We start from the raw sequence: 141,019 nt of genomic DNA, 5'->3' as shown, positions 1-141,019 counted from the left end.
TTCTGAGTGTTGTTCTTGGCATTATTACAGGAAAGGCTCATTTTCTGGACATAATTAGAGCGGTTCGAACTGATAAGGATCCCTCCCCTCCCCTAGTAACACTGTCTGAGAATGACTGGCTTTTAAATGGAACAAAATTCACGCCGAGATAAAGAGGGAACAAAAGAAAGAGAATTGCCCCCAAACCGTGCAAAATAGGATGCAAATTAACCAGCCAGCTGACCTAGGGATTGTTCTTTATTTCCGTGAGGGCAGGTTTCACCGAGGAAGGGAAAGGGGTTGATAAAAGCCAAAGGAAGGCGTCCAACGGAGAAGAGACTCGTGTCCCAGGGATGGACGTAGGAGCTAGTTTTAAACAATTAAAAGACGTTTAAACAAGTGAATACAATTAGAAATGGTTTGTTTCCCTTTACATAGAAAGGAAACGCGAAAGGATGGACATCTGCCTACGGGACAGGTAAGCTCACCCATTTCCCCCTCGCCTGGCTGGATTGGCTCTGGTTTGCACACAGGGTGAGTTTCTTTCTGACAGCCCCCGACCCCGCAAAGAAAAAGAGAAGCAGATTGAATAATGAGGTCGATTTCAATGTGAAAATTCAAAGCCGTTGCAAGGGAACGATTTAGCAGCGTACTACCCACCTTCTAAGCAGGCACTTTCATACGGGCTTCAAGCTGTTTATCCCCCTCCCTTCCGACACCAGGGAAAATAATCAATTCAGGGGGTTACCAAAGTTTGGGATATTTCAAGGCAGCAAGAAAGAGTAGCAGCCCCCCCCCCACCTCTAGGTGTATTATTGCACTGGAAGACGGCTTGCTCGTTTTTCTCCCTTCATCTAAGATTTGGTTAATTTCTTTTTAAATTTAAATATCACACATCTGATCTGGAGACCCCAAATAGCGAGGGGCAGCAGGGGATTTTCAGAGGGAAAAGAACCGATCTGGAGCCGCCTGATGCTCTTGGGGTCAGTTTTATCCCCGATTTTGAAGAGGTGGTAGAAGGAAGTTCCAGGGAGAAACCTGTTGGCCGCGGGTCACCGCAACAGGAGCTTGGAGAAACAAAGGCAGCGGGCCCCCAGGCTTCCGCGCCCCCAGGCTGCGCCCCTTCCGAACCCCCTCCGCCTGTGAGGGGAGCGCAGGATCGGGCCCGGGGGTGATGCTCCCTGGTCCAGGGGCGAAGAACGGACCCCCAAGCTGCCTGGGGGATCGATATATGAGAAAAACGTTCCCCACCCGCCACCTGCCCCTTGTCGAGTTAATGCCAGGCGCTGTCCGAGGGATTTGCAGGAGATGCTGACGCTGCCAATTCGGGCCATTCCTGCTGGTTTTACAGATCCCCGAATGAGCTCAGGATCTCCCTTCCCTCCTGCTGGATGGGGGGTGGGGTGGGACGGGACCCAGAGATGACATCTGCCCTTTGACTCTCTCCAAACTGCCTCCCAATGACAGTTCCTAATGAAATGGCCTCCTTTGAACAAAAGGTAGCAATTTTCAGCCTTCCTGAAAATACTTTGCAGATGCAAACCAGAGCTCCAGCCCGGACAGCACACGCTCCCCAGACTATTCCCGGGGAAGTCGTTTAGTGGCAAAACTACCTTTAAGTCTTTATTTTAATTATATGATGAGCCCGCATAACCATCCGAAAGGCTAATTATGGGAAACTCGCTGAACTCGTGTCTATTCCAGTTTAGCTCGGCCGGGTATTGAAGGAGTTTGATTGCTATTAAAAGAGGGAGGAATCTTGTACAAATGCACAGTCCCCGCAGAAAGGGAAATTCTTCTAATGTTTCTGATGAGACACAAATGTAGTTCATGGGTTGCTTTTTATAATTTCGATCTCTTCTGAAAAGCAGGACCTTGAGCCCAACAAAAGAATTCCAATCCTTTTTTGACAGTTAGATGCTTGTGTGTATATATAACAATATATCTATCCGTGTTTGTATGTGTATATCTCTCTCCATATATATGTATCTGTGCATATGTAGATATAATTATATGTATGTATATCTATTATGCACGCACACAGTATAGGTTTATCTATCATACACAAACTTTTTATACATAAAATGTAAATTGGAATATCAAACTTTTGAAGGGCTCAGTGTTAAACTTCAATAGAGCTTCACCAATTTACACCCACTGAGGATCTGGTTTTGTACACATAACTGCCTTTCCCCCTGAGACACAATCCTCTTGTTATCAAAGAGGGTCCTGAGAGAAGCAGGAAGAAGGAATATTTTGTATTTAGTTGTTCTCCCTGGTTATATTTTTCCATTTAAATATTGATTCTTGTCATTTGGAGTTTGATTTAATTGCCAGATGGTTACTGAAGCAACCCCTAAGTCGGCTGTATTTCAGAATAAAATGATTTCACCATTAAATACTTTTTTCTATGTAATGTAAGGGACCTACCATGCACTCATGGGAAAAAAGGAAACAGCCCTGGCAGCAATAAAGACCATATGCAATGCAAGTGGTTCAATTTAGTATGCACTATGCAGGAGACTGTGAAGTGTTTAAATGTGTTAGCTGAATTTTGTAAGCTGAAAAAAATGAAGACTTACAAGCAAAAAAGAAGGAAAAACAAATTTGATTTTTGGACAAACTCTGTCCAATAAACCATTTAGCTGATGGCAACTAAAACAAATCTTTCCATTTCATGTCCTAACTGAACTTCCTAACCAGATGTGTAGCACACACTTTGTGAGTCCACACACACACACAAGTACAGTAATGGATCAGTGAAATTGCACCAATATAAATGAGGGCAGAACTGAGCCCTGGGTCTTTAAAATGCTAAGGAATACATGCAAGATTTTCAAGTTATTCCAACACTGCAAAAAAACTTTGTCACAAGATTCAACTCTCTGTTTATGTTCACTTGCATGCTGTAGCACTGAGGTAAATATGTAAGGGTTTGATTTGACCCTGGGCTGCGCTGCAATACATCTTGTAATGTTAACTAGGAACCTAGCATGCACATTTAGTATCTAGATACCTACTCTAGTTGCTGACTTTACAGATACTGAGGCCTGGTCTACACCTAAAACTTAGGTTGACCTACCTACGTCACTCAGGGCTATGAAAAATTTTGTGCCCTGTGTAACACAGTTAGATTGACCTAGCCCCCACAGTAGACACAGCTAGGATGACAGAAAAATTCTTCTGTCAACCAAGCCACTGCTTCTTAGAGAGGTGGAATAAATCCTTCCATCAATGTAGGAAGCATCTACACTACAGCACCAGAGCTGTGCTGCTGTAGCGTAGACATACATTCCAAGATGCACATCAGGATACCTAAGCCTTAAAATGATATTTGATGCAAATTTCAAATATATTAGTGGAGGATTAGAGAGAGATATTTTAGAAAACCCTTTTAGGTATATTTTAGTCCCATCTTCCTGCTTTCCCACCATGCCATGCCACCCCCTCATTCTACACAAACTAGGTGTTTCTTGAATTCATTTATACTCTTTACTTCCATTGACTCCCTAGGTAACCTGTTCCGTATGTTTACTACCATTTGCATGAAGCAGTTCTGCCTAGATTCTCTGTTTTCTCCTAGTTTCTGAATTTTAAAATTATGTCCCTTGATTTTTGAAACTCAAACCAGTCTGGAAAACATGTCTATCAACTTCACCAAGCCCGTACATAATTCTTATAACTTCTGTTAGGTTACTTTAACTTACTCAAATATTGCTCTGTTAATGCCTTTCACTGTAAGTGTGGCAATGGAGCACTGAATTATGCACCCAGTCCTACTCACATTACTTACAACAGCCATTGAGGTCAACAAGACCAGATACATGATTCTGGTCTAGTGGATAGAGCACTGGGCAGGAACTCAGAACACCTGTATTCTTTTCATGGCTCTGTTGTGTGACCTTGGGCAAGTCACTCCACCTCTTAGTGCCCTTGTTTGCCCTCTGATCACTTGTCTGTCTTGTCTATTTAGATTGTAAAACGTGCTGGGCAGAAACAGTCTTTATTTTGTGTGTGTGAACAGTGTTTAGTGGAATGGGACCTTAATCTTGGATGGGGCCTTTATATCCTAATGTAATAATAAAATACTGAGGGATCTCTGTGCCTGCTTTCCCTCATACTCTTTGTCTTTTCTGTTGAGACTGTAATCCCTAAGGGTATGGCTTCACTACCAGCCAGATTGGCGGGCAGCGATCGATCCAGCGGGGATCGACTTATCGTGTCTAGTCTAGACATGATAAAGATCGATCCTCCACCCCAGTGTAGACCAGGCCTCAGGCTGGCTCTTAACGATGGCTAGGTCTATATTACAAGCACTGCAGCAGCACAGCCACTGTAGCACTGTAATGTAGACACTTGCTACAGCAACCGAAGGGGTTTTTCAGTCCACCCCTTCAAGAGGCAGCAGCTAGGTCGACAGAAGAATTGTTCCATCAACTTAACTGTGTCTAGCTTAGGTCAGCGTAACTATCTCTCTCAGGAGAATGAATGTTTCAGACCCCTGAGTGCCATAGCTAGGTCAACTTAAGTTTTAGGTATAGGCCAGGCCTCTGTGTTTGTACACTGCCTAGCACAATGGGGCCCTGATCTCGGCTAGGGCTTCCAGCTGCTACTGTAATAGATGAATACTATGGTAATGTCTGAGTAAGGTAAGAAGGATTTGGCCCCATATCCTTAGCAGAGTAAAATCAGCATGATGCTGTTTAAACAAAATCCCCACGTACTTAAGCTAGTTAGTTCATTCACCACAACAAATCACCTGCTATTTTATTTTTTCCTGCTTCTCCCTTTTTATTTAAAATCAAAAAGTCTGAATACAGCAAATATTTATGGTCAGTCTTTTGGCCTTTAGGACAGGAGAAAGTGTTCAGTGTAGTGTAGAGGTGTTATATGTTTCTCAGAATATGGAATGACATGAAAGTGTAAATCAGTAATTATATCTTAAACATTTATTTCCATAAAACTTTCTGAGTAAAGGCTGCAGAAATGGTGCCTTGAGGCCCTGATTCTAGAATGAGATCCACCCAGACAGAGCTCTCCACCCAAGTGAAGCCCCATTGAAGTCAATCAGTGAGTGCAGGGGTCTGCCCACACAAATCTAATTTCTGAATTGGGGCCTAAGTAAGTTACATTTTAATTAAAAAAAATCATAGAAGATACTACTATCCTAAGAGTTTGATGATGCAAAGTAGGACTGAAGGAATCAGTTTCAGCATCAGAAAGCTTTGGAAATCAGTTTCAAAACTTTTGCAAGGCAGATTCTGCAGTTAAAAAAAATGAAACAACCACCTGTTAAATTAACAAAATTTTAAAATTGAGACTCTTGCTTTACAAGAGTTTTGAAGTTCTCTGAATTCCAGTGCATTCAAATTGGATCTGAATTCTCAATCCTATTTTGTATTGTCTACCTGGATCTATAGCTGGGAAACACAACACCAGTGTTATTAAAGCAGCAGTTTCTTGTAAGAGTAAACAGCTTCATTCAAGAAAGGAGATACAGAAACAATGTGTGTGTGTACACACCTAATATATGAAATATTTATTTCAGATCAGGCAAGAGATTATATGGTTTCCGCCTGTGAACTGCAATGCAAAAGCTCTCATCCCAACCCCAAAATAATAGTTTAAATGCTATTTCCTCTGAAAGGCTCTTAAAATAAACCTGCAAAGAAAAAAAATTAGGCTTGTCCATCTTTATGATAGATAAAGGTGGTGTGAACAAGTAGAAGGGTTTATATGGCTTACTTTCACATTAGAAATTCAGGTCCTGTCAAGTGTAGAAGACTATGCTGGCTGGAGAACTAATGAAACGGTGACAGCAAAACAAGTGGAAGTTTTGCTTTCAAGAGGGGAAAGTCTGGTTTTTTGTTTGGTTCTGATGAAAGCTCTTTAGCTTCAATGACTAATTAAGTCTTTGTTGAACATTCAACAACCTTGTCCCTTCAATTAAGGTGTTAAATGCTCACAGTAAACTCCCTCACAACTCTAACAAAAAACATAAATAAAGACTAGGGAAAACTACATTTCTGATATTTCTATGATTAAAAATAAGCAGAAAAAAACTTTAAAACATCCCAAACTTTCCAGGCCTTAATTATACATCAAAAGTCAACAAAACAGGACATAAAACCATTTTAAAGAAATCTTTTGCAAAGCACTTTTAAGAATTGGGAGCCCCTGCAACTGCAGGGTTTTTAGGTGCATGGCCTAGTTCTGATTAATTGTTATAATTTGTTTTTTAAATCCCAATTTTTATTCTAGCAGAAGAATAATTTTAGCAGAACACCCTCTCCTAGTTTTCTCAAAAAGAACAGGGGTACTTGTGGCACCTTAAAGACTAACAAATTTATTTTAGCATGAGCTTTCGTGAGCTGCAGCTCACTTCTTCGGATGCATAGAATGGAACACACAGACAAGGGATATTTATACATACAGAGAACATGAAAAGGTGGAAGTATGCATAACAACAGGCAGAGTCTAATCAATTGAGATGAGCTATCCTCAGCAGGAGGCAAAAAAACTTTTTGAAGTGATAATTAAGATGGCCCATAGAAGGTGTGAGGAGAACTTAACATAGGGAAATAGGCTGCTACTCTGAAACCTGTCCTAGTTTTCTGTAATCTAAGGCCTTATCTATACTGGAGAGTGTTTTGCACTAGTGTATGAAGCCTTAAAAGTATGTGTCTGAAGTTGTGGCATAGGGCTTATTATTAAGGAAGTCTGTACTCCTAGGAGCTGCAGTGCAGCAGGTACCATTCAGCAGATCCAGCTTCCGCTAGCTGATATCCAGCTGCTTGTAATTGGGGGCGACCTTCATGCCATTCAAGGAACATCATTCCCACACTCCTCACCCCTCTAACTGATGCAGGATAGCTGAAGAGAGAAATTAGTCACAATAATCTCCAACTCACTCATGGCACTTGATACTCAGGAAACCCACAAAGTGGTATGAATGGAGTGGAAAACGTGACATCACACATTAATTGTAAAAGAGCATTAGGGCTGAGGGAATAGCTCAGGCCTGAGTAATATGTTACTGTTTAACGGCTGAGTAAAATTTAATCAGCATTTAAACATGTATTCCTCCAAAAATGATTTTCTGCAAACACCTGGCCTTACCAGACAGTTTGAATATTTAGCTATCTTTGAAAAATCAGGCTCATAACATGTAATTAGGTTTCCATATGAGCTGCCCTCTGCTCCCTTTATTTCCTTACCAATTAAAGAGCATCACCAGTTCATGCCCCCCTCCTTTCTATGCACTTCACTGATTGACACAACCGAAGCACCTCAGTTTTGTCCAGGACTTTTAATAAATGTTAACGTTATGAAGAGAGTGGCCCCGAAACCACAGATGTGTGAATGTTTTTAATCAAACTAATCTTATACTCTATAGAATAATTCCACAAGTTTTAAAAATGTGAATTGTATATTGATTGTGTTAATTTGTCTAATATTGGCTATAGTACACTCATTATGGCATTGTAATTAAATGTTTGTCAAATGGAAAGTAACATAAAGGTGCTTCTTATTATTACATGTGTATCAACAGATATCTTTCTATGATTATTGGTCTATCCCTCATCACTGTAGTGTCTGACCATTCTCTAAGAAATGACAATCATCTCACTTTCTCTCCGTGCCATCCCCTTTATTTTGCAGAAGTCCAATAACAAAGAGCATTAACAAACCCTGCATGCACAGTGATTAAAATATGAACTGTCGTACAGGTACTGCCAAACAGGTATGGCAATGTTTTTAGTTCATGGTCCAAAAACAACAATGCATGTGCACAACAGAAAGCAGTACTTGGCTGTCCAAATCAGAAGGGTCTAAAGTTATAATTTTTTATACTGACCAACTTGAAACACTCCTTTCTATGAGCTAAGCTCTGAGTTCTAGTGCAAAGCCCATATACACAGATATTGCACTGGGGACATATGGGACGGGGTTAAGAAATTGCTCCTGCCAGCATACAGTTTGTTAGTAGAGGCACAGCTGCTGTGGCCTCTGGAAAGAGGTATTTCAGCCAGTGGATCAGTGCAGTCGTGTATTCCCTGATCATATATGCGGCCATCCTTCTCTTTTCTGCTCCACCACTGGGGTTCTCACAATAATGTTTTTGGTGGCCTCAGAGTGCGGCCGCCAACTTTTGCTGGCGGCCGCACTGACAATTTTTCCTAAAATACTTAATTAACTTTGGAAAAACAAATTAATCTGCACAGATATATGTCCAAATCATTGTAATCTATCTATGTAGGGTTTGTTTGTTTGTTTGCAGACTCAGTAATAAAGTGTACAGTTGTCTCTATTCTTTATTGGACCTAAACAGAATAGAAACACAAATAAGGTGCTTTGAATGTTCTTGTCCTTTTTCTTGTTCCTTTTGCTCTTTTTTTGGTTGCTTTTTTTTTTTTTTAAGACTTGCTAGCTACTAAGTGTGCTGTGAAAAGTGATATTAACAAACATGCAAATATCACTTTTCACAACAGACTTACTGAGCCCCTGCAAGCCTGGGGACAAATTAAGCCCTCAATGGAGAGATAGATACAGAGACAGCAGGGGCCAGGGGTGACGGGGCACTGGGGGAGGCAGCAGGGGAGCAGAGGTGATGTGAGGCGTGAGCTTGGGGCCAGAGCCTGTCACCACACAGCCACGGAATGGAGCCCGAAGCCCCATGCCCACGGGACAGAGCCTGAAGCCTTTCACCTGCCACAGGGGCCTGCCACCTGAGGGCTGAAGCCCGATCTCACTGCCTCTGGGAAGGTGAGGACTCACTGGCTGCCTGGACTTCAACTTGTGTCTCTCCAGAAGGAGGCAGGGCCCAACCACTCCTGGTGGCCCCTGGGGAGAGGCTGCTGCTTTGCACCCCTATCCCCATCACTGCCCAGGAGGCTGTGCCCACAAGAAAAGCCCCTGGTGGCCGCATGCAGACACAGAGAAGCGCTGCCATAGAAAAAGCTGCTGTAGAGTGTAACACTGTGGTGCGTAGGGGGGTGCAAACCTGTGACTCCTGTGTGACAGAACTGCAGCAGTTCTGTGGTATTTAGGACTTTCCACGTCAATGGAAAGGAGGGGCAGATTTGGCCTTTTAAGAGATTCGTCAAACTCACCTCTCACAAACAAGGAAATACATACTTGGAAACTGTTAGGTGAGAAATTAATATACAGACCGATTTATGGTCTACAGGATCAGGGCCTCCTTAAGCAAAGCTCTCAATGAAGTCCCATAAGTAATGAATGGCTGCAGGTGTAAACCTTATATTTGAATCCGTAGCCCGTGTAAAATCCTAGGCCCAGATTTTAAGAAATGTGTGCGCACACTTTTACTCGTGTCAAAGATGCATGTTATAATGCCTGATGAGAGTGCACCAGAGTTCTGAGTGTGCAAATCTCCAGGTTGTAGGTAGGCTTTGGAGGTTTTGCACACACCCAGCTGGGGTGCATGTAAAAACCCATGTACTTTTTGAAAGCTGTGCTCTCTTGTTTACCTAGTGACAACTACACCAAACTAAAATTTGCATAGTACATGTCTAGCTACCAAATCCATTTCAGGCAAGACAATGAATCAGCACTTATCCCTCCTCAACTGTATGAAATTCCAGCAACCCATTATAAAATCTGCATTCTTAAAAGATATCCTGAAATCAATGGAAGTGAGGAGTCTAAATACCTTTGTGGATCTGATCCTATATCACAAAATTGCAATGTTTGCCCTGATCCTGCCACATACTTAACTTTACATGTGCTGAATAGTCCTATTGACTGGAATGAGACTGCTCTCAAAGCATTGATTTAAGCGTATGCCTAAGTCTTTGCAGAATTGGGGCCCTCAAGTCCTAAACTGAAGAAACTTTATTTCAATGGGAGTGAGGTTCCTAAACAAACACTTTTGAGCGTCTGGACCTTAGTCTCCCTAACTCTTCACTTCTTATAGTGTTTTTACTTTTTGTATTTCACCCAGTCGGGCTAAATTACTGAGGCCTGCTCTAAAATCAGTGACAAAACACCAACTGATTTCAAAAGAAGCAGGATCAGGCCCCAAGCCTGTTCAGTTTTGTTGTCACTTGCTAGTAGGTTTCAGTTTCTGGTTCTTATGCACTAGCCCAGGTCTGTAGTGTCTGGGTTTGTAGCAGAGCAGGGAAATGTTGAAATCACTTAAAACAAAAAAAAAAAGTTGAACTGAAATGTTTTATAAAAAAAATCATGAAATCTTTTCTAGCTATATTCGATTATGTTAACTCCACCATCCCACACACATGCACACGCAGTCCCATCACCACTACTTTAATTTATTTATTTTACAAAACATAAATGCCAGGCCTAAATTAAATAAATTGGGTTCCTTTAAATGCCAAGCAATATATGAAACCATTAAACTGCAGGGCTGGGTTTTTTGAGGGGAAACTTACAAGCTTTTGATGTAAAATATATATTTCTTTTCAAAATATAGGGACAATGCATGAAAGGTGTCCCTACAATAAATATTATAGGCAGGACTTCTTCTGCCTCCCACCAAAGTAAATGGGATTTATGCATGAGAAAAGTCTGCAGGATGGGCCCACAGAATGTTAACAAAACAGATACACCATAAATGCTTAGAAAAAGAGAACAGATGTCAGAAATCTCTTAAATGATCTTTATTTTTAGAAGTTCCTCTTTCTACTGCTGACTGTTCCAAATACCCAAAATGACAGGACAATAGATCTAGTGTGGTTGAAGATTTCCATAATGGAAATATTAGTCTCCTATATACCGTCTCAAAAATCAATTGAATGTTACCCATTGTGAGGAGAATTAATAAAAGAAGTTAACTCAAATAAAGATATATAGGTCCCTAGATTCAGAAATGAAGTTAGTGTGATTTACTGCCACCATCTAGAATAACACTTGGGAACAAAACCATGCCACATGGATTAGGATTTCTGTATGCCATTTACATTCCTAACAGTCTTTATCCATTTTAATCTATACACTTTGGCTGGAGTTCAATGGTTTCTAAAGAGGTAACTTTTGTTGTAGGAGTCTCACTCATAAATCAGCTGGTGTGTTTGATATATTTGTGCATATGCAATATCATGTGACCTGTAACCATATGTATAATGGTACCTGTGCACAGCTGCAGTACAGAGCATGGGGCTGTGCCCAGGGAAGTTCTGGGGGTAGCAGGCTGTAGTTTCCCTTGTGTTCCCAGTGCCACTCTACAGTATCATCTGCAGCTGCTGCACCCTTCCCTGCAATGGGGTTCAGCTAATGAATCCATATAGTTGCAGATCAATTACACACCACTGCCCCACCCCCAACATGCTCCCAAAGCCCTCCTCCCCCCGTATGTTAGGGTGGAGGGAGCCCCTGTGGAATACAAGTAGGTAACGCGCACACAGACTGCAAGCTGCATCCTGCTCCACCCCTGTACCAGTCCCTCTTCATTCAGGGCCTTCTGTTGTCTTCACCTGAGCCAGAGAATTTGGCTGTAAATGAATTGCACATCACTGTTTATATACCCCACTTTGGTAATTTTAGTATATAAAGGCTTGATCTTGCACTCACCGAATTCAGTGGCAGTTTTGCTATTGGCTTCAATGGGAACAGGATCTGGCCCTAAGTGAAGAGCTGGCTTATTGATTTATCTGGGCGACACACAGTAACAAATAGAGGAGCACTAGCTGTAGGAACAGAGTTTCTGTTGAATTAGACTCATGGAGTTTTCTTGCCATTTTTCCATTGCAGGGGCTGCCTACCCCCAAAGAAATGGACGGGCATTGGACAACAGAACTAACTGGGGCCCAAAACCATCTGTGTGGCAGCCTTGTGCTTCTGCACTACTCTCTGACCCTACACAGCACTCCTCTGCCTGTGTGGGAGCAAGGGTCTGGTGAAGCCATGCTCTCAGGGCTTTGTCCACTGTGTGCTACTCTCAGAACCAATTCACATATGGGGGGAGGTGCACTTAAAATCAGGACTGACTCCATCATCATTAACTTAGGTGAGGAATCTCTGTGGGGCTGGGTAGGTGGGAGTAAGATGGCTCTGCCCACTCCAAGTCATGGATCCTGATCCCCATAGATGAGGCAGGTGCTCAGCAGGTGCAAGGTACATCTCTGTTGACTTCAGTGGAGGGTAGGCAGGTGAGAACAATGGTCCATCTCCCTTCTATATCCCACTCCAGCTCAGATCTGACACATTTTCATCCCTGCCAATCAAGGATCAATCTAAATCTTAATCTAATTTCAAGTGACATAAAGGTCCGAATTAGGAAAGATATATTTTAAAGTAATTCACTGAAGGATGGACATTGGTATGGGTCCAACCCTGCACACCCAGAGTTCTCACTGAAGGTTTGAGAGGGCTGGGAGTGGACTGGTTCATGATCAGAAAAGCCACCTGCATGAAAAAAACAACAAATTACCCTACAAATTATAACCCTTGATTTATGTCCAGGCTCCATACACAGAGATTATTTTTAATTTGAAAATTAGAATGAAGTCATCTGCAAACTCTATGCAAGAACAGAATTTAAACCTTTTTGCTGGGTTATTAAAGAGAGTGCTAGTGTTTTCTAAAATCAGTACATTTAAACTTAGACAAAATCTTTACAATGCTGAAGATCATTTAAGCAGCTATAATTTCTTACAATTTGTAATATTGGACCTGATCCCATAGGATTTCCTCAGGCACCATTCCATGCCTCCACTCCACCCCAAATGCAGCTCAGACCTTTTTATTCAGATGGCACATATGAGCTGGAATTTGCAAAAGCACCTCAGGGTGCTGGGTGCTTTTAACTCCCTTAGATGTTTGGAAAATCTCCCCCATAGGATGAACCTGGCTATCACTGAAGTCAATAGGCATTTTGCTCTGAACTCAAGAGCAGCTGGGTCAGACTTCCAGGCACATCACATAATAAGGCAACATGGACTAATTTTAGATAAAGCACTTTCTACTTGCCATTTCCAAGAGGGACTGATACAGTTTTCAGCCTACATCTGAAGCTTAGCATACTTAAGGAATTTAAACCATTTTACTTTTCATACACAATCTATGTTGCTTCTTTTTTATAACTAGATTTCAGACCTTTTAAATATAGATTTTCAAATTCCAATATATCTAATTATTAAACCATGTCAGTGATAACTACAGATGATTTATTTTGCATTGTGTTCTATTCCTGTTTTCTTTAGGCTCCCTTCACAACCTTTTTCTTTATACTCTGTATTTAATTAAAACAATTAAACACAAACCGACACACGAACCAGTCTAATACCATTTTAGTCAAAGTCACTTAAATGTCAAGTCTTTGCATGACAAGTTTCAGGACGAAAGGAATGTTTTTGGCCAACTGATAAAGTACTAAAAGGACAGGAGGCTATAACAGAAATGCTGACAAAACCTGAATGACAGGGGCATGAAGAGTAACACTATAATACTGTCATACAAAGAGGGGGAAAACAAAATGTATTACATAGGTGTTGTTTGTAATACAGAATCCGAAATGCAAAAGCAACCTTTACTCAGTTACAGGACTCAGAAAATTATCTTCTAGTTTTCAGCTACAAGGGCTCTGGCTCCCTCTGCTGGGTTTGTGGTGTTATAGGCTCCCTGAGCTAGTAGCTATGCGAGCCTGATCCAATCTATATAACGGGTAGGCAACCTATGGCACGCGTGCCAAAGGCGGCACGCGAGCTGATTTTCAGTGGGACTCAACATTGCCTGGGTCTTGGCCACTGGTCCGGGGGGCTCTGCATTTTAATTTAATTTTAAAGCTTCTTAAACATTTTAAAAAACGTATTTACTTTACATACAACAATAGTTTAGTTATATACTATAGACTTATAGAAAGAGACCTTCTAAAAACGTTAAAATGTATTAGTGGCACGTGAAACCTTAAATTAGAGTGAATAAATGAAGACTCGGCACCCCACTTCTGAAAGGCTGCTGACCCCTGGTATATAACTTGAATTTGCTGATAAGAGCGCCAAATCAGACTGCATGTATGTATATTATTACACTCCGGTCCCTGTATTCTCCATCATCCTCATTTGTATAGACTATGGACAACTTCGGAGCTCCAATTATTTTACTGTTATTTGTATTACAGTAGCACCAAAAGGTTCTAACCCACATCAGAGCCTCATTGTGTTAGGCGCTGTACGAAATGCATAGTAAGACACAGTCTCTGCCTCACAGACATTTCAATTTAAATAGACAAAGCTGACGAAGAAGGAGAGGGGAGGCAGAGGCACAGAGTGGGGAAGTAACTTGCCCCAGGTCTCCAGCAGGTCAGTGGCAGAGCAGGGCAGATAACCTAGGTCTCCCGAGTCCTGTGACAGTGCTCTGCTCTGTCCATTGCTTTAACAGCTTTTGGTACCCTTCAAGTGGAATGGCCGTGTAGACTAAAAATTCCAAGCGTCTTGATTCTTTTAATTTTTACATTAAGCAAAAAGATTTGTTTTGAGTTAAAATGTGAGTATTACCAAATGGCCAGACCTTGATCATTTTACTCAGATGGGTCATGCCCCAAACTTCTGAGTAAGGTGAGCAGGATTGCCCCTCCACCTCTTCCCCTCATGTATAACATATGGGCTGTCGCGAGGGATCTTTGGATAAAATAAGAATCTTGTGCTACATTCAAGTTGGTGCTAACTAACTTTTGGACACAATTTACGTGTAGGGGCTTGCAGAATACAACCCTGGTGATTCAAAAAAGTTCAGATCACTTCTTCCCCTGCCCCACTATTTTTTTTAATCTTCCTGGATGCATTCGCTCTGCTGGAAGAGCTGAAATAATGGGGGAAATTGCTATTCTTGAGGTATTTCCTGCCCTTACGGGGATCACTGGAAATCTAATGGCAAAGCCTGCCCTGGTGGAAGCTTGAGTGCAAGGCTGCAGATGCAGGAGGCTTGGATGTGATTTAGGGAAGAAACCACACTCCAGAGTGCGGCTTTCTGAACCAAACCAACACATTTCTGGAATATGGCACCATCACTGGCTGTCAGAGCATGTGCCAGATGCTCTCACCCTGGCATTCAGATTTCTTTTTTTAAATATCAGATGCTATGTCAGGACATATTTCAGGTTTTTTGAATAACTCTGTGGCAGAAAAGATATCAACCTTTGATAATGTCTCACATTCTGTTGCAGTTCTAGTGTTTCAAATCCTTATTTTCCCATGGCTTAAAACCCACCCTCAACACCCGAGTTCTTTGCTCTTGCAGCAGATCATTTTCTGTTCTTATTTATTTTTCAATTGACTTCAATGGGAGCATGATCTGGCCCCAGAAGGACTCTTATCTTACCAGAGACCACATCCCAGGCAGAACAAAACTGCATTCTGCTCATTCTCTCCCACTTTTAATAGGTTCATCTTTTCTTGTTCTTGCAGGACACTGAACTCAGCATCCTCCCTAGTTGGCTTTTATTCCTTTTTTGTTCACAGATACAAAGAACTTGTTTATCACTAAAATTCCTATTTAGTTGTTTGTGATCTATCAGGCAAAGTAAGTTCCATATGCATACAATAACTATTTCCAGGTGCAATCAGAAAAATCAAAGCAATTGCTAGGAGGAGACTTGATGACAAGTGGTTTAGTGCGCTAGCCTTTCACTTTTGGTGTTGCAATTTTCCTTGAGTCACACGGGAATTTAATGGAATCATGCTGTTTTGCTGGCAGCTTTTTCCTTTGTCAGATGGTCAGCATATTGCTGAATTGAGAGCTGTTAGCTCAGACCCCAAAGCCTGCAGAAAGGCCATGGCCTGGATCCACAGAAGGATTTAGATGCCGACAGCAAGAGTTAGGCACCTAAGTCCAACACCGAGATCCTCAAAATTTCCATTCAGTTGTTGCCTAGCCCTGTACACACCTAACTCCCTGAGTAGGGACGGCTTAGGACACATCCTGCTCTTCGGCACCGGCTACTGGCTAGTTTAGGCAGCTTCAGGCCTAGCAGGCTGGCTTTTCTGGATCCCCTCTCAGGTGCCTGTCTCACCCAATGTCTCCTGTAAGGAGCCTGGGCACTTAACCCAGCATTTGTGGATGCCACTGGGTGGGCAAGGCATGTAAAAGTTCGGCTCTACAATGCCTAAGTCCCCCCTGGGCCCTACTGATTTCACTGGGACTTTGGATGGGCAGAAGAGTCTGTGAAGAGTGTTGCTGGGGCCTCTGTAATAAACTGAGAGTGCTGGATTGGAATAGCAGGGTGGCTGTCAGTTTTAGGAACATTGACAGTGCACTGAACAGAAGCCAGTACAGTCACTCCCTTTATGATCTGCCTACTCTTTCCAGTGCCAATCGTGCAGTGCGTCTCATGGCTGAGCACCAATTAAAACAATGACAAAACACCATCTGTAGTCAAGATCTGAAAACACATTTCTGTCCAACTCTTGCTGACCCTTCTCATGCAAGTCATCCCAATGGAGCCAATTGGACGTCTCAACAGGTTAAGGTGACCAGGATTTGGCCTGGATTTGAGTTTATTTGAATTTGCTGTGTCACAGATAATAATGTTTACACCTGGGACATCCCATACACTGCTCCAGTGAAATATGTTCCAGCGGAAAGTCTGTTTGATTAATTTCTATGAATGCCAGTTCAGAACAGCAGCACAGAAGTGTACTACTGTAGAGGCTGAGAAGTGATAAGGCTCAGGAAAATACACTGTTTTAGAGGAAAGTTTTGTACATAGAGATGATACTGGAAATAAATTGCATAGCTAGAAATGAAAACATTAATACTTTGGGGACTGTAGCTATCACTTTGGAAATTGTATACTATGTGCCTGATTCCCCTCTCACAGCAGTTTTACACTTGTGTAACTTCCTTGACTTCAGTGGAGGTATTTCTGATTTACACCAGTGTGAGAGGAGAACCAGGCCAGATCTGTGCAAAATTAAAGTTCATGAGTGTCTTGATCACAGTGTGCAAATACCTACATGGGGAACAAACGTTTAATAAGAAGCTCTTCCGTTTAGCAGAGAAAGGTATAACATGATCCAATGACTGGAAGTTGAAGCTAGACAAATTCAGACTGGAGATAAGGCATGAAAAATTTATCAAGGAGATGATGGATTCTCCATCACTGGCAATTTTTAAATAAAGATTAGATACTTTTCTAAGAGATGCTCTAGGAATTATTTTTAGGAAGTTCTATGGAAGAGGTCAGATTAGATATTCACAAAGGTCCCTTTCGGACCTTGGAACCTATGAAAATCCTGCCTTCTATGTTGTTGTTGTAGTAGCAAAAGAGAAAACAGAAAGCTTTGTAACAGGGTTTCCCAGTTTCCCCATGCAGGTAAACCAGCGTATCATTGCACCAGCCGATGCATCAGTGAAGCTCACACCACTGCCAATATTTCATTCCCTCTGCCAAGAGATTCATTTTATAATACAAAAACAACACAGTACAACATCAATCCAAACAGTAAACCAGGCCCTCTCCTAAGGCCTCTGCCTCAGAGGGTTTCTGCTGTTGCCTACACGGCAGATATCTCCAGCTAGGTGCTTCACTTAAGTGGCATGGCAAGCTCCCTTCCCCTGACCCAAGGTCTCCTGCCACCACTGCTTCTTCACCACCCCTACCCCAACTATGCTGCTTGTTCACCATTTATCTCATGACTTGGGAGGTAGTTAGTCGCAAATAGGGCTACACCCAACATCTTTAATGGGGCCATCCCACCTTGTGACAAGCATTGTCTCCTAACACAGAATCAGGGCATCTTTCCAACTGAATCCTAAAGGTGTATCAAAATTCTGAGTCCCTTTAATGGCTTCTCATATGCCACACAGCAAACATGTAACAACATACCTTTAATGGTGAGAAACAGTAGAGCCACAGCTAATCCGCAACAGTGAAATTAGCTCCTTAACATTCAACTCCACAATAGACAACTCTATGAGGCCAAGTATATGGCACTCTGAATGGTTTTTCCTTCCAAATCGTACTAACTTTCTGCAATTAAAAAACAAAACAGCCAAACAACTAAATGAATATTTGTATCTGAGTCAACTGAGCTCTAGTTCCTATAGAAACAAACTTCTCTACTGGAGTGCCAGCTTCTTGAGACTGTCTGAATCAGGGCTTTGGAGCTGTGCTCCGGCTCTGCTCCAGCTCCAGGCAAAAACCTGCAGCTCCATTGCACCGGAGTTGCTCCGGGCTCCAGCTCCAGGCTCCACTCCAAAGCCCTGGTCTGAACAGCAGACTACAACTGAAAAGCCTCCAATCTTCTTCCCACATGGATTTGATGTTGATGTTCAACTGACTACTCAGAGCAGTAACTCAACAGCGGCCACTCAGGATTGACCTGTTGTCACTGGAGGAGCTAGTTCTTCAATGATTGGGCACCAGCGTTTAAATGATAACAGTTCTCTGTCAATTTATGGAAGGGGCTTCAAAGCTGACATTTTTGTAAATACAGAACCCATCATTCAGTCTGTTGCTTGGGGAAATCCCTTCTAAGTTCTCAGAAATTACAAGATATAAAAACACTTCAATTAATACCATAAGCATTGCTCCAGTCCTATAAAAGCCACTTTATTAATACATTTAAAATGAGAAAGCAAATTACATTAAAAATTAATAGGGATGATGGTCTTATCGACACACAAAAGTTATAGCGCTTTAATTATACCAACATAGTTAGAGTAGTACAATCCTCCCACTAGCATGGAACACAGTTATAACAATATAAATGTGCTTTTACCAATATAGTTTGTTCCTTAGCGTATGGGAAGGGGAAAGAAACTTATAAGCACATTTATCCTAGTTTAACGGCCTCCACATTAGGGATTGTACCAATGTAACAATATCAATTTAAAAAATCACATCCGATAGTAGTTATAGCAGTACAGGAACTGTGCACAGAAGCCTAATTTGGGGTACAGACTGCATGTTGGGACTTTGTATTTTATTCAGTAATTGGCATTCATGTTTTAATGGATATGATGTAGTGCAAGTAAAACAATATGTGATCCATGTTATATAAAACATGAATTGTTAAACTTATTTCCTGTGTTTGGGGGAGAGGGATAAATTATGACTGAACACAACCTTAACTTCACAAATGAAGTTTGTTTTTTTTCTCTTTGGATTATATAAAACTAGAGTGAAATAAGAATAAGGTGAAGTATTTGTCTATATTTTATGATTTACCTGCCCTAGGCAATCTCACAGTTCAAACTTCTTAATGAATTTAAGTTCTACAGATGCCTGTTGGAATCAGTGCATTTCTGAGAGTGGGTGTGATTTTTTACCAAGGTTCTAACTGATTAATTCTGTCTTCAAGCTTGCAACCCTGATCAAAAGTGCCATTTGCACAGATCTGTCCCAGAGATCACTCGTGATTGTGTAGCACTGACCCCAGGTTTGGTAAAGCTGCCATGGCCACAAGAAAAAAGGTTATAGCCAGAAACAGAACCACTTTTATATGCTCCTCCGAACTATGTATGAGAAGGCCATTCATAGTGACAGCATGAGTTAAAACTACCAAAGGCAGCTTTAGCTTACACAGGTGGCAAATAGAATATATGGAAACAAAGACATTTAAGAGTTCACAACTTGTTACAATAAATAGTGTTCCAGTAGGGGGCACTATAGTACATTAGGAATGTAGAGAACAGGCCTTTCAAGAAGTGCTTGATGAGAGAACAGTGTATGTGCAGGAAGGAATAAAGCCTGTATGCTGCTCTTTGTTTCTTTATGTGTACACACAGAACATAGCCTTGCCACCGGAGTGTTGCTGTTACTCCCGCAGAAGATGAGGGCAATCTTCAACCTGAACTACCTTAGGTTACTGCCACTACAGTTCAAGAATACAGCCTGTATGATCCATCCATAGGTGGCTGTTCTGCTGTGAATAGATAAAGGATCCAGGTCTTTTTGTTCCAAGTGCATTCAGTGCCTGGCACAATGGGGTCCTGGTCCATGACTACGGCCTCTAGGTGCTATGATAATGAATAAATAACAATAATGATACAGCACTTGCTCACAGACTGTGCTACACACCATCTCACTGGTTGGCTTTACAGTTCCATTCCACTTCAGCCAGAAAGTCATTGACTGGTTAGTGATCCTACCATTTGAATTCAAGCTAGAGATTTTCTAGCTGCTTTGTAACAGACTGAAAACATGCATAGTAACACACTGTATACATGTGTTTATGTAAAGGGGAACTAAAATGATTTGCAAATAAATAAAAAAAATCTCAATTTTAAGATCTTAAATCACTCTATGCCAGATTGTGAGCCTCTTACCTGCACTGGTGAGTAGTTACTCTCCCAAGTAGTTCAACTCACTTCAGTGGAGGAGTAACTTGAGACACCTTAATAGGACCTAATTTTCAGAGGGCAGGTGCTCAGCACTTTCTGAAAATCAAGCCTCTTTAAGATGTCTCAAATTGAGCCCTCAACAATTGAGAGACCCCATACACACCTGTGGGAGTAAAGGGTACACAATACAGCCCTAATGATCAAGTCCCACCTCCTCCTCCCTGGTGTGATGAGACCCCTGACTGTGGAACCAGTTCAGCTGTGCTGGTCAAGGGGGAGGGAAGGGAACATTAGGGATGAGGGTGCACACCCCGAGTAGCACAGAATTCAGCTCTTTCATGCAGGTGGATCTACACAATTCCAACCACCCTCCACAGAAAAGACACTTTATTGTCCTGGTAGCTATTGCAGCTTTAGGGACTTATGGATGCATAGTGACCATAGAATGGGTCCTCAGTCTGGGCTGAAGAGGATTCCATTCAATCACATGGAGCTAAATGCTGGAAGGGACTTAAAGAGTTAATATTGCAGGTCTTACTATATCCAGAAATAGCAGTGCCTATCTGTGTCACTTTCAGGTTATTAATAAAGATGCATTTACCTCTGTTGCAGCTACACATGCTTATCTGTGCTCCTGCCTGCACAACAGGATGATGCCAGCCAGTGCACAGTCAGGTATTCAGCTGATGTGCAGGGAAGAAGGATTTGGACTATACAAGATATTGCACATGGGGAAAATTAACAAAAAACAATCACACTACTGGACTTCTGCAGAGCCTTCCATTGGAGGCCCTCAAAGTGGAGGATCTCAAACTTTGGTGGCACATAGGCCTTGCACTGGCCTCTACACAGGGGTGAATTTCACCCAGAGGTGAAAGTAAGCCGGTCCGGTCCGGTACGGCGTACCAGCAAGAGCCAGTACACCGTGCCGGCAGCGGGCAGCCCAGAGCCCTTTGAATCCCGCCCGCGACTTCGGCGGCCAGGCTGGGGCCGGGATTTAAAGGGCTCAGAGCTCCCGTGGCTGCGGGCAGCCCAGAGCCCTTTAAATCCCGCCCGCAGCTCCGGCGGCTGGGCTGGGGCCAGGATTTAAAGGGCTCAGAGCTCCTGCGGCTGTGGGCAGCCCAGAGCCCTTTAAATCCCGCACGCGGCTCCAGCGGCTGGGCTGGGGCAGGTATTGAAAGGGCTCAGAGCTCCCGCGGCTGTGGGCAGCCCAGAGCCCTTTGAATCCCACCCGCGGCTCCGGCGGCCGGGCTGGGGCCAGGATTTAAAGGGCTCAGAGCTCCTGCGGCTGTAGGCAGCCCAGAGCCCTTTGAATCCCACCCGCAGCCCCGGAGGCTGGAGCCGCGGGCAGGATTTAAAGGGCTCAGAGCTTCCTGCAGTGGCAGGAGCTCCGGGCCCTTTAAATCCCGGCCCCAGCCCGGCAAGGCTCAGGGTTCCCCGCAGCTTCAGGAGTTCCGGGCCCTTTAAATCCCGCCCCCAGGTGGGGATTTAAAGGGCCCGGAGCTCCACGGCAGCTAGAGCCCCGGGGGCGCCCAGCCACCTCTGCAGCTGGGAGCCCCGGGTTGTTTTAAAGGCCCTGGGACTCCCAGCCATAGCCGGTGCCCCAGGGCCTTTAAATCTTGAGAGGCCATGCCTCTTCCAGTTGCGGCCACACCCTTTCTGGATGAGGCCACGCCCCCTCAGGACTCCGGCAGTACCGGTAAATCCTGTAAATTACTTTCACCCCTGATTTCACCCACTAATTAATCATGTCTCTTATCATCCCAGAGAGTTGATTTGGTTCAGGCCACAGGGAACAATGTAAAGCTAAATATTTGACATGGATTTTCCTCTTTACTTAACTGCAGCGACCTGAATTCAGAGTTCTATTTTTTCTCCTGCAAGAGCTGATGATTAAAATAAACCAATAAATAAATCCATGACGAGAACTGTAAGGAAGACAGCTCCTTGCTCTGCATCAGTCACTTGTGATGCTATCAACTTCTGTAAGAGAAATCCAGGGCTTGGCATGTAAAATACCTTTTAGTTTACTTTTCCAAATAATTGGTTTAAATTTGAAAGCTATGCATGTATCATGATAGTGATTTGAGACCCTATTATTCAGTACTGCCTAGAAGCCCCAGTCATGGACCAGGACCCCATTGTGCTAGGCGCTGTATAAACTTAAAACACATTTTTGCAATTTTCTTTTAAGAAAGCATTTTAGATCCCATTTAACAGAGGTATATGCAGATGAGTCACACAGAAACAATGACTTTAGTAAGTTACACGTTTTCAATTAGAACATGTCATACTTTATTGTTTACACTGTTTCCTTGTGAGATGAAACAAAGGTTAATTACAACAACTGAAACTTCAGGAAGATGGATTGGTTTGATAGCCTCTCCATATGGGTCTCCTTTTCATGGCAGCATGTGTACCACATCTTAAAGAGGGAGACAGAATGTGTAAGGAAGGCACATTTGAGCAATCAGACTGACATTTTTTTATTAGAGTATATTTATTTTTTATTATGTGCTTTGACAGAAGTCTCATGAAGTGCTATGCTCCTGCTGTAGGGTCAAAGTCTTGTGACCTGCAGGGATTTTAGGGAAAAGGAACATAATTTTAGAGGGCATGTTTATTATTTCTGCAAATGTTCTGTTTTCTAAGCTAAGCAAACAGTTTTTCAGTATGTACTTTGATGACAGCTTAACTCCACTGGCTCGCTTTCCTGAGTAGATCTTTCCTGCCAAATGTTTTTGATCACAATCTGGCAAACAAATCAACAATATTAATAAATACTAGTGCTGAGTAAATGATCTGCAACAAATAATTTATCAGATTTTTTTAAAGTTTCTCTTGCTGCTTGCAGAATACTTGTGAGCAATTCGTGATTTCCTTGCCTTTATTTGTTATTCAAAAGCATTCAGTTTTTGTCAAAACTCTGCAGAGCATCACAAAAAGTCTGTAAATGTTGGTTAGTTGCAATTGTATGGCTAAGTCACACAGTCTTGGTTCTGCACCCTGACTGGATGAGTGCTTGAGCTCTTCCAGCATGAATACATATGCTTGTGAATTTAAAATTAAACTCCTGCAAATACTTGCACATGCAGCTTCAAAATTTGTTTATACTGGCACAAATGTTCATGGAAAGAAGATGTGAAAGAGACAAGCGAACAGGCAAGGCAAACTCATTTTAAAACATAAATATCCCACTTTTTCATTATTTGCTGAGCTCCATTAAAGGCACTTAAGTTCAGTTGCTTTTTTCTAACGACTAAAATATATTTTTGAATGTACTTTTCTGTATCACCTGCATTCTTTCAAATTCCATTACATGGCCACTTTGCAAAGCCTGGCCAAGTTCTGTGTTTAACTGTGGCCCTTAAACACTGTTCCAGCAGCACAAAGACACTGTTAGGCCTAAAAAAATGACCTGAGGGAAACATCACTGTGTGACATTGCACTACCTGTGATTTTATGAAAATATGCTATTGAGAGTGAATATAATGTAACTGGAATATGCTTCATGCAAAAGGTCTCTTGTAAGGTATCATTACAGAGAGTATAGTCTACTGAGTGTGGTCATCCTATTTGTATAAATGTATCATTATTGTATCTGAAGCTAGAAATATGAAGTATTACTCTGAAGTCCTATTGTAATTATGCAAAGTGTGGGCCATTAATGGTGGTTTGGAATCTTGATGGCTCCCATTAACCAGGACAATTGATTGTAGGTGGCTATGTTTACTTGCAAGCCTTCCTGTGAGTCAAGCTGGGAAGAATGAAGACTGGGGGTCTCACAGGACATGTCACATAGTACTGGAATCCATCTTAAACCTGGTGCTTTTCCATTTGGAAGGAGGGGGTGGGGACCCAAAGAGACAAAAGTGGGTGGAACAGAACAAAGACAGCTGCAGTCATGAGAAATCCCCTAGCTACCACCTGAGTTGGAACAAGGACTGTACCAGGGGAAAGGATTGGGCCCTGACTAGAAAGGAGTCTAGTCCATGAAAGAAGCTTATTGGAACATCTCTGAGGGTGAGATTTACCTGCATACAGTTTCTTACTATATTAGGCTTAGACTTGCGTGTTTTTGTTTTATTTTGCTTGGTAATTTACTTTTGTTCTCTCTGTTATTACTTGGAACTACTTAAATCCTACTTTTTATACTTAATACAATCACTTTTGTTTATTAATTAACCCAGAGTATGCAATTAATTCCTTGGGGAGAAAACAGCTGTGCATATTTCTCTACCAGTGTTACAGAGAGCAGACAATTTATGAGTTTACCCTGTATAAGCTTTATACAGAATAAAATGTATTTATTTAGGGTTTGTATCCCATTGGGAACTGGTTGTCTGGGTGCTAGAGACAGGAGCACTTTCTACGCTGTTTTCAGTTAAGTCTTCAGCTTTTGGGGGATGTGGTTCAGACTTTGGTCTGTGTTTGCAGCAGGCTAGGGTGTCCGGCACAACAAGACAGGATACTGAAGTCCCAAGCTGGCAGGGAAAATGGGTTCAGAAGTAGTCTCAGCACATCAGGTGGCAGTCCCAAGGGGGTCTCTGTGACCCAACCCATCACACATTGAGTTAAAGGGGCTTTCTATGATGCCCTCCATTAGGGTAATGCTGAGGATATGTTGGGGGGAGGGCAGAGATATAGTGTGCTCTGTCTACTTTCTGCTGTGGAACAATCCCTACAGAGCTATTGCAGCTGAGCTTAAGTTAGAGCAAATTTGGGGATGCACTAACATACATTGGGTGCTCAGTAGGCCCTGGGCAGGGCTAAGAATACTGCAGGCACAAAGGTGGCTTAGTGCTACTTTTGACCCTTCCCCTGTTCCTGCACTGAATGTAACTCAGGAGGGACAGAGAACATGCCCCACTGCTTTCTTCAAGAAACACTTAGTTCTCTTCTAGTGAGACAGGTTGAGCCAAAGGGCTTGTAATGGGATTGTCACAGCCCTGGCTGAGCTCCCACTTATGGATTCTCACCAGGCAGCAGGCAGCTGTGTCTGGACCCAAACACTGAATTTGTGTACTTCTAAGCAACCCTGCATTTGGGCAGGCAACAGTCATAGTCTTTCAGGCATATTTCCTGAGTGCAGACTGTAGTATTACTTCTAGGGACTCAGTGGTCCAGCTCCCCTGGGCCCCAGAACTAGTGATGCTGATTCTTTCCCCCCACCCCCCAAGACACCCTAGTTACTCAAGTACAGCCTCCCCAGAGCACTACCCCCTGGGTACTCTGTTTTATAATTTAACCAATGAGACACATGTGACAGCTGAAGTACATAAGACACCAACTTTGCAGAGGAATTTCTAAACCAATCGCTCCTTACTCTCAGACAAAGCACAGGAGCCAGATCTAGGCAAAATACAAAACACACTTCCCTTCCCTAGAGACCTCACCACTCTGGAGCCTCCTTTGGGTTTTGGTTGGTGCCTTCAGGAGTCCCAGGTCCCTTCTCCCAACTGAGTCTTGTCTTCCTGGTCATGGAGCCACTTCAGCTTCCTGCAGCAAGTTCCCTCCCTCTAGCTTGTTCAGGTCTGACAGCCAAAAGGTTCCCCTTGCTCAGAAAGCATGTCCCTTTGAGTTCCCTGAACCACCCGAGTCTGTGAAGTTTTTTAAAAGCCAGTTCCAACACCTTGTTTTTTCAATTCTTCTTTTCTGCTATGGATTTTTCCACTACTCCAACCCCTTTGGCAGACAACCAAATAGAACTGATTTTCCCCTAGGCTGGAGCATTGTTCTAACGTGCTCCCAATTAGGTGACTGACTCTCCATTGTTCCTAGTCTGGGAGGTGACATCAGCCCCAGTACCAAATGGCTGATACATTGAGACATTCAATGAAACATCAATTTCATAACATCAGCCAGAATTCATAAGTTTCACACAGACAAATTTCCCAAACTCTCATGAGGATATAGTCCCTTTTACCTCTAGTCCAGAGATATAAATCCAGCATAGGTCTGTAATGACTGAAAATCATCACCATCGGAAAGCATGTCTATGTGAATTGAGTTGTTGGCGTCAATCCAGTTCTCTGTGAGCAAATTTTCACATCACAAAAATCACCCTGGTAATTGGCACTAATTACATTCTTATTAGCAATCTCAAGGAAGGCTAAGGATTACATGGGCAGGGGAATCATAGAATCATAGAATATCAGGGCTGGAAGGGACCTCAGGAGGTCATCTAGTCCAACCCCCTGCTCAAAGCAGGACCAATTCCCAACTAAATCATCCCAGCCAGGGCTTTGTCAAGCCTGACCTTAAAAACCTCTAAAGAAGGAGATTCCACCACCTCCCTAGGTAACCCATTCCAGTGCTTCACTACTCTCTGAGTGAAAAAGTTTTTCCTAATATCCAACCTAAACCTCCCCAACTGCAACTTGAGACCATTACTCCTTGTTCTGTCATCTGGTACCACTGAGAACAGTCTAGATCCATCCTCTTTGGAACCCCCTTTCAGGTAGTTGAAAGCAGCTATCAAATCCCCCCTCATTCTTCTCTTCTGCAGACTAAACAATCCCAGTTCCCTCAGCATCTCCTCATAAGTCATGTGCTCCAGCCCCCTAATCATTTTTGTTGCCCTCCGCTGGACTCTTTCCAATTTTTCCACATCCTTCTTGTAGTGTGGGGTCCAAAACTGGACACAGTACTCCAGATGAGGCCTACAATATGAACTACAATATTTTCTCACATTGGGATATATTTCTTTCTGGCCAGGGTTTAGGGTAGACTGGCTAGAGGCTGTGGCTTAGATTACTCCTTGGAAGCTTAAAATTGAAATATCATGAAAATGTGTTTTCCTCCATTGTGAGTCACACTGGTTTGTTACCGTAGGGCTGTTCTTGAGCACGTGTGCTGCAGGCTTCTTTCTTTAAAAAAAGCAAGGAAGCATTTGTTTTAAACAGTTAAACCCATTTACATACAGTGTGGGCTTTGCAAACAGATATTTGAACCGATTGTGGTAGATCACATTTAGGGTGTACAAACTTGGGTAGTATCACTTTAGAGTAACATGCTTTTCCAAATGAAGAATGAGTATTGTGGAAAAGCAGCGGACAAGGGCCTAGATCCTCATTTGTATTTAGGCTCCTGACTTCCACTGAAATCAATGGGATTCAGGTGCCTAAGTGCCAGTGAGGCTGAGCCAAGTTCTCAAGACCAATGTGTTCGATTCCCTGCTCTTCCATTGACTTGCTATGACATTAAGCATGAAACTTGAATTCTCTCGCCAGGATTTTCAAAGGTGATTTTAATGCTCTCTGCTTTCTGAAAACCGGGGTCCTTTAAGATGCAGACACTCAAAAAAACGAAGGCACCCCAAATCTCTAATCACTTTTTAAAATCTGGGCCTCTGCCCCTTCATTGCTCCATCTGTAAAACAGGGATGATACCTACCTGATGGGTTGAGACATAATTAAAGTTTTAAAAGTGCTTTTGGTCCTTTCATGAAAGATGTTCCTAGAAGTGTTTTTCTTAAAGTTAGAGCACAGGGAACATCCATATTTCTGTGATGGCCATCTGGTTTTGAACAACTCTTCACCTGATCAGGAGGACACATTGCATCATGCTTATTATTGTTTATTGATTGCAAAGGCCAAACCACTGTTTTGGGGGTCCTGAAATGAAAAGTGGCTGATAACTCTACAACATGCAACATAAAATGTGTGTAGGAGGGAAATTCAATACACAGTACTGAAAATAAATCAAATCAAATCAATAACTTAAAGCAGTAAGTTTGGCTGAAAAAAAATCAATAGGAGAGAAAGGATGATAGCAAGATAAGAGAGAGGGTTAAGTAATTTAATAGTGTAACCCTTCTGCCAGGCCGAATTGATAGCAGCAAGGGCCGGGTTCAATACATAGGGGTCCCTTCCCAACAACGTAATGCAAAACCAGCTTGAGCCTCCACCCAGTGACCTGGGAAAATCTTACACACACTCCGGGCGCCTCGAAGAGGCAATACTTCCCCTCTCGCAAGCACAGAGTCTCGGTGTAGCAGAAAATGTTTAATAACATGAGATAAACAACATAGCATTAAATTGGGAAAACACCTCAACTAGAGTTCATAGACCAAACCATGAGCAAAGACCCACCCCAGGAAATTGGGCCGCATCCTTTTCCCTGGGCTCTTGAGTCCAGCAACCCCCAAATCACCCCAAGACTCCAAAGTCCAGTACCCCAAATGTCCCAAAAGTCCCGCAACCCAAAAGTCTCTGTCCTGGGTCAGTGCAGCCCCAGAGTTCAAGAGTCTATCTGCAGGGTCGTCCCCCCCAGCCTGGGTAGAAAGGGGCAGCTTACGCGGTCCGGGGCCGACTGCCCTGCCTCTCCGTGGGGTTCTGCTTCCGCCTTCACTACAAACTGCTCTGCTCTACCAGCCACTCCACTCTGCTCCTCCAGCCGTCCCTGCAAACTGCTCAGCTCCGCTCGCTCCATGAGCTGCTCCAACTGTCCCACAAACTGCTCTGCTCCGCAATATAGCTTCAGGCTCCCCTACTAGTTAGCACAGCACTCAGCTCAGTGATTTCAGCTCTTAGTGATTTCAGCTTATAGTAGGGGAGCCCCAGTGCTGGTGCACCATTAGCCCAAAGTGAGTTCAGCTCAGTAACCTGTAACTAGATTCTTAAGGGAATCAAAAATCAGCTCTGATATTCAACAGTGGAGAGAGGAGGAGATGCAATTGGTGCTTCTGGCCTACACCACCAGGTACAGATACCTATCCCCAGCCTCTCTCAATTCACTGGGTTTTGGAACCCATGTCCCTTGTCTAACGAGTGCTACTTAGTTGATGGTGAGACTCTCTGTCATAAAACAGTTTCATAGTTCCTCATTTACATAATCAGGGTGACAACACTTTATTCCTCCTGCCCCAATAACAAAGAAATTGGGGACCCCACAGCTGTGAAAGTAACCATTTTAGGCTGCCGTGGGCTATGCTAGGCGGGGTGGGTGTGCCTATGCAAACATGATCAGCCTCTGAAATTCTTTTCCACACTCGCCATAATTCACCATCAGATGTCAGAATAGAGCTCATCCTGACTCTGTTTACATCAGCATACAGTAGGTGCCATTTGTCTCGTTTGGAGGGAGATAAAAGGTGAGATGGGAACCCGGATTGAGGGAAATGTTCTAGGGCTAGAAACTCAGCTTGTATAAACAGTAACACCCAGGGCCACCCGGGGGTGGGGGCAAGTGGGGCAATTCGCCTCAGGCCCCACAGGGGCCCCGCGAGCCCTGGCCCAGCGGCGGTCCGGGTCTTTGGTGGCATTTCGGCGACGGGGAGCCCTTCAGTGCTGCCGAAGATGCAGAGCGACTGAAGGGCCCCCTGCCGCCGAAATGCTGCAAAAGACCCGGACCGCCCCCGGATGAGTACAAGCATTGTAGCTCCGCCGCTTTGCCCCAGGCCCCCTGAATCCTCTGGGCAGTCCTGGTAACACCATTGACCTAAATTCAAACAAAATTAGCTTAGGATCTGGCCTCTAAACTCTAATAAATGCAATAGGGCATTCTATTGAATATAAGGTGCCACAAGTACTCCTGTTCTACTGAATATATTCATCATCTTCATAGCAGCCTCTCCCAATTATTTTTGTCTTGCTGTTGGCACGGTTTTGCTACATCTGCCCACTATCCCCCTTCTTTTGTTCCCCTCCTGTAATGCTGAGGTTTGTTACAAACAGGACAGATATTGTGGAATGTGTGATGGGCCTGGATAAACAATGTAAATGAAAGGCCTCTATTGAGAAGCAAGAACATCTCTGCAAGGATTGTATTCACTCTGGGAAAGAACACAGATACAGCTCTCCCCAGTGGGAAAACAGAATTTAAGAAAAAGAGTATAGAATAAAGAACTGCAAACCCAGTGCTTTGGGGGGGGGCAGCGGGAAACATTTGGTGACTGAGCAATCCTTCATGCTTTATACTGTAGTGTTTAGTTATTATAGGCAATGTCATGGAAATGATATGCAGGGTTTTCAATCATTTATTACATCAGTTGTATAATTTTTAATTATTTTCTAAATATTTTAGATTGTCAAAAACTTCCATTCTCTTCAATCCGAAAAAGGTAAAATAAAAAATTCATAAATCCATACGGTTCAGTGAGTCAGTTTCTTACTTTGCATGTCTATAGTGCCTTTCTTCTGAAGATCTCAAAGACACTTACAAAGAGATAGGTATTATTTTGTAAATGGGGAATCTGTGGCAGAGGACCTTATTCCAATTTAAGACCCCATTACATGTCAGAGAGGTGTTAAGGAGCCTAGATGTAAATGAGAATCAGGCACAGAGAATTTAAGTGATGTGCCAGAGGCCCAGGACAAAAACCCAAATCTCAAGGCCCAGCATGGTGCCCTAACCACTACACCGCAATTATAAATAATTTATTAAACAGATTGTAATCTAACATGAGCAGCATGCATTGCTGTGTATCAAAAAGGTAATAAAGGTAATAATTGGAGATATACCAATCTCCTAGAACTGGAATGGACCTTGAAAGGTCATCGAGTCCAGCCCCCTGCCTTCACTAGCAGGACCAATTTTTGCCCCAGATCCCTAAGTGGCCTCCTCAAGGATTGAACTCACAACCCTGGGTTTAGCAGGCCAATGCTCAAACAGCAGATTTATTTTTTAAAAAATGTGGTTTTAGCTGCCCTCTGATGCCAACTGCAGATCTGAGAGTGGAATCAGAGTCATGTTCCAAAATGCTCCTAACATTTTTTTTTAAATCTTGGGTCAAAATGTCGGAGCCATTCGCCGACAAGCACTGTGCTGTTCTTTGTTAAAACTGCAACAGAACACTTTATTAAATTGCTAGTGCATCCAAATCTCAAAACAAAAATCTGTTTTGCAGAAATGTTTGGCTTCCAGAATATCCTACACAAGGCACTTTGGACCAAATTCAACCCTTGTGTAAGTGATGGAGGTTTGCAGGACAATGCATTGGGTATTGCAGAAGTGTGTGATCGAGGTTCCAGAGCTCACCAAGGAATTTGAACAGTTGGGGCTCCAAACTATGCAGGAGCTATAGAAGGGACCCATGTGTCTATTCTGCGTCCCCCAGCAAGACCAGGAATACAATTTACATCATCTAGAATAAAAGTGTTTTAAAAATATATTTGAAAGAAAATGTGCATCATATTCATTTACCACAAGGTGGCATAGGTTGATCTAAGACAATTTCCAATCAAGTATATGTCAAAATCCATACGGAGGGCCAAATTCAGACTTGATGTAAGCTGGTGTAATTTCAATGGAGTTGCATCCACCAATATCAGATTTGAGTTTGGCCCCACAGTATTAAAGGTTCTGTGATTCTGTCTCTCAGAACTTCACCTATTCTGAAACTCAAACTCACTCCTGGATCCCTCCTATTTCTACCCTCTATATTCCAATGAAACCGCTCTCAGCAAAATATCAGATGACCTTTTCCTGCCTATATTTCAAGGCCAACACTCCAGTCTCATCTTCCTTGAGTTTTTTCTGACTTCAATACTATGGATGATTCTCTTCTCCTTGATATCCTGTCTTCCCTTGCCTGCTGTGACCCCTTCTTCTCCTGTTCTCCTCTTACATTTCTAAGACTGTCAGCATTTCTTTTGGTGGCTCTTCCTCTGTGCCATTCCTCCTTCTGTTACAGTCCCTCAGGACTCTGTTCTCAGCTCTACTCAGAGGCATTTCCACAAACACTTTCTCCTCTCCTTCTATGTAGAACACCTCTTTACCCCATTTGCCAAGCCACTTCACTTGTCTCTGCCAATGGGGGAGTCCTGATTTGGAAGGCTCTCTCCTGGAATGCGAGCAGCATCTCCTATGTAGTCCTTGGCCTCTTTAAGATCAATTAGTGCTAACTGTAATGGTGCTTTTCATTATTTTTCATAGAATCATAGAATCTCAGGGTTGGAAGGGACCTCAGGAGGTCCCCATTTTTGCACATGTCCCCTGGGAACTGAACAGGGAACATAAACTCATTTCAATCCTAGATAGATCTGGAGGTTAGCAGGGTTAACTCTACCTCCTGATTAAGGCTGTCAAGTGATTAAAAAAATTAATCACAATTAATCACACTGTTAAACAATAATAGAATGGGTGTTTTCTACATTTTCAAATATATTAATTTCAATTACAACACAGAATACAAAGTATATAGTGCTCACTTTATATTTTTGACTAGAAGTATTTGCACTGTAAAAAAACCAAAAGAAATAGTATTTTTCAATTCACCGAATACAAGTATTGTAGTGTAATTTCTTTATCATGAAAGTGCAACTTACAAATGTAGATTTTTTTGGTTATATAACTGCATTCAAAAACAAAACAATGTAAAACCTCAGCGCCTACAAGTCCACTCAGTCCTACTTCTTGTTCAGCCAATCACTCAGACAAACAAGTTTGTTTACATTTGCAGGAGATAATGCTTCAGCCACCATTCCAGGGGACATGCATCCATGCTGATGACAGGTTATGCTGTATAACAATCCAAAGCAGTGCGGACCGATGCATGTTCATTTTCATTAGCTGAGTCAGATACCACCAGCAGAAGGTTGATTTTCTTTTTTGGTAGTTTCTGTTTTTTCTGTAGTTTTTTCTGTAGTTTCCTCATTGGAGTGTTGCTCTTTTAAGACTTCTGAAAGCATGCTCCACACCTCGTCCCTCTCAGGTTTTGGAAGGCACTTCAGATTCTAAAACCTTGGGTCGAGTGCTGTAGCTATCTTTAGAAATCTCATATTGGTACCTTCTTTGCATTTTGTGAAATCTGCAGTGAAAGTGTTCTTAAAATGAACAACATGTGCTGGCTCATCATCCAGGACTGCTATAACATGAAATATCTATGGCAGAATGCAGGTAAAATCACAGAGCAGGATACATACAATTCTCCTCCAAGGAGTTCATTCACAAATTTTATTAACTCATTATTTTTTTAACGAGTGTCATTAGCATGGAAGCGTGTCCTCTGGAATGGTGACCGAAGCATGAAGGGACATATGAATGTTTAGCATATCTGGCATGTAAATACCTTGCAATGCCAGCTACAAAAGTTCCATGCAAATGCCTGTTCTCACTTTCTGGTGACATTGTAAATAAGAAGAGGGCAGCATTATTTCCTGTAAATGTAAACATACTTGTTTGTCTTAGCAATTGGTTGAACAAGAAGTAGGACTGAGTGGACTTGTAGGCTCTGAAGTTTTACATTGTTTTGTTTTTGAGTGCAATTATGTAACAAAAAAACTCTATATCTGTAAGTTGCACTTTCACGATACAGAGATTACATTACAATACTTGTATGAGGTGAATTGAAAAATACTATTTATTTTATCATTTTACAGTGCAAATATTTGTAATCAATAATAATATACACTTATTTCAATTACAACACAGAATATAATATATATGAAAATGGAGAAAATCATCCAAAATATTTAATAAATTTCAATTGGTATTCTATTGTTTAACAGCACGATTAAAACTGTGATTAATCACGATTAATTTTTTTAATCACGATGAATTTTTTTGAGTTAATCAGGTGAGTTAACTGCGATTAATCAACAGCCCTACTCATGATACAACGTCATTTCCAACTATCATAAAAGAAAGCACCTTATGTTCTCAATATCCCATCTGTCGCTCCATAAACAAGTCAAAACTGCCCCTCCCAATAAGGATCTGGAACCCACTGTAATTTCATATATCAGGAGACTTTTGATTTAAGATCACTTGTGAATTACAATATTGAGAATATTTTTGCTGACATTTGTTTTAAATTCCAGTGTTTAAGCCGAGTGCACCTTCGGGCCAGACCACATCAACCTGCAAGTCATCAGAGAGTAGATGCAACAGTTCAATGGAAAGCTAAGAGGGGGCAGTTTAAGCAGATACTAGATGTTTCAAGATTCCAAGGACAGTAGTGATTTAAAAAATAAATTACAATAATTTAAATAGCAGGCTGAGGGTGAGAGGAAGGTGGAAATCCTAGAGATTCTTTCCTGTTACTTTATCCTCATGGACATGTAAAAATGAGGGAGGCCATGCAGATGTCTCTTTATATCTTGTCCATTTTATGACAAAGAGATACTATCAGTTGACTAGAATATTGGCATAGAATAATGATCTCTTCCTTAAGGATAGAGGCAAAATCCAGATGTTTATTTTCAAAACGTGAGATGTGATTCTGTGACAATATCCTATTACAAAACACTTTATGAATCAGAGAAAGCCTCTAGAAAATGTTCATTTTATTTGTATTAAACCAGTGACTGATGGTGATATCAGTTGTCTGATAAGACTTCCAGCTGCCAGCTGTTGAGCACTCTCAATTCCCACTGAACAGCATGCATTGATTTGCTCTGAGAACATCTCAGCTGTTGGTTTCAAACAGGGAATAAATGATTCATAAAAGTGGAATTTGTAAGAGCATCTGAATAAGCACATTTAGGACTAGCTGATGTTTTTAGGTCCTGTCCCTCAGAGTTTTCAGCTCCTCAAAAGATCAGAGCTTTCATTTAAAAAAAAGTATTGGCTACAAGAGGGTCAGACATTCAGGAAACTGATTACATGACCCAAATTCTGTTTGGCAGCCTACAGGAAGTTTAATTTCTTCAAGTCATTATGCCATAAGAAATAAATATAAGGTAAGAAATGAATTATGAAATCTACACCTCACAGCATTCTTGCTGAGAGCTCAATTCTGCAAGGTGCTGAGTATTCTGGCCTTCATCCAGCAAAACATTTAAGCATGTAAGCATTACACTGAAGTTAATAGCACTACTCACAAGCTTAAAGCTAAGCATGTACTTTAAACTGTTTGCTGGAACTAGAGCAGGGTACTCAGTGCTTTGTAGGATTGAGCCCTAAACACCAGTTTTCCTGCACTATAATGTAGTTAATTTTAGAGTGAAAATCCTCAATTTCAGTGAAATTTCTTGACATGTAGATTTTACAGAATAACAGCATTCAGAAGAGCTGAAGTGGAAGTCCTTCAGAATGCTAAATGTGCACATTGTTTACCATTAATCAGCTGTAGGAGTAAATTATTGAACTGAGTGAAGCTCTGTCTTTTGAAGTGTTTAAGAGGTCCATCTGAAGGGTAATAATATATTAAAAATTACTTACCTATAGTGATGTTAAAAACCCTAACTAAAATTTCCTTGGTAAATTTTCTTCACTGCTGCTCTCACTCCATATTTTTAAGCACAAGATAGATATGAAAAATAAACCCAAAATCAGGGCCCCTGAGTAGAGCTCAACTAGCAAAGCTGTAAACTCAGGAGTACCATGGGATTATCCATCCTCCTCCCCAGCCTGTCACTTAAACCCCGTTAGTATTTTATTATCGCATAACATTTTTTAATCCAAACTGACCAATCATTGGTCCATAATCAAACCATAACTCATGAAGTTCGATGATGCCACTTGTCACTTGTGCATACACCAGTAGTTTTCAATTTGAACTATCTTAAACAGAACATTTGACAAGCCCCTCCTCTTTCTTAGTTTACTCCTGGGGGAATTCTGCACCAAAAAAATAAAAATTCTGTGCACAATATTTTAAAATTCTGCATATTTTATTTTTCAAAATAATATAATCACACCAGTTTCAATTATTTTTGGTTATTTTTTTCAAAATACCTGTTAGCAAGTATGTCTGCAACAATACAGACAATAAAAAAGATTCAGAAAATGTTTTTTGACAAATAGATTCCTTATTAGGCATATTAATACAGAACTCTGAGTAATAATTCATTTAAATGAAAATATAAAACCATATTTCCTGCACCCCTCAGAAGCAATGCAAAAGTTTGGGGGAGTCAGGGGTAATGGAGGAGCTAAGGGAGAGGGAAGTAAATTGCTGGGAAGGAGCCTGGGTGTGAACTTACAGGGTTATTGGGGAAAAAGCATGGAACAGGTTTTTTAGGGGGCAGGGAGGGATTATTAGGGAGTTTCCCCCATGCAGACCCCCAGCCTCTCCCATTGTCAGGCACATCTGCCCCATCCCCATATGTTCCTGCACCCCCATGTGTCCTTGCACCCACTAGCCACGTGTCCCTCCACCCCTACTCAGACACCCACTCCCCCATCCCCATACAGCCCTACCCCCCCTCCCTGTCCCCATGTGTCTCTGTGCCCCCACCCAGCCATGCCCCTGGCCCTATGTAGCGCTGCACCCCCTCCCCCATCACCATGTGGTCCTGCACCTCCTTTCCCTCTGGGGCCCTGTGCCTTCACTCCCATTCAGCCCCTGCCCCAGTCTGTCCTTCTCCCATTAGCCCTTATGAGCCCCTCTGCAGGTTCTCTCTCTTCCCTAGCTGGCTGGGAGCTGTTGTGGTCTAGCGCCACAGCGCCCTCTGGTGGGAAAAAGGTGGAACTGCAAAAGTTATTTTCTGCTGGGAGCGGCTGCTGTTCTCGTACCACAGCGCCCTCTGGTGGGAAGAAGGCAGAATTGCAGCAACATTTCGACAAGCTTTTTTCTGCCCATAACATTAAAAGTATGCACAGCTCATTAATTATGTGCACACGCAGTAGTGCAGAATTCCCCCAGAAGTATTAGTTTCAGTTTGGAGACGAGATAAGCCCTCTTCAGATGGGAGATAAATTAATGTAGAAAAAAAATCTATACTGCTATGATTGTGAGACACAACAGAATTCATGAGGCTCTTTGTTTTCCCTTATACAGTAACTCCTCACTTAAAGTCATCCTAATTAACCTTGTTAGGTTGCTGATCAATTAGGGAACATGCTCACTTAAAGTTGTACAATGCTCTCTTATAATGTTATTGGCAGCTGCCTGCTTTGTCCACTGCTTTCAGGAAGAGCAGCCCCCATTGCAGCTAGCTGATGGAGGCTTGGAACCAGGGTGGACCTGACTGGCAGCCCAACTATTAGCTCCCCGCAACCTTAAGTTCCCTGTGCAGCAGCCGCCCAGCAGGCTATCAATTGCTGGCAGTTCAGCTGTCTCCCCCACTATGTGAAGCTCCTGCCCTCTGCCTTGGAGCTGCTACCGGGAGCCTCCTGCTTGCTGTTTGGAGACGACGGGGGGGAGGGGAAAGACAGGGGCTAATGTCAGGGTGTCCTCCTCCCCCTCCCCCCTTTTCCACATAGAGCAGGGTGGGGACACGACAGGACTCAGGACAGAGGGAGCTTGCTGGCCACAGCTGCTGTCTCAACTTCCTGATCTACTTAAAAGGGCAATATACTTACAGCGGTGTCAGGGTACTTAAAGGGGCAATGCACATCTCTCTCTCTCTTGCTCACAGGGTGTGTGTCTATGTCTGCCATGCTGTCTCCCCTCCCTCCATTCGTGCTGTCTTGTACAGTATGAGGCTACATTAACAACAATGTGCTAACCCTTGAGGGCTCAGCTGAATGCTGGTTCATCATTTAACAGTAAGGCATTCCCTGGGAAATAGCCACCCTGTTCCATCCTCTGACTTCACCACCTCAACCAAGCTTCACAATCATCATTGCTGTGTACAGTATTAAATTGTTTGTTTAAAACTTATTCTGTGTGTGTATGTGTGTATATATACACACACACCAGACAAAAAACTATCTATCTATCTATCTATATAAATAAAAGTTTTTTGTCTGGTGAACAAAATTTCCCTGGAACGTAATCCCCCCTATTTACATTAATTCTTATGGGGAAATTGGATTCACTTAACATCGTTTTGCTTAAAGTCCCATTTTTCAGGAACATAACTACAACGTTAAGCAAAGAGTTACTGTAGGTTTCTCCTGTTTGACAGCAGGCATTGATAGGGTAACCATGCATCCTTGGAAATAAATCTGAAGTGTCCCTGTTTTCAGGACTTGTCCTGGTGTCCCTTTTATTAAAATAAAGTTTTGTCACAATTTGTGTAACCCTGCACTCTGCTCACCTGAAGCAGCCACTAGCCCAGTGGTAGCCAACCTGTGGCCCACATGCAGCCCATCAGGGTAAGCTGATTTCAGGCCATGAGACATCTTGCGGACATTGACTGTCTGCAGGCACAGCCCCCTACAGCTCCCAGTGGCCACAGTTTGCCGTTCCTGGCCAATTGGAGCTGTGGGAAGCAGCGGCCAGCACGTCCCTGCGGCCCACCACTTCCTGTAGCTCCCATTGGCCCGGAATGGCGAACCGTAGCCACTGGGAGCTGCGGGGCACCATGCCCGCGGTCAATGTCTGCAAAATGTCTCGCGGCCTGCAATCAGCTTACCCTGATGGGCCGCATGTGGGCTGCAAGTTGCCCATCACTGCACTAGCCAGTGGGGACCTATACATACCTGGGATCATCCCTTCATCCCCAATTGCTATGTTGCTACACTGCCCTCTTCTGCACTGCAAGAACTCCCAGGAAGCTCCCACTCTGAACAAATCCTCAAACCAATCCTCCCATGAACGTAAGGTGATAGACAAGGTAAGGGATGGGGAACAGCTTGGCTGAGAACACTCTTTGCTCTCTTCCCCAGTTGCCATAACTCTCTTATACAAAAACCTCAAGGGCTGCCACTAAAAAACACACCCTCCCATTGGTGTCCAACTTGAAAACCTGCCTGCTCTGTGCATTAATCATATTAGTAAATTGAGGAAAACTCACAGGGACTTTCTCACTCTGTATGTTTCAGCCATCAAGTTGTGCTTGCTTGTGAATATTTAATAATGCACCTGAGGCCCTCAGATCCTTATCCTGCCCTTCCTGGAGCCAATCAGAAAATTCTCATTAAGTATAATGGGAAGACAATTGGACTGCAAGACTCAAATGTGACTGTCTACTGGCTCAAGATGCTACAGACTGAAATAGTTCCATAGAGCCAAAGTTATTCATTTGATTGTATTTTTATCTCTATAGTTAATTGATATTCTCCATGCTGTGACACATAATATGTATAAGAGAGGAAAGACAGTCTATAGTTAAGGCACTAACCAAGTTCAATTCCCTACTTCACCACAGACTTCCTGTATGACCTTGAGCAAGTCCCTTAGCCTCTCTATGTCCCAGTTGTCCTTATGTTAAAAATGGGGACAATATTACTTCCCTATCTCACAGGGGTGTTGTAAGGATAAATATTATGAAACACTTTCTGAGATCTACTCTTAAAAACATATTCTATGAAAGCTAGGTGGACTCGATGACCTCTCGAGGTCCCTTCCAGTCCTAGAGTCTATGAATGAATAACCACCTTCAAAATCATTCTGACTGAAAGTATAAAGGCTATAGGGCAAAAATTAAAGCAAAAGAAACAAACAAACTGTTAAGTAAATCAATACATTTTCAGAGTAAATATTAGAACTACCTGTCGTTGGGGCAGTATTTTGTGCAAAGATGGTATGTTTGTGGATGGTGTGTGAATACATCAAAAAATTCTGGCTACCACATCTTCTTTTGTTACAGACAGTGTGGGAGAAAGCGGGTGGACTGCAAACATAAATCTTGGGCAAACTGGCCCCAGCAGTGAAGTGCAGGATGTAGGCATAACCCTTATGTGAATAATGTTGCTTTTCGATTAAATGGGAAGTGCAGAACAGTGAGCAATCCAGTGTAGCAGGGAAAACTCTAGTTCTCTTGCCTTTGGATGTAGAAAAACCCATGGTGCCAGTCCTGCCCCCATCCTTGACCCCTGTATCCACACCTTCATCCCAGTCCCATCTGCCCCCCATCCTCCACCACCGCTTCCCCCCTTCATCCCAGTCCCGTCTGCCCCCCTTCCTCCACCACCGCTTCCCCCCTTCACCCCAGTGCTGTCTGCTCCCCATCCTCCAACACCGCTTCCACCCCTTCACCGAGGTCCCACCTGCCCCCCATCCTCCACCACCACTTCCACCCCTTCACCCCAGTGCTGTCTGCCCCCCATCCTCCACCACTTCCCCCCCTTCACCCCAGTCCCACCTGCCCCCCATCCTCCACCACCGCTGCCTTCCCGTCACCCCGGTCCCGCCCGCCCCCATCCTCCACCACTTCCCCCTCCCGTCCATCACCGCCCCGCCACATCTCACTAGTCCCCTACGCAGGTGTCCCTGTTTGGCGCATGCGCATTCCCCGCCTCCGGCCGGCTAGCGGCCCGAAGGCGGGGCCGCGCCCCCTGCCCAGCCCCAAGCCGGGCTGCCCGGGCCCGCCTGGCAGCGGAGCAGCGGGAGCGGCAGCAAGGTGGGTCTGTCGCCCTCGCCACCCCCTCCCCGTCGGCCGCCATCGGGATCCAGCCGCCCCCCCCGCAGCCGCCTCAGCCCCTCCCCTCTCTAACCCCGCCCCCCGCGGCTCCCCTCATCCCCGGCCTAGCGCCAGCCTCCCCCACCCCGCGGCTTGTGGGTCCGGCTCCCCGGCAGCGGGGGCAGCATCTTGTGGCTGCTCCCCGCCCCCGGCCAGCGCTGAGCCGGCAGAACCAGCCCCGCCCCCAGCCCCAGGCTGGGCAGGGGCAGGGGCAGGGGCAGGGGCAGGGGGTCCTTGTGCCCAGGGAAGCCCCAGCCTGTGTGGGCAGGGAGGTGTGTACACAGGGGTGCTGTGGGTGCGCAGGGCATCCAAAGGGTTTGGTGATAAAAAGCCAGGACCAAGCCATCTCCCTTCCCCTGGTGCCAGGAGCCCAGCCTGGCAGGCAGGGTACTTACCCCAAGCCTGACTTGTCAAATCATTCCCTGTACATCCGCCTCCGGGGGGGGGGGCGTTGTCCCTCTTCAGACAGGCAGTGGGAAGGATTCACCCAGCTAGTCCATCAGCCCCCCCAGCCTGCCGTGACAGAGTTTGTGGGGGTTGGAATCGAACAAGCGCACAGGTGCATGCACGTACATACTTGCCTGCGTAGGCACAGTGTATGAGCGCACGGACTTGTGTGCACACTCATGCAGACACACTCACATAGATGGAGTCTGATAAATTAGCCAGTCATTGACCAGTTGCTTTATTGGGCCAAGCTGTAGAAAGTCTGGTAGTAGAAGGCAATGTAATAGATTTTTTTCCCCATTTCTAGATTTAAGGTTTCACAGAAGTGACAGATGGAAAAGATCTGTTAGGGCCCATCTAATTAAACTTTGCTTTGGGCAGTCTAGTTTTAAACATCCTAAATGTGTGCCTGTGTGTGTATAAGTGTAATTTTGAGGTTTTGTTATTGTTCTGTGCCCAGGAAGGCAGAGATCAGCAAGAAGAATGTGCTTGATATTCCACTTCCTATGGAAGCTGCTGGGCTTTGCTCTTCATAGCTGAGGTAAGGAGATGGGTTCAAGAGTATTTTGGTTGGTGAAGGGTATTCAGCACCAGCAAAAAGCATTAAAGAGCAGTTACACCCAGGAAAGTGACTTTAGATGTGCCGTTGTGCAGCTCCATGCTTACCTCAGTGACATCAAGAGCAAATGTACTCAATGGCTATGTTAAAAGATTAATTTTGACTTCTGGCACTGTTAATTCCACCTGGGCTTCTAAAAACAAACTGTACTTTGTGGCTGGCAACTCATTACCAGGAATAACCATTTTTCAGCTGACCTTTCTGAAAGTGGTTGACAAGTTTGTTGATGAAGCAAGAGTCATAGTAGGATCCTGCTTATTCTCTCGAGGGCCATAGAGTACTGGCTGGCTCTGTGGGGTTTAATAGGAACACAAACATTTGTTTGTCATTCAAGTTAGCACACACAATGCTGCAGTGAATTAGACACACACTGAGCAGATCTCTTGGATAAGGCAGCACCACTTTTATATGATTACTTTTCAGTCTATATCTGTACTTTAAATTGAAACAGGCTGTCCTCTTCAAACTCTGACATTTTCATTCCTTCTCTTGGCAGTTAGTTCCTAGAGTTAACCAATACTTATTTTACCCAACTCTTTTTAGAGAAACAACCTTTAGTCCCTTCCTCAGTTTAATTTGAGATGAAGAATATGCCAACACGTTTTTCTTTTCATTTTAACTCACTCCTGATAGTAATTTTGTATACCTAGTTGTTAGACTCTGTTTCTGTTTTTGCCAATAGGCTGATCTTAACACTTCATTTATTGGATGAACGAACAAATAAATAACAGAGTGATTAGCTTGCATGTTTATGATGTAGAGTTAATTGTTTTTCTTTTGAACAGCTCCCTTGATTATTATTTCTTAGAAGGAACCATCTGTTTTCAGGAGGCCTGCACCTCAGTCAGTGAAATTGGGCACCAAGTCTGTGGAGTAATTAATCCCAAAGTAATACATGTGAAGTAAGCCAAGTGTCTGCAGTTGCTCTTTATTTTGAAGCAATTTTCTCCATCTAGTTTTTGCATCAAGAGTTTCTGTAAAACCTGTATGGAGGCTCCATGTGTTAGACAGCTTGGGAAAAGTAAATGAGAGAGATAATACTTGAGTCTTCAGGGTCAGGCACTGTCAATTTAAGATATAATTAACTAGTTGGTCCTTTCCTATAATTGGATTTCTTGGTTGGCAGCATAAAACCACTTGGATAATATTTCTTAACATCTGTTTTAGTGCAATGTCTAACAATTGTGAAACTGGTTTATTATACTGTATTGGTGACTTTATATAATAGCAAAATATGGTGAAGGCTACAAATAATGAAGGCTTGATCATGACTGGAAGCTGTACAGTTTGACAGTAGAATACATTCCATGGGTGTTGGGAAGGTAGAGTTTAGTGGGATATGTAGAAATTAAAGACTTTTCCATGGTGTGAATAGTGTGCAGGATCATTTTTCAGCTGGAAATATATTCTGGGGGTTTATGGATGAGGAACGTTGCTGAAGATTAGTATAATGCCATGAACAGTGGAAAAAGCAAAATGATTTTCTTTTAAAAAGACGCTTTCAATTCAAATGTCACTCCTGTCTGAAAATGTTTTACCGACAATTGATACAAGTAACACCTCATGCTATTGCAACTAAAAGATAAAGGATTTTTTCAGTGTGTGCATTCAACTGCACAGTTATGCTTCTAGTCAATTTTCTGTCTTTTTTCCTACAGAAAAAGAAGTGAGAAGTACTGTAAAGATTGGAAACTGTAATTGTAAAATCACAAAAACTTGGCAGGGGAATTTAGGGGCATGTGTAATACCTGAAACTGTTTAACTTTTTTGATAGTGAATACATTTTCAAGTTTTTAATATTAGCTTTTTGATTCTTTACAGATCTAAAAATATTTCTGTATAACACATTTTAAGCTATAGTAATACAGTGAGGCAAGAAAATGTAGTTGAACTTGTTTACTTTGTGCCAGCTAAAAACTGGACGCTAAGCCATCAAGTTATTGGTTCACAGGCTTGTTTGTCCTCTAAGTTATATATAGTATGCTGAACTGCTAACATCTGTTTAGAGAGAGATGACTCAGTTGGTGATAGACATCAGTAAGTAGGTCCAGAAGCGGGATGAGAAATGCGTAGTGCTCAGTTGATTTAACTGCCTAGGATTTTAATCACACTTCTTTAAACCATTCACGTAACGTTAAAAAAATTGTGATGTTTATGGCATTTTGTAAATCAGAATATTAAAATTCATGCAATTGCAGAATAGGTTTGCTAATAAAATTGAGATTTGTAAACTCATGAGAGTTTAAACTCGTAAGATAAATAGTATTCCCAGGATGACACTTCTCAAGCTGGATTGAGACCAAGTATACATTGGAGCCACATATGATACACATTTATATATTTTTTTTAAATGGAAGGAAGGAAGGGGATTTTACTAGGCAATTAACATATAAAATCAATGGAAAGTTAATTGGGCAGCTAAACCCTGTGCAAATTAACTTTGGTGGACAGGACTGCAGAGATATACCTTAAAACATCTCATGCCATAACCACGTCATAAAACTGCAGTGTTATTGCCAACTGAAAGAGAATGTAACCTGAAACATATACTTTGGATCATTCTTGATTTATAGCATAATACATGGGTTCTCCATTCAGTTAAAGTAATAACGTTTCTTTGTTTCAAGTAGAGTGGCCACAGAATTACAAAGATACCAGGCAGTTTCTCTCTTACTTTACCAAAAATTTAGTGGTTTCAAGTCCTTCGCTTCTAAAAGTATGGCCAATCACCACCCTTTGTTTGAGATCAATTACTTTGTCATTGGCAAAAATCCTGATTGTGGAGCCAAATTGTAGATGTCTATTGTATATTCTGCACTCATTTCCTATAGGAGATCTGAAGAAGAACAGGTAGTAGAAATATGCAATGTGTACCACAGAAAAGGATTTTCCGCTATTGTATAAATTTATATAAGTCTGTGAGTCCATACACCCACCACGTACTAGTCACTTTCCAAACAGAGGAAGACAGTCCATGCACTTACTCAATGTAAAGTGTGTCTATTTATGTATGTATGTATTATGTTTAGGTTTGCTTTCATAGTAGGTGACACTGCAGACTATAGGAACTCCTACACAAGGAATTGTGACTCACTAAGAAAAAACATATTAGATTATGCGTGATCTAAGGAAGAAGCACATCAATTAAAAGTTGAAGATAAGCTGCACTGCATTTGTATCTTTTTAATTGTTTAATATTTCTAAGTATGCTAATGAACGTTTGGAAGATTTCTTTCCTGGTTTTTATACCTCTTGCAGTACTCTGTCTTAAGGGGGGTGGGGGAAACTGCTTCAAGGACAGAAATTCCCCTAATATTTTTCCTGTGCCTCATTAGTCTAGTATGTCTTGAAGGGGAACCAAATCACATTGTGTCCTCTTAATACTTTGATCCTTTGTTTGAATGTGTGAGAATGATACTTGCAGATCATTAAACTCTTTCAGGCCAGGTACAAAAGGCCGGAGTGGCATAATGGGGCTCTAAAAGCCTTGTATCTGGTTGGAGGATGGTGGGAGGATTCCCCTGGTGCAGGTATTGTGGAAGATAGCTGTAAGGCTATCTTCTGAGGCTTCTCTTGCAAATCATGGCATGAGGGTGAGACAGGGTCAAGAGCAGTGTGTCAGAGCCCACAGCACAAAGTGCTTTGACTAATAGGACAGCTCAAGAAGACAGCTTTAATTTAGGTCCCTAGGGATATATCCAAAACGGTTTAGCAGATACAATCTTAAAACTAAAATTCTAGATACAGAAATAAGAAACCCATTCAGTTCTCCATTATTTACAGATGTTTGAGTCTCACCCCTTCCAGCTATTACTCATCAGCAAATCTCCAACCCAGGTCTTTGTGATGGTACTTTTAGTCCAGTTGAGGCACTATAGTGGGGGTTCCTAATCTTTTACCTATCATGAATCCTTTTTTGGCTATCCATAAACTTGAGAATTCTTCATTTCATAAGAATTTGTTAATATTAACCTGAGTCCCTAGTCACAGTCCTCATCCACCACTATGCTGTTGAGATACCTCAGGCTGAAAGTATATTCTAGGGATTAGCCTCACATAAATCAGATACAAAGATAATGAGAGGGAGCCCACACAACACATGCTTATTATTGAAAAAATAAAAATAAAAAAAGGCTTTTGCAGGCTGACCACCTTTTCTGCCTAATAAGTTAACTTGCTATGAGTCTGAGAACTGAGACATTCAGGACAAGATTATGGATTGTAATAGAAGAACAAGAGCCCATTTATTACAGTGTTGAAATAAGCATAATTGAAAATAGAATAAAAGCAATGCATTTTGCACAATTGAGACATTTTCATTGAGTTTGATTTCTTCCATTTTTTCATAATATATCTTGAACCACATATAAAACATACCTTTTCTAAACAACATCAAATGAACATTTTGGAACTTTTTATTGGAAAAATCTCTGAATTTTATTTCAAGAATACTTGAACAATTATAATATTTGTACTATCACACTGAATGTCTGTTGTTGCTGCTGCTAAGACAGTAGCTATTGTACTCAAATATCTACTTGCTCTCTGAGTTGATTACGTAAGTGTCAGATGGCAGAATTGTGATCTAAGTGAGGGACAGTTAAATGCTAAATGTTTTAGAAATGTCAAGTTGCCAAACAGAGACGTAGGAAGTCAGTGCTGTAATTTAATCTTAAAGCATTCCTGTCACTTAAATATTATTACCCCCTTTTATGGATGTGGGAAATTGAGGCAGAGGGGTCAACTGATTTGCCCAGGGCCATGGAGTCAGTTAATGTCAGTGCAAGGATTAAAACGTGGAAGTTCCTGGCTTTCAAAGGCTATGTCTACGCTACACATCATTAGCAGCTACATGCTGCAGGGAAAAGCAAGCTGCATCTGCACTGCATTGTGTAGCTACATGTAAGTGAAAGGCTCTGGCAGAGGGGATGCAGTGGGGAAAGGCTGACCCTGCTTCCCCACTGCCACAGCCTTTCCCTTCTGCTGGAGTCTTTACTCACCTGAGCTGTGCTTCAGATTCAACACTGCTGTTTATACCTGTCCTGGGGGGCTACAGAGATATGTATACTATACTCTGCTGAAAAAAAGCATAATGTAGACATACCCAAAATGGGACTCCTTGTTCACTGTACTCCGTTCTAGGGCAAGGTGACTGTGGTGCAGGGTTGAGGGAAGAGGGTGGAACCGCAATGGGAGCAGCTGGAGGAGGGAAGTATCTCTTCCTCCCGTCCCCACCCCAGGACCTAGTACAGAGACTGAATTTTTGATTAAATGGGGAGGTTTTAGTTGCGACTTTCCTTGTGGTTCAGTCCTCATAGCTAAGAACAGATTTCCTAGAATGTGTTCCTCTTACAAGAGTAGTTTAGTCACCCTTACCAATCACAAGTTTAAACCATTGTATACTCATTATGTAGTCACTCAGTACAACTCTCCATCTTTAGAAATATCCTTTGAATTTAAATCCTCTTGCTATTGTGCTACACCATCTCATTATATTTACAACTTCCCCTTTGGTGACAGCTTTAATTAATAGTGAAGGAAAGGAGAAACGAGGAGGGAATATGGGAAGATAGGACTGTCTGTAGAGGGACAGGGAGAATCTTTAAAAAAGATTGCACTTGATAGAAAACTTGAAACTGTATTTGTATTGTTTCAGATTATACATTTATCCTTTATCACTAAGAATACATGCAATTTCTGAGTGGAATAATACATTTCAGATGGTGTGGTTGGCATGGCCTTTGGTCTTAGGCCACACTAGGCACCTAATGCATGTTTTTAGCTTACAACTACATTTTATTGTGTGTTGTGTGTGTGTGTTAGAGTACAGGACTGAGAGTCCAAGCTGAGTTCTCTTTCCTGAGTCCTGACTCTGCACGTGACTTGATAAACTGGATCCAAAATTAGAAGCTGTAAACAAGCTTTTATAAATCCTAAAACAAATAAAAATGTTTCCCCAATATTTGAAATTATAATAAAAACACTTGTTTATAAACAAACACTGCCCTGCAGTGTTTGAGTCTAAACATCTCAACATTAGGAACCTGAAAGCAAAGCTGGCTTCATTGCTTTTCATTGCCCAAACAAAGAGAAGCAAAATGTAAATGAAGAGCATAGATTAAATTTCCAAAGCTGACTCGGAGATTTAGACACAAAAGTCCCATTAAAATTAATATTAGCTTTGAAAATCTCAAATCTAAAGTGATAAGTAGATTGGATCTTTAGTGTTAGTAATAGATAATGTGTGTGTTTGTAATGCATGATAATTTTAAGTTCCCAGTGTCCCTTAATTCTCTCTCTTTGACTTTCTCCCTCTTATAAAGCATTTTGACATTCTTAAATAAAGGTACAATGTGAGAACATAATATTAAATGCAGTGCAGTTCCAGTGCAGTGTGTCATATTTTATGCTTTAACACAAGATAACTTGAAAGATCCTGTAAGTACCACAGTATGGCACCAAAAATAGATTTATTTTCAATTAGTTATATTAGATCAGAGTGACACCTAGAAACTGTGGGGGATACATATCTTATACATGCCAAGGATATAATGGAGACAAAAGGACATTTAAAATAAATCAGACATTCACATTTGTTCAGTTCTCCTTACCTTAGTTCATATTTGCATTTTCAGGACAGTTTGAAGCTTTGATTCTGCCTGTTTAATTGCATTATGGAAGTGCATTAACTGTGGTGTTAACTGTAGTCAGAATTTTTAAACTTGCAGTTTTCCATTGGTCTAAGCAGATAAATTAGTTGTCTGGGGATCATGGACAGGTGAATGTTAAGCCTTCTGTAATGCAGCCCTAAGACAGCATAGACAGTTCTAGTCACACTAGTTGCTAAACATCTAGTGACCAGGTCCTGTTCTACTTACCTAAAAAACCTGTTAATGTGGCTGTCTGGTTGGGATAGTTCAGTAGAATTTTCCAAAGTGCTTAGGATTCTTTTTTTGTTTAAATAGTAACTGCTGAGTTCTAAAGGCTTCAAGAGTATTAATTCATTTGCCTGTGGCTGTGCATTAATTCTTTGAAAACAGCAAACAATATGGTTAACCCAAAAAATAACTCCTCAGCTGGCTCAAAACCTCCTAGCCCTAATGAAAATAGAAATGAAGTAGTAATTGGTTTGAACAAACAGGCGTGACATTGAACCATGGAGCTAGCTAAACTCTGGCAGGTTACTAGGGCAGATGGTTCTTCAACTGAGAATGATCTACCTTTAGTACTGAGGAATACAAATCTAGGAAGTGCTAGAGCAATCCAGCAGGTCATAACTTTTGCAAGTGGACAGAGCAAAAAGGCACGCTCTCAACTGGGCTCCAGACCACCAAGTCTGGAACTGTACCTGGAAATCAACAGGTAGCCAGTACTAAGTTATGTTATCATTAGGAAAAGTAATGATTGAAGTGCTCATTAGCTATCATTCAAATATTAAAATTTCAGAGTTTCCAAAATGCATCAGTTCTCACTAAGAAGCTCATCTAAATGTTTAAAAATTACCTTTCTTTGCCTTAAATTCAATTTAAAAAAAATCTGACTACGTATTCTGTTTCTTCAGTATTCAACTAAAGAATCAGCTTAACTTCTATCGTTTCCCCCCCCCCCAACACTCCATAAAGATATATCATTTATTTACCAAGGTTGTGGGTGCTGAGATTTGAAATATCTGACATACATACTATACTAGCAGGTCTCAGTCATGTGTGGAGCCAGTTCTCTAATAATGGTGAACCATGTGTACTTAAAACAAGAGGTGGTAATGTTATTCTAGAGAATTTTACTTGTGCCTGTGTCTTCAGTTTTTACTGTTTTCAAGCCTGATCCTGCTGAGCACCTTCAATTCCCAGTGAAGTCAAAGGGGTGACTGAGGGTGCTCAGAACCTGGCAAATTTGGATCCATAAAGTAGTTACAATCTTGTTAGTTACAGCTAGGGGCCCCATCCTGCAAACACTTAAGTACATGAATAATTTTGCTTACCTAAATACTTCATTGACTTCTAAGGGACCACTCAAGTAAATGAAGTTTCTTACATGGTTAAGTGTTTGCAGGATAGGACTCATAGAGACTGATTTTTCAGATATGCTGAGCTCCCACAGTTCCACCTGAAGTCAATGGGAACTGGAGATGCTCAGTATTTCTAGAAAATGAATCCCAAGGTGACATACTAAAAAAGCAAGGGGACATAATAATACTTTCTAAAGCGATTATTTTTGAAGTGTGAAAATCTAATCTGGTCAGGTTTCTAAACAACAACAAAAATTGGTTCTTGTATATTAACTATCTACAACTTTTAATTTTTAGAAACTGTTTTGTAGCTAGAATTAAGCACACATTTGAAAGAGACACAAACACAATTTTGGCACTCAAATAGTTAATACTATTTTTATATATGGCATCTCAGTTAACTTACCAAGTTTCTGACCTTAAAGTTTGAAATAATGAGCCTCTTCAAATAGTTTTTTAAAGGAATTAGAGTTTACTCTTTAACTGTATTATAGAATGTAGAAAACATGAAAATGAGCACTAATAACTTCCTTAGTTAAAGGCTTTATGATTTTGCCTCTCAGCAATTTATTCTATCACCTGATATGTCACTACTGTCTATAGCACCTTCAGTCCTAAAATATATATTTTAATATGCATGTTAATTACAGGGAACATTACAAGGGAACAGAATGAAATTATATGTCCTCCAGAATCTGTCAGTTATAAATAAATTACAAGTATTACTAGGGCAATTATTAGGGCATCCCTCATAGTCTATTAATATACTTCAGTCTTCTTTTGTGTGCAGAAATTTTAGGTACAATATCGAAAGTGATAGCAACAATTTGCCATATGGTTAAAAACATTGACATTTATTTTTGAGTTATGGATTGTTTCATTGAATATTTTTCAGCTACAAAAGGGAAAGGAATTGCAATGACATAGCCAAGAGGTTTAAAAAATACAATTAAAATAACTTTTTCCCTCTCGGTAAATATCTATTGCTTACTTGGACAGTGAATATTTGCCATTGATATTTCTAAAATAAAAAAATTGACTGGACATATGAAATTATAGTTTCTTCATGAGACACAAAATCCCTGAGGGGTGGAAACAGTGGATTTAATGGATTTCTTTTCTCCCTCTGTAATTAACAAATTAAACATTTGTGAGTCAAAGTTGTTTGGTCTGATAACATAATGGAGTGCACCAAACTTACTTTTCACAGAGGGTGGTATTGGTCATGTAACCTTTTCCTTACTTCACTTTCTCCAAGGACTATACTATCAAACCAGTCATTTTTGTAAACAGTAATATTTTTACTATGTCATTTTTAAAGAAAATAATATTTAACTGGAAAATCTAAAGAAGAAAAAGCAAACTTGTGAATAACAATGGGCCATATTTTTTAAGGGACCTCAATAGGGCCCTTAAATTGTGGATGCAACTTTCCATGACCAAATTTTTATTTCCATGGCTGGGCTTTTTGCACAATTGTGCTTGGATTTGTACAAATTGGATATTGTAATTAGCCATGAAAAAAACACAACTTGAATGCAAATTCAGTTTGTGTACACATCAGTTTTTGTGTTTGCAAAAATAACATCTGTGAAAAATAGCATCTGCAATTTAAAGTTTGGCCCTATCACTCTCCTTATATAAAGCTTTGCATGTAGGAGCAATTTTTTTCATCTCTGAATTTTACTAATTCCATGGATGTTAGCCATCATAAACAGTTAAATCTGATCAGAAGAATGTTTCTAAAAACAGACATAACAATTTAGCTCTGTTATCAACTCAGAGTCTCCTCTGGCCAAATTAAGACAGGTCCTTAGCTGACACAATATTTTCCAAGCTTAATTGGGTTGTAGGCTTAACCCTTAGAACAGTTGTATCCGGATCGCTTTGCTTGCGTAAATAAAGCAGATCTCCCAATCTCCAAGAAGCTTGTGTGAAAATAGGCTACTGTGTTTTTAAGTAAAGGGGAGGGAGGCAGAAAGGGGTGTCATGTTATGGTGAATCACGAAAGCTCATGCTGAAATAAATTCATTAGTCTCTAAGGTGCCACAAGTACTCCTGTTCTTTTTGCAGATACAGACTAACACGGCTGCTACTCTGAAACCTTTCAACAACCGTTACTTGCATTGCCAGCTTTTTAATAAGAGCTGCAAGTATCAATGGAAACCTTTTGTATTGTCAACTAATGTTCAATGGTTGAAATGAACTTTGTAAAATAGAGCAAAATATTTCCCATACTGTATATTCGCTAGTTGTTTGCTGATTGACTCACCCCCCAAAAATCCATATAGTTAGGCTCTTCCTACTTTGATTAGGTATGCTGTCTTCAGAAGCACTTGTTTTTTCATGTTGTTGTAAACAAATAATGTTTAATCCCATTAATTTACACTAGCTATACCTACATTAGTTATATGCTAGGCTTCTATGTTAAAATAAGAAAGAAAATATTAAAAGAACGGATGAGATACCAGAGATTTGAGCATGACATTATTCATTGTGTTTCAAAATTAATTTATTACAGAGTACTCATTTAATGTAACTTTATCTGAAATGATCTCTACATTGCCAGCTCTGCGTGCTTCAGTGGTTAACAAGCACATCTTATAAATACCTACCAGAAATGACAAACAGGTTTTGCTGGACAGTAATGGGAGCGAGATGAACGAAAGGAAGAGGAAAAGGATTCAGGTTTAATGTAGCCTGTTTGCCTCAATCCCTTTAAAATCTAAACCAGACACAGAAAGCAGTTTATGGGATGATTATCTGCATAGTCCCTTAGGTATTGCACATGTAGTCTTAGGGGAAAAAAATTGATTGTTATTGGCTCCTCCCAGATTACCCTTACAAATCCAATTAACTGTAGTAAAAACTGCAACAACATCTAGGATTCATTTCTATAAACAGGTATTTTCATACAACACGCTAATTGTGCTTTGTCAAATCTGCAGTAATGAAGGGATCAACAGTCACCCAATCTTTTTTCTGGGTAACAGGTAAGGCGTTAAACTGAAAATATTGAAATTGCTTGTTAAAACTAATTTAAAATGAGACGCTAACTCTCTCCGGTTCTGAGTGTTTGAAATTTGCAAAGGACAGAACTTTATATTCATTTGGCATTGCTAAAGTCCAATTTTAAAGCATGTGCACTTGTGAGCATAGTTATATTAAAATTCAGTTGTGTATAGCATTCCAAGCTATAATGACAATCCAATTCACTCTTTTGTATGTAGTTCACCATGTAAATCAGAAAAAGTGTAGTCTTACTAAACATGAGATGCAAGATTAATAATATCTGAGTCACCAGTTTTGTTTGTAGAACAGTTAATGTATTCACTTTTACTCTGTTCCTTTATCATTCCCAGTAGTAATTATTGGCTGCCAGCCTGTTCAAGGTAGTTTAAAATAAGGTCTGTAAACTATCGTGCTAGCATTTACTGAAGAACTCTGATAGTGAATTAAATAATACTAATTAAATCAATTGTTAGACCTGTCCATCAGTTTAGCATGAAATTTCTTGCTATTTAATTTATGCCCACCTTCAATTAATACCCAGGGCTGCGACACCTACGCAATGTTCTGCTGAATTGTATGTAGGCTTGGCAGAATTTGACTTTTATTTTATATAATTTTGTTGGATATTATTGATATTTATTTTTAAGCATTTTTATAGATTTAAATTTTCACAGTTGTGGAAAACTATGAGGAAGGTATCATAAAATTAAATGACAGACATTGAGATTCAAAAAGTTAAAACTTTATGAATGATGAAGACACATGGTCAACATCACATGTCAAAATATGCAAAGTAAATATCCTGTAATTAAATCAACAAATTATATGTGTTTTTACTATTCATTTACTAGTCTGTTTGTAATAAGTCTAATTCAAAAGACTAAATCACTGGATTTTAACTCTTAAGTTCTCAAACAGTATTGTTTTTTACTTTGCCTGTTTGCAAATTTCAGTTGTCATCAGTGGAAATATTTTTTAACTGTGTTTGTGCAGTGAAGTTGGTGTTTATCAACATTTACCCATAAAAATCTAAACCTTCCAAACCTAATTATATGCTTTTGTTTCTTTTGTATGTCTATGATATACCATAAGCAGCCACAGTCCCGTGTAAACACTGTGCTTAATGATTAAGTCACATTCAGTTCTTACTGAAACAGATGGTGAATATTGTTTTTCTGTTTAAAAAAAAAAAAAAAGTCCATGGAGGGAGGTACAGAAGTAACACACTGGTCCTAATCCTGTTCCCATTTAAATCACTGGGTGTTTTGCCACAGGTGTAGGATCACCCCACTGTGTAAATGTCATATGGCTAGTCTATATGAAAACATGTGTGTTATTGTTACCTTGACCTCCATTTCTCCCCCTCACCGCCCATCTGTTTTTCATCCACCTCTTGTGTCTTGTTGCTAACCTAGTTTGAAAACTCCTTAGGGAATAATATTTTCCCTTTTTAAATTGTCATCACTAGTAATAATGCAACATGGAAATAAAAACATTACTTCTCTGAGCATCTTTACAAATTTGTACTAATTTGTATTATTTATGACAATGGTGTTATGTTGAGTTAGCAAGTCTATTATAAAATTTGCCCTTTTTTTTTTTTAAGTGACGTACTTCTGGCTGAAAAGTCTTCTAATTGGCTACTTGTTAGCATATTTAAAAATGTTTTAATGTAAAAACCTCTTGATTGCATATTTTAAAATACCTGGTTTAAAAAACTGAATTTTGACAAGTTTAATTGTTTCTCATGTGTTGGAGAAATAGGGTAAAAGGATTTTTTTTTTTATGATCACGTTACTGTGACTTTCTTTAACCTACACTGGTAAAAAGTATCATCTAAGGTTACTATAACTCAGGCTTTCTCAGCCTTTTTCTTTCTGAGGCCCCCTCAACATGCTATAAAAACTCCATAGCCCACCTGTGCCACAACAGCTGTTTTTTCTGCATATAAAAGGCAGTACCAGCGTTAGGGGTAGCAAGGAGAGCAATTGCCCAGAGCCCTACGCCACAGGGGGCCCCGCGAAGCTAAGCTGCTCAGGCTTTGGCTTCAGCCCTGGGTGGCAGGGGCTTCAGCTTTCTGCCCTGGGCCCCAGTGAGTCTAATTTTGGCCCTTCTTGGCGGACCCCCTGAAACCTGCTCGGGTCTCAGACCCCTGGTTGAGAACTGCTGCTATAACTTAGAGATTAGAGAAAACAACATTTAGAGATTCGAGAAGAAAACTTTGTGCAGTTTACAGAACTTTGTGTTGTTGCTTTCGTTCCTTCCTGTGTTTTGGCAGGTAAGGACCTGATCCTGAAAACACTTATCCACATGACTAACTAGTGAGGGGAGTAGTCCCATTGACTTCAGTAGGGCCAGAGTAATTACTCATGTAAGATATTGTTGGCAGGAATGGGCCAGATTTTTGAAAGTATTTAGTGCCTAAAGATGTAAAAAGATGCCTAATGGGATTTTCAAAAGGGACTAGGCACCTATAAAAAAGTAACAAAGAGTCCTGTGGCACCTTATAGACTAACAGATGTATTGGAGCATAAGATTTCGTGGGTGAATACCCACTTCGTCCAATACGTCTGTTAGTCTATAAGGTGCCACAGGACTCTTCGTTGCGTTTTACAGATCCAGACTAACATGGCTTCCCCTCTGATACTAGGCACCTAGTTGCATCTTTAGGCACCTACTTTTAAAATCTGGCCTTAGATGGTTTTTGCCTATTGTTTATGTATGAAAGATAACAGAGGAAAACACAACACCTTAAAAAAACAAAAGCAGGAAGATATGGACGTATCCACAAAAACCAGCAGAGGGACTGTGGGAGATGTGTAGTGTCTGATACTACTGTTCACTCATTAAGTTGATTAGACTTCAAGTTCATTATGTCCCTTTTATATTGAGGTTGAAAATACTGAATTTCTTATACATAGAGATTTTAAAATTGGCTACTAACTATGGCCCTGATATTGTAAGTACATGAGTAGTCTCACTGAACTCCATGGATTTACTCACATGTACAAAGTTACTCACAGGCATATGAGTTTGCAGGACAGAGACCTTTATGTATTAATTTAGTTCAACAAAAATATGATAATGAGCCTTACCATCGGGTTACTGTTCATGGTGGCAGCTGAGTTGGCAGAACTGGAGCCCTTCTATTCTAGAAAACAGAAACTTGTCTGCAAGTTTTGGAAATAGGTTCTGTAAGAAAAAGCAATAATTATTTGTATTTTTATGTTAAACAGCCATATTAATTACTTGGGGGATAGTCTTGTTCTCTCATTTCTTTTAGTCAGTGCAATTCTTTTCTGGCAGCCAGAATGTCAAACTTTATCCGTTTTTCTCTCCCTCATTCTCGGGCAAATACTCTGCACAACACCCAGCTTAAACAACATCTGGGCACCAGGCAGACCTCCCAGATAGCAGAGATGGGGGCGGGGGAAGGAATCTTCCACTCAAGGCAGAGTGACAGCAAAGCCAGTCATGGGACCTAGAGGAGTAGCTTCCATTGCCTGTGTGGTCCTTCCTTACCCCCAACAGACATAGAGGTGGAACCACCAACCTCTTTCCTTAGCCACACGTACTGTTCCTGCTGCAGACTGATAATTGTAAATAGGGAGTCCTCTTGTCCCGCTGTGCAGTCTCTCTCAATCTTGGGTCCCCCTTCTCTTTCCGCCCTGGTGGCACAAAGTAATCACACCACTTCCTCTGCAAGAGAATTGTCTCTCTGCACTAGTGGAGTACTAGACAGGATTTGTCCTATGATGTGTAAGCCAGACTTCTTGTGCTACATGGTTTTGCTGTTGCAAATTTCAGTGACTTGGAAGTACTGAGGAGCATGGAGTGGGAGAATGACAGGCAGAGTCTTATTGGATCATTATCCTAAATGGATCCATGCTTTAGAGTATCTAGATTCATATGATTGGAACATGCAACATTTTGTGGCTGTTACTGAGAAATAGCATTGAGAAGTTTTAAGAGATGCTTTTTCAATGCCTAATGAAAGCCGTGGTGCTATAAAATGGAAAAAAAAATGCTGCTCACAAAAAATAGTGTCTAAAAGAATACCTGAAGTTCTACTCAAGTTGTTTTTAGTTTCTTCAACAATTCATTTGTTGTTAATCCAATTCTATAACAAAAATAACTGTAGGATAAAGAGCTACATTTTGTAGTTTTTTAAAAAGACTCTGTAGGCAGGAGCACATTGAATAACTGATTTCAGAGTAATGGTATAAATGAAAAGAGGGAGTTTCACAAGTTAATAAGATATGGTGCAGTGACATGAAGCTAAAAAAATATTCATTTTGGCTAAGTAGTAAGAAAAGTCTTAACAGCAAGAGAAACTGGGCAGTGAAAAAGACTTGCCAAGAAGGTGGCTGAATGTCATCAGAGCACATATTTAAGAACTGGTTCAATAAGGCATTAGTGAGTGGTGGAATTAGGTCTGCAAAATGCTCGATGTAAATTTAAATGAACCTGATAGTTATTTCACTCTCAACTATTCTAGTTCAATTCCAGATGACTGCTACTCATCTGTTATCAAATACATATTGCCAAAAATCATATAACCCATACTCTGCCAGTTTATTAATCAAAGATAAATCAGCACAATACAGAAAGGAATATACATTACCCAGTCAAGGGAACAGCTTTGTAGTAATCACAGCCTATTTCTCCAGTCTGTATCTGTTCCAAAGTCTGAACACAGTTCTTCTTATACATATACACACATACCCTTGTTTATAACAAATAAAGGATTCCACAAATTTCTCTGTATTACCAGACCTTACACATCTTCTATTTAGCTCAGTCCATGTTTTGCGAGACATAGAGACATCTATACCAACCAAACCTTGTACAGATAATCATTCATACCTGGCAGATGGTGCATATTTTGAAAGCCTCTGAGTGTACATTTTATTTTCAGACAGATTCTACATGTACAAACCCAGAGATTTTAACAGTTTAACTACTACAGTAGGCTTAATGAGTAGGCTTAATGAGTACCGTTCATAGTTCTACAACTTTGCACAAACACAAAGCATTCCAGTAATGATACATTTTACTTGTTTAGTGTTAGCTACTTAGTTTAGTTGCATTACACACCGTATCCAATTACCTTTGCAGTTTACATATTTTAATTAATACATTTGTTTGTGAGAGTTGATTTCACAGTCTAAAGTAAAATTCTATTCCTTATGTAGTGAAACTACCACCTGCAGTCTCAGCTCTATAGGATACGTCTACACTGCATCTGGGAGCAAGCCTCCCAGTCCTGATCCACAGACCTGTGTTAGTGGGGGGCTCATGCTAGTGCACTAAAAATAGCTGGGTAGATGATACAGCTCGGGCTCCCAAGCTTGGGTGGGTGGGCGGGCGGATCTGACAACTGAGGCTCCAGCTTGAGTTGCAACGTCTACACGGCAATTTTTAGCATGCTAGTGTGACCCCCACAAACAGAAGTCTTGTCTGGACCTGGGCTGGGAAGTTCACTTCTTGATGCAGTGTAGACATATCCCTAATTTTTCAAGGAGTACTTTTCCACTTCACCTTTGGTCTAGCCCTATAGAGCATAATGGGATTTTGGTTCAGTTCAGTCAACAAAAGTGTAGATCAACATAGTGACCAAAGCCAGCCAGCCAAAACTTATGGGTCCTTTTTATTTGAGGATCAGTTTTCTTCAGGAAGGGGAGAAAATATCTGCAGAATCTGTACTGACTGGCAACATGGTATGAGCAATAAAATAATTGTCTTTGGTACAGTATTTCCCTCAGTCTTTGGTATCAGACAGTGTACCACAATTCAGGAGCCATTGTGTCCTTGGGCAATAGTATATTGCTGTTTCCTTCAGTTAGGCAATAGGTGTATGCTATTACTGTACTATAGTTCCATTAGCTATGTTATTTATGCAGACTTAATGGCACTGTAATCTGTGGTTGATATGTGGTTAAATATATGAAGAAGGTAGATCGCCTAAGATGCTGTTCCCTGTCTGTCTATCTATAAATAAAACCATGTATCTGAGATTAAAGACCTCCTGCTTTGCTGTCATGGCAATAGAGGTGTATGTCACATGGATAATGTAGATAATCTGATTACTGTCATAGCATGATTGCCTCAAGACCTGACTTTATTAGCTCTGCAAGAGAATTAGGAACATGGCCTAAAATAACATGCTGGCTGTTTGTTTGTTTGTTTTTTCTCTAGCATGTTCCAGGATTGAGTGTAAAATATAATGAACAAACTGGTGAATATGGACTTTGAAGAATAAAACTATATTTTAAATGAAAGAAACAGAAAATGCTAATCTCTTTCCAGAAAACGCCTTCAAATTTTATCCTAACTGCTTAAAGAAAACTGCAGCAGCTAAACAGAGAATCACAAGCCCCTAATTCTCTTTCCACTCTCGTGCCATTTATAAGAATCAAGTGAGCAGTTGTTACTCAAGCACTAGTTTTACTTTAGCACTGTCCTTGTTTGTGTAACAATGCAAAACAAAATCCGTAACCTGAAACAGTTTACTGTATATACTTACAATACTGCAATGTTAAATAGTACTTCCTGTTCCAAATCACAACACATTTTCCTCATTGTGAGCCACATTTTGCCCTTGTTCCAAAAAGAGCAATTTTCCTATTTAAAGTAAGCACAATCCCACTTAGCTTGTTTTAAAAAAAATAAATGCAGACTGAGTATTGCTCACATTACTGAATTCAGAATAACTGTCATGTAGTAAATTCAGCATACTCATGTTTGAAATGAAATACTACAGCACTCCTAAAATAAAGAAAATATTGAAGTCCATGGCACTGCTCAAATGGGAAAGAGCAATAGGATTGGTCTGGGTTCTGGAAAGGAATTTCAGGGATGTCCAGTTCCTAGGCAAAGAAATTCCTGGGCAGATCAACCAACTCTTATTGCTTTATTATTTAGAAAGAGCTAATTAGCCTTCTGCAATTCTGTAGCTACACAATTTTCTGCAATACTGATCTTTTCTTAAAATAAAAGAGATCCCATCAAACGTAACTGAAGTTAATTCTTAAAAAAATATGAAATAGTTTTGGAAAACACACCTTCTCCTGAGTACTTCTGCCAATTTTTGCGGTTTTACCACCACGTTTGTGTTTTATGAATTTATTTTACCGTATTATATAAATGATCCACACAAAATTGATTGTATGGTAAATGTGCAAAGTACTGTTATATGCACTCCCCTCAAACAAACAAAAAACATATTTTCCTTTAACCTCAGTTACTGTACTCGCATATGTTAATTGTAACAAAAGCAAGTACAAATTTTTAGACAGAAAACTTTCCCAAGTATGATTAACTTGACAGTGTCCCTGTAGCGTGCAGCTGGAAAATACACTGTTTGTTTTCCATTCTCCTTTTGTATATGGACGAGTTTAGAAACTATTTTTGTATGCAAATTTGTGCCATTTATCCAACATCTAGAGAGTTATTTTAATTGTTAAATGTATTGTTCAAGCGGCTGCAGCAGAAATAATTTGTGTGAATCAGTAGCTTGAGTTAAGTAGCCTTCTAGCTTGTGGTTAAATAGCTCTAATAGTAAGATCTCCTATTGTGATTAGCAGTTTCAGTGCCTGCATCACAGCTAGATATTCCCATTATGGACTATGAACAAAAGAGTTCTAAAGAATCAAAATGTGTTGAAGAACAAAGACTTAGTAAGTCTTAAATGAATCCAATCCCAATGGAAATAATATTAAAAAAAATAATTTAATGTATTTAGTAAAGGCACAAGAATAAAGTGATCAGATTGTCATTAGAATTTGACACACACATTTATTTTGTCTCTGGCAATTAAGTATCAAAACACTAGGTTAAAAGAAAATTTTGTAGGTTGTGAAGTCAAGCATTTGAAATGTAGAAATGCCAGATTTATGGTTGCCCCTGCAGCCTTGTTCTTCCATTCTGTGCACTGAGTAAGGCAAAGGTCCTGTGGAAAAAACAGTATGTGATCGTGTAGTTAAAACTGGATCATAATGGGCTCACCATAGCTGTATGCAGTGGGTCCTTGTCTTGCTGGGAGGAAGTAAAGGGGTTGTTGCCCATTTTTGGGCTTCCTCTGCAACTGGTACTAGAGAAGGAGGAAAAGGGAAAATGTATCTGATGGAGCAGGAAGTGGCTGGACCAGAGGTGTGGAGTAACTACACTTCCAGGTGACTGGAAGAGTAGGGTGGGTATTTATACCCTGGACAGTCTGGAGAAGCCATCTTTCACTGGGATTGGTCTGGCAGTATCCATCATGCCACCCATGGAATCTGAAAAAGGACTGGGTTTCTTCTTGATCCATCGTGGCCATTGTGCTAGTTGCCCTTTTCCTTGGGGATGGGAAGGAATTTTTCCCTCGCTGCCAGATTGGCCAAGATAGGGTATTTTTTCCACCTTCCCACAGCAGGACTCGGTAGGGTGGGACATAGGTTACAATATCGCAACTTACTATGTAATATTTGGGACAAATATCCAGTGCAGGTACTTGTTATGGAAAGGCTATGGTTATTGGATCAAATGGATTGGAAGGGGATTTAGAGGAATGCAGCCCGTAGGGGAGCCGAGGAAAAGGATTTGGGGCTCTGACATCTGGTCCAATGAGGAGTCAACTCCCCTCCTTTTCTAGCCCCTTAACCTTCATGTGAGGGGAGGGCATTGGGGGCCCAGCAATGGGATGCCTGGGATCAGGTTGGGAAGGGACAGGGCTGACAGCAGCCCTCAAAATTCGGTGGAAATTATTAAGGGAATGATGACCAGCTGTACTGTACAACTTCTTGCCAGATACGCCGGATATTTTAAGTGAATAAAGTCGCAGCCTAATTAAACCATGTCCGTTTCCTCCTGTCTTTCCTCTGGCATAGCCGGACAATGCATACTCAGAAAGGAGAGGAGCCATAAGTCTGGTATTTCCAAATTTTCAAGTGCTTGACTTAACAACTAATCATGTTCTTTTAATAGTTTTTTGGATGTAATTTCCAGGGGTGGTGTTTTTGTTAGAGGAAAAAGGTAAAAATAAAATTCTATTATGTACAATTCAGCCAACATGCACCATCATCTGGTGTGAACCCTGACCATCAGCACTGCAGTGCAGACTTTGGCCACTTGAGTTACAGGACTGATTGTAGTAGGTGGCAGCAGGAGGAGGGGAGAGATGGTTGACTGACTCCATATGCTGGGTCCAGGGGTGATGGCGGAGAGTCTGACCCAGCCCAACAATCATTCCTTCCTCCCACCACAGTGGTACCTCCAGAGTGGAGAATGGGATGGCCAGAGGAGATAACAAGGGGAGTCCAATCTGGCTGTCTCTTTTCCCCTATGGGGAGGTTGGGGGACTCTTGCCCCCAGGTCATGCCCCGGGGATGGGAAATGGGATGTCTTGGTCCTGTGCTGGATCAGTGGAGCCCAGCCTGGCTTGACTCAGCTCTTTTCCCCCTTCCCTCCGTCCTGCCACTACAGCTGCGCTGGCAGCTCCCAGGCATTCCGAGTGCAGCATGGGATGGTGGTGGTGCTGCTGCTTTAAACAATGGGTAGCATGGACTTAAATCTTTAGAATGTTTGTGTGTTCAATTATAATTTTGGCAGGCTGCCAGAATTTTCCTGAGGAATGCAAGTGAGAAGGGAAAGGGTGATTTTTTTTAAAATAGTTTACAACTCAACTGAACCTGAATGGAACTTCATGAGACAAATAAAAGGCATTTCTTTAGCCTGCGGGCTTTCCCCTTGCTGAATTCCAGAGACCCATTGCAAACAGTGAAAATGTTAGCACTTCTGAAAAAAGGGCACAAGCAACTCTTAAAATGAAAAGTGCTGGGCTACCTAAATATAGCTGTCAGCTACCCATATGATGAAGGAATTTGCTGCTAAAACAACAAAGTCAAGGGTCAGCGTAGAAAACATTTCATATACAGGTAACCCTAACTTTTTTTCTTCTTTATAATACAATGCACTTCTTGGCATCCTTGAAGATTCTAAATGCTCTTTGTTTCTTAAGGTGCTTTCACTTACATGAAGGTACACTGTGCCTGATTCTTATTGTCCTGGAAACACAGAAAAAAAGAGATGATGTGGCTTAAGTAGGCTGTGACTGCATTAACCCATCTGGGAAGTAACTGGCAGTAATCCATGCAATATTTCGTTCCCTAATCACTTCCACTTGGTAGAGGGTTGCCATCAGTCCTCCACACCTGGTCATTGCTGGCACCCTACTGCCTTCCCTTTGTATGAGAGTTAAGGGGCTGGGGAAAGAGGTTGTCTCCTTGCTGGAGTAGACATTAGGAGCCCCGATCTCTGTTCCCTAGCTTTCTTAGGGGATGCTTCCCCATTAGGTCCCCTTCCCGTTCTGGTTTATCAGGGAACCAGACCCCCTGTGGAATGAGTACCTGCACTGGACTCCTGCCACACACAGGCACCAGCAATTAGCGTGACTGCCACCTCCCCACCAACCCGATTCCCAGATGAATGGTAATTTCCTTTCTCATGTTGGCCAGAAATATATCCTATCCTCATCTGGTAGGTCTACCCAATTGTCACTGAATAACAGACATAACCAATATATTTTCGTGGGTAATTACCAATCCTCCCCATTCCCCTCTTAAAGGATTTACTACCCTTCTTTTTCCATGCGTCCAGACAAAGCACAGCCACCTTGAGATTGCAGGGGTTGCATTTGCACTAAAGCCATTTTATACTGCTCTGTCATTAAAGGGACCTTAAAATGGGTGTAAATGTAACTTTAGAATGGGCATAAGACCCTTAACAATGCCAGAGCAGTGTAAAGTGGCTTTAGTGTAAATGAGAACCAGGCCCATTGTCTTCATTGGGGATACTTCTGATTTACTCCATCATGAAATCCGACAGTGCTACATTTTGATAAATGTGTAGTGAGGATGTTTTAAGTCTTTTGAATTTTTAAAAAACAATTATACAAAAATATGCATAAATTAAACAGTGGGCAAGGAAAAACAAGCAATTAATGCCTTAAAAACACACAGCCTTCTCACCCCCACAACACCTTTTTAGTAAATTTCCTGTACATTGAGGCAGCTTGCTTAGTGCTATTGAATCCCAAAAACATTGTTGCAGAATTTGGTACACGGGCTTGTCTGCATGGGAAAGTTTTACCTATTCTACTGATATAACCTCCTCTGTGGATGCTCTTATTCTTGTTTAAAAGTGCCTTTTTATTTGTTTAAACCACTTCCTAGCACACGTAAGCTAAATGAGAAAAAGATACTCCAACACAGGGATAAGAGTGTCCCTATGGGAGTTTATACTTGTATAACTATCGGTTTCAATTCACAGCTTAGGTTATACCAAAAGGCCCTTCTCCACATTGTTGAGATCTCAGATACCAGACTTCTAAGTGGAGCAATGTCCCGCAAAATATGGTTTCCATAATTGCCAACATGAGGTTTTGAGGCCCATCACCTGATTCATATGCTTAATTATGGTGATTACACATGCTATTGTAGATAACTGCACACATTAATGGGTGTCTCTTGAAAAAATACAAAGTAATCTAAAATTGTAAATCTGAAGTTTCCGATCCAGAAACAGTTCTGCCACAATGATTTCATTAGCTTCTCCTGGAAAAAAAGCATTCTTGCAAGATTTCTGTTCTACAATCTTGTGTTTACTCTAGAGATGGCAGTGCATTGAATATTGACTATTCTAGGACCTTTGTTGAATGTGTGAAAGTAGAGAAAGAACTGACAGGGATTTGTAGGGGATCTTAATGCATGACAGTCTCTGTTAGCAAGTGTCAGGCTAGCTGTAACCCTAATAACGCGAGATTTGTAGAAGTGAGGATTGTGTGAGGCGAGTGGAAAAGAACTGTGTGAGAAGTTGTTTCGACCTTGTGTAGATAATGTGTAGATAATAAGAAATGTAGACTGGAGTCTCTTAAGTGAGAAAAACAAGATATCAGGATGACCTATGTATAAACAAAATGTAGCTGTTGCTTATTATTGTCTGTAACAAAAGTATAAATGCTGCTGTAATTGTTTACTTGTTGAGAGACCTGTCTAGGAAGGGGAGACCCTATGTCCTAGTGCAGTCTCTCCCTGCTGTAGCTGCTAAACAGAATAAAGTATCTGACTCTGCTGCACCCAACCAAAAAGTGAGAACTAAGTTTTTCTCTGACAAATGACTCATTCGTATAAAGAGTCCAGCCCTGAAGTCCATATTCAGCAGAACTCCAAAACTAAAACTGCAGGATGTATGAGCTTGAATTTTCTGGGACAATCTGTCACTTCCTGCATTTAAATCCACTGTGTAACAATGAATATTACGGCCAATATCTAACTGCCCAAGGCCTCTGTCTCACTCTATACTGCATGTAACTTGCTCAGCTATATTTTTATAATGTGTAGCTATCCTCCAGTGATTTTTTTTAAGTCTCCTCTGATATATGTACAATCAACATGTTGCTGTTTCAACAGGTACTGCCATGGCTGCAGGGGTCTTGCTGCAAAATGAATTGCCTTATTGTTCATTGGTAAAGAGCAGTGCATATCTTTCAACTATGAGTTCAGGTAATCATTTTCTTTAATATGCCCTTTAAAAGGAAGTTTAGATGAGGTTTTTTTTAAAAGGAATCATCTCTAAAAAATAAAAGCCATATACATCCATTATGGCTAGGTTGTGGGGATAATGTGTGTGTGTGTATATGCAGTACAAATAATTCAGTGTGTTATTCAAACATCACTATGACCAGTAACCACCTTGACATGTTTCCCTTCTATTTGACTTTCTGTTTCTGTTAGGTTATAAATTCTTAAGGACAAGAACTGTGTCATCTTTTGTGTTCGGGAAGTGCTTAGACATTGTGGGGTGCCACAAAAAACAAATAATAAATAGTAACAATTTTTACAGGCAATAATTATGATTCACCACTTTGGCTGAATACCTCCATATGGCACTGAAGTCAATGGGAGAATAATGGCATTTTGCCTCCCTCAGTCTCACCAACTGCTGGCTGCACTATAACGTCCTTGAATTTGACATATATAGAAGAAAAATGTTACTGACTTATGAAAATCCATACAGAATTACATCTAAGGAGGCAAAATAACCGATGAGCTGAAAGTTTGGTATAGTCAATGGATGTAGCCAGCATTGGAACCATCTCTAAAAAAATCCCCTTAATCACAAATGATACTTAAACCTCAGCACCCAAGAATTATCCAAATAAAAATAACTTCTAAAATTCCAAACATTAAGACAATTGTAAGGCCTTGGAAACAGATTCAGAAGTTAAACTAAAAAAGCCTATAATCACCCCATAACAGACACCCCAAAAACTTGCTTTAGCAGGCCTTCGGGTCTAGAAATCCACTTAATTCAAAGTGCTAGTGTTTCTTTTTTGAAATTGATAGTGACATGTCAGGTTTTTAAAAGGGTTCGTAGATAGCAATAGCCCAGTGGGATGAGGGGAGTGCTATTTTCTAATCCTCAATTAGCATGTGATTGGTAGAGGAAGGCATGGCTTGGTAGCAGACACTCATGGGCAACAGCCATGGAGCAGACTTTAATACTTCCTCTCCCTCCTGGCATCAGCATTAGGGTTGGAACAGGGTAGCAAAGGCTCTTGGGCAATAGCAGCACCCAAGGGAGCAGATTTTAGATGTTCCTCTTCCCTCCTGCCATCGCTGGCAAGTGGTAGGGCTGGGAGCAGCACCAAACCTCTCTGTGTGCCCTTACTAGACAAGTGGCACATCTGTTCAAAATCTAGTAACGTCCTTCCTGTCTTCACCTAGAAGAAAGAAATTATTGCCTGAGGTTTTTAAACTGGGAAAAAACACTTTTTACTTACCTGGTTTTATCATGCAAGTTCCACTTCAAGAGGTATCGACTTCCATTGGTGTAAGTATGCAAGTCCCAATGACATCAGATGGTAATCGCATGCCCAGATTGAGAGTAGAACATGGCTCAAGAGAGGGCAACAGGAGTAACATGCTTATTGGGTTAGGTTATACTGATTTTTCTTCTGTCTTTTATTTTCTCTACCCTGCTCGTCAAGATCCATAAATTGCACTCTAACAGAGAACTGACAAGATGACTATTATTTTAAATGTTTTTTACAGTCCTTACCCCATGCAAGTGATGGTTTAGCCCTGTGATTTTGAGAGTGCTGAAATCTTTCTGGCCAGCTCAATCTCCCTCTTTAGCATGGAAGCAAAGAGGGAGGCAACTCATAGCCTGATACCTACCGCTTGAAACTTGGAGCAATCAAATTATATGGCTGCTTCACCCAATAGTCTGCTTTACCTCAACCCAGTAGATTCAAGAGCTTTGGTTAATGAAAAGCTCTGCTCTGAAAAAATAAACCTTTTGTTTTCAATAACAAATTGTGTTTTGTTAGTGGATATGAATGGTCCATGAGTGAGCAGTCTGCAATTCATCACTGAACAATTTCAATAGCAACACACTAATCCCCATCATTACAGAACTAACTGCATTTTGGAGCAGCTAAGTGGAGGGCAAAAGATGGCAATGGGCTGTCAAACTAATCTGTGGGGGAGTAAGCGTATTTACTTACAGATTTATAGAAAAGCAGTGCCTCAAACTACATTTTGATTGTATTTTGGTGTATAATATACTGTGTAGTATGTTCTGAATGTACAATAACTGCAATTTACTAAAATACTCATTTTGTTTCGGAAAATTGTCCCAGTCCAGTTGCAGAATTATCTACTTGAAATGCAACTATTCTCATCAGCAGTGGAAACAGTTTGTCCCAAGCAGAATCAATTCATATAGAATTTAGCTGCCACAAGGGTAGCTGGCATCAGTGGCTTCATTGTTTGTTACTATGGAGACTGCTCAGCCTATCCTGAATAGCTGTTAGATCATACAGAAAGATACACATCTCTGTGTAACTTCAGCATTGAGCAAGTTGGATTTCAGATCCAGTTTGTTTTCTACGGCATTCATAAAGTGTTGCAAGGGGGTGATCGATCATGGAGGGTTCACCCAGGAGGCGCTCAGCTGTGAATATTTTTAGCAACTTTTTTCAGGGTCGGAGGCATTCTTCCTCTGATCCCTTTCTCCGCATACTCCAAAGGCGCCGGAGCTCAGTTGTAGAGGTCCTCTCATCATCCACGCACCGTGTTATGGTGGCCATATCATCTGTAAGCCCTGCAGAGCTGAATGCAACTTTTCCTGAGAAAAAAAGTGAAGTATTTTTAGATTATTGCCAAAAATCATATTTGGGTTTTATAGCTATGTATTATATAACGTGTACTAAAGGTGTATAATCTTATTCAGATGTTTAGATGTATATAAATACGTATGAAATAGTTCAAAATCATTTTATAGTGGTTATTGTTTTATTATATATAATTGTATTTACTGATATCTTACACAGGGCTTAATCTGTGCTTTATTTTTAACTTGTAGAGCATTTCAATTTAACACCTTGGTTTCAGAAAATAATTAAAGCAAAACATAGCTTAATATGTGTTTGTGCAGGCATGCCGTACATTTCTAGATAAAAGGTGACCGTGATATTTGCTTCATCATGGAGGATATCACATACCTATAATTTCATGAAGAAGGAAACTAAGTTGATGTCATGAATAACAGCACTAATATAACCTTCAGCGCTAATATAAGCAAAGAATGGTATTTTTATTGTGAATCCTTGCTGCTTAAATCTCTTGAAAAATCTTTAATATGCTATATTTTTTTAATTTAATCATTTAAAAGTTCGCTGTATTATATTTTAGGGTAGTGATGATAGTTTGCTAACCTTATGTATTCTGTTTTTCTTTCTGTTGTAGGAAATTCAAGGCGTCCAACCGCAAAATATACTAAGGTAGGGGAACGCCTTCGCCATGTCATTCCTGGTCATATGCAGTGTTCGATGGCATGTGGTGGACGTGCTTGCAAGTATGAAAACCCAGCTCGATGGAGTGACCAAGAGCAAGCTATTAAAGGACTTTACTCTTCCTGGTAATATGCAGTATTCAGTTTCACTACGCTTAATTATATTAGCTCCATTAGAGAATTTAGGGTAATAAATTTATATTGCATTTTTCTACCAAATATAAACTGCCAAGTTAAGTACAGTATGTACTGGAATAAAAGGTTAGTTAAAAATTAATACTTAGCAGTAAGCCATAAAGGCCTTCATACAAAGCCCATCAAAGTCAATGAAAGACACACATTGTCTTCAATTGGTTCTGGCTCAGATCCAAAATAATAAATACCTATTTACAGATTACATGAATGTTCTCAACTACAGACATTTTCCCTTGAAATTTAAATACAGCTGTTAAAATATGCTCATTGGTTTAGATTAAAATGAATGAAAACGTTATTGAAGATAAAATATTATATCATATCAACAGGGGCGTCTCTAGGATTTGCGCCGCACCAGGCAGGGCGGCACGCCACGGGGGGCGCTCTGGCGGTCGCCTGTCCCGCGGCTCCCGTGGACGTCCTGCAGACGTGCCTGCGGAGGGTCCGCTGGTCCCACGGCTCCGGTGGACTTCCCGCAGGCACGCCTGCGGATGCTCCACCGGAGCTGCGGGATCAGCGGACCCTCCGCAGGCATGCCTGCGGGAGGTCCACCGGAGCCGCCTGCCGCCCTCCCGCGGGACGCCGCCCCAAGCGCGCGCTTGGCGCACTGGGGTCTGGAGCCGGCCCTGCATATCAATAATAATATTGAAAGAATTTTTTCCATCTCTATGGTCACTGGAATGTATTTTTAAATTAATATTGACATTTTATAAAAATGAGTTAAGAAGAAACATGTAAAATGTCTCTGAATAGGAATACAGAAATTGTGATCTGGGTAGCCATTATCTACTTAAGTTTTGTATCATGCTCATCACCATGGTATTTGAGCACCTCTCATAATGGTATTTTGTTATATAACTTAATTGTTTCAGTGGGATTTATAAAGCATGTAATCTGATGAAAGAATTTTCAAAAAGGGTATAAATGCACATTGCTAATTATAGATACCTTTTTATCATTTTCAGAAAGCTATATATTTTGGTAGATTACCCATGAAATTATCATCACAATGAAATATCCATCCAAATTATTAATTTATTTTTTCAGGATAACAGATAATATATTGGCCATGGCTCGACCCTCAACAGAAATTATTGAGAAGTATAACATTATTGAGCAGTTTCAAAGGTAATGAATTTTATTGATAATGAATTGCTCTAGATCTTACTGATATAATCCCTGATCCATTTTTTCCCTCCTACTTAGATTTGGATTGTTGGTAAAGGTCCTTTCATTTTAGCAATATGCAGGTAAGCATCCATTCTGCATTTAGGAGAAGTGTATGTTTTAGAAAATAAGGGTCAATGAAATTATGGCTGTATATAATGTGACTATTCTGTTCCTTGCTTAAGGTGTGACATAAAAACAGTAATTAACCTTCAGCGTCCTGGGGAGCATGCTAGCTGTGGGAATCCGCTGGAACAAGAAAGTGGCTTTACCTACCTTCCTGAAGCTTTCATGGAGGATGGAAGTAAGTTCCCTCCTGCTGCTTTTCCTCATTAATTACATGTACAGTACAGTACATGCAGATTTTCTGACACACAGCTTTTGGATTAAGAGCAGTTATATAAGGAATACTATACACAAAATATAAAAAATTAAATTTAGCAAACTCCAACCTTGGATAGTACATTGCTCCCTCTCTCATGCTGCTGTTGGCTGAGGTATGTGGTTGGTGTGTTAAATTTCAGTAGAATGAGCAGCTAGAGTAAATAGAAAACTATGCCTGGTAAAAAGATAAATGGGAACTGAGCAAAATAATATAGAGCATATTAACAGTGTTTTAGACATGTTTGTGAGTAATGTTGCACTTTTCAAAATGTCTGTTTCTTTGATTTGAAGAGGTTTGTATCAGCAATACCATTACTTTTTCATACTGCACTGAGTGTATCTGCTTAAGAAAGTTAAGAGCCATTGAGTTAAGATGTGCTTTTATGCCCAAACAGAGTGTTACACGTTTCCTATATATAGCTCAGTAATTTTAGTATGAATCACACGTTTTGTTATACCTTTTCCATTCCAGCTGAGCTTTAGTCTGAAACATCTTAACTACCTCAGCATGTCCCTGAAATTCTCACAGCAAGCTCTCTCTGAAATGTGAAAATAATCTGTTTCAAACAAATATATATAGTCAGTCCTATTAGGATTATTTTTATTTTTTCAGTACATTTATTTATGACTAGTCATTTCTCTTCTGCATATGGAACAAAAGATTTAACATTGTGTACTAAAGAAAATAATTCTCTCTCTTTTTAGTTTATTTTTATAATTTTGGATGGAAGGATTATGGCGTGGCATCTCTCACTACTATACTGGATATGGTAAAAGTGATGGCTTTTGCCTTGCAGGAAGGGAGGGTAGCTGTTCATTGTCATGCAGGACTTGGCCGAACAGGTATGTGTTCAACTTCAAAAATTAATGTGAACTTATTTTCTGTAGGTACAAAATAATGGCAGATATAAATCATTATAGGTTTGTTTAAACTGTATATTTATCACTCTGAGGAGGTATACCGTAGAGTGATAAAACTTGGAAACAAAATTTATTTGTAAAAAATAAGTCATTCTGATAGGGGCAGCAAGAGGACAAAGTTAACAGATATGAGCTGTGACCCAAAGAGTTAGAGAAACTTTGAATCCACGTAACAATCTCCCAGCAATATTGAAACTGTACAGCTTCCTCACCTAGGCAGCTGCTACTCCACATAGTCTCCAATTAAGAAAATAATTCACCTCGTGCTTTTCTGGTCTTGAATACAGTTATCTGTGGTTACCCTCCCAACTCAGACCTTTGGTCTTTGGAGCTTTTGGGTTTGAAGCTGTTAAAGATTGCACTTACTTCTGACCCCTCCCCAAATATGTCTCTTTGCCTGGCCCCATCTCTGCAATAGCCACCATTGCTCCCTGTGGGTGTGAGGAGTTTGAAAATGATGCAACTGTGCTGCAAACACAGTTGAGAGAGAAACACATTTTTTAAAATGTGGAGGGAAGCTGGGAAAAAACCTTTGAGCACTCAGAGATGGCATTTAACAAAGTTAATACAAGCTAAGGGGAGATTTAATTTCTTATTTAAAAGGGGGGGAAAAGCCCTAAAACTTAGTCTTCCACTGAGTAGCCACCTCAATTTCAAATTCTCTTACATCCACAGAATGACAGCAATGGCTGACCTATATCAAAGTAAGGGAAAATGGCTAGGAAGGAGATCAGTGAAACAGCTGCAGGCCTCAAATCCTTGCAGCCAGAAGAAAAGATCTCATTTTGGAGATCTGAGATACAAACAGCTGTATATGCAAGAAATAATAAAATAGGTAGGCTTAGAAAGAAAAAAAATCCATCTGAGGCTGCAGGAGCCTCTCAGGGAACAGGGAGAGCAAAAAGCCAGATATGGCTCACCAATCTCCTTTGTAATAATGATGTTCTACATTTTGAATATATTTTAGATTAATGAATTAGCACCAGTGAGCAGCTATTAGAGCAAATGGGCTTTTCTTAGGTATGCTTATAGTATCCCCCTGATTTATGCATATAGAACTTCCCCTATAAGAACTACCCTTGAAATCAATGGGAGTCTCTACTTCATTGGGAGGTAAATGAGGCCCCATGTTGTCTGACAGGCACATACTCTGTCCAGGCTATTCTTATGTTAATTTCTTAATTCATTTGGGAAGATTTCCACATGTACTTTTGGGTGCGTGTACAACACTGACGTAACTTATAAAAGAGAACATAAAAAGTCAGAAACATGACATCCCAAATCCACACATTAGTGGCTCCCTCCTACCACCTAGTGCTACCTACTGATCCTTCTGTCCCACAAAAGCTTGGATCAGAAGACTAGTTTTAGCTTTCAAATCATACTCTAACATTCTGGTTCTGGTGGACCAAGAGTGGAAGTGAGTTCCAGAGAACACTTCACCGAAAATGCACTGCCTCTAGCCCCTTTGCAATTAGACCATGTAACATGCCTCTTCTTATCACTGCTTCTATGATATCACATGGAAAGACAGGCAGTCTTACGTACTGAGTTCCCAAATGATTTACATGAGAATCCTTTTACTGGTAGATAAACTAACAGTGGGAAGTTTAATTATTTCCCACTGTATGTACCAGGTACAGGATCAACTTGGGCAGCTAGCAGCAACAGGGGAAACATAAGAGACTGGAAAGTGGTTGAGATTCAGGAAGGAAAAAGCAGCAAAAGAAAAAGGAGATGGCACAAGAATGGTCAGTGTTGGCCATCTGGGGTATTAGCAGTAACCTAGTACTAAAGCAGTTCATCTGTCTTATTGAGACAAGTGTTTATCTAGTTCTTATTGCACTCTGATGTTTGTATTATGATGCAAAATTGCATATACACTTAGTTAGACAATAGCACACTATGAATTGGACATAAAAATTACATCCTTGTGTGTATTAATTTTTATTTTATAATGTATTAACATGTTAACCATTTGTCTTTAAATTTTCTAGGTGTTTTGATAGCTTGTTACTTAGTTTTTGCAACAAGAATGACTGCAGATCAAGCAATTGTTTTTGTTAGGGCAAAAAGGCCTAATTCTATTCAAACCAGAGGACAGTTAGTGTGTGTAAGAGAATTCACTCAATTTTTGATCCCTCTAAGAAATGTGTTTGCTTGCTGCGAGCCCAAAGCACATGCAGTTACTCTGTCCCAGTATCTGATCCGTCAGAGGCATCTGCTCCACGGTTATGAGAGTAGACATCTCAAGTATGTGCCAAAACTTATTCATCTAGTTTGCAAGCTGCTGTTGGACTTGGCTGAAAACAGGCAAGTGATAGAGGAGGAATTGTTAGATGTACCAGATCTCTCTTCTGAAATTGAAGAGGCTGTTTCTCAGTTGGACTCTACACAGCTAGATAAAGAGTTAACACGACAGAACAGTGACACATCAGAGCCATTCTCCCACTCAGTAGTGGGAAATGTCACTTTTGAGACCCAGGATTCTGTTTTCTCCCATGAACACAAATATGATCCTCTTTGGAAGAGGCGGAATGTTGAATGCCTTCAGCCTTTGACTCATTCAAAAAGACGTCTAAGCTATAGTGACTCAGATTTAAGGAGAACTGCATTTCTCCTGGAACAAGGAGAAACTCCATGGACAGTGCCTGCACAAGTACCATTCTTTGACCAACTTAAGCAGCAGAACGCTAGGGAACATTTTCTCTCTTCAGGCATTCAATCTCCTCAGCTGGATTTAAACAAAGAGGCCTTAGTTCGTAGTACATTTATTTTCTGGAGTCAAGGTAAATTCAGTTTAGATGGACAAAACAATTTCTATACAAAAAAATCGCCAAAAGAAGTGCAGCGTAGTAAAACCTTTTCCTCAGGTTTTGAACGTGTACACAATGACAGGGAAGCAAGAACATCAAAACGTAGTTTTGCAAAGGACATTGGTCACAGAAAGAAGCGAGAGACTAATGTATATGGCAGAAGAGTTTGTGCATCTGAGGACTCTGATAATTCTGCTTTAGAAGAAGAATCATCTATTGGATATGAAAGTCAAGATAGTAAAGATCTATTGGAAGCAGTTCCATACATTGTTTTGCAATCAGAATTAAGTCTGGACGCAAGAAGAATTTTGGCAGCTAAAGCCCTTGCAAATCTTAATGAATTTATGGGCGAGGAGGAAGTGAAACAGAAGGTAGAAATGTGGCAGGTACTACTTTTTCTAAAACATTATTCAATATTGTGTATTTATTACATGTATATTTAAAGTATAAACAGCAGCAAAAATTCCACTGCTAGCTTGTGAGAGAAGTCTCTGACACCCATATAAATTATACACATTAGACATGCTCTGATATTGAAATTGCCAGTCACCTAAATAAAAGGCTCTTGCTTCAATGGAAATATTATGTGGTCAGAGGCCTGAAGTTTGACAAAAACAACTAAAAAAAAAAAACTAAGCAAAATTTCACTTTACTGTTAGCATCTAACAGAAAGGTAGAAAAATTATTTCTGTTTGTGTTTATTCAGTCAGTTTAAAATCAGTTGATAGCTATAGTCATAACATTGTTAGTAACATAAAAGTGCCTCAGGATTTTAGGTTAGAGCCAGGTCAGAGCTTTCTCACAGCTAGTCACAGGATTTTGTGTGTAAATGAGTAAAAGAATTTAGTAGAAATTTAACTGCTTAAAATCATCAAAACCATGTCCTCCGGAACCCATTTGATTTGAAACAGGAATCAGAAGCTGTTTCATATATTCCATGTATAACTGGAGGGCACTGGACTGTACAATGTACTATTCGTGTTGCCGTTCTGGTCTAAGAGCCACTTGCATTGCAGCCGATTAATGTTGACAGTTTTGTAAAACTGTATCAGCCCTGATAGGGTTAACAAGGGTCTGAGAGGCCAGGTGGGTTACCTGGCATCACCTGCAAGAGGGAGGACCAAGATTAAGAATGAAGCCCAGCTGGGGAAGGGCTGGGATAGCACTGTAAAGCCAGGAGGGATAGCAGAAGGGTACTGCAGTCACTCCCTGGGATGAGGGAAGTTGTCAGGGACCAGGAGGAGAGTAAGCCCTGAGATTCTGCCCTGGAGTAAGAAGTCTAGCAGGAGGCTAGAAGGGGGTGGAGTACCACCAGGAGCAGAGTCAGCTCCCGTGGTAAAACCAGAATCAGGCAAGGGAAGGCAAAAGGCTGGGTAAGAGGGAGCCAGCAACTGGGACAGGGACTTCTTAGACCTGGATTGCTGGTTTTAAGGTCTCTCTGGGCTGGAATCCGGTGTAATTCATGGGCCTGGGTTCCCCTGCCAGCTGCTGGTTTAGTGGCTCTTGAGCCCCACGCTGGGGTTGGACACCATCTTAAGAAGGCATTTGGAAGTGGTCCTGTTGGACTTTGTAATCCTGGAAAGGGGTGGACTAAACAGTGACCTCGCTGGAGGGCCAACTGACCAGAATAAAGACTATTGCAGAGTGAACAGAAGGGGTGACCTAATGCTGTGAGATCTACTTTCCCAGTTCTAGGCAGGAGAAGGTACACTAGCAACGAGTGGGAACCCCATTACAGGAGGAAATATATTCATGGGGCTGATAAATGTCTCCTTTGTGCACAAGTCTAACAAGTGCTGCTAAAAGCAAAGAAAATCTTAGCAGAAGTAAATAGATGGTGCATTTTTATTTTTGTTAGAAAGAACTGAATTCTCGAGATGGAGCTTGGGATAGAATTTGTGCCGAGAGAGATCCTTTTGTCCTTTGCAGCTTGATGTGGTCCTGGATAGAGCAACTAAAAGAACCTGTTATAACCAAAGAGGATATTGACATGTTGTCAAAAAAATGCACAGAATCACCGGAAACTCTTAACTTACTAGCAAAGGTAAACACTATATATGTCAATTCATTATTTTACTGAAAAGTACAGTTTATTAACTCAAGCTTTGCATCAGTGGCCCTTAAACAAGGAATTTACATTTTTAAAGGTAACTTGAAATAAAACAAATTTCAAGCTCCATAAAAATCAAATGAAAATGTATCTTGATAGTTCACAGTAAATTTTAATCAATGCTTAGATGCTCTGGTAATGGGTGCTTTAGAAAAATCCAAGATACATAAAATCTTAGAGCTCTAGTCAATAGAAACTTGATTTCCATGTGTGCTGGCTGGAGGTACCACAGCCTGCTGCAACTTGAAATTCAGAGAGACAGAAGGCAAGAAACTCTTTCCCTTTAGCTTTCCCTAACACCAGGTCTGGCAACAGTGCTTAATATTGACCACATTATAGTCTTATGCATCTTCAAAGTGCTGTGCAAACATCTAATCCTGTAGCACTGAGAGGGTTGGTGCAGAGGGTGTGAGGAACTGACAGATCCACGTAGTAAATGCGTCAGTAGCCTGGCCAAGTTCCATTACATAAATCAAAGCTCTGGACTTCCATATTCTCAAATCATGATGGGGAATAAGTCATTCTGCTCTGAAACATTCACATTATGTTTTCTATAAAGGGATAAATAAATCCTTTTAGCTATTCTACCTTTTCAGAACATTTCCTTATAAAGAGAGTTTGTGTTCTAGAATTCTCAGTCACATGACACATCTTTCAGTTCTTTGGGTACTCTTTTTGTTTCTGGATTATTTGTGTAGAAAGTAGGGCACATTCTAATACCCCCCTTTGCTCACAGTTACACATTTCCTCGAGCAGCAGGTGGCAATTGCCTTCTCTGCAGTCTACTTCCATGACATTCAGTTTCTCTCAGTTCAGGGTTTTGAAATGTCATGCTTCTTCCTGAACTCAGTTCATCAGGGTTTTATTATTTTGGCTGAATAAAAGATAAAGTAACCGCTTGATACTTTGAAGGTAAACTAACCATCAAAATTAATGATTTTATCTTACCCATTTGTTGTTTAGCTTCCTACATTTGTTGTTGTAATGTATGTTTGGCCTTAAAAGCTGCCTGCCCAAGTGGAGATTATCTCCCCCAAGATCTGGTGGTGAGCCTAATGTGGAAGAGGAAATCAGCTGCCTTCAGAACACCGTTTCCCTCATCCACCCAGACACCTTTTTTTGGTACCCCTCAGAGACCCTTCTGTGGGGTTGTGATCCACATTGGAAAGGGAGCTGGGCAGGCCAGGGGTGGGAGTAGGATGTTTAATTGAGGAGAAAGGCTTAGGAGTATATACTTCCCAGGGCCCTATAGTCTTTCCTAGGAAAAGATAATACAATCTGGAGCTGTATAATTTTTTTGTGCCCTTTCACAATAGGGATTCCCCATATTAGGGGGTGGAGTCTCAATGGACAGCCATGGGTAGGAGAGTTCATTGGACCATGTATCTATTGGAACAGTACTGTCAAAGAGTGGGGCTTGGGAAACCTGGGGTGGGGGGAAGGGGAAGCCTGTGCATGGATAGACCTGACTCCTAGAAGTTTCAGAGGATCCCGGGGTTTGTGTCATGGGGCTACCCACATTCTGCAGGAGAATTGTTGCAATAGTTGCGCCTACAAGTTTTACCCCAATTGTGGGCTCAGTTGTAAGAAGTGAGTGGAAGTTCATAAAATGTCACATTAACCTGTAACAATAAACATTGATGGAGAAAAGGTGCAAAAGGGAGACAGACTGAATTAGTCCAAACAAAAAGGCCTACCGAAACAACTCAAGAATTGTGTTAAGATCATGTCTCATAAACCAGAGACGCATGGGACCAGATATCAGTGAACCAAAATTGTTGGAAATTAGGCCTAATTGGTGGGCAAAAAAATAGGAGGATGGATTATTCTACTCATCACTCCCTTTTGGAGTCCTTGAAAGATTTTGAAGGAAAGTTGGGATGGACATAAACGCTGGATGGCTGAAAGAGAAAGGAAGGGGAAGAGTGAGTTTCATCATGATGATGGCTGCCATTCCCACCCTGTCCTGAAATATCAGGATCCAGCCTGACACCATTGTGCCTCCTTCATCCTAATCCTGAGAGATGTTCTGATCATACTGGCCCAGAGAAAGGGAGCCAGATGACATTGCCACCTCCAGTAACTCTGGCTAAAGCCCAAATGTTACCTGGGATGCGAGACTGTCAACCTCCCTCACTCCCATTGTGTGTCCTTTTCCTTCTCCTCCTTATTTCATCTCTTTCCTATCTCTCTCCTTTTTCTTTCTGTTTAATAAGAGCTGGGTTAGCTGGTCAAGACTATATTTCACAACACTCCTGTAAGCCTGTGGCCAGAAAGAGGCAGCTAAAAGCAGTTTCCTGAACATCCCAATGCTAGTACAAGTTTACCAGGTCTCAGAGTGGCTGGTAAGGCCATGTGCTGTGGCCTTTATTTTTTCCAGCAGTGAGATTACAAGCAAAAATTGACACCAGAGACAGAAGTTGAATTTTCTATCTTTGCTATTCCTCTCTCTTCCCTCTTGTGTGTGTTTGTCTTGTTTTGTTTTTTAGAAAATGGAATCAGACTTCAACAGCAACAACAACAGTTCCAGCCCCTCTGAACTAACTTCTTTTTTACCCCAAAAGGACAGTTACAATTTCTATCATCTTGAAGACTTTCAACGTGGGTTTTTCTTTCTAAAAATTCTCTACAGTTAAAGGGAACAAGAGATGTCATTAAATGAAAGCTTTAATACTTTACATTTCAAATGCTATTAACAGTCCTCCGCCCCCCCTTTTTTTGTGTGTGTATATCTTTAATGGTGTATTTGCCATGGTACTAAGCAGGCTTAGGTCTCTGTATACCAAACCCTGAACCTTGCTTGAAACTGTTTAATATTGGACTGTTTCAGGGTATGTTAACACCTTTGGCCCATATATTTCATCAAAATTAACACAACAGAACCTCGCGTCCCATTATTGAACAATTATGTAAGAACTCTGCAGGAGAATCCTTGTGGAATTTATTCCCCTGGATTTTATTGCAAGTGCGGTTAATGTGGTCTACAGTTCTTGGAGTACTTTTAACAATTATTTAAATGTTTTCCTTGAAAATGTTTCCTTTTTAATAACTTTATATTTCTTTTACCCACTAGGAACAATATCAGACTATTCTTTGTATTTTCCATTGTGTAGTGAATTTGCAGACAATACCAGCTGATGTGGAGGAAGCCTTACTTACCCGGGCCATTAAAGCTTTCACTAAGGCAAGTAGCAACTCACCCATGAAATTGTGATTGTTTTGTAGATTATGGAGGATGAAGTAATAGTCTTAGCCAAAAATTTTAGTAATTCATTAATAGTTATTATACTGACACTTATCTGCTTCAAGGTATAAAAGTTTTGTCATAGCAAATCCTCCCCAAAGCACAGAAAAATATTCCGCACAGGTCAACTGTGGGTGTTGAGTATTGAATGGAGTAAAAATAGTGCCTTCAATCACTATTTTGTTATTCTCTGGCTTCATTTTTATGTCTTGCTAGGCCACTTCCATTGGGTAGAAGTTGAAGTTAGACTATTTCAAACTGGAAATAAAGCACACACTTTTAACTGTGAAGATAATTAGCCTTCTTTTGTTTGAGTCTCCCCCAGTACCAGGGTGGAGGTTTACATGGCTAAGACTATCTCCAGACTTTAAAATCTGCCCTGCTTTTGAGGCAGCTATAGCTGTGAAGGATGGACATGTTAAATATATTTTTTGTGTAGGAGTCACATATTACAGACAAATGTTCAATTTACAAATCCTTTTCTGAGCACATGCAGAGAGCTTATGCCATGTTTGTTTAAAAATGTTTGATGCAAAAGTCAAATCAATGAAGAGCTTTTTAGACTCTCAAGGTTCTTCTTGAAAGCAATCTGCTGCTTTAAAATCAGTTTATGTTAGTGTTTCTAACAGGACTTCTGGCTCTAAGAGAGCTCGTGCTTCTCAGAAATATGCCAAGCCGTCTCTTCAGTTCTTTCTGTGTCATTCAGCAACTGCTGTTGCCCTTGGTAGGAGAAAGCATAGATCTTCCAACGGTGTTCGACTCCTCAGTATTGGCCAATAAGAGATCTGAGATTCATCACACTGATGTTTTCAAACTGCCTCCTTCCAAAACTAATTGATGCCACGAGTCTTCAAGGGCTGCGGAATATTACTCTGCTGCTTAGGTACTATGTTGTCTATCTCTGGCAACCAATACCTCTTTCTTAGTACTAACGTGATTGGTACCATCTGCCACAGATTTTTTTAGCATTGCATATTAAGAAGATCCCATATATTGAGACTTCCATACTGATACTGTTGAGATTGGTTCTTCCCACCTTGGTACCCGTTCCTCTCTTAATGCAGGCGGCTTTCACAAATTCTCCAACCATAGTGATCACTGCAGAACCACAATCTCCTCACTTAGATATTTCTCCAGTATCAACAGAATCTACGTCCCTTACGCTACTGGAACCAAAGATACTGATTATGAAAACCTCCCTGTGACCATCATATGTGGTACCAATATCTACTTCTCAGAGATTGGGGTCTGGATCTCTGCAGCCTGTTAAAACTCCTGAGAGATCCATACCACTCTTGGAGGAGTTCTACTTCTCTGCCTCTTTGTCTCATGACAAATCTTCTTCTAGATTCTCGTCTCTTTTTTCTAGGCTGGCCCCTGAATGAGACTCAAGAAGGAGTCCTTCTCATTATAGATCCCATACTTCTGGTATTGTGGCATTGTATGCCTTTCATCCCATATTGTGGCATTGTATGCCTTTCATCCCATATTGTGGCATTGTATGCCTTTCTCATATGAGATGCAGTCTTGGCCATAGTAGTCAGGGTGGAAGCATCACCATTTTCCTGCTCTTTATTCATCCAGATCTAGGTCTTGAATTAGATCACCATCTCCTGAGGAACCATCTAAGATAGCCCAAATATGTAACCAGGAGCTTGTCTAGCAATTTGAACAAAAACCTCATACTGAGGAGTAAGATCTTATGGAGAAACATGGGTATCAACTGATTCCTTTGGCTATTCATCTTCCTCATCAGATGAAGCTGTACCACGATCTGCTCTTTCCACAGTCAATTTCAAGGTCTTTCACAACCTTCTTAAAGGATAGCAGAGGTCTTAGATACTCCTTGAAGTTGTTCAGGAAAGGTCTCACAAGTTATCCAGCAATTTGCATCTGGTTTCCCAGGGTTGATTGGTATGGGAAAATGATGAGGCTATCCTTGAGTCAGTTAAAGATATGTGGCAGGCTCCTGCATCTAAAAGAGCAGATCTCAAATATCAAATTGCCCCCAGGGGTTTGAATATTTCTCGACCCCTGGCCCCTGGGTCTTTAGTAGTAATAGTGCTCATGAAAACTCCAAGGAGCCTGGTCCTCCTAAAACTACATCTAGGGTTAAGGAGAGCATAAGCTCTCACAGTTGAACAAAAAACTTCAGGACATCAGGGACAAATCAAAAGCAGTAGCTTTGGAAGGACAGCAGCTAACAATTATCTTTGGAGGCTTCTGACACTGCAGCTAGGACAGTGGCTACTGCAGTAACTATATGCAGAACATTCTGGCTGCAATAGTAAGGAATTCCAAAAGAGGTTCAAATCATAGGAACATAAGAACAGCCATACTGGATCAGACCAATGGTCCATCTAGCCCAGTGCTAGATGCTTCAGAGGGAATGAACAGAACAGGGCAGTTTCAAGTGTTTGGTCCCATGTTGTCCAATCCCAGCTTCTGGCAGTTGGAAGTTTAGGGACACTCGGAGCATTGGGTTGTGGGTGATTAAGGACTTTCCTTTTGAGGGCCACGATCTTTTCATCTTGAAGACTGATTAGGTGCTTCATGCATTGAAGAACTTGAGAGCAACCTTTTGATTTTTGGCCTCTGTGTTGCATACCAGAGGAAAAAGCAAACAAAACCTCTGACCTTCTCAAAACAGAGATTTCCATCTTCTTATTCATACCAGCAAAGAACTTCTGAATTGTACAAGGAAAAAAACTCTTATAAGAAGAGAAAAGCCCTCCATCTACTATTAATATGCATTCATCATAGGGACAAAGGCTGCAGGTTTGATGCCAGGTTCAAGAGTTGTGGGCTAGTTTGTTGAGGATCTATGCCCTTTCTCCCCTCTCTTCGGCAATTGCCTTGTTTGCAAATGCATGGGCTTCAATTAGTACCAACCAGTGGGTCTTAGAAGTTATCTAGCAAGAGTATTCAATTCAGCCCCAGTCTATGCCAACTCTGCACTCTCTTCCCTGTGTCTTTTCAGGGATACTTAACACAATAGTCTGGTGCCGGAGGAGATAGATACTCTTCAGGGTGTGATTGAGATGGTCCCTTTAAGGTTGTGTGGCAAGGGCTTCTATTCTCACTACTTCCTCATTCCGACAAAGAAAGGAGGGTGGTATTCTATATTAGATCTCAGAGGGCCCGACAAACTCATCGGGAGCTTCAAACCTTTTTCTTCAGTAATTCCTTCTCTAGATCCCATGAACTGGTTTGCAACTCCTGACTTGCAGGATTCTTACTCCCATGCAATCCATCCAGCTCTCAGGAAGCTTCTTCATTTCATGGTCAGTGGACATTATTGCTGGATCAGAGTCCTCCCTTTCAGTCTCTCAGCAGCTCTGAGTGTGTTTGCCAAATGCTTTTCAGTGGGAGCAGCTATGCAGAGGAGACAAGGCATTCACATGTATCCCTATCTTATTGATTTTTTTATGGCTTTTGGTAGCAAAACTAAAGGTCATGCTGTTTCCTCTGAGGCTCTTGAAGTGGGTTTCAGACTATATGAAGGTATCCTATGCATTGAATAAACTACCCCTTCCTTCTAGAGTTAGGGGGCATACTTTATTAGAGCTCAGTCTCATCTGTAACGTGTTTCAGGGGAATCCCTGTTTCTGAGATTTGTAGGGCAGCTGCTTGGAGTTCTGTTCATACATTTACCAATCAATGCTTCATTGTGGTAGCCTCTAGATCAGATACCCAATTTGGCAAGGCTATCCTACAGTTATTTTAAATAGGACTCCTATCACTCACCTCCTTGAGAGGTAGCTGTTAGCCACTCACCTATAGTGGGAACTATGTGGACAAATGCTTGAAGAAAGAGGTTACTTAACTGACAGTAACTGGAGTTTAAAGTGCTTTTTTCCCCCCATGGATCCCACAACCCACCCACTTTCCCCCCCAGATAGTCTCTATTAGTGAAGGAACTGAGTGGTGGTTGGGGCTGCTTTGCTCTTTATACTCTCAGAGGGGCACAACTGAAACGTCTGGCTAAAAGATTCTTGGCTTGTATGCATGGGGCATGCAAATCTACACTGAGATCTGTACAGACAAAAACATAGTAAATTTCAGTTACTGTAATGTAAGTCACCTCTCATTGTGTTTTGGCAGGCCTCAAGCAAAAACCAGGTAGAATATTCATTTTCTGCTCTTACTTTTTCCTTGGTCATATGTCAGCCTCCCTTAGGGGAAGTTAAGCTTCACTAATAAGGCTGGCATCACTGTTTGATTCGGGTTGGATCCCCCCCACCCCCACCCTATAAGTCTTCCTGCCTCAGTAATTAAGATTAACATTGTCCTCAACTTTATCTAAACTAACTAAGATGCTTTTTTCCGGCCCATGACCTAGTGATTATGGAAGAGTTGTGTATGTTGTTCCTGTCATCAGTTAGGGCAGTGCCTGCAAATTATCTAAGTATCTCTGAAGGAATATTTGGTAATAGTGTAGTTTTACAAATGAAGGTCATTTGCACTAACTATAGAAACTATAGCCCCAGTATTTCAGAGCCTCAGTGTGTATAATATATAGAATAGAAACCTGTTCTGGTCAGATCAAAATATGGTTTAGGTGAAATAAGATTAGAAAAGGAGTAACAATGTACATTTGTTAAGCCCACACACCATGAACGGTAAAGCTAGTAGTGTGCACAGAACTCTGCATTTAGTGGGTCAGATCCTCAGCTGGGGTAACTTGATATAGCTCCATTGTCAAATACTGGTTATTTTTTGTAGGGCCCATCCTTCCTATGCTAGTTATCATGGAGGGCAGAGGAAACATGTGCAACATGTGAAATTTATAACTATTACTGTTTTGTCCCCCTGGCCAGGAACTAAGGCTTCCAAACCATTACCTGTAGATCATCCAAGAACTGTGCACATGGATTTATCTTGTCTCCAATCTGCCTCCCAGATTCACCATTTTCAACTAGACCAGGGGTAGGCAACTTGTGGCACGTGCGAGCTGATTTTCAGTGGCACTCATGCTGCCCGGGTCCTGGCCACTGGTCTGGGGGGCTCTGCATTTTATTTAATTTTAAATAAAGCTTCTTAAACATTTTAAAAACTTTACATACAACAATAGTTTAGTTATATATTATAGACTTATAGAAAGAGACCTTCTAAAAATGTTAAAATGTATTACTGGCATGCAAAACCTTAAATCAGAGTGAATAAATGAAGACTCGGCACACCACTTCTGAAAGGTTGCTGATCCCTGAACTAGACCCTGGATAGTATGGTTTCATAACCCATGCTCTCAAGCACTCCATGTGCTACAACAGTCTTCTGAACTCCCCTCACATGAAGGAGAAAGTCGTGCCAATTAATAGAACCTCAAATTGTATTCATTTGTGCAATGTTCTCTTGCAGGTTTGGGTGGAGTGAAAGAATCCAGAACCTAACAATTTCTCCCAATCTTCCATGTCCATGGAACTAGAATTCTGCTGGGTAGGGACACAAAGGGGAACATGTAGCAGAAGTAAAGTCCCCTCCCCTGTTCCATGGATGCATGGTCTTCATCCACATACACAGGTGGTGGGGAGCATGGGATATATACATATAAACAAGTGATTATAAAAGCAGACGTAAAGCTTTGTGAAGGTTAAATTTAGTCATACGGTGAGTTCCGGTAATGGTGAACTCAGAGCATCTTTCCTCTGATAAAGTATTTGAAATAATTTGAAAAGAAGGATCATATCTAATGCACAACCATGCTTCAACTAGTAGCCATTCAGACTGTAGACATCAGCATGACATCTCTCCTCCTACCTCTTTTATTTCTAACCGCCATTTTGTTTTAACCTGTCAGTAGGTAGAACTGAAGTACTCTGCAATAGTTTTGTTCAGACCTGTAGGGATTTATGAAAAATACCTATTTTCTGGTTTAAAATAAGTATATGAAAATGCATCTGGTACTTTGTATTTTAAAATATGTATTATTTAGTGTTTTCTGTCTGTATTGTGCCATGTCATACAGTACTGTAAAACATTAAAATTAATTTCTCCCTTTTCCCAGATGAGTTTGGATTCTGAAAATGGACCACAGGTTTACAACACTCTGAGAAAAGTATTTAAACAAATACTGGAAGCAAAAAGAAAGGAGGCCAAAAAAGAAACAGATAACCCCTCTTGATGTTTACACAGTTATGCTGGGGACTTCAGTGGTCCTGTCAAATTATCTTTCATTTACCAGCTACAGTATTTTGTGCTAATTGGCATGCATTGACCAAATTTTAGTTTTAGTTAAAGAACTTTTTTTTAAAAAGGGAGCTGTAGTGAGCCTTATTCCATTTACAGATTTAAAAGTTGATATTTTAATGAGCCGCTACTGTGTGATTGTACTGTAGCATTTGGTTTGAAGAAATATGCTTTTATATTGTGAACTCTGTTTTAAAACTGTATTTATTGATTTAGAAGTCTCATTAATAAGCTATATTTTTTTATGTTAAACAGTTGCCACAATATCAGTGCCATGTTATACAATGATTTAATGTATTAATATTTATGTATTAATGTTTACATTAATGATATTTCATTTTACTTTACAGTGAATAAATACTGACAACATTCTGATGTATTTATTGGGTTCTTTGGAAATCTTAAAATGAGATTAGTTTTAGTAGTAAACAAATTTGTAGGAAAAAAATCCTTTATAAATAGGCTGTAGTAAGTCACCACATGTCTTAATGTTGTTTTCTTGTGTCAAAAAAAAAACAAACCCAACCCTAACAAGCATTTAACTTTTCAGCATATGTTGCTTATTTACCAACTTTTATATATTTTTAGGTATTTTAATATAAAAGGTTTCTGAAATTATTTTATTTTTAATGGAAAGTTGAATGTATGTTAAGGTGCTTGAAAGGAAAGAGTAATCTTTTCCAACTGGCTAGAGAAACCTACAGATGTTTGAAAAGTTATTTAAATTTGAAACCTTATCCAAAGGCCTCATTTTTTACTCATGCTGAGTCATAACTTACATGAGTAACCTATAAAAATTAAACCAGTGAAAACCTTAAATGTGAAAAGTGTATTGCAGATGCTAAAGTATTGTTGCTTTTTTGTCTATTTATTTCATTAAAGACATCTATGTATACTCCAAAGAACAATTTCTGTTTATGAATTAGGATTCAGGTTGGTTCCCCAATTTGCAGGGTTACAGCTCATATGGTAAGATAAGCTTAAAAAAATCCTTTCCTGTTCTAAAATATTTAGCTATACAACACGATCAGTGACTGCATATATTCAGTTAAAAATAGGACTGTTTGCTATGTTCATAATTTATAAATGCTAATGGCAAGATAACTCCATAAACCAAATTCAGAGCCAAGCAAATCAGTTCCTGACTTTATAGAATGATCTTAAAATGTGTACATGTGGAAGTAAAATAGTGTATATGAATCACACCCAAAAAAGTTGTAAACTAAAACTCTAGAAAATCACCAGTTAAGGCAACGCTAACATCCAGATTACGCTCAATTCACATGCCTTTATCATCCATATATAATACCCAAGTGCATTCACAGGTTTCACAGCTCCACAAGAAATTCTTTTCAACTTCCAGCATTCAAAAACCTATAAAGTACAGATCCAATTCCTTAGTATCACATGCCTAGCCTTCATTCCAAACTCAGAATGGTTTAGGTTGTAGTAACAAATTAGTTATTTAAACTTAAATGTCTATTAAGTTTAAGTTTAAATAAGTCTATTCAACTTATGTTCATTAGTATCAGAGGAGTAGCTGTGTTAGTCTGTTCATTAGCTATATTAACCTTTCTGAGATTGAGGTTAAGGTTAGGCACGTGTTTGAGGAACCAGATGTGTGCACTGTGATTGACTGTATGGTGGATGTAGGCTTGCTGGCCACACCCAGAGGATGGTTGGAGGAGTGTGGCTAATTACCACTGTGCCCCCTACTGAAGGCCCCAGGAGTGAATTGTGGGGGCTCTGGATGGAGGAAGTGCAAGTATGGTTATTGTCTGCCCATGGCAGAAAAGGAAGAGATGAGATGGAAGACACATTTTGGGGAAGTAGGGCTCTCTTTGGGGACATGGGGAGGGAATCATACAGGAGCAGGAATCGGGTGGAACAAGAGGGAGGACAGGTGCTGGGAAGCAGGGCTCAGTCAGTTGGCACAGGAGGCAGGGCCGGCACCAGCCCAGCAAGCAGCTGCTTGGGGCAGCCAACAGTGAGGGGTGGCACGTCCGGGTCTTCGGTGGCATTTCGATGGTGAGTCCCTCACTCCCTCTCGGAGCAAAGGACCTGCTGCCAAATTGCCGCCGAAGACTGAAGCGGCGGCGATAGAACTGCAGATCGCAAGTGCGGCTTTTTTTTTTTTTCTTTTTGCTGCTTGGGGCGGCAAAAACCCTGGAGCCAGCCCTGACAGGAGGAGAAGGGGAGGAGGCTTTAGTAATGTGGCATAACGGGGTAGCTGATGAGGGAGCATTAGGGCCCTGTACCATGAGCACAGTAAGAGTGACACTGTGTCAGGAAGGATATGCAGCGAGCAGGGCTCTGGTAGGTGAGCCTTTGGGTTGAGGGGAGCGTAGTTCTGGAGAGAGGGCATACTGTGCACCAGCACAAGCCCATGCAAATCTCAGACTGAGCAAAGACCTGTATGAGTACAAGCGGGTTACATTTCTAAATGTTTACCTGTATGAAAATGTGTCCTTGCCCTGAACGTTATGCGGACTCTGCTGTTGGGGAGAAGGGAGGCAGGCAGAATGTAGGGGTGGGAACATGATACAGTAGGAATAATGGGGGAAAGGGCAGATGCAGATGGACAGTGGCAGAGATTGAGGTTGGGGGTGGGAGCTGTAGAAGAATTGACATTATTTGGTGGTGCATTGGAGATTATGAAGTAGCAGAATTGGTGTGGGGGGGAGGCTTGGGACAGTGGTGGGATTTGAGACGACCAAGGGGTCATGAGCTAATAGGAGTACAGCTAGTTCACTGACCAAAGCTCTGCTTCTGAGCTAGGCAGCCAGCCAGCCCTAGAACAGAGCTGCTAAGAGGCTTGTCAGCTAATTAGCCCAGGGAGCAGCTCAGCCTGTGTTGCATCTCCTGTTCTAGTATTGGGCCATCCTCAATCCTATCCCTTTCCCTGTGGCTTCAAGGAGGCAGCAGAATCATGCAGCATTTTCTAAAAGGTTAATTTACTGACCATTTTACAGCCCATTTTGTGGAACCCAATTTCAATACCTGCCTTGAGGTGAAGCTTTGTGGTGATAGATTTTGTTGGTCAGATGGAGGGAAACAAACATGAGATTATTAGACAAATATATTAAAATGAGCCAATTTTTAGGTCCTTCATTTTCAGAACTGATCATAGTTGCCAATAAGACAACAGTGAAAACGTAGAAAGTATAACCCTTCTGCTAGCAATGAGGCAGCAATGAGGGCCAAGTTCAAATAGCTAGGAGTCCTTCGTAAAATGAACAAACACCACCGGCTTGAGCCCTTACCCACAATTTTTAGAATCACTAACTGCCTTCCCTCTGTGCTCTTAACAGGCAGTACTTTCCCATTTACAAGCACTGAGTCTAAGATGAAACAAGGAAAATGTTATTAGTGGGAAAGGGGACACAGCATCAACTTGGGAAAACACAGCAACACTACATGTAACTAAATGACAAATCAAGCACTTCCCAATGGGAACTCTGCCTATTGGACATTCACACTGGGTGAGGAAAGACGACCAACTAACCTTTACTCTGTCTGTTAAATGTTACCTCCCCTTCCCCCATATGTTAAATGCCACTCATGGTTTGGTGTCAGTGGATATCATAGCTGCAGAGTCCTGAGGTGCATCTGAGCAGACTTGTCTTCAGTCTCTTGGGAAGTGCTGCCTGGTCCTGAGGCTCCCCCACCTAACCTACATAGACTGATTTCAGTTTTAGTTAGTGGTGCGTTGAAGGGACCTCACTGGAGTTCAAAAAGCCTTCTCTAACTTGTACTCAGTCAAGGAGCCACCTTTGCATTATCTCTAGTTGCAAAGCTCTCTGTAACGGCTCTTGTAGTGAAATCCTCAGTTTACATCATGTTTTACCTAAAAAATCCCTCTCCAAAACCAGAATTCTTTAGAAAGGAAAAGCAGGAGCACATAGGACCTCTGAACAGAAGCCTTGCTCATGGCTAAACTTTTTGTTCCCCCAACTTACAATAATAATTTTTTTTTAAATTCTATTTTCCCTTTGAAATCAGTTCCATTACCCTAACAATTCTGACTTTGTTTGCAGTGATGGTCACTCTCAAAATGTTACTAGAGGAATGCTGGGTAGAAATCAGATGCAAATTAAGGTCTTGCTCTGTAGCTATCCTTCCTCCTGTTCACTAGCAGATGGGCACAGAGACTGACTTACTCCAGCATCAGGCCACAAGGCTTACAAAGCGCGTGCGTGTGTGTGTGGGGGGCTTATTTACAAGGTAGCTTGAAATATGAGGTATAATCAGATGCTAAATGGCTGCAACACTCCATAATGCAGTGGAAGTGATTGCTAAGTGGGACAGGTCTAGGGCTTGCAAAGTTGTGATTTTAAAACTAGCTATTAGGAAATCTCCTGGCCCCAGTCAGCCAATGAGATCTTCTTAGTTTTCACCTGTGTGATAAAGGAGATGCCTGGCTCTTTAAACCTTATAGCAGCATAGGCCCCTTTGGGGTCTCCCTCCCCAGGGGACATGTGCGGGAAAGCAGGCACGTGCTACTCTGCTTCGCTTTGAGGTGCCCACAGCTCAGAGTGCCCCAGAATGCATGGCAGGGCCTGGAGCCAGTGAGGGAAGTTGCCTAAGCCCTACCCAGTGTGGATCTTCCCAGCAGCCTGGGAAGCATGGTGGTGAAAGACCACCCACCCCCTTCCCCGAGTCCTGTGTTGAGGCTGGGGAAATTTGAAGACCTTGAGGGGGGTTGGGCTGGGCAGCTCCCTCCCCTCTCCTGGCTCTCTGTGTGTGTGTGTGTGTGTGTGTGTGTGTGTGTGAGTGAGTGTGACAAGCCCCTAATGGCTCCCTCAGCCCTGGTGAGGGGCTGAAGAGGAGGGGCCCAAAGTATCACACAGTCAGTATGCGGCCATGAAGATGAGACTACAAATAGGTACAAGGGAGGTCAAAGTGAATTGGTTTTGGTTGCTGGGAGTTTTTGTGTGCGTGTGTTGGCTTTGGGCACTGAGGTGCAGAGGGTCGTGTGTGTGTGAGAGAGAGAGAGAGTTGGGTCTCCGGGAGTGAGTCTGGGCATGCATGGTGCAGTTGAATTTGTTTTGGTGTCCTGGAATGAGCTTGAGGTGGGGAGAATTAACTGGTTTATGGTGTCTCAGGTGGATTGTGGGAGGAAGAAATAGAATTGCTTCCAGTCACCAGGGTTCCTGGGAGCTGATTGGATTTTTGATTGCTGGTGTGTATTGGGGGCTAGAGGTGTTGTGGGAGGTGAATGGGTTTGGGTTGCTGGGATGCATTGACAAGAGATGGTGAATTGATTTAGTCACTGAGGTGCATGCGGGGGCACTGAAGTGCTCTTGGTCACAAGGGGTGCAGAGGGGAGGGCGGTTGAATTGCTTTTGGTTGCCGGGATGCACTGACATGATTTGGTCACTGAGGTGCACTGTGGGAGGAACTGAGATGATTTTGGTTGGAGGGAGGTTGTGGGGGGCACAGCTAAGGTGATTTTGGTCACTTGAGTGCAACTGTGTAGGAGCGCTGAGGTGATTTTGGTCAGTGGAGCAGGAGGTTGAATTGGTTTGGGTGCCTGGTGGAGGAGCTTCCAGGAGGCTTTTCACAGTCTCCCTTTTCTCATGCTAGTGTGCTGGGAGGTACTTAACACATGCTTTTCCCTCCATCCCAGTGTGCCTGCTGGGAAGTTCTTCATGCCCCCCACCCCCCAGCACTCAGGGAGGGATATGGGAATGTGATGATGTTCTCTAGCCAAGATGTGTGTGCTTGGTGTGAATGAGGATTAGGGAGATCCAGCCAAACCAAGTAGTCTCTGACAAGACAGCTGGGATTCTGTACAGGAATTGAGGTGCCCAAGAAAGCTAGAACTGATGCATGCTGATGTCATGGCCATGAAGCAGCCAATCCATCTTTAAACTTTGTGTGTGTTTCAGGTTAGGGTGACCAGATGTCCCAATTTTACAGGGACAGTCCTGATTTTGGGGGCTTTTTCTTATATAGGCACCTATTACCCCCACACCCCGTCCCGATTTTTCACACTTGCTGTCTGGTCATCCTATTTGAGGCCTGTATTGATGGTTATATTCTTGGTTGGAGGAGGGGAGAAAAATAGTTACTGTTGCCCTCCTGGGAGATGCTTTTCTTGTTTGGTGTAGAACCACTGGTTCTTAATAACTATCACATACTATGGCAATTTAGGATGTGGAGGAGAAAGAAGCAGAAAAATATTTAGATTTCAATTTCTCAATTTATTTTATATATGGATTTTCAGTATGGGGGAACGGTGCTGTTGGAGCTGATTTCCTTTAGGAAGGCAGCTTGTAAAAACCTACATTGGAACTTGACTAAGACACCTGAGATAACACCCCTGCACTTGAGGAAAAGTACAAAATGGATCATTCAGGAGCACAAGTGATGAGCCTTTACTTGTGAAGAAGGCAGCAAAAGCGAACCTTATTTGGAGAACACATTTCCCTTGCTACTTCCTTTATTCAGCTCCACGTGTCTCTTGTGAGCAGAGTGCTGCTCTAGGGAATATTGTTGAATTTTTACACTTGTCTTTTCCTAGATGTCCATCCCCCTACCTACAAAATAGCATGTGAATGCAGAGCTGAGCCTGCACTATGCCTCAGATATGAAGCCTGCTTGTTCACACCCTGGACCTGTCAAAATGCTACGTGTGTGTCTACGTGCCTCTTGGGCGGGAGAAGAATGATTTTGCTTAGGTCTCATGTATGATTTTGAGGTGTATTGTGAGATTTAGTTAGATGATGTTTATGAAGCACTTTGAAGGTGAACATTGTTGTGATATGTGCTTCTTCCTTGTGCTTTGTTGTTACCAGCAGCTCAGCAAGAGCACAAAAAAAGGGAATGAAGTACAGATGGATCTGCTGATGCCCCAACTTTCCCAGTTTACTGCAACGTTCACAGTTGTAATGCAATGGGAACCATGGGGAGTGAATGAGAGCACTTTCCAAAGCTCAGGCATCCTTACAAATTCAGCACACGTATGTAGGGAGGGTGTATGATGAAAAGGGCAAACTCTCCAGTAGCCGAGTAAAACAGAGAAAAGCCAGAGACGGAGGAAAACAAGTTCGATTATATTCCAGTACAGTACAAGATGCAAGACAGTAATTGCACCAGGAAGCTCACAGTATATCACCTATAAATAAAACTTTTCCATTGCAGATTCTGCCACCAATTATATGGGGTCTCACAGGAGAGATTCCTTATTGATGGGCATGCAGCCCAATGGTACAAGATCTCACAGGAAATGTTTTCAATAGATGAAGCTATGACTGGTTGTACGGGGGCTTACAGGAGCTTAATTGGGACTGAGGAAAAAGTACAGGGAGAATGTGGAGGAGGACATGGGAGTCGTCATCTAGGTGATGGAAGCTGCGGGGTTAATCCTTGCAGTAGAAGATAGGAGCAGATGATGAGGAAAGTGGGGAGAGAGAATTTTCTAAAATTGATCTTATTGCTACCTGGGATCTGGGATGCAGCTGTTCTAGCATAAACCCAGATCAAAACAGCTGGTGATGAGGAAATCAGTCTTTGTCAGTGGTTCTGCACCTTAAAAAAAGAAATGGAAAGGAACATGCAATATTATAATCCTCCCATAGGAATAATGACTCTTGTAGCCAGGCACTGTTATTTAATATTTCCTTGAAATTTTAAAATGCATGAAGCAGTGTGAAGAAAACACATCAGACATGGGGTGGTCACTGACCTTTTCTAGACTTTAGCCTACAACTACCTATAACTGGAGCCTGTCTGACAGCTGTCGTTATCTTTATCAGATAGGACACCATCTGCAGCATGAGATATAACACTAGACAATACCACCCTGGCATTGTGTGTTAAGATGTGGGTAGGGAGGAGGATAAGGAGGGTAACTTACTTTCATTACAGAATGTATAATGATCTCACGGCAATCTGTAATGGTTGTTGGATAAGGAGGAGGTACACATCTGCAGTGTGAGTATGGCATAAGAAGGTGGAGCTCAATAAAATGTGAATCCCAATGTGAAGCTCCCCTCCAACCTCCCTGGCCTTTTGCTACAGGCTCACATGCTTTAATAGGGACAATCCTATAATATTGCCCAGCAGTGATATTAGCTGAAAGATTCAGACAGTTGTTGCTTTAATACTGTTTTTGTTGGCACTGCCCCATGCAGTTGCTGAGTCCTCTTCTCCATTGCATTGTGACCCATGATACCACTCCTTTAGACGCCAAAAGAGAGAGCAGAAATGGGTATTGGGGGGCACCTGAGTTCTCTGTTTTGCACACATGCCTGCAGAGAATGATAAACCCGGCTCAGTCTGTTTATAGGTGTAAATAGCTCCAGGTTCTGCCTTTGTGCCAAGGAGGGAATTTGTACCTTCTTCATTAACACTTCAGTACCAGTCATGTGTTTAATGATAGCAAGCATGGATGGGCAGCACACAGAGCAATCATGCAACTGAAGTATTGAAGATGTTTCCCCGTGTTATCTAACCCTTTGACTCCTGAGGTTATATCTAGGGGTCTTTGTTGTTACATTTGGAACAGCACTGAAGCTTTTCCTGCAGCTGCTACACTGCACTGACAGACATTATGAAAGCTTCTACAGTTGTGGCCATACCTCTGGGGTGGAAAATCCCACTCCATGTCCTCTGGGACAGAATAAACCTCCAATCAGTGTCTTGCTGGGGATGCTAAACCTAACTGCCCAGTGCCCACCGCGGGAGAATGAACCACTCTCCAATGATTTATTGGGCGTGGAGGTAGAAACATCCCTTCATGGGGGAGAATAAAACTCCAGCAACTTAATTTGCCTTGTTAATCTTTCTTTATCGTGTTAATAGAGATGACAGTCCATGTGTTCCCCCTCTTGCTGTTGTGATAGATCCTTGCTGCACAATACTGTAAAGCTGCAGCACTTGCAAAGTTTCCACATACAATATAAGGCACTGGACTAACCCCTCTGCATTTTAATCTTCTGCCCCATTGAAGCCAGCCTCTGTACTCGCAGAACTCTGCAGAGATTGGTCTTCAACTGCAATATTAAGTAGTACTTCTGGAGTCTTGGCTTCTTCACTTTCCTTTCCTTTCCAGCTATTAGTTACTGGATCAGTGTAACTAATTATCACCTCTGATTTGCGATCCCCAACCTTTGTCCTCACTGCCTGTAGAGAGATAAGACACAGTTTTATGTTACAGTGTTTGTGCTGTTACTGACTGCCACCGATAAGTGCTCTGGATTCGATCACTGGGCATCTCCCAACTATACAGGAAACCAGAAGAAACACACACGCACTGTTTAGAATTTTATGTATGGTAGAATCCCTTTTATCTGATTTCAGATTATTTGTTTAATATTTGAGTTCCCTTGAAGAGGACACTGAACAAAACTGCTTAGGAAATCACCAATGGAGAATAAACACAGACCACCGGTTTCTTACCATCCGAAAATGACACCTCAGCTCTCTCCTCTGCCAGACTCAGCAAGGGCAACGATACACCTGATGTCCTTCATATACATCTGCATTCTCAAGACTGGAAGTGACAAAAGGGATATGTACTCAGCTGGGGCTCATAATCCACCATACCACTTTTCTGCGAAGGCCAGCTTTGCCCTACAGGGGAAAGAGTTTTCCCCTCTCTTCCCCCCCTCCCCCCCAGGGGAGACAATGGAGTCAGGAAGTGGTTTGGAGTGGAGATTCCATTCAGTGATTGACTTGCAGTTTGAGTCTTCTCACCCCCGGCATCATATGCTTACGAAAGAGCAAACTGATGGTACCCTGAGGACTGTGGTTCTCTTATCGACTTAGTAGCTGGCGTGTATAGAGTAACTATGTGGATTTTCCAGCTGTCAGCAGGAAATGTACCATACCTGGATCCCATTTCCTAAGAGAAATAACTTCCTTATTTGTTTGGAATTGCACACGGAACAAAATTGTTTAGGAAATCACCGACTGAGAATAAACACAGTTCCCCAATCCCTCATTTTTCCACAGTCTCTTACAAAACTAAGTAGGAGTGGAGCAGGGGAGAGGCACTGGGCAAAAGCTCAAACACCTCTCACCTTGCCAGAATGTGCCCAAAGGATAATGACCTTTGGGAGAGCATCATTCTCTCCTTTTAGCTAACCATGACAATGCCAGAAGCCTGAACAAATAGACAAATGGTCCTTTGAGAGAGGAGCAGCTTCTCACCACACTGATGGTATTCTGATGGAGAAAAATCATCACAAGCCCCAGCTCCTTTGTACTGGCGCCCTTGGCCGTAAAGGGAAAGTTAAAGATCCACTGCACTTTTGAAAGCCAGTAGAAGATAATCCTGGTGTCCTGGTGCAGCATTTCCTACTTACATAAAAGCTTCCACTGGGCTTTGTGTGAGCCATTACTTGGGGGGATAGTAGCTGCAATGTGCACATGCAGTCACTGCGCTAGTAACATCTCACTCATTTTTAAGTTATTTGAGAAAATAATACAAAGAAGGGTCTATATGGAGCTACTGCTGCCTATTGTATTTAAACATCTGAATCTTCTTCAGTCAGCAGCCTGTTTTCTTACTGATGTGGTGGGCACTGGGCTGCATGCCTGCATGTTATCCCCAGTCTCAAGGATAATCTGATGAGCACATGAACCTGGCCAGTAATGCAATCAGGGGATGGCTACTTTATTCCATTAAGCTGTACCATCAATGTTTTGCCTTTTGAAACTGTAAGGAATGTCCCCAACACCCTCCTGCTGAAATGCAATAGATTAGATGGAGGAATCCCATGAGCTGGACTCTCTAAGCAACAAAACTGAATGCAAATAATAATTCTTGGACTGGGCTTTACCCATTGAAATCTGCATGAATTAAGTCAATGGATCTCAACCAGGGGACTGGGGCCTCCTGTGGGGGCCACAAGCAGGTTTCAGGGGTCTGCCAAAATAAACCAGAGAGCAGGGCCTGTATTAGACTCACTGGGACCCAGGGCAAAAATTCAAATCATGAGCCCCTCTCCTTGAGGCTGAAGTCCGAGTCCCTCCGCCCCAGGATGAAACCAAAGCCTGAGCAACTTAGCTTTGTGGGGCCCACGGCAATTGCTGTGCTTGCTATCCCCCTAACACCTGCCCTGGTTTTTAATCTACTGAAAGACAGTTGTGGCAGGAGTGGGCTGTGGAGTTTTTATTGCATGTTGGGTGGTGGGGGATGGGGCTCACAAGGACAAAGGTTGAGAATCCCTCAATTATGTGGTAGAGCCTTAAACTTCTGTCTTTAAGGTCTTAAACTCATAGACTTTAAGGTCAGAAGGGACCACCATGATCATCTAGTCTGACTTCCTGCATATTGCAGGCCACAGAACCTCACCTACCCACTCCTGTAATTGACTCCTAGCCTCTTTTCTTATAACAAAGGAAACAAATGCCACTTGGAGACAGAATCCTTCTGCGTATACCCCCAAAACCCAACCTCTTAAATTCCCACATGCCAGAAGTAGGGAGATGCCCTTACCTACCATGTGAAGATAGAGGACAGAAGCTATTTCTGCCAGTGTTGTGGGCCTGAATCCTGAAAGTGGCAGATCCTAGGACAGGAATGGTAAAGTCGATTGTCCTCATCTCAAAAGAAGAGAAATGGAAAACATTATAATCTCTATTAGTATGCCCCTAATATTGCATCCACCAGCTAAACCTGTATTAATCTGTCTTCTCTCCTGCAAACTTCCACATTGTTTTAAAGGAGCAAATGAAAAGCCTCTTGGTCCAGGAGGAAGCAAAAGAAACAAGAAAAGTATGTTGACTAGGAAAAAGACAGAGAAAGATTTAAGTAAATGGCCAGTCCCAGAATGGGAAGAACAGAATCAATTTCCAGGCCTTTTCAAATAACCTTTATGTAATTTTTAAGATGTTCAGAGAGTATGAAGATTGACATCTAACAAATACTGGACATAGATGGCAACAGACTCCGTCAATAATCTCCATCTAAAATAAGAGCCAACGCAGTATTGAGCCAACGCCCATACATGAAAAAGCAGGGAACTAAGGCAGTCCTGCACATGTCAAGGGAAAAGGAGAATGTGATAAAATCTCAAAAGATAGGGGTAGGGAAAGACTATCCACATTAGAGGAGGGTGACATGATGAGAAGTCATGGCTGGGGTGGTGTGTTGGCCAGACAATTTTGGCTGCAGCAGAACTTGGTGCCTTTCATAGTGCCTGAAGTCTTGGAATCATCCTGCATTCCCATGACCATGGCAGCCCAGGTCCATCCTGGCACACACAGCTCCTCTCCCCTACACATACCCTTTATCTACACAGAGGCAATAACTGATGTGATACCCATTCTCACCCTGCAGAAGAGAAGAATGAGGGGGGATTTGATAGCTGCTTTCAACTACCTGCAAGGGGGTTCCAAAGAGGATGGATCTAGACTGTTCTCAGTGGTACCAGATGACAGAACAAGGAGTAATGGTCTCAAGTTGCAGTGGGGGAGGTTTAGGTTGGATATTAGGAAAACTTTTTTCACTAGGAGGGTGGTGAAGCACTGGAATGGGTTACCTAGGGAGGCGGTGGAATCTCCTTCCTTAGAGGTTTTTAAGGTCAGGCTTGATAAAGCTCTGGTGGGGATGATTTAGTTGGGGATTGGTCCTGCTTTGAGCAGGGGGTTGGACTAGATGACCCCCTGAGGTCCCTTCCAACCCTGATATTCTATGATTCTATGAAAGTCATCCCACTCTGATTCAAGAAAGCCCACTGCTGGATTATGACATTGGTCTGGTGCATAACCAATAATCTGTGAACAATAAACTGTCCATTGACACAGTCCTTGTCCTAAAAGAAGAGATGTGGAATCGACATATTGCTGCTGCTGAAAATTCTTCTTATCTATCAAGATCATCACTACCAACCCAAACCCCATAGATATCGGATCTGTAGGAATCCTTGCACTTTCCCTCCAACTTTTAATAAAATCCAGTGATACCATTTTGGAGTAGAAATTTTAAAGTCTCTTTGGCCAGAGTGCAGCAGCAGAGGCAGGAAAGCCCCCCCACCCCTCCAAAAAACCCCAAAAAACTGTGGACAAGAGAGAGGAAGCACCCCATCCTTCTGTACTTTGGGTATATAGATTGTGTAAGCTGTCTAGGGCACATGTAACTTTAACTACTTGACCCACGTACGTGTCTGCTAAATGTCTAGTGCTATGTTGGTACCATATAAATAATACTAATTAGGAAAGAACCCCTGTTCAATGAGAATGATGAGTAATCCATAGTGCCTGTTGGTGAGACACAATTTGGTGCCTCCTTACAATGTGTGCAATCGGTGTTTACATGTTCAACAAAGTGGTAACCTATTCCATGTCTGTATATATACATTCATACATACAGAAAACTTTTGTCCTCACTAGTTTCCTACTACTAGAATGCCTGAGTCTAGAGATGTAAAACAAATATTTTTCTATTACAGTGTTTGTGCTGTTACCTGGTTGCTATGCTGAGGGCTCTGGAGTCTATCTCTGGGTGTCTGCTTGCTATCCAGGGAACAAGAAGAAAGGCAGATACACTGTTTATATCACAAAATCCTTCCAATCTGAATGCAGGATTAGTCCCCAGGAGAGATGGGGGAGGGGGGGTTACACTCCTAGTTGACATAGCTATGCCAGCAAAACTTTGTAGTGTAGACTAATTCTCAGGCACAAGATTTTCCTACCCTTCCACCTCAAACTAGATTTTCTCAATTCAGTCATATCCTGGCTGTAACTTGCACAGTCTTGCCATCAAAAAATGCTAGTTCACCTCTCTCCTCTGCCAGGCTCAGCATGGATAAGATACATCTGGGAACGTGGGAAATCAGACACTGAACAAAATTGCTTAGGAAATCACTGATGGGAAATAAATAGAGACCCCCCCCCAATATCTCACTTTTCCACTGTCTCTTACAGAAGTGACTAGGAATGGACTAAGGCAGAGGCACTAGGGAAAAGCCTAAATATCTCTCACCTTTTCAGACTGTGTCCTAGAGGATAACACCCACAAGGAAAATAATGTTCTTTCCTTTAACAACAGACAATAATGGCAGAAGCCAGAACAAATAGACACATGGCCCTTTGAGAGATAAGTAGCTTCTTCTTCAAGTGATTGCTCATGTGTATTCCACAGTAGGTGTGCGTGTGCGCCACATGCACTGGTTCCGGAAGTTTTTCCCCTAGCAGTACCCATAGGGGAGTGCCCCAGCAACTCCTGGAGTGGCGCCTCCATGTCACAGTATAAGAGGCGCTGCATGCTCTACCCACCCCTAGTTCCTTCTTGCTGCCAGTGAAGGTGGTTCGGAACTGCTCTGCTCCAGCTTTGCTGTAGCTCATCCCCGAAACTGCTTGTTCGTTCAGTGTACGGTACCTGTAGTTAGTTAGTTGTTTAGCTTAGTAGAGTGCCTGGGTTCGGGGCATGCCCCGTATCATGGGTTTTAAGTCGTGCAACACTTGTAGGCAATCTATGCCACTGAGTGATCCGCATGTGGACTGTCTATGTTGTTTGGGGAAAACCCATCTAAGCGATCGCTGCAAGATTTGCAAGTCGTTTAAGCCTCGGACCAAGAGCGAAAGGGACATTAGGCTATCCTGATGGAGTCGGTGCTGAGCCCGCCTCCAACGCGCTGCTCTGAGTCGGCACCAGGCACCGCAGTGTCAGTGCGTGGCGACCCTTCGGCGCCATTGACTAGTCAGCACTGCTCCCTGTCCACGGGGCATGCCAAGAAGGCTAGGAAGAGGCCTTCTTCACCATGGCACCACAGTAAACCCGAGACAGAGGCTAGACCCACGTCGGGCAGTCCTCGATCCCCACTAGCCTCTAGGCCTCCGACTCAAGTTGAGCAGAGTAGCCTGGCCCATTTGCAGCAGGCCTCCGCGGATATCTGGATGCGTTCCACACCGGAGGTCCTGCAGGCGGCCTGGGATGTGATGTCCATGCTGGTACCACGAGCACTCCCGATGTCAGTCCCATGCTCCAGAGGCAAGCCGCCACTGGGATCTCCGCAGTCACCCCCAGCTCGGTACGGGTCTCGGTCGAGGGAATGCTCTCAATGCCGGTTGCCGCCCAGCGACCTTTCAGGGCAAAATCCACATGGATTGCCCTTGATGCACACCAGGCTGTCTGGTTGGGTTCTGTCTGACCGAGACTCTTGGCACTGCTCCGCCTTGAGGGGCGAACACTGCCAGGACCAAGGCAGACATTGCCAAAGGTCCTCATCTCGGAGGGGCTGTCGCAGCCAGTCACAGCACAAACGTCAATGTCGTCCCCATTCGGCGTCCTGCTCCAGGACCCCGCCACGGCACCACCTCCGCCGCCCCGGGTGTTGATCGCGGGCGTCTCACCGTCATGGGTCCACCCGCCGGAGCCGATTGCGGAGCAGCTGTTACTGACGGTATCAGTCCTCCACGTCGGGATCGCGGTCCTGTGGTTGGCATCGCTCCCGGCGCCGCCGCTTCTCCTGGTCTAGGGACAGCGGCAGGTCATATGTCAGCCCAGCCTCCCTTTGTAGTCGTCCATCGATGGGTCAGGCCAGCCAGGCCGAACAGCCGGCTCTGCTGGTGCCACAGCAGGTGCAGTAGCACTGGGCACCGTGGCTGGCCCAATGGTACCAGTAGGCACTGTAGCCCACGACACAGCCCCCAGTGGGGACTCACTCGGTGGCCAGAGCCTGAGAAGGACCATCAGCCTCCCTCTCCAGACCTCCGAAGAAGGAGTCGGTGGGACATACATCCTCGGCACCGTGCCCGGAGACCAACCAGGTGGTGGACCCTCCAGTACCAGTGGATACCCAAAGTACCGCGCTGGCCTCCTCACCCTCCCTGGACGAGGCGATTACGGCCCCTCCTCTCTCCATCCCGCAGGAGGACTGTAGGGCCCACCAAGAACTCTTGAAAAGGGTGGCATCTAGCCTCCACCTCCAAGCAGAGGAAATGGAGCCCTCAGAGTCCCTGTTTAACGTGTTGTCCTCCTCGGCACTGGGCAGGGTAGCCTTGCCTCTCCATGAAGAGGTAGCAAAAATTTCAAATGCCCTGTGGCAAACCCCAGCTTCATTGGTTCCCATCTCTAAGAGAGCAGAACGCACGTATTTTGTACCTGCCAAGGGGCATGAATACTTATACACCCACCCTGCTCCTAACTCCCTGGTGGTCGAGTCGGTCAACCACAGGGAACGGCAGGGCCAGTCAGCCCCTACCCCAAAAAATAAAGATTCAAGGAGGCTGGACTCTTTTGGAAGGAAAATGTATTCGTCCTCAAGCTTCCAGTTATGGGTGGCGAACCACCAAGCTCTCCTGTGCCGGTATGAGTTCAATCTGTGGGGCTCCCTGCCCAAGTTCAAGGACTCCCTCCAGAAGCGTGACAGGAAGGAGTTCAAAGCGCTGGTAGAGGAGGGCACAGCGACTGCCAGGGCAACCCTGCAGGCAGCTTTGGATGTAGCAGACACGGCTGTATGGTCCATGGCCTCCGCGGTGTCCATGAGAAGGGCGTCATGGCTCCTGCTCTCTGGGCTGTCCAGGGAGGCGCAGACCTCCCTGCAGGACCTCCCATTTGACGGCAAAGCTCTGTTTGCAGAACAAAAGGATACAAAGCTGCATGGCCTGTAAGACTCCCACATGACTCTCCAGACTCTGGGTCTCTATGTTCCAGCTCCGGCTAAACCTAAGTTAAAGCCACAGCAGACTCCCACTCAGGCCACCCACCCAAAATACAAGACCGCTTATAAGAAGTCGCGGGACTATGAGAGGCGCCCACAGAGGCAGTCTCGGCCTGCCCCTCAATCTGGGTCCTCCAAGGGCAAGCAAGCAGGGAAAAGGCAATTTTTATGGGACACCCAAGGGTGCCCTGCCAGTTCTCATCAGGGATCCACCCTCAAAAAAGCTTCCCTTCTCCAATTGGTTGTGTGCTTTCCTGCCGGAGTGGTCGCAGCTGACCTCAGACTGATGGGTCCTCAATACCATCTCCCAGGACTACACCCTCCAGTTTACTTCCTCCCCGCCCAAACACCTCCTGTCCCTGTCCCTCCTGGGGGACCCCACGCACAAGGCTCTGCTTGAGCAGGAGGTGGAGCTCCTGGGCCTAGGAGTGGTGGAAGTGGTACCTGAGGAGTTCAAGGGCAAGGGGTACTACTCCCACTATTTTCTTATCCCAAAGGCCAAAGGGGGGCTCAGGCCCATCTTGGACATGTGAGGCCTGAACCAATACATGGTGAAGCTCAAGTTCCGCATGGTCTCCCTGGCCTCCATCATCCCCTCCCTGGATACTGGGAGCTGGTACGCTGCCCTCGATCTACAGGATGCATACTTCCACATTCATATATTTGAGGGGCACAGACGCTTCTGCTGTTTCACAGTGGGGCAGGAACACTACCACTTTACGGTCCTCCCATTTGGCCTGTCCACTGCCCCCAGGGTATTCACAAAATGTATGTCTGGGGTGGTGGCCTACCTCAGGTGCCGAGGGGTCCAGATCTTCCCCAGTCTGGATGACTGGTTGGTCAAGGGCAGCTCCTGGTCGCAGGTGCGGGATCACATGGTGCTTCTCCTCTCCACATGCACAACTTTGGGCCTGTTGGTAAATGACACCAAATCCACATTAGTCCCAGTTCAACGTATAGAGTTTATTGGGGTGGTCCTGGATGCCCCGTTGGCCAGAGCCTCCCTCCCACCAGACAGGTTCAAGACCCTGAAGGGGCTCATTGACACGGTCACAAGGTTTCTGATGACAACAGCCGGAGTGTACCTCCAGCTCTTGGGTCACATGGCGGCGTGCACGTATGTGGTCTGTCACACCAGACTCAGGATGAGGCCCCTCCAGCTCTGGTTGGCCTCGAGTTCTCCCAGGCCGGGATAGGATGGACAAAGTCCTCACGGTACCCGAGCTAGTGATCACCCCCCTATGATGGTGGTCCTCCCCAAGAAGCATGCTCCAAGGGGTCTCGTTCGGGGCAGGGCCCCGTCACTGGAGCTGGTCTCCGACGCGTCAGACCTGGGATGGGGGGCCCATGTGGGGAATGTTCAGACCCAAGGTCTGTGGTCAGCTCAGGATCTGACCTTCCACATAAACGTCAAGGAGCTCAGGGCAGTACGGTGGGCGTGCATGGCCTTCCGCTCACACCTGGAGGGCTGGGTGGTCAGGGTCCTCACGGACAACACGGCCTCAATGTTCTACATCAACAGGCAAGGTGGGGCTCAATCCTCTTCCCTCTGCCACAAAGCCCTCAGGCTGTGGGATTTTTGTATAGCCCACAACATCCTCCTACAGGCCTTCCATCTGCTGGGCGCCCGGAACGCGCGCGCAGATCGCTTAAGCAGGGACTTCTCCTCTCAGCACGAGTGGTCTCTCCACTCAGAGGTGATGCACAGACTTTTCCAAGTGTGGGGAACTCCCCAGGTGGACCTGTTCGTGATTCGGCAGAACTGTCGCTGCCCCCGATTCTGCTCCGGGGTGGGGGCGTGACGGGGCACTATCTCCGATGCCTTTCTCCTGTCCTGGTCAGGCCAGTTTCTCTATGCCTTCTCCCCATTCCCACTGATCGGCAAGGTCCTGGAAAAAATAAAGACGGACAATGCCTGGGTCCTTCTGATTGCCCCAGCATAGCCCAGGCAGCATTGGTACGGGACCCTCACGGGCCTGGCGGTTGCCCCTCCGTGGCCGTTGCCATCCCACCCAGACCTGCTCTCACAGGACCAGGGTCACCTCCTCCACCCCAACCTAGTGGCACTCCACCTCTCAGTGTGGCTGCTCAATGGTTAGGTAGGGCGGAAAGGATGTGCTAGGAAGGGGTTCAGTGTGTCCTCCTAGAAAGCAGGCGCTCCTCCACGCGCCGAGCCCACTTGGCAAAGTGGTCTCAGTTCTCCAGATGGGCAGATGAGTGGGGCGTTTCCCTGGTGGCTGCCCTGATCCAGTTTATTCTGGACTACCTCCACCACCTTAGAGCCCAGGGCCTGGCACCCTCATCAGTCAAGGTGCACCTGGCGGCCATATTGGCCTTCCATCCGCTGGTGCAGGGCCACACGGTATTCTCCCATGCTATGACTGGCCGATTCCTTAAGGGGTTAGATTGCCTTTTCCCGTATGTTGGGGCCCCTGTCCCACAGTGGAACCTAAACCTGGTGTTGGCCCTTCTCACGGGGCCCCTGTTTGAGCTGCTGGCCACGTGCTCCTGGTCACACCTCTCGTGGAAGGTGAGGTTGCGATCACGCCGGCTAGATGGGTCTCAGAACTCAGGGCCCTGACCTCCAAGCCCCCGTACACGGTGTTTCATAAAGATAAGAGCCAGCCCCGCCCACACCCTTCTTTCATCCCAAAGGTGGTCTCCACCTATCACATGGGACAGGACATTTTTCTGCCAGACCTCTGCACCAAGCCACATGCATCCGATGAGCAGCTGGATGTGAGACGGGCTCTGGCTTTCTACCTGGAGCAGACTAAGCCATTTAGAAAGTCCTCGCACCTGTTCATCACCTTGGCCGAGCGCATGAAAGGTCAGCCGATCTCCACTCAGCAGCTCTCCAACTGGATCACCTCGTGAATCTGTACCTCTTATGACCTGTCGGGAATCCCTCCACCATTAATTGTGAAGGCACATTCGACTCAGGCGTAGGCTTCGTCAGCTGCCTTTTTGGCCCATGTCCCCATTCAGGACATTTGTAGGGCTGCCACATGGTCTTCAGTTCACACGTTCACCTCGCACTATGTGATTGTCTTCCAGACCAGGGAGGACGCAGGGTTCGGCAGGGCTGTGCTTCGTTCCGAGAGTTTGTAAACTCCTACACACCGCCAACAGATACAGTTTGGAATCACTTACCGTGGAATGCACATGAGCAATCACTCGAAGAAGTAAAGACAGTTACCTTTTCCGTAACTGGTGTTCTTCGAGATGTGTTGCTCATGTCTATTCCACATCCCACCCTCCTTCCCCTCCGTCGGAGGAGTTGTCTGGCAAGAAGGAACTGAGGGTGGGGAAGTGCACAGCACCCCTTATACCGCGCCATGGAGGCGCCACTCCAGGGGTTGCTGAAGCGCTCCCCTATGGGTACTGCTAGAGGAAAAACTTCCGGCACCAGTGCACGTGGCGAGCACACACATCTATTGTGGAATTGACATGAGCAACACATCTCGAAGAACGCCAGTTATGGAAAAGGTAACTGTCTTTTCCCACCACATTGATGATATTATGATTGAGAAAAATCATCTTGATACCCAGCTCTTTCGCACTAGCTCTCTTGGATTGTGCAGTGGAAGTTAATGATCCACTGCACTTTTTAAAACCCAGCAGAAGATAATTATAGTGTCCTGGCCCAGCATTTCCTTCTCACCACAAAAACAGCTTCTAAAGGAAGGAAGCACTAAAGAGAACTGCAATACTCACTTTAAGCCTCTTTCTGGATTAAAAGATCGTACTCAGACGTCACAGGGTCAGCCAAGAAGCCGAGAGCTGATAAACTGCCAGAAGCTGGAAACTTCAACCTAAAAGAAGAGAAAAAGAAATAAAATATTCAGTAGAAGCTCATTCCATACCCTATATATGCCTGGAACCCGTCATACAAGCTAGATCTTAATGAATCCTCCCTCCTAATAAATTACAGGAGAAAAATGAACAGTATCTCTGCCTACAGTGGGGCAGAAGCAAGCAAGCAAAGGAGTAATGGACAGGCAGCAGTAGATGCCAATGTATCTTGCAGTGCTTGCATTCTTGCAGGGCAATGAGTGAAGACCAATGACATGCTTGTCCTTCCTTCTACAGAAACCCACAGGGGACAATCAAAGGAACCTGTGGCATAAAACTCTAATCCCAACCTCAAAGAATGAACAGTCACAGACCAGATGTGTTTGGAAAGGAGGAGGAATTGGGCACACAATTCCAGCTCTCTGACTTAACAATACATTTCATCTAACAGTGGAGTTGTCTAGTCAATAATAAAAGAAAGGCAGCAGTCTCCCATACCACAGCCAAGGAGTAAGGGAGCAAGTATAAACATTGCAGAGATATTAATAGTGTGGCAATAGCAGGCAGGCAAAGTATTTAGTCCCATTACATGAGAATGGTCGAGTCTGGGCATAGGTCAGACCAGGGGTCCCCAACGCGGTGCCCGCGGGCGCCATGGTGCCCATGGGGGCATCTTAATGCGCCTGCGTCCTGGCCTCCAGGAGAGCACCCACCGAAATGCTGCAGTGGCATTTCGGCAGGGATGCCTCTCGATGACGACGCTTGTCGCCAACAAATGATGTCATCGAGAGGCATAGCTCCCGAATTTTGGCAGTAACGCCTCTCGATGACGCCGCTTGCCGTTGACAAGTGATGTCATCGAGAGGCGCCGCCCCCGAATTTCGGTGGGGACGCCTCTCGCTGACGTCGCTTGCCATCGACAAGTGACATCATCGAGAGGCGTCGCTCCCGAATTTCGGCATTTCGGCGGGTGCTCCACCACCACAGTGGTCCTTCGGCTGGCGTCCGCCAGCTGAAAAGTTTGGGGACCACTGGGTCAGACAATGCCTTGAGTGATCCAGAGTTTGGTGCCTTCTCCCAATGCCTGTAGGGTCTAGTTGTCCCCTTATTAAAACTCAGTGGGGGTGTTTTGGTTGGCTCGCTCCCAGTACCAAAAGAAAGAGGACGGATCAATAGGAAATTAGGACCCTGAGACTGACCAGTCCCCAGGAACAAAGGGGAGAGGCCAGGTCAGTCTGATTGACAGGGCGGGCAGGCTAATGAGGGAGTCAGGAGGTTGAGGGGGTTCCGTCCTCTGTGTGAGCTGGAATTGTCTGGGTCAGACAGAGTGAGGCCAAGTTAAGGAGAGAGCAGGGGCCCAAGCTGAGCTGGGGAGCACCCAGATCTGTGCCAGCCAGAGGGGCCAGAGAAGCAGCCCAGGGGGAGCAGGTCGGTGCTGGAAGCAGAGCCACAGAAGCAGTCCAGAGAGCAGACCTGTGCTGGGAGGAGAACTGCAGCAACCAGAGCCAGAGGGGCCAGAGAAGCAGCCCAGGGAGCTGGAGGCAGAGTGCTGAGGCAGAATGGGGGAGCTGGAGCTGAGGCAGAGTGGTGGAGCTGGAGCTGAGGCTGGAACAGTCAGGAGCTGGGTGCAGTAAGAAGCTGGGGAGAACGAGGGGGACCCTGGGTGTGGGCCCAGCGCAGGGAGACGCCCCCAGGCAAGAGGCCCTTCAGGCCAGACTTGGAAGGGGACCATAACCCCAGCGCGGTGGGGGCGATGCTGGGAAGAAAGGTTCTTCCACCTAAAGCCTGAGGGCATGTGGCCACCGCCAGAGCAAGTGTCTGACATGCAACATCCCTGCAGCACAGCCAGGGCCTGAAAAGGAGGCCTGGGACTTGTGAGGAACAAACTGAACTTCCCTTACATTCCAGAGACACTGGTTGTGGTGTCCCTGTTCCAGAGCAGGGTTATGTGTTTTCCTTTAACCTTTCCCATTTTTTCCTTATTTTCTAAATTTGATTGCTGTTTAATAAATTGTAAAATATCAGAAGGGTAGCCATGTTAGTCTGGATCTGTAAAAGCAGCAAAGAGTCCTGTGGCACTGTCATAGACAGATAGTAAAGGGTTAAGAAGTTCACCTAGCCTAGCTGACACCTGACCAGAGGAACCAATGAGGGGACAAGATTTTTCAAGAGGAAGGAGGGAAGTTTTTCCTTTGTCTGTTCATTAAGTTCTGTGCTGGAGTAAAAAGATCAAGGAATCACCCAGGGTAGTGAGTATTAGAGAAGGAATTAATTAGCTAATGTTTATTTCCTTTTGTGACTTTGTCTTTTTGCATTAGAGGGATAATCAAATTGGGTTTTCTTTTGTGTAACTAAGGTTTTTGCCCAGGGGAATATACTCTGTGTTTTGAATCTGTTGTCTGTGAGAATAGCTTGCATACTAATCTCTCAGGCCTGGTCTACACTAGGACTTTAATTTGAATTTAGCAGCGTTAATTCGAATTAACCGTGCACCCGTCCACACCAGGAAGCCATTTAATTCGACATAGAGGGCTCTTTAGTTCGAATTCTGTACTCCTCCCCAACGAGGGGAGTAGCGCTAAATTCGACATGACTATGTCGAATTAGGCTAGGTGTGGATGCAAATCAAACTTAGTAGCTCCAGGAGCTATCCCACAGTGCACCACTCTGTTGACACTCTGGACAGCAGTCCGAGCTTCGATGTTCTGACCAGCCACACAGGAAAAGCCCCGGGAAAATTTGAATTCCTTTTCCTATCTGGACAGTTTGAATCTCATTTCGTGGTTGGACATCGGGGCGAACTCAGCAGCACCTGCAGCAATGCAGAGCTCTCCAGCAGAGGAGTTCATGTAATATCTGAATAGAAAGAGGGACCCAGCATAGACTGACCGGGAAGTCTTGGATCTGATCGGTGTGTGGGGCGAGGAGTCTGTGCTTTCGGAGCTGCGCTCCAACAAACGGAATGCAAAGACCTACGAGAAGGTCTCCAAAGCCATGAGAGACAGAGGATACAGGCAGGATGCAACGCAGCGCCGCGTGAAAATCAAGGACCCCAGACAAGGCTACTAAAAAATCAAAGCGGCAAACGGACGCTACGGAGCCTGCCACCACTGCCCCACCAGTGACCATGGACTCTGACGATGGGACAGTGTCGACGGACAGTTCCTCGGCGATGTTCATGGACGGGGAAGATGAGGAAGGGTTTGTGGAGGACGAGGCAGGCGACAGCGCTTACAACGCTGGTTTCCCCAACAGCCAGGATCTCTTCATCACCGTCACGGAGATCCCCTACCAACCCTCCCCGGCCATTAACCCGGACCCTGAATCAGGGGAAGGAGCAGTCGGTAAGTGCTTTAAACATGTAAACTTTTATTCTTAATATAACAGGAATCTGAAGTATGTGAAAAGGAGGTCTCTCTATATATGGGGATAGAACAGAAATCCTCCTGGGAGATCTCCACGAAGCTCTCCTGGAGGTAATAGAAAAGCCTCCGCAGGAGGTTCCTGGGGAGAGCTGCCTTATTGGGTGCTCCGTGGTAGCACACTTTTCCGCGCCAGGCTTTCATGAGGTACTCAGGGAGCATTGCCTCCCCGAGCATGGCCGCATAGGGCCCTGGTTTGTGCTGGCTTTCACGCAGCATGCGCTCTCTATCTCCTTCAGTGACCGTCCTCAGGGTGATCTCGCTCGGAGACTCCTGCATCTAATTAGGGGAATTACTGTAATGTTACGCCTGGTCCAAAGTATTTTTAAAAAATCTCCGAACAGACGGCGTAGCAGAGACTCAGCACGCTGCTGCGTGACAAGCGTAACAGAAAGCCAAAGAATCAAATGGATGCTCATGGAGGGAGGGGGGGACTGAGGACGCAAGGTATCCCACAGTTCCTGCTGTCTCCGAAAAACATTTGCATTCTTGGCTGAGCTCCAAATGCTTCTAGGGTCAAACACAGTGTCTGCGGTGGGTCAGGGCATAGCTCAGCAATTTACGCACCCCGACACTCCCAGAAGTGAAAGGGAAAACAATCCTCTGTTGACTCTTTTACATATCACCCTATCTTTACTGAATGCTGCAGATAGATGCGATGCTGCAGCACTCAACACCAATATCCTTGCTCCCCCCCCCGCCATGGGTGGCTGACGGTACAATATGACTGATATCCATCGTCATCATCAGCCTATTGGCACATGGGGCAGTGCAAAAGGACTGGTAACCATGCCGACTAGCATCAGTGAGGTCGATCAAGGGCTCCTGCTCCTAATTTTTCCTGGTAGATGGTGCAGTATGGCTGGTAACCGTCCTCATCATAGCAACAGGGGGCTGAGCTCCATCAGCCCCCACCCTTCATGTGTAAAGAAAAATTAAATTGCCCCTGGACTAGCAGAGGAATGCTGGGCTCCTCTCCTCCACACTCCTTAATGTCCTGTCTGGACTATCATAGCAGCTGGAGGCTGCCTTCCACTCATTTCTCACTAACAAGTCACTGTGTCTTATTCCTGCATTCTTTATTACTTCATCACACAAGTGCGGGGACAATGCTATGGTAGCCCAGGAAGGCTGGGGGAAGAACGGAATCAACAGGTGGGGTTGTTGCAGGAGCACCCCCTGTGAATAGCATACAGCTCATAATTTATGCAGGATCTGACACAGAGCAGCTGTGCTCTCTGGTTCTCTGATACAGTGGTTCTCTAGTACACTTGCCCATATTCTAGGCAGGACTGATTCTATTTTTAGATACCAAAAAGGAGGGATTGACTCAGGGAGTCATTCCCAATTTTGGCTTTTGCGCCCCTGGCTGATCTCAGCCAGGGGCACTTATGACAGCTGCAAATGGTGCAGTGCAAAAGGACTGGTAACCATGATCATCTTATTACCAATTTATGGTATGGTAGATGATACATAACAATAAGTGTCAGTTTACAGCCACGTGGTGGAGGCGGTAGATGGGCAGCATACAGGGATCTTTCCCGGGGACAGCCATGAGGGGGTGGAACAGGGGCAGAGTTCATGCTTTCCGGATTGCCGGCAGCAGGAACTTGCAAACGCTATGACCATTGCTTTGAGCGTGAAAGGAGGGCACTGCTATACATTAAGTTTTAAGCAGCCAAAAGTCTACAACTTACCATGTGTGCCTGCTCCACGAATTCTGCTGTCCTGCCCCGCTTGTCTGATCTCCAGTGCAAGACCCCAGGCAATGAATGCGAAGGCCGAAAATTCGAACTTGTCCTGAGTGCGCATGAGATAGGTGCTGTGCATGGTCTTGTTCACAGAGACAGACAAGACTATGTTCATTGTTCGCAAAAATGTATCTTTGTAAGGAATTCACTCCCTTTTTCCCATCACACAGCTGCGACTGTCTCCCGACCTGCCCCTGCATCCCCCTCACAGAGGCTGGCAAAGATTAGGCGGCGAAAGAAAAAGACACGGGACGAGATGTTCGCTGAACTTATGGGGTGCTCCCGAGATGAGGCGGACCAGCAGAGCCAGTGGAGGGAGACCCTCTCTCTGTACCAGCGCTCACACAGCGAACGGGAGGAGAGGTAGCGTGAGGAAGACAAGCAGGTGACTCAAACGCTGCTTGGACTAATGAGGGAGCAAACAGACACGCTCCGGCACCTTGTGCATGTTCTGCAGGACCGCAGGCAGGAGGACAGAGCCCCCCTGCAGTGTATCTGCAACCGCCCTCCCCCGCCACAAAGTCCCATACCCCCCTCACCCAAAATAACCAGAAGGAGGGGCGACAGAGGCCGTGAAAACTGTCACTGCACCCCAGCAGAGTGCTCAAGTACCCAAAAGCTCTCATACCCTAAATTTTGAGAAGTCCTTTCCTTCCCGCCTCACCCAAGCCCCCGTCCCAGTTTCATCCCCTGTCTAGCTGATAATAAAAAATACTTTTCTATTAATTACTATTTCCATCATGTTCTTTTAGAGGAGACTGTGTTTGAAGGGGGAGAAGGGGGTTGGTAATTGGACAGGACAATCACCTTTACCAGGGTACAGAGACGGGGGCAGGATCAGCAGCAGGTCACACACACAGTGCAGTCAGTAGGCACCCTGGTCGGTATGGGAGGTGGTTTGCAGGTTCTGTGTGGGTGGGGGGGTACGTGACTTTGTAGCGGGGGAGGGGGGTTACAGATCTCAAGCAACAGTCCCTGTCCTGGACCACAGAGCCACGCAGCAGAGGAATCTGTATCCGTCCTCCCCCGCCACAAGGCCACATAGCCCCCGCAAACAGAGTCCCAAAAAGGAAGGATGGCAGGCTCCGTTGAAACAACCAGTCCGGCACTGCAGACCGCTCTGGGAGCAGGAGCCTGTCATTCCTCGAGTTTAGAGGCGGTCTTTACATCACTGCACACCCTACCCAGCACAGTCCGTGTCCCAGTTTCAACCCTTTAACGCAAAGTCATCAATAAAGAAACCTTTGTAAAGTTACAGTGGAACATGTATTTTATTTTTAAACGTGTGTTGGAAGTGGGGGAAGCGGGGTGGACGGGGTATGTAACTGCAGATGCTAGTCAACAGTAACTTGGTAAAGAAACAGGGGCAGGTTCAGCTTCTCTGTAAAGAAACTGAACAGTCACAGGTCACGCTGCTCGCTGCTCGCTGGTACTTGAAGAGTTCCTTGTCGCTGTGCAAGGCGCCTGCATAGGGCTTCATGAGCCAGGGCATTAGCGGGTAGGCTGGGTCCCTGACGATCACTATAGGCGTCTGCACATCCCCAAGAGTTATTTTGTGGTCCGGGAAGAAACTACCTTCCTGCAGGCGTCTAAACAGACCAGAGTTCCTGAAAACACGCGCGTCATGAACTTTGCCTGGCCATCCGATGTTGATGTTGGTAAAACGTCCCCCATGGTCCACCAGTGCTCGCAGCACCATTGAAAAGTAGCCCTATTTCTCAGCAGCTGACTGTGGAAGAGGTGGACGATAAGGTGCGAGGAGGCCATAACTGCAGTGGGATCCGTGCTCGCAGTGCTGTGGCGCCCACGCTGTCACTGAGCAGAAAAGTGCACGAACAGATTGCCCGCAGGCGCTTTCAGGGAGGGAGGGAGGGAGGGCGTGATTGACGGTTCAATGATGACAGTTACCCAAAACCACCCTCGACACATTTTTTCCCCCAGCATGCATTGGGGGGAAATCCCAGAATTCCAATGGGCAGCGGGGAGCGCGGGAACTGTGGGATAGCTTCCCACAGTGCACCGTTTCCAAAGTCGATGCTGGCCCCGTTACTGTGGACTCACACAGTCGAATTAGTGTATTTAGTGTGGATACACAACTTCGACTTCATAAGGTCAATTCCACAAATTCGAATTAAGTTGATTCGAAATAGTCTTGTAGTGTAGACATACCCTCAGAGGTATTTCTTTTACCCCTTTTCCTTAAATAAGTCTTCTTTTTAAGAACCTTATTAATTTTTTTTCTTTGTTTTAAGATCCAAGGGGTTTGGATCGTTGTTCACCAGGAAATTGGTGGAGAAGTCTCTCAAGGTTACCCAGGGAAGGGTTACAGTACTTGGGAGGGAGAGATTTTAGGGGGGGTGGGGAGACAGAATTTCCCAAATTACTCAAACAGCTGTTTTAAACTATTTGGGTGGTGGCAGCAACCAGATCTAAGCTGGTAATTAAGCTTAGGGGTTCTCATGCAGGTCCCCACATTTGCACCCTAAAGTTCAGAGTGGGGGTGAAACCTATGACAGGCACCTTATAGACTAACAGATGTATTGGAGCATGAGCTTTTGTGGGTGAATACCCACTTCATTGGATGCATGCAAATAAATTGTACTTGCTTTGAACTGTATGTAATGATCAGTGGGTCAGGGAAGTGTCCAGTGCAGAGAGAGCACCCTGGAGTGGGAACACCCTAGCCCCTGCCCTAAGTGACCACGACAAGGTTGGGGGTTGAGCCGTCCCTCCTCCCACCCCAGGAATCCTGAGCTCAGCCCTTTTGGAGTTACAAGGACTCTACCACACAGGTGAGTGGAAGGGGAGCCCTCAAGGTCAGGCAGGCCTCTGGGTAAAGGAAGTGGGAGCAAGGACTCAGATCCTTTCACTAGCCCATTTCACCGGGGTAGTGTATAAGCCAGGAAAATTCCCCACAATAGTGGGACCATTCCCCTGCTTACACCTGCTTGCAAAGCACTGTACAAGCACACACATAACACTCCCATCTCTGAAATTCATTCAGGACAGAATGGATGAGACTCCCAGTACTCACTGGGTGGAAAAAGAGGGGCAACTCTTATTCAGGGAAGCCCCAGCCCAGACCTCTGAGGCAGGTGTGGGGCATAACAGGGGTCTTCAGCTGCCTCCATGTGTTAGTAAAGAGCTGAGTCTTAGAGAAGAGGAGTTGAAATGTCAGCAGCTGCAAAGCAATCCCCTTTTTCAGCCCTGCCAATCTGTAACTGATCCTTATCTGTGTTGATCCTCCTCCCTTCCCTACCGAAATGGGCATTGTTTTAAGGGAGGCAAAGAGGGCCCCACTGCTGAGGCAGAAGCAGTGGGCAAAGGATTGCAGGAAGAGGAGCAACAGGCTTTACATCTTTTACCAGTACATTGTAGAGATTGTAGAATCTCCAAGGTAGAGACCTGGATCTTCATCCTTCTTTGTAAGGCACTGTTGGAACTATACATAGGAAAGGATGGGGGCTATTTGCAGTAGATGTGACTGTTAAGAAGAGGAAGAGTCAGGGATATTTGTTGGTCAGACAGTGCTCCAGGTGAGAGAGAATTTGGTGCCTCCTGACAATGCTTGAAATAAGAGGATCAGCCAATATTTTCTGAAAGGTGGCAGCACTATTCCTTGTATGCACTTGAGCCTTTAGAGACGCCTCTACCCACCATCCTTAATGTAGCTTGACCTAAGAAGAACTTTAATACTCACTGATTGGAGGAAGGGGTTGGGATTACATGGCCAGACTGAGCCTTAAGGGGCCAGTGACTGGCTGTGAGATTCCAAGTTCTCTGATCGTGTAGACAGTGTCCTAAAATAAGAAAAATAGATACAAAATATTATTCACAGCTGAACATTTCTCATTTCCACCTCTACCCAATATGGTATTATGGTCTCTAATAACACACACCTAAACCCATCTGTCAGTAAAATCTCTATGCTTCCTTCTCTGAGACTTCTAAAAACGTTCATGGTTTTAAAAGGGGTAAGTTCAAAGCATCTCTGTCCTGGCTACGGCTGTTTAAGCAAGTAAAGAATGGTGGCTAGAGAAACAACAAAAGCCAATGTATCCAAAAAAATGTGTTCACTACTCAGTGTGGCAACAGAGTTCACACGAAACATCGAAACAAGTAGCTGAAAATAAATGTAATAGGTGCTAAGTCATGGGATTCAGGATGATACGTAACAGATCCAAGTTTCAACTCTATGAAATAATTGTGAACGCCATCTGCCATAGATATGACTGAGGCTTAGATCCCCTGTATAAAAACTATAATTAAGTAAAAAATAGACAAGACATTCCCCATAACTGCCATCATCCAAAGGCAGGGATAGGGGAGAATATGACAAACATTCCATAGATATTACAGGGCGAAGCTAGATGGGACGGAACAGACTGTTTGCACTGCAAGACAATGTTAACATGAGGAGGAATTATTGGGGCCTATTGTTGGTCAGACAGTGCCCTGAGTGAGACAGAATTTGGTTCTTCTCACAATGACTGCAGAGAATTAGTTGTCTCGCATTTACATTTTAAAATTGGCAAATGAATTCCATGTCTGCATCCAGAGCCCTGTATATATACACACAAACACATACATCTTCCCCAACATACTCAGGCAAAAACTGAAGGAATGCTAATACTCACTCAATGATACATCATCCAGTCTGTCCTAGGAAAGCCTCATACAACAATAGGAGGTGAGCATCAGACAATATAGGGGAAATCAATGGGTGGTCACCCATTAAACTGGACCATGATGGAGCACTCATCCTAAAGTGAGATGAATGAAAAGAAATATTAGCATCAGCTGAGCATCTTCTCCTGTATCTTCCTGCACATAAGCCATAATTAAGGATAAGATTATGTCAAAGAGGTCATGGATTCCATGACTTTCAGAGACTTCTGTGACATTTTCCACTTCAGTGCCAGGGCAATGGGATAGGAGCTGTCAGCCAGCAGGGGGCCCCACAGCTCTGAGCTGTCAGCTGCCATGGGTGGCAGCAGGTGTTGGACTCCCCCATCCCGCAGTGGGGCAGTCTGGGTTCTCATCACCCACCCCCTTATTTTTAGTAAAAGTCACGGACAGGTCACAGGCTTCCGTGAATTTTTGTTTATTGCCCACGACCTGTCCGTGACTTTTACTAAAAATAACCATGACAAAAGCTTAACCTTAGCCATAATCTATATTAATAATGTCCCGTGACCCCATATCCCAGTAAGATTATTAAGTCATCTCTCTTCTATCTTCCAGTAAAATCTGCACTGTTTTATCAGCAGAATTTCAAACCTGATTTGGGAAACTGGGGTCCAGCATGTTCCTATGTTCTCACACCACCTACCTGGGTGAGAGAGAGGAACAAGTGAGCTCCATGACTTTCAGCCACCTTACCAAGTGCTTTGTTCCATCAGATATTGTTCTTGGCCTTGGTCATTAAAGAGAAAAGAAATTCCATCTGATCAGGGATGGAGCATTACATTACCCACAGGCAATGAATTTTAGGCAATGTTCTCCTTACAAGTGATTATAGGGATCTTTAGAGGAGCTGTCAGGCCCTTTTCCTCACAGTGGACAGTGAAATGCCTATATCAATCCATTCTCATCATATTAGAAGTGTCCTCACCCCAGCCTGCCCTACGGTTTCAGTGAAATACAGAAAGAGATGCTGTATTCACACTAGAGATGTGATTGCTGCATATTATATTCACAACTCCCTTCTTTCTCTCTAGAGAGGGGCCTCAAAACCTAGAAAAATGGGTCCAAGACTGAAGGCTTGAGTATTCTCAGAGTCTCTTAAACCTGCACTTTACTGGGGTATTGTGAGGACGCAGACCTCTGGCTGTGGAAGAGGGGTTGTTTTTACAGGACTGCATCTACATTTTCAGAAAGGTGGGAACCCTGTTCTATAGCCGCATGCTCCAAGTACTGTACCCTCAGGAAAGTGTGCTGGTCCCAGAATTCCCTGCTGAATGAGGACTGACCTGCCTTTGTAACTGATGAAGATGCTTCCTTTGGAAGGAAGAAGCAGATGAGGGGCCAAAACGAAGCAGCAAATTTGCTGCAGGTACATGGACTAGCCCTAGATGGAGTCTCCATCCTAAATTAAATAGAAACAAAATATTAGTTACAGCTGCACAATTTTCCTTTGCTGTTACGATGTGTACGGACACCTCCTTCCCCATGAACTCCACCTATCAGAAACATCAGCATTAATCCTCCTTCCCTCTTCATATAAACATTGTATTTTATCAGCAGAAAACTGAAAGCCAATCTGCCCAGAATGGGACATTGAAAGAAGTCAGTGTGCATCCGTGTATGCTGGAAATGTACAGTATGTTTATTATTCCGTGTCAATGTGTAAAATCACAGACAACAGCTCTGAGAGTGCCTGAAAATAATATTGTACCAGTAAGTAAAGCAAGGAAGGCTGTGAGCAATGCGGATGCAAATGATGACTCTAGCAGTTAGCTGCAAACCCCATGTAAAATAGGGTCTTAATGAGTCTCTGAGGCACCTAGAAAAAATAGTAGACAAAGAAGGGATTTCTCAGAGGAACCTAGGCATTCAATTACAAAACAGTCAAGGGGTTAAGAAGGAGATATGATACACTATAAATTTAACCAGAACTACTTACAGGGCTCTCTCTGAAAGTTTTAAATGGCCTACGTGGACAACTGAGGTTCTTCGGATTAACTGTGGTGTCCCAAACACTCACCATTCTCCCCCAACATCACACACACAGTACAATGTCTGCAATGCAGAACTCTTTTCTTACCAACAAGACATCATTTATTCCACATAGTCCAGGATCCTTGTACCTTAAATGGATAAAAAAGAGACATTCACATTTGGGCTTTCTTCTATGCAGTTAAAGAGAGATGACCTAACAATGGGAGTAAACTGCCTAAAGAAGTAATTGAGGTTCCAGCACTGGAGACATTCAGCAATCGATTAGATCACTGTAGTCTCCATCTTTTCATGCTGCAGATTATTTTTAAGAGAGATCCTTTTTCATGCACTTACCTCCTCAATACAACTATTATTGGTTCTCAAACAGTTTCACTCTGAAAACAACCAGAAAAGGGCTCTGTAGACCCCTGACGGGCCATATAGGCAGAGAAGCACTAGGGTAGACAGATTTATAGTGGGATTAATACAGTGAAGAATCCTAAATGATGCAAGGGGTTGGAGTGGATGATCTACTAAATCCAACTAAATCCTAACCATCCAGGAGCCCAGTGCTGAAAGTTTAGGTTTCTCATCATGACCATCAGATTCTCTCACTATCACCATCCTTTGCAGAAGCAAGATATATAGATACTATGGTGACTGGTTCTATATAAATACCTAGTATCACTAGCTAGAGAGAGGATTATAATTGACATTGGAATAGAAGACTATTTCCCTGGTTGGTCGTGAGCTCATAATGACAAAGGAAAGGAATTTATCAGACAATGCTGTGATCTCTGCAGCTGGCTATGGCAGTAAAACTGCTTCCCTATCTCATGTAATAGTCATAATTAAGGGAATTCCAGTAGAAGCACCCAGTAAGCTAAGGTGGCAATGTGCTAGTTCTTTTAGGACAAGTCCAAAACAAGGCTTGTACCCACAAAGAACTGGGGTGAAACCCGTGTTGTCCCACAACTCAATTAATAAATAACGCACACCGTTCTATTACGCTGGAAAAGCGAGAAAAGAATCACCCACTTCTAGCCAAAGCTTGAATGCCAAATCTTGAATCCAATATAGTAGGAATTTCCAGAATAGCTGCCATACAGCACAGCATCAACCAGCTCTTCCCAATGTCCAGCTGAGTACTGACTTGAGTTCAATGCATAGATAGCTGTGCTTGGGTCAGGTGATGTCATAATGAGGGGAGGTACAAATGCCATAACAACCAGGTGTTAGCTCCATAAAAGTGCAGTGCACTGGCTGTTAATTATGTGCACATTTCTGCCTCTCTTGCTCAAGTGTTTGTGACCATATTACCCTCTCTAGAGACTAGCCCACAAGGTCTAGCAAAGCCCAATATAAACATCAATATGTTGATACATTTTAAAAAGATTGACAAATATCCTTATACATATTGAACTTTTAAAGCATCATATTTATTTATAATAGTAATAGTGTCTGCACTAAGATAGCACCTGGCTTCCAAAGATCAGTAAGTGAAAAACAATAAGTAAGCCACAAAACAAACCACCGGGAGTAGGTATTCTCCATTTTAAAGATGGATAAACTCAGGGGAAGTGAGAATTAATATTCATAAATATCCTGTTAACGATGAAACATTGATTGCATCACTTATTTATATGAGTAACATGGTTTGCATTTATTATCTATCTCATTGAAAGTCCAACATAGCCCATAGGGCAGGGGTGGGCCAACTTTTTTGCCCTAGGGCCACATCTGGGTATAGAAATTGTATGGCAGGCCATGAATACTCACAACATTGGGACTGGGTTGCGGGGAGGGGGTGACAGCTCTGGCTGGGGGTGCAGGCTCTGTGGTGGGGCCAGAAATGAGGAGTTCAGGGTGCAGGAGGGTGCTCCAGGCTGGGACTGAGGGGTTCGGCGGGTGGGAGGGGATCAGGGCTGGGGCCGGGGGTTTGGGGCATGGGGGAGTGGCTCAAGAGTTCAGGCTCTGGGCAGTGCTTATCTCAAGCAGCTCCCGGAAGCAGCAGCATGTTCCCCCTCCAGCTTCTACACAGAGGTGTGGCCAGGCGGCTCTGCTGCGTGCTGCCCCATCTGCAGGTGCCGCCCCTGCAGCTCCCATTGGCCACAGTTCCTGGCCAATGGGAGCTGCAGGGGCGGTGCTTGGGGCAGGGGCAGTGTGCGGAGCTGTCAGCCAGCAGGGGGCTGCCCCTATGCATAGGAGCCAGAGGGAGGACATGCTGCTGTTTCCAGGAGCTGTGTGGAGTGGCTCCCAATCCTGCTCCGTGGCTGAAGAGCTGGAGGGCGGCAAGCCCCAGAGCCCACTCCCCAGAGGGAGCTCAAAGGTTGGATTAAAGCAGCTGGTGGGCCAGATGCGGCCCGCGGGTTGTAGTTTGCCCACCCCTGCTGTAGGGTCTCTCCATTGATTGCAGTAGGATTTGTATCAGGCCATGACATAACAACTTGTGTCTAAGTGTGACGTTGCACCCAATAATGTTTTATAGAAATATGCTTATGAGTGTAAATATGACATAACTGGAATGTGTTTTATGCTAGATATGCCAAGTAACATATCTCTGCAAAGGTTATGATCTACTGGATATATTAATCCTATTTGTATGCATATATCATTTTTGTATTCAAAGTTATGAATATTGGCTCCTCACCTCAAAAAAGATATTCTAGCACTAGAAAAGGTTCAGAAAATGGCAACTAAAATGATTAGGGGTTTGGAGAGGGTCCCATACAAGGAAAGATTAAAGAGGCTAGGACTCTTCAGCTTGGAAAAGAGAAGACTAAGGGGGGATATGATAGAGGTATATAAAATCATGAGTGATGTTGAGAAAGTGGATAAGGAAAAGTTATTTACTTATTCCCATAATACAAGAACTAGGGGTCACCAAATGAAATTAATAGGCAGCAGGTTTAAAACAAACAAAAGGAAGTTCTTCTTCACGCAGCGCACAGTCAACTTGTGGAACTCCTTACCTGAGGAGGTTGTGAAGGCTAGGACTATAACAATGTTTAAAAGGGAACTGGATAAATTCATGGTGGCTAAGTCCATAAATGGCTATTAGCCAGGATGGGTAAGAATGGTGTCCCTAGCCTCTGTTCGTCAGAGGATGGAGATTGATGGCAGGAGAGAGATCACTTGATCATTGCCTGTTAGGTTCACTCCCTCTGGGGCACCTGGCATTGGCCACTGTCGGTAGACAGATACTGAGCTAGATGGACCTTTGGTCTGACCCGGTACGGCCTTTCTTATGTTCTTATTTGTTTGATTTTAAGTAGCCTCAGTGAAGCAGTTGATCAGCTTCTTGAGAAAAGACTATTCTCAGTAAGTGCCCAATCAAGAAACACTTAAGCTAACAATGAACTTTGAGAGACGCCAGTCCACACCTGAGCTTTCCTGGGAATGTGGCGTTGGCCTGTAAGGAACAGAGTCATGCATGGACATGTGACTTGTCCATGTGACTCCAAACCTCCATCTTGGGGCTGGATTCTGCATAGGAGAGGGGAAAGGGTTTCCACCCACAAGGGAAAGACTATATAAGCCTCCATGGAAACCCCTTCATTTTGTCTTCAGCTGGTGCAAAAGATAGCCTCTCCACCACAAGGAGATGTCTGAAAGAAACTGGAACAAAGGACAGTAACTACAGGGGTGTGAGTGATTGCTGGATGCAGACTAGGCGGAAGTCTAGTCTGTAAAAGATGCTTATTGGAACATCTCTGAGGGTGAGATTTACCTGCATTTAGTTTTTACTGTATTAGACTTAGACTTGCGTGTTAAATTTTATTTTGCTTGGTAATTTACTTTGTTCTGCCTGTTATTACTTGGAACCACTTAAATCCTACTTTTTGTATTTAATAAAATCACTTTTTATTTATTAATTAACCCAGAGTTTGTATTAATACCTGGGATAGGGGTGGGGAACAGCTGTGTATCTCTCTCTATCAGTGTTATAGAGGGTGAACAATTTATGAGTTTACCCTGTTTAAGCTTTATACAGGGTAAAATGGATTTATTTGGGGTTTGGACCCATTGGGAGCTGGGCATCTGAGTGCTGGAGACAGGAGCACTTTTTAAGCTGTTTTCAGTTAAGCCTGCAGCTTGTGGGGGATGTGGTTCAGAGTTGGATGTTGGCAGCAGGCAAGTGTGTCTGGCTCAAACAAGGCAAGGTACTGAGGGATAGCTCAGTGGTTTGAGCATTGGCCTGTTAAACCCAAGGTTATGAGTTCAATCCTTAAGGGGGCCTCTTAGGGATCTAGGGAGAATCAGTACTTGGTCCCTACTAGTGAAGGCAGGGGGCTGGACCTGATGACCTTTCAAGGTCCCTTCCAGCTCTATGAGATAGGTATATCTCTATATGTTATGTTGTACTGAAGTCCCAAGCTGCCAGGGAAAACAGGCTCAAAGGTAGTCTCAGCACATCAGGTGGCAGTCCCAAGAGGGTTTCTGTGACCCAACCCCTCACACCAAGTATCTCAAGGTGCCAAACAATAATTCAGTCATTCAAACCCTGGTCAGGTAGCTTAGCATTACCTGCATTTTAAAGGTGAATAAGCTGAGGCACAATTAATGTAAGAGGCTTGCCCAAGAACCACAGCAAATTAATAGTTGAAGTGAGAATGGAACCCAGGAGTCCTGTCTCCCTAATTTAACCCCCAAAACCTGAGTTAGCCAAAATTCCCCCTGGGATTCCAGCTGCAGCACAGCCCCATCACATGGGCCATGCCTTAAAGCCAAAGAGAAGGGCTTTAATTAAAGACAGAGGATTTTGTATTTAACAAAGTTTGGGAATAAATGACTAGAAAATTCCAGCTATACTACATTCAGACTTAACATCCCAGTGCACATTCTCAATTTCCTAACCTGCCACCTTTTATTTATTCCTCTTATTTCCCAGGGGAATAGTCTTGTTTCAGAAAGGCAGGGAAAAAAACACTTGAAACACACATTAACTAGACTGAGACCCCCCCCTTACGGTCAATTCATATTGAACTTACACAATTCTATGATGTTGGCTACATGAGAAAATGCACTTCTCCCTGAGGCCTGAAAGCCAGATCTCAAGTCCAAGAAAGCAGGAATTTCCAGAACAGCTGCAATACAGCATAGTACCAGGCAGCTCTCTCTGAGGCCAGGTTGAGCACTGACTTGAGCTCAGTGTCCCAATAGCTGGGCTTGGCCTAGGAAATGTCATAATAAAAGGTGTGGCACATTTGCCATGTTAACTCTCATAAAGGGCAATGCACTGGCTGTTATGTATGTGTACGTCCCTGCCTGGCCTGGTCTGCCCAAGTGTTTGTGGTTATTTTGCCCTCTCTAGGGACTAGCTCAGAAGAGAATAAAAGCCCAAACATTAGAGAGAGCTGAAGGTAATTCTCCTTTAGCTCAAGTGGCAGATGCCTTTTTTTTTTTTTTTAAATACACTGAGAATTCTCAGTTCTGCTTCTCAGACCATACTGACTCCCGGTTTCTGTTGTGTCTGTCTGCATTCAGCCATGGAGGTGGTTTATTGTGTAAGGAATAATATGTACTACTAAGGAGACGGTTACAGGAGACTGAGAGTCAGGAGAATTAGGTTCTTTTTGTGGTTCTGCCACTGATTGATTATGATGTAGATAAATTACTTAAAATCTCTGCCTCAGTGATAGACTGGGGATAATATTTTAAGCCACCTACTCTGTTCTTTGTAGGTGAAGCACTTTGACACCCTCTGAAGAAAGGCATTATGGGTCAGATTTTTAGCGTTCAGGTACCTAAAGATGCACTTAGGCACCTAGTGGGATTTTCAGAAGTGCCTAGGTGCCTATCTGCATCTTTAGGAACCTCTATGCCATTAAAAATCTGGCCCTATACATCTTTCTTACCCAACTATATACTGTACAGACATATGAAGACTTTGATATAGCAATAACTGTGAAAAGCGCTAAACGTCAGACATTAAAGCAACACTTATAGTTAACGCTTTTTGATACCTTCATCCAGGGATCTCAGAGTGCCAAACATTAAGTAAGCCACACAACACCTTTCTGAAGGAGTAACTACTATTGTCCCCAATTTAACGGTGGTGAAGTGATTGAAAGGGACCTACAGGAAGACCGTTACAGGTGGGAATTGAACCCAAGTCCTGACTTTCACACCCCTGTTCCATTTACTAGAAAACATTGATAAGCTATTAAGGCATTTTGTATTATGGCAGGTTAACTGACTTTATGTTTAAAAACAAAACTGCTCCATGGATGCAGTCTCAGCACATACACAGATACAGAAAACTGTAATAAAGAGGATGGTACAACTACCTTAAGTTCCTTTGGTCATTTTTTCAATTCACTCTAATTTCCTAACTACAGTACTGTATGTGAAAGATTCCTGTAACAAGAGTTTTGCCTGTTAGAGGCCAACATGATTATGCCCATAAAGGCTTCAATTAAAGTCCCAGATCTGCCAGTATACGACCACACAATAGGGAGTATTGTAATATGCATGTTCCTTAAAAAGAGGTTGCTAGCTTTCAGTATTATACATTATTCAATTTTCTTAAAAATGCATTTTAAATAAATTCACTATTACAAAGTAAGCTAGGAGAAATGAAAGTTAGAGACTCACCAAGCAGCTTCTAATGTTAGCTAAAGGAAAATTTAACAGAGATGGATCAAAGAAAGGAAAGGGGAGAGAAATCTGAATTAAAAATCAGAAGGAACTTGTTTTAATAGAAACATCTGGATGCAAATCTGTTAAATTTTGAGTATTGTGTGCTGTCCTCCCCTACCCTGTTTCACCACCTGTAGACTTAAATCAAGACAGACTTGAGCATTCCAAGAGAAATGAGAACATGAGGGGTGCTTCAGTGACAATATATATGCTTGGGGTAATCAAAGATCTGAGAGTCTCAGCTAAACATCACTGTCCCAAAGGAGACATCTGGGACTGGTTGTCTGCCCCCTCAACTGTTCCAGAAACCTGGAGGAGCAGGATCCTGCAATGGTTGCACAGATTGTTGATGCTTGTCGCCATGGAGCTGCTGTCACAGAGGTTTCAGAGTTATTCTAGAACCTAGATGGTGACCAGCTACTCGAAGAAAGAGGTAGCTGCAGCTGGTATCTTAGAAGGCTTTCCTCATGAGGTGCAGCAGTACCATGGAGGCTTTGGGAGAGGCGCTTTCCTGCCCAGTGTGCTTGGAGCTGTTCACTCCACCAGTGCTGGTCCTAACTTGTGCTCACAACTTCTGCAAGCAATGCCTGGAAAAGATCCTCATCCGCCAAAACTGCAGTCATGTTAATGGCCAGTTCTGCTGTCCTATGTGCAGGAAAGTAAGTAGAGATGCTCATTTAATCTTCTCTGTAGTCAGAGCTCTTCTCTTTATTTGCATGACAAGGGTCTGCCCAAACTTTTCCCAACTGAAGGGGCACATTGCCAGCTTGCAAGGAGCCTGAGGCCATATCTAATTTAATTTAATAAAATAGAACAGATGGTTGTGACTTCCCTGACATCTATTAAAAATGGTGCAGCCCATGGAGACTATAGGTCCAAGCATGTAATGTTCTATCCTGATCCAAACACAAGAACCTGGCAGGACAATTCTTAAATTCTTTCAGAAATGTCGCTTAAATTGTTGGCAAACATGTTTTAAAAGGAAAGACATGGAACAAGGATATGCTGGAATACTTGCTATAAAATATCAGTCTTAAACTAAACATCTCCATGTATTTTAATCAAACTGCATGTTTCCTTGACTGTTTTTTCAAAATCTACAGGACTTGTGCTTATATCACATGTAAATTAATTCCTTCTCTTGCATTAATTTAGAATGTAACTAGCATAATACTCCTGTGGTTTTATAGACTTTAGCAAGTTAATTGAAGTCCTTCTTTTAGAGTCAGAATCTGCTACCATTATTCACATGGATCAATACTTTACTTCTCAAGTGGTGCTACTCGATGTGAGAAATGGTGACAAAATCTGATCCTACATTTTTACATAGTTTTTACTGGAGCTCCTGGACTGGAACCTCAGGATTTAGCTCTGAATGAGGGTTTTTTCTTTAACTATTAACAGAAGCCATGTGAGGGTCTCTGCTTAAATACAAGGGGCTAAATTCTGTATGTGAGAGCACACATTCAGTTCCTTTTGGTTCCAAATGTGGGTTTTGCACACACTTATTCAAAGGCAGAATTTGGACCACTGATACTGATGAGCCTTAGATTTATAAGTTATACATTAGGAGGAAATTGCTGTCTAGATCACTTAGCTGCAGTACTGTATTTCAGTACAAGATCAAATTAATATAAACCATAAGTGAAGAATGCCGATGCACTGTTTCTACATTACACAGCTATGAAACTATCAAAGAAGCAAAGTGTCTCCTGCGTCTCTCAAATAGTATGTAACAGTTTTTCTCACTTTTAGGTCATATATTTGAGGGGCAGAGGAATAATTGGATTACCGAGAAATATTCTGGTTGAAAGTATATTGGAAAAATTTAAGGATGAACTTGAAAACATTCGTGCCCAGGAGCAAAACCAGCTGTCCCAAATATGTGAAGAACATGGGGAAAATATGAATTTGGTATACATTTACATATTTCTTATTTTTCCTTTATTTAGTTATTTGCACACCAAATCTGTCCTGTAAGAAAGTGTTCAGTATTCACTTACTCAAAATGAATTCTATTGGTTGGGTATTATAGTGGAATGGTCATATTCTAGACAAGCTAGTCCTTTATATCATGTTCAGCGACAAATAAACCACATCATTTGAATTTTAGACTATAAAAACATAAGTAAAGGGCAAATCCTACCATTTGAATTGCTTCTTTCCCAAATGGATTACTTACATCTAGATGAGGAGTCTAGTTGGTGGTTTGCAGTTGGAAGAACTACCAGCCTCCTAATGAAATTAATAAAATCAGATTCACCCTGCAAAAACAAAACATAATTATATAACAGGTCATTTTTAATTAGTGCTTTACATTTTCAAAGCACTGCACAAAGATTAAGTGATTCACTAATTAGGGCCAGAGTTTTGCTACCTCTAGTCACATTGAGTAGTGCTTTATTCCACAGGCAATCATATTGATTGCTACTCACAGAGGCCACAACTCAGAATGTTACATACAGGGGCGGCTCTAGGTATTTTGCCGTCCCAAGCACGACAGACAGGCTGCCTTTGGCAGCTTGCCTGCGGGAGGTCCCTGGTCCCATGGATTCGGTGGCACGCCTGCGGGAGGTCCACTGAAGCTGCGGGACCAGTGGACCCTCCGCAGGCATGCCGCCGAAGGCAACCTGCCTGCCGCCCTCGCAGCGACCAGCAGAGCACACCCCGTGGCTTGCCACCCCAGGCACGCGCATGGCATGCTGGTGCCTGGAGCCGCCCCTGGTTATATAAATGTGCCTAGCTAGAAGCACATGAGTAGTTGCACTGAAGTCAATGTCTCAGGATTTCCTAGCTCTCATTCTAGTGGTCAGGCCACTAGACCTCTCACCCCTTCTCAATGGCCCAACAACAAATAACAACTGTCACTCCTGCAACAACATTACATTAGACATTACTAAATCATTTAATTCAAGAGACACTAAAACCTCACTCACTCCAACATCTGGGAGACCCACTAAAAATTACTGTAGTTTGAGAATGAGTAACTGAATGAACCTGAAAAACAAGGAAAAACTCTTCAGCAGAGGTACATTGTCCATTTAATTTTAAAGAGCCACACCACCACTTTGAAACCTTCCACTGGCTTCCTATTTCTCAGCATCTAGTTCAAGTTTCTTATCCTCATACTCCAAGCCCTTTATAAATCTGCCTCTCCCTGCTTGTCTGCTGGTTCTTCACCTTCCTCTGCAGCATGGGGCACGGATTCCCTGCACCTTGAGGTCTTTAAACCATGATTTGAGGACTTCAATAACTCATACATAGGTTAGGGGTTTGTTACAGGAGTGGGTGGGTGAGATGCTGTGGCCTGCGTTGTGCAGGAGGTCAGACTAGATGATCATAATGGTCCCTTCTGACCTTAAGTCTATGAGTCTAAGTCACTGCACCAGTGAAGCCACTCTCATCCACCCGCTCAGCCACTTCTCACACAGACAGTTCTGTGCCTTCCTCCAGGCATGGAATACTCTTCATGAACAAATCTGTAAATCACTGTTTTCTTCCAACTGTAAGACCTATTTCTGCCATGATGCATATAAGAAATCAACCAATTAATAAAGACGCAATGGACAAATGAGAACAGTTCAACTTTATCTCCTACTGTAATTTTGTTTCCTGACAATTATAAACCTAATGTGTATAAAATGGTATGCATCTCCCCCCTCCAAACTTTATACATTACTTGTCTTCTTAGACAATAAGGTCTTCAGGGCAGTGATTGTGATTTCGTATGTGCTTGTGCAACACTTACTAAAATCCCTAATTATTGGTGGACACTACTGTGATATAAATATTAAATTATATAGTACTTGCTAAATGCCTGTTGAACGTAAAGTGCAAGGTAGCTTGAATAACAATTAACCTCCTTTCAGCATCTGTTCTTAAGAACTCTTAAGAAGTGGGGAGAGAGTATTTCTTTTGGGGTAGAAAATCTAATGTGTGTTGCTTGGAAGAGTTTGGATTACTAAGGTTCCACTGGAGAATGCCATTGGAACTGCAGGTTGCTATAGCATGAATTTCGCCCTTTTGAAGACAACCATCTCAGCTTCACTCTGAACATGTTTTCGACAATTGCACCAGTATTTACTTAGCAGACTAAGCCTAATGTCCTGGGTCAGTGTGCTACGTAGCTGACAACGTGTAAGCATACATGGCTGTACCAGAAAATTACTGTGTTCTTTTCTCAGATGTGTCTGACTGATGATGAACCAATTTGTGCAATCTGCAAGATCTTTGGAAACCACGAGCATCACAGTGTTGCAAAAATGTCTGAAGCTTACACAGCAAGAAAAATGACTTTTATTAAAGATATAGACTTGTTGCTTCAGAAATCTGAAGGCACAGTACAAGCTAGGAAGGTATAGTACAAGTGACTCACTTTCTTTCAGTTTTATTAACAGAATGACATGACCTGATGTTTGATACAAGTTTAGGCAGATAGCCCTTAGGAAAGGATTAAGTTATATAAAATGATGTGGTTTAGTAGTGTGAGCGTGAGACTAAGTTGTATTCCTGACTCTTGACTTCTTCTGTGATGTTGCCAAATCACATAACCTCTTTGCCTTTAGTTCCCCCATAGGTAAAATGGGGTTAATAAAACTTACCTCACAGGTGTGTGAGGATGATTAATTAGTCAATGCTTATCAAACACTTTGATGATGAAAAGTTTTAAGTATTACCATAGAACTCAGACTCATGAACAATCACACAGCTTGGCTGATGCTATTTGCAAAGGGGGTACTACAACCCTGTCCTCTAGAATAATCTCAGTGGGGTAGCAGAGGCCATGGTCTTTACCTGGTGGGGCAGGTTTGGGAGAGGCCCCCCAGTCCACCTGAAGGCCCTTGGGAGGAGAAAATAGGAGCCAGGCCCCCACCCCAAATCACCCAAGATTCAATAGATCCCATGTCTGGAAGGAGTGAGTGGCTCTGGAGAGCTGGCAGGGCACACTCTGAGGGAGGGGTTGGAAATTCTCTGAATGGACCCTGCAGGGTTCGGTTTGTGCAGCCCACAGTTAACCCTGCAGTTTGTACACCACTACTATTGAGCCCAGTATCCTGACTTCAGCAATGACGAATATCTGACATTTCAGAGAAAGGCAAAAAAGCCATCAGGCACCAGTCCAAATGTATAATGCTGTGTGGGGCAGGGAATACTACCTGATACCTGTGGCACCTTGAAGCAAGGGATTTATTTACAGGTCCAAGAGGATATGCAGTCCTGGCTAGTGCATACAGTAGAGTGTGCTTTCATTTTCTGAGCCTAGTTATTTGCAGGACACATAGAATCACCGGTAGTCTGGAACTCTTCTTGTTTGCAGGGCCAGCCTCTCCTTTGGCTGAACAAAGGTAACACTGCATTCAACTGAAACCAAGCCAGCCTTTTACATTTATACTTGCTTGCTTGACTGGACACAAGCTTTTGGATTCCTGGCCCTGGGAGCGCTAAACAATTAGTCTGTCTCTCCCCAAGTAGCTTCAACCCACCCAGCTTCTTCCCAGGGACACGTCCTATACTCCTGAGCCCTCCTGGTCTTTTATAAATCACAGACTCCAAAGGCTATTTTCCCTGGAGTCCCTCACAGTTGACTCCCTCTTGCTGAACTGCAGGCTGCTCTTATTTTCCTAGAAATTCCCTTAGTCACCTGACCATTGGTCATGTGACTTCACTCACAAGCTAAATCTGGCACTGGTGTAGCTGATCCCCAACCTTCTTGAAGGGCCTGTGAAAGAATGACTAAAATATCTTTAGCTTTTTCATTGTCAACATGAGAAGGGTAGGCATGTAGATTGTATGTGATTTGGCAAAGTTTGATGACAATTTTCCAAGAGTTAATGGTATGGGAGGCTTCCTTGATGACTTTACATTGTTCCTTGTTATTTGGGGTCATGTGAGCTTGCTAACCCTATTCCTTCCCAGGCTCTCAATCTTCTGTGGATGCCTGACCTCCACTTGGCTGGGTTATAGAGAGTCACACAAGAAGATTTGGATGACCTTGAAAACTGGAGTAATAGAAATGGGATGAAATTAAATAGTACAAAGTGCAAGGTCATCCACTTAGGGACTAACAACAAGAGTTTTTGCTAGAAGATGGAGACTTACCAATTGGAAGTGACAGAGGAAAAGAAAGACTGGGTGTATTGATCAATCACAGGATGACTATGAGCCACCAATGCAATGCAGCAGTGAAAAAGTTTTATGCAATCCTAGGATGCATTAGGCAAGATATTTCCAGTAGAGCTAGGGAAGCATTATTACCTTTGTACAAGGCACTGGTGAGCCCTCATCTGGAATACCGTGTGCAATTCTGGTCTCCCAGTTTAAGAAAAAGGAATTCAAAAAGTAATATGTGTAAAGAAGGGCTACTAGGATGATCAGAGGAATGGAGAACCTGCCTTAAGAGAGGAAATGTGTGGTGCTTGACTTGTTTAGCCTAACAAAATGAAGGCTGAGGGGAGATATGATATGATTACTCTCCATAAATACATCACAGGGATGAAGATGAGTTATTTAAGTTAATGGCCAATGCTGGCACAAGAATGGATATAAACTGGGTATCAACAAGTTTAGGCTTGAAATTTGACAAAGATTTCTAACCCTTAGAGGAGTAAAGTTCTGGAACCGGCTTCCAAAAGGAGTACTAAAGGCAAAAAACCTAGCTTGTTTCAAGACTGAGCTTGATAAGGCTTATGTGGGGGGAGGTTTATGAGGTCACCTACGATGGCATATGAACCATTGGTGACTGCTTTTAGCAAATATCTCCGATGGCCAGAGATGGGACTCTAGATGAGCAGGGCTCTGAGTTACTATAAAGAATTCTTTTCCTGGTGTCTGGCTGGCGGGTCTTGCCCACATGTTCAGAGTCTATGGATTGCCATATATGGGGTCAGGAAGAATTTTCCCCCCAGGTCAGATTGTCAGAGACTCTTGGATTTTTTCTTTGCCTTCCTCTGCAGCATGGGGCACATGTCACTTGCTGGTTTGAACTAGATGCTCTGAAACTTGCAGTCTTTAAATCAAGATTTGAGACTTCAGTAACTCGGCCAGGTTATGGACCTAGTGCAGGAGTGGATGGGTGAGGTATCGTGGCCTGCAATGTGCAGGAGGTTAGAGTAGGTGATCATGATGGTCCCTTCTGGCCTTAAAGACCCTGAGTTGTACACAATACAGCCAGGAAACTATTTGCCCGCAAACTCTTCCTGCCCTACAAAAGGCCTAAGGGCCTGCCAGACCTTAGCAGAACTCTGAACGCAAAGTGCTATAAAATAAAAATTGCAATTATTTACAACTACAATTGCTTTTGAGCATAAATGGGAGGCAAAGTTGAAGCCACTTTAAAATTTAAGGCCTAAAACATATATCTAGATCCAAAATTATTTTTGAAAGTTAAAATAACTTCTCACACTTTTTTAACTATTTTGAAAACTACTTGTGGACATTACTAAGAAACTCTGCATAAACTTTTTTTTAAACAGGAAACAGAGAAGCTGATCAATGAACTCCTATCCAGCACTACAGACACCAAGGTGATGATTGACACAGTTGGGATCAGTTTACTTAAAGGGATAAGGTGCAGAATTGCAGAACTGAAGACAAAATTACATAAGGACTATTCAACAAAATTAGAAAAACTGCACCTAGTAGAGAGTGAAACTGAAGCCCCCAGGCAGCTTTATCAGCAAATGAAAACTCTTTTGGAACAACATTCAAATTCAGTACAATTTCTTCAAGAGGATAAAAAACTCAGGAGCAAGATGGAAAAACTTATAGAAGGAAGGTCATTGTATCAGGATCCATCAAAGTATAAAATTTCTGTGCGACGATATTTTGAAGAATTGATCAGAGGAATCAACATCAAGGATTATATCTCTACTACATCAGATGACATGCTTGCAAGTACTAGTGACCTGTATGAAGCACACAGGCCAGAATGCCCTGCTTTTGCTTTTTCAGGTGAAAGTCCTGATCAGTCCTTCTGCAAAAGAGTATTAGGCTTATTTGAGAAATCAGGTAGCAAGGAGCAAGATCTTTTCACAAAAGCATCTTGCCCTGACTGTAGCAGTACACCAGGTACAAGCATTGATTCTTCATTCTTGAAAGATTAGTCAAAAATGTAAAATATTGAAAAAATTGATCACCTGCAATTTACTTGTTGGAATTTGCCAATCATATATGCTGCCTATGTTTCCTACAAACCAAAAAATAAAATAGTGGTAAATGTAAACAGGTTGAATTGACACATACCCTCTTGTGTGCCTTACTGCTTCATTATTATTTCACAGAACAACGTTGTTTGGAAGGCAGTGGTAGGAAAGCAACCTAAAAGAAGTTGGAATAAGTTACAAGAAGAGTAATTTAGAAAAATTAAGCAAAAGAAACAGATTCTGTGCAGCAAACTGTAGTGTGTGTATAACATTTCTCACTGTGGCCTGATTTTTGTAAGTGCTGAGCAACCACAACTCAAGCTGCAAACAATGGGAACTGCAGATACTCAGAAAAAAACAGAAGTTTAATGCTTATGTTTGAGTCCTAGGAAATTTATTCTAACTAGCCATATTTGGCCAAGCACAATGAATTCCTCATAAATTTACCTATTCATGCAAATGAATGTGTTCCATGAACGAAGTGTCAACATTATTTCAAATGTATGCCTCAGAAAAGAAAGAAAGAGACTAGCCTACTGTATATATGGCAGTCTGCAGTGTGTATTTCTCTCTGATCGTCCTTTTCCACTGCTGGAGCATACAAGAGCCACACGTATATGAACATGTGTGCTTTTACATTTAATTTGTCGAGTACAATGTCCACTTCCCCCTTTTTTCCTTCCATTAATTAATAAATCAGAATATATGCATTCCTCATAGACAAGGTAATGCCTGCTTGCTGTCTACGTGGGTCTTCTGTGAGCAAAACATTATTGAACTTATCAGCTTGGGTTTCCATTGGCTCATGAATTTTGTACCCAGACACTTGTTGCACTAAACATGCTTTTGAAATATGGCTAAAAGTCTCAGAACTTCATATGAGTAATTTGTAAGAATCCCTCTCCTCCCCACACTTTGGTTTCAAGAGTTGTAGACAGCCATCCCATGAATACCAGTTGATATTCACGAAAGACAGTACAGAATTATAACAAGTAAAGAATAAGCTCAAACAACACTATTTGGTGTGGGCAGAGGCCTGGAGGAGTCAGGGGATTGATAGTAGTATATAAAGGCTTCCCCTGTAGCATGCCATTTCAAATCAGGCCCAGAACTGGTAATGACCAAGGCCTCACTCCTGCATGCTGCTCTGTATGGTCAGACTTCTGTGTCCACAAGCAACCCATGGATCTTCCTTTGGGCCTAGATGTGCCACCTATGTAGAGCAGCTTGCAAGATCTGGGTCCAAAAGTTGTTACCCTTTTATAGTTCTATGTGAAATGAGTGGATGGGCATAAGGGAGGGAGTGGCAGAATAGGGTGGAATGAATTCTAAGGAGAGGGATTTATGAACATGTAGCTATTTTGCATACAATTGTCTCAAAGTTATTGCACTTGGTTTCCTAACTGCTGCCACAGATTATTTCAACTTCATACACACTACCACATTTTCTTCCTCAATCACTATCTTGAGTGTTACCAATGACAACAGAGACATTTTCCAAGTCACCAATTTACATCTTCTCCATATTCATTAGTTTGAGATGCTTTGCCTCCCATGTCTACCCTGTCTAGATCTCCTTGATACCACTCTTCCTCCTCTTTGGTATTTTGACCAAAGCTCTGAGTTTTGTATCACCTACAAGTTGTACACCTTCCTCCTGCAGGTCATTGTCATATAGTGTGAACAAAATTAGGACTAATACCAATTCCTGTGGTCTTTTCATCAGTCACTTTTTTCTTACACAGGAGCTGTTAAAGGGCTGAGCACTCTTTAGTCCTAATATCAGAGGGGTAGCCGTGTTAGTCTGGATCTGTAAAAGCAGCAAAGAGTCCTGTGGCACCTTATAGACTAGCAGACGTATTGGAGCATGAACTTTCATGGGTGAATACCCACTTCGTCGGATGCATGTAGTGGAAATTTCCAGAGGCAGGTATAAATATGCAAGCAAGAATCAGGCTAGAGACAACGACATTAGTTCAATCAGGGAGGATGAGGCTCTCTTCTAGCAGTTGAGGTGTGAACACCAAGAGAGGAGAAACTGCTTTTGTAGTTGGCTAGCCATTCACAGTCTTTGTTTAATCCTGAGTTGATGGTGTCAAATTTGCAGATGAACTGAAGCCCAGCAGTTTCTCTTTGAAGTCTGGTCCTGAAGTTTTTTTGCTGCAGGATGGCTACCTTTAAATCTGCTATTGTATGTCCAGGGAGATTGAAGTGTTCTCCTACAGGTTTTTGTATATTGCCATTCCTAATATCTGATTTGTGTCCATTTATCCTTTTACTTAGGGACTGTTTAGTTTGGCCGATGTACAAAGCAGAGGGGCATCGCTGGCATATGATGGCGTATATTACATTGGTGGACGTGCAGGTGGACGAACTGTTGATGGTGTGGCAGATCGGGTTAGGTCCTGTGATGGTGTCGCTGGTGTAGATATGTGGGCAGAGTTGGCATCAAGGTTTGTTGCATGGATTGGTTCCTGAGTTAGAGTTACTATGGTGTGGTGTGTAGTTACTGGTGAGAATATGCTTCAGGTTGGCGGATTGTCTGTGGGCAAGGACTGGCCTGCCACCCAAGGCTTGTGAAAGTGAGGGATCATTGTCCAGGATGGCTTGTAGATCCCTGATGATGCATTGGAGAGGTTTTAGCTGGGGACTGTATGTGATGGCCAGTGGAGTTCTGTTGGTTTCTTTCTTGGGTTTGTCTTGCAGTAGGAGGCTTCTGGGTACACATCTGGCTCTGTTGATCTGTTTCCTTATTTCCTCGTGCGGGTATTGTAGTTTTGAGAATGCTTGGTGAAGATATTGTAGGTGTTGGTCTCTGTCTGAGGGGTTGGAGCAGATGCAGTTGTACCTCAGTGCTTGGCTGTAGACAATGAATCATGTGGTGTGTCCGGGATGGAAGCTGGAGGCATGAAGGTAGGCATAGCGGTCGGTGGGTTTTCGGTATAGGGGGGTGGTAACGTGGCCATCACTTATTTGCACCATGGTGTCTAGGAAGTGGACCTCCCGTGTAGATTGGTCCAGGCTGAGGTTGATGGTGGAGTGGAAGCTGTTGAAATCGTGGTGGAATTTTTCCAGAGTCTCCTTCTCATGGGTCCAGATGACGAAGATGTCATCAATGTAGCGTAGGTGGAGAAGGGGCGTGAGTGAACGAAAGCTGAGGAAGCATTGTTCCAGGTCAGCCATAAAAATGTTGGCATATTGTGGGGCCATGCAGGTGCCCATAGTGGTGCCAGTGGTCTGGAGGTATATATTGTCATCAAATTTGAAATAGTTGTGTGTGAGGATAAAGTCACAGAGCTCAGCAACCAGTTGTGCTGTGGCATCATCAGGGATACTGTTCCTGACATCTTGTATTCCATCTGTGTGTGGGATGTTTGTGTAGAGAGCATCTACATCCATGGTGGCTAGGATGGTGTTTTCTGGAAGGTCACCAATGCATTGTAGTTTTCTCAGGAAATCAGTGGTGTCACGGAGATAGCTGGGAGTGCTGGTGGCATAGGGTCTGAGTAGAGAGTCCATATATCCAGACAGTCCTTCAGTGAGAGTGCCAGTGCCCGAGATGATGGGGTGTCCAGGATTTCTGGGTTTGTGGATCTTGGGTAGTAGATAGAATAACCCTGATCGGGGCTCTAAGGGCATGCTGATTTGTTCCGGTGTTAGTGTAGGGAGGGCCTCATCCTCCCTGATTGAACTAATGTCGTTATCTCTAGCATGATTCTTGCTTGCATATTTATACTTGCCTCTGGAAATTTGCACTACATGCATCCAACGAAGTGGGTATTCATCCACGAAAGCTCATGCTCCAATACATCTGTTAGTCTATAAGGTGCCACAGGACTCTTTGCTGCTTTTGTTCCTAATGGAAATTGTATTCAATAGGTGATCAGAATTTCAGAACACTGAGAGCGCTGTCTGTGTCCACTTACTACTGCTCTCTCACAATGGTTATTAGGCCAATTTTTAATAATAGTTTAATCATAATTTCTAATCTTGCATACTATTTAATACTACAGTATAAGGAGATTGTTAGCCAGATCCTCAGATGGTATAAATTGATGTAGCTCCACAGCAGTTAATGACAATGTGCCAATTTACACCAGATGAGGATCAGACTCTATGTTTTCTTCATCGTCCCTATGAATTCACTGATTTTCTCAGTACCCAGCTTAATTTTAGTGTAATCGACTCTTTCCAACCTCCCTATTTAACAAAAGGAAAAAGTTTTAGGCACCCACGCCATAAAGAAAGGGAGGGTGGTCAAAAAAACCCTTAGAATTGTTGTTAACCTCCCTCTGGATTGTGATCCCAAGTTGAGAACCCATGATAGGGAGTCTTTCCTAGTATTTTACACTTAAACTGTAATTTCTTGGTCCCTCCATCACTACCATTTTAAAAATATTGGTGCCATACATTAAATTTCTCTTCAAAATTAAATTCAAGCTGATCAACAGGATTGATGAACAGCTGTCCCTTATTTAAAAACAAACAAACAAGAACTTCAGCCAACCAGAAATTGATAAAAAATGATTCACTCTCTAAGGGAAAAATAAACACTTCAGTAGCAGGGCAGTTTATGACTGAATGAAGTGCAGACCAGTTCTGTTCCCTAAGACAATAGAAATGAAACTTTCTAATTATGACATAGTGAGCAATTGTCAGTGACGAAGCCATGGCCATCAGTCAAAGTGACAGTCTCAGTAGAATACAGTCACTGAATAAATATTTCCTGCTTTGGAAAGAAATGCTTCAGCTATGGAACTCTTCATTTTTGAGAAATACCGTCAGTCCACTCCATCATTCATCTAGCAGAAGGAGACCTTTTTCCTTTGGAGCATTCTGTTCCATTGACATCAGCCTGGCACATTAAACATCCCACAGGGCCCTCCAGAAATATCCAATATATGGCATTGGACTGCATGACACATTAGCTGTCAGAAATTTGGTTAGGAATCCCTCGAGGGAGATACATCACTTTTAACTGAATTCTTGCTCACTGTGACTCATGCAAAATAATATAAAATGTAACAACTATTTTTCTTCAGTGAGTCAGTTCTTGTTTCCAAGCCAGTAATGAGTTATTGTAGGCCAGGGGGAAGGCACATGGGTCAAGAAGCAAGGATACTAGTTCTGATGGATTGTATTTCACCACTGAATGCTACTATTGGCAAATCTCTCTACTGGGTACTTACACTCCATCTTGTGATCAAAGGCAGAATTGCAGGATATGTCAGTCATAGAGCAGAGCCTTAATCCAACCCAAACTGAAGTTTCTGGCACTGCAGCAGAACCACTGCCTCTGTATGCAGGGCAAAATGTATCAATTTACAACAAGTGTAAATACAAAAGGTATCTTGGCAACAGGCAGTCTGTTTGGGACACAGCTTTGCCTGCCGGGAGAGAGAGACTAAATTTTCGCTTGGCTTGGCTTTTGGCACTCAACAGAGGCATCAGAGCTTAATTTGTTCTACTTCCAAGATGGCAGCCTCACCCAGGGAGATGTCAAGTCAGCCTAAGAAACACCATGAACACATCCCTAATTTAAGGCTAAACCAAAAGGCTCACTCAGGCAGCAGGACAGATACCAGAATGAAAGCTATCTTATCCCTAAGCAGCAGGGACTGGTGAAAATGATATCAGAGGGCATGATGGACAGTCACCTGCAAGTGCTCACCAAGACAGCCCTGACAGACACTCAGCTTCATGGATGAATCATTTTTCAACTGCTTCCTTCATCTGGAGGGTGGGGGGACAACCTTAAAAATTCCTCTTCCATGCTCCTGGTGTACCTAAACCTCTGACAGTCAGAACCTGGGACTGGATGACTGGGAATGGATCACTCAAACTGTCCTGTATCAGAGGGGTAGCCGTGTTAGTCTGGATCTGTAAAAAGCAACCAGGAGTCCTGTGGCACCTTATAGACTAACAGACATTAGAGCATAAGCTTTCGTGGGTGAATACATGCGTCTGACGAAGTGGGTATTCACCCACGAAAGCTTATGCTCCAATACGTCTGTCAGTCTATAAGGCCTGGTCTACACTAGGAGGTTATGTCGAATTTAGCAGCGTTAAATCGAATTAACCCTGCACCCGTCCACACAACGAAGTTATTTAGTTCGACATACAGGTCTCTTTAGTTCGATTTCTGTACTCCTCCCCGACAAGGGGAGTAGCGCTAAATTCTACATGGCCATGTCGAATTAGGGTAGGTGTGGATGGAATTTGCCGCTAATAGCTCCGGGACCTATACCACAGTGCACCACTCTGTTGATGCTCTGGACAGCAGTCCGAGCTCGGATGCTCTGACCAGCCACACAGGAAATGCCCCGGGAAAATTTGAATTCCTTTTCCTGTCTGGCCAGTTTGAATCTCATTTCCTGTTTGGACATTGTGGCGAGCTCAGCAGCACTGGCAGCGATGCAGAGCTCTCCAGCAGAGGTGTCCATGCAATCTCAGAATAGAAAGAGGGCCCCAGCATGGACTGACCAGGAAGTCTTGGATCTGATCACTGTGTGGGGCGATGAGTCTGTGCTTTCAGAGCTGCGCTCCAAAAAACGGAATGCAAAGACCTACGAGAAGGTCTCCAAAGCCATGAGAGACAGAGGATACAGCCGGGATACAACGCAGTGCCACGTGAAAATCAAGGACCTGAGACAAGGCTACCAAAAGATCAAAGCGGCAAACGGATGCTCCGGATCCCAGCCCCAGACATGCTGCTTCTACGAGGCACTGCATTCCATTCTAGGTGCGGCTGCCACCACTACCCCACCACTGACCGTGGACTCTGACGATGGGATAGTGTTGACGGCCGGTTCCTCGGAGATGTTCACGGACGGGGAAGATGAGGAAGCAGATGAGGAGGACGAGGCAGTCAACAACGCTTACAATGCTGATTTCCCCAACAGCCAGGATCTCTTCATCACCCTCACTGAGATCCCCTACCAACCCTCCCCAGCCGTTAACCCGGACCCTGAATCAGGGGAAGGATCAGTCGGTACGTGCTTTAAACATGTAAACATTTATTTTTAACAGAGCAGGAATATTAACTATGTGAAAAGAAGGTCAATATATATGGGGATAGAACAGAAATCCTCTTGGGAGATCTCCACGAAGCTCTCCTGGAGGTAATCGAAAAGCCTCCGCAGGAGGTTCCTGGGGAGAGCGGCCTTATCGGGTCCTCCGTGGTAGGACACTTTTCCGCGCCAGGCTATCAGCAGGTACTCTGGGAGCATTGCCTTGACGAGCATGGCGGCATAGGCCCCTGGTTTGTGTTGGCTTTCACGCAGCATGCGGTCTCTATCTCTGTCAATGATCCTCCTCAGGGTGATCTCGCTCAGGGCGTCCTGCTTTGAATTAGGGGAATGTTAGTATTGGGAATGCTTAACTGTTCCTTTACATAACAATAAGCATCAGTTTACAGCCACGTGGTGGAGGTGGTAGAGGGGCAGCATACAGGGATCTTTCCCGGGGACAGCCATGAAGGGGTGGACCAGGGGCAGAGTTCATGCTTTCCGGATTGCCGGCAGCAGGAACTTGCAAACACTATGACCATTGCTTTGAGCATGAAAGGAGGGCACTGCTATACATTAAGTTTTAAGCAGCCAAAAGTCTACGGCTTACCATGTGTGCCTGCTCCACGAATTCTGCTGTCCTGCCCCGCTTGTCTGATCTCCAGTGCAAGACCCCAGGCAATGAATGCTAAGGCCGAAAATTCGAACTTGTCCTGAGTGCGCATGAGATAGGTGCTGTGCATGGTCTTGTTCACAGAGACAGACTAGACTATGTTCATTGTTCGCAAAAATGTATCTTTGTAAGGAATTCACTCCCTTTTTCCCATCACACAGCTGCGACTGTCTCCCGACCTGCCCCGGCATCCCCCTCACAGAGGCTGGTGCAGATTAGGCGGTGAAAGAAAAGGACACAGGACGAGATGTTCTCTGAACTTATGGGCTGCTCCCGAGCCGAGGCGGCCCAGCAGAGCCAGTGGAGGGAGAACATGTCTCAGTACCAGCGCTCACACAGCGAACGGGAGGACAGGTGGTGGCAGGAAGACCAGCAGGCGACTCAAACACTGCTTGGACTAATGAGGGAGCAAACGGACACGCTCCGGCGCCTTGTGGATGTTCTGCAGGACTGCAGGCAGGAGGACAGAGCCCCACTGCAGTGTATCTGTAACCGCCCTCCCCCGCCACAAAGTCCCATACCCCCCTCACCCAAAGTAACAAGAAGGAGGGGCGCCAGGGGCCGTGAAAACTGTCACTCCACCCCTGCAGAGTGCTCAATTAACAAAAAGCTCTCATTCCCTAAATTTTGAGAAGTCCTTTCTTTCCTGCCTCACCCAAGCCCCCATCCCAGTTTCATCCCCTAACTGTCTAGGTGATAATAAAAAAGACTTTTCTGTTAATTACTGTTTCTGTCATGTTCTTTTAGAGGAGACTGTGTTTCAAGGGGGGAAGGGGGTTGGTAATTGGACAGGTCAGTCACCTTTACCAGGGTACAGACACGGGGGCAGGTTCAGCAGCAGGTCACACACACAGTGCAGTCACTAGGCACCCTGGTCAGTCTGGGAGGTGGTTTTCATGTTCTGTGGTGGTGGGGGCTATGTGACTTTGTGGCGGGGGAGGGCGGTTA

The 141,019-nt window shown here is 43.0% G+C and overlaps 2 protein-coding genes and 2 long non-coding RNA genes across 16 annotated transcripts; 2 read left to right on the top strand and 2 right to left on the bottom strand.

The window, feature by feature from the left end:
- Positions 1-22,623: 22,623 nt before the first annotated feature.
- LOC120369139 lies at positions 22,624-48,349 on the bottom strand. The gene is made up of 3 exons (XR_005582944.1): positions 48,096-48,349; positions 41,682-41,774; positions 22,624-22,816 (listed from the first exon to the last, which is right to left on the bottom strand). It is a non-coding gene; the product is annotated as an uncharacterized LOC120369139 (long non-coding RNA).
- On the top strand, positions 40,227-85,880 carry PTPDC1 (protein tyrosine phosphatase domain containing 1). Of its 2 annotated transcripts, XM_039482082.1 has the most exons (11): positions 40,227-40,358; positions 41,326-41,406; positions 64,951-65,043; positions 68,293-68,464; positions 69,581-69,661; positions 69,886-70,004; positions 70,790-70,927; positions 73,003-74,207; positions 75,680-75,865; positions 79,005-79,115; positions 85,183-85,880. In XM_039482082.1, the coding sequence occupies exons 3-11, from the start codon at positions 64,959-64,961 to the stop codon at positions 85,297-85,299; spliced, it is 2,214 nt and encodes a 737-aa protein (XP_039338016.1). In that variant the 5' UTR covers positions 40,227-40,358; positions 41,326-41,406; positions 64,951-64,958; the 3' UTR covers positions 85,300-85,880. The 2 variants fall into 2 exon arrangements, with proteins under 2 accessions (XP_039338016.1, XP_039338017.1); XM_039482083.1 differs by lacking the exons at positions 40,227-40,358; positions 41,326-41,406; positions 64,951-65,043 and adding an exon at positions 67,456-67,684.
- An 8,279-nt stretch (positions 85,881-94,159) lies between these two features.
- On the bottom strand, positions 94,160-122,754 carry LOC120408969. Of its 11 annotated transcripts, none has more exons than XR_005601027.1 (13): positions 118,647-118,766; positions 117,715-117,757; positions 116,921-117,036; positions 116,229-116,280; positions 115,586-115,711; positions 114,649-114,748; positions 105,698-105,795; positions 104,791-105,095; positions 103,377-103,869; positions 102,772-102,891; positions 96,818-96,920; positions 94,770-94,863; positions 94,160-94,493 (listed from the first exon to the last, which is right to left on the bottom strand). It is a non-coding gene; the product is annotated as an uncharacterized LOC120408969 (long non-coding RNA). The 11 variants fall into 11 exon arrangements; XR_005601032.1 differs by lacking the exon at positions 118,647-118,766 and adding an exon at positions 122,600-122,754 and having other exon boundaries at positions 94,161-94,493; positions 103,441-103,869; XR_005601028.1 differs by lacking the exon at positions 116,229-116,280 and adding an exon at positions 116,281-116,364 and having other exon boundaries at positions 94,161-94,493; positions 103,441-103,869.
- A 1,887-nt stretch (positions 122,755-124,641) lies between these two features.
- Positions 124,642-132,486, top strand: LOC120408968 (tripartite motif-containing protein 54). 2 transcript variants are annotated; one of them, XM_039546189.1, is made up of 4 exons: positions 124,642-124,909; positions 126,006-126,164; positions 128,435-128,605; positions 131,723-132,486. In XM_039546189.1, exons 1-4 carry the CDS (start codon positions 124,718-124,720, stop codon positions 132,350-132,352), a joined length of 1,152 nt encoding a protein of 383 aa, XP_039402123.1. In that variant the 5' UTR covers positions 124,642-124,717; the 3' UTR covers positions 132,353-132,486. The 2 variants fall into 2 exon arrangements, with proteins under 2 accessions (XP_039402123.1, XP_039402124.1); XM_039546190.1 differs by lacking the exon at positions 126,006-126,164.
- The last annotated feature ends 8,533 nt before the right edge of the window (positions 132,487-141,019 follow it).

This window comes from Mauremys reevesii, linkage group 7 (genome assembly GCF_016161935.1).
Source record: "Mauremys reevesii isolate NIE-2019 linkage group 7, ASM1616193v1, whole genome shotgun sequence".
In the NCBI taxonomy this organism is placed as follows: Eukaryota; Metazoa; Chordata; order Testudines; family Geoemydidae; genus Mauremys; species Mauremys reevesii.
This window is presented reverse-complemented; position numbering and strand designations above follow the sequence as displayed.

What these genes read in the sequence shown, in the direction of transcription:
- LOC120408968 (XM_039546189.1), top strand. Translation starts at nt 124,718, where the DNA reads ATGAGGTGCAGCAGTACCATGGAGGCTTTGGGAGAGGCGCTTTCCTGC. An exon ending in GCTGTCCTATGTGCAGGAAA is followed by an intron (nt 124,910 to 126,005) that starts GTAAGTAGAGAT and finishes TCTCACTTTTAG; the next exon opens with GTCATATATTTGAGGGGCAG. An exon ending in GCACAGTACAAGCTAGGAAG is followed by an intron (nt 128,606 to 131,722) that starts GTATAGTACAAG and finishes TTTTTTAAACAG; the next exon opens with GAAACAGAGAAGCTGATCAA.
- PTPDC1 (XM_039482083.1), top strand. Translation starts at nt 67,471, where the DNA reads ATGGAGGGTTCACCCAGGAGGCGCTCAGCTGTGAATATTTTTAGCAAC. An exon ending in AACTTTTCCTGAGAAAAAAA is followed by an intron (nt 67,685 to 68,292) that starts GTGAAGTATTTT and finishes TTTCTGTTGTAG; the next exon opens with GAAATTCAAGGCGTCCAACC. An exon ending in CTCTTAACTTACTAGCAAAG is followed by an intron (nt 75,866 to 79,004) that starts GTAAACACTATA and finishes TTTACCCACTAG; the next exon opens with GAACAATATCAGACTATTCT.